The sequence below is a fragment of the Quercus robur genome, chromosome 3 (genome assembly GCF_932294415.1).
Source record: "Quercus robur chromosome 3, dhQueRobu3.1, whole genome shotgun sequence".
NCBI lineage: Eukaryota > Viridiplantae > Streptophyta > Magnoliopsida > Fagales > Fagaceae > Quercus > Quercus robur.
Window position 1 is genome coordinate 65296535 of NC_065536.1, and position 144179 is coordinate 65440713.

Here is a 144179-nt window from a genome sequence, read left to right on the forward strand (position 1 = left end):
ACTACTTAAAAACTAAGTTTTGGACAGAACAAATGTATTGCATGGTCCTCGGACTCAAACCTATGGGGAAACCAACTACTTAATGAAAATATCTAAGTTTTGGACAGAACCAAGGTATTGTATAGTCCTCGGACTTAAACCTATGGGGAAACCAACTACTTAAAAACTAAGTTTTGGACAGAACCAAGGTATTGCATGGTCCTTGGACTCAAGCTTTTGGGGAAACCAACTACTTAATGAAAATATCTAAGTTTTGGACAGAACCAAGGTATTGCATGGTCCTCGGACTCAAACCTATGGGGAAACCAACTACTTAATGAAAATATCTAAGTTTTGGACAGAACCAAGGTATTGCATGGTCCTTGGACTCAAACCTATGGGGAAACCAACTACTTAAAAACTAAGTTTTGGACAGAACCAAGGTATTGCATGGTCCTCGGACTCAAACCTATGGGGAACCAACTACTTAAAAACTAAGTTTTGGACAGAATCAAGGTATTGCATGGTCCTCGGACTCAAACCTATGGGGAACCAACTACTTAAAAACTAAGTTTTGGATAGAACCAAGGTATTGCATGGTCCTTGGACTCAAACCTATGGGGAAACCAATTACTTAAAAACTAAGTTTTGGACAGAACCAATGTATTGCATGGTCCTCGGACTCAAACCTATGAGGAAACCAACTGCTTAAAAACTAAGTTTTGGATAGAACCAAGGTATTGCATGGTCCTCAGACTCAAGCCTACGAAGAAATCAACCACTTAATGAGGATTCTAGATTGCTCAGACCAATGGGATGATTATATACTAAAAGTCGGATTAAGTCCTAGACGGAATGAAGATCCCGACCTGTCCTCGGATCCTCAGTTTTAAGGGAACTGATGCAAATGAGTGTTTAAGTTCAATACGATCGTACTTCAATCCTCGGACCGGATGCCAAAAATGGCTAAAGCTAGGAAGGATATTAAGAAGGTGGCCAAGCACCCTAGTACTTGGCGACCCGCGTGGGCAGCTCATTTTGGGTTACCTCTCCTCGGATGGTTACCTCCTACACAGTGCCGAGCATTCAGCTGTCATCTTGGTTAATCTTGGGTATGTAACCTTTTTTCAGGTTGGCATTGTTATGCCTGATAATTTCAATAAGCTCGGAATAATATCTTTTTTTTAGCAAGGGCCTCGGCCCTAAGTATTGTCTTTTTAGGTCAGCATTATTGTGCCGAATAGTTTCAATAAGCTTATAAAGATATCTTTTTCTTAACAGGGGTTTCGGTCCTAAGTATCATTCAGAATGATAAAAATAAATAAATCATATAGTAGCACATCCATTCATAGCATAACTATTGCAGAAAAGAAAGAATACATAGAATAAAATAATGCCAACTTTTATTAATATAAAGAAGTAGTACAGCGTACAATGAGGGGCTTAAACAAGCCTATACAGGAAGCTAATTAAAGAAGCAAAAAAAAAAAAAAATACAATGAAACGACAAATCTTTCTAAACTCTGCTCCAGTAGCGACCGTGTATGAGAGAGAGACCCCCTTTGATGGATGAGGAGAAGAAGAGGAAGAAGTAAAAGCACCAGGATGGATCTGGTGATGGGAAAGAAGAAGAAGGGGAGGCAAAAGGAGGCACCAGTGAAGGAAGAGAGAAAGAAGCAGGGATACTTAATCCTTGCGTCAGCCCTGACTCCTAACACGCTGGTGCCATATTAGCTATGCTCGAAGGAGAGCGGATGGTACTGATAATGAGCAACCCCAGCTCAGTTGCACCAAAAGCTTGATGCGATTAACACCTGCTTCGGATTTTGGCTGAAGGAAGATAAGAAATATCTTGAGTCTCTGCCTACCCTGCCCTGACCGAGCCATCTTAAGTTTCAGAGGGACACGGTGCTTCTGGAGAGGATGTGGTTTCTTCACCCCCACTTTTACCTCAACATATCACACTCTGAGGTTTGATTGTGCTGATAAGGAAAACTTTGAGCGTAACTTAAGGTTTAAGGCTTTACAAAGGTTAAAGGGTCACTATGCAAAGGAAGTACTCTCTTGTCTTGCTTCTTATATGGAAGGTAAGTTCAATGGCATTTAATCCGTACAGATTTCCAAGAAGAGCTGCAAACGAGATAATGTCCATTCAACTCCCCAACGTCATCTATAACTGTCAGATTTGATTGGCCTCGTAAAGGAAAGTTATTAAAGACGCGCCTCGTACACGGGAACGGTAGGAGCGCATCATGAGTAAATCTAAAAGAATGTCTCGTAACCTGGCGCATTTTCTAGGCAGATGAAGAGACATCGACATTAATGAGGGACAAAGCTGGGTAATCTATGATATAGGCCCGACATCAGCAAAATCCTCCTCCCCGACCAAGAGGTGGGGCAGCAGGATTTTGAGAGGCTATTGTGGGGTCCAATAATTTGTGACCCTGACCCATTTTTACATTGGGGCCCAAGGCCCGAGCCGAGGAGGGATATAGCTGAGGACGTACAATAAAAGTCCAAGTAATCTTGAGACATAGCCGAGGATGATTCTGTCCTCGGCATCCCCAAGGCCTTCCTGAAAGAAAGGGCAAGAATGGTATAGGAACAGTTTTGGGAAAAACCTAAAATATCTATGTTGATAGAGAAAGGACCGATGGACAGTATGGCGACCAAGGACAAAGGGAAAGCTGCCATTACTGCTATTGAATACTTTGCACCTGACAGAACCATGCTCTTCAGCTTTTACAACCACCCCCAACCACTTTGGGTATGGGCCGATGGGACAAGTATCAGTCCTGGAAAGTTGAACCTACACGTGGACGTTGGATAAGGGATACAAGCTAATATAAAAGGGGAAGCAAGCAATCCGGGCAAAGGGCTGGGAAAAAAGGCCAAGAACCAGAGCCTCCCAGACCGCATCGAGGAGAAAGACTCCTCGAGTGAACACTGTTTAAATCTGTATGAATACTATGACTAACCACCGTTCGGTGACCAAGGCCTAGTCTTTCAAACCCACGCTCTACAAATTATATTGTTTGGGCCGTTTTACGTGCGAACCCAACACTATTTTGGGGTCGTTACAAATTGAGTCCTTACAGCTTAATTGGTAAATTCTTTGATAGTTGAATAAAAGATTTGAGATATAGCCGAGGACGTATAATAAAAGTCCAAGTAATCTTGAGACATAGCCGAGGATGATTCTGTCCTCGGCATCCCCAAGGCCTTCCTGAAAGAAAGGGCAAGAATGGTATAGGAACAGTTTTGGGAAAAACCTAAAATATCTATGTTGATAGAGAAAGGACCGATGGACAGTATGGCGACCAAGGACAAAGGGAAAGCTGCCATTACTGCTATTGAATACTTTGCACCTGACAGAACCATGCTCTTCAGCTTTTACAACCACCCCCAACCACTTTGGGTATGGGCCGATGGGACAAGTATCAGTCCTGAAAAGTTAAACCTACACGTGGACGTTGGATAAGGGATACAAGCTAATATAAAAGGGGAAGCAAGCAATCCGGGCAAAGGGCTGGGAAAAAAGGCCAAGAACCAGAGCCTCCCAGACCGCATCGAGGAGAAAGACTCCTCGAGTGAACACTGTTTAAATCTGTATGAATACTATGACTAACCACCGTTCGGTGACCAAGGCCTAGCCTTTCAAACCCACGCTCTACAAATTATATTGTTTGGGCCGTTTTACGTGCGAACCCAATACTATTTTGGGGTCGTTACAAATTGAGTCCTTACAGCTTAATTGGTAAATTCTTTGATAGTTGAATAAAAGATTTGAGATCCTACACAAAAAACTGATTGGTGTTTTGGTTTGATGATAAAGAACTATGATCAGGAGTAGACGTCATAAGTTAAAATATATTTCAAAAAAAAAAAATTATAGGTAACACATTAAACCAAAATATATTAATGACATACTTTCCTAAGAATAGATAAGTATGTCTCATTAAAAAATATATTTTTTGGTATTTGGAGAATTATACACATGTACACTATATTTTTATTCTCTTATTTTTAGAAGCAAAATCAATTTCAAATTTTGTGGTTAGGAGTTAGAAATCATTATTGCTTTTTTCATCCATAAAAAAAATAAGGTTTTCTGTTAGTTTCTATTATTATTTATATATTTTTCTTATATTTTTGTTTGAAGGGATATTTTTCTTACGGTAAATTGTAAATTATACCCCTAAAGTTTGAGGTTGATTGGATTTTACATCCTAAAATTTCAGAATTTGGATTTTATCCCCTGGAGTTTGATGATGTTTGGATTTTACACCTTAATGTTTCAGAATTTGGATTTTAACCCCCTATATTTTAGGAGTGTTTGGATTTTACTCCCTAAAGGTTTGGGTTGTTTGGATCTTACACCCTAAAGTTTCATAATTTGGGGGTGTAAAATCCAAACAACTCTAAATTTTAAGGGGTAATATCCAAGTTTTGAAACGTCATGGTGTAAAATCCAAACACTCCAAACTTCAGGGGGTAAAATCCAAATTCTGTAACTTTAGGTTGTAAAATCCAATCATCCCCAAACTTTAGGGGTGTGATTTGCAATTTACCATTTTCTTATATTGACTTGTATAGAATTAGGCATGCAAATTTTAAAGTGACGTTTTTGACTTTTTTTCTTTAAATTATGTAAAATTGAGTAAAATTTTATATGTTTTGTAAATTTTAAAACTATTAGTTTTATCTATTTCTGCAACTCTAATTTATTTAACAAAAGATACTAATTTAGAATGTTTAAAGAATATTCACTTTGTGGGTTTCAGTTAGCTCAACTGGTAAAGTCTTTTATGGTTGAATAAGAGATTTGAGGTTCAATCCTCGCCTACACCAAAAACTGATTAGTGTCTTGATTTGATGATAAAGAGCTATCATCAGGAGCGAGTGCCATAAGTTAAGAAGAAAAAAAAATTCACTTTGATCAACATTATTTAGAAAGTAGTTCATAATTTACAAACTTGCTATATAAAAAACAATTAACCAACGTAAAGACTGAACATTAGAGTGATTAGGAACCAAAAAGAGAAATGAGTTTGTTGGTTTATGCAATTAATTATACTATCTTAACCAAAGGTTGCCAATAACATGACTGAAATATAACTCATGACCGGAGATGAATTTAATGCATGAATTGGCAAGTGGAGTTTAGTAAATTGTGATGTGTAAACAAAATGATAGGTCAACAATAGAGTGGATGATAATTGGCCACAATATCTCTCACTTTAAATGATTGTTCAATTAAACCGATGTTGACTATTAATTTAAAAAAAAAAAAAAAAAAAAACCGATGTTTGAAGCCTTGATATTATTGAAGTCTGTCAGTCATTAGGGTAAGCCATTGAAAGAAAAGGTTAATAATGGGGCTAAATGAGTAAAATGGAAATCTAAGAAACTACTTCCTAGATTTATTTTCCATTAAAAAATAAATAATTTCCATATGGACATTTTTTTAGATTGATTGTAATCAGGTGTGTGCGTGGATCGAATTGGATTATGAATTTCTTAACATGACAATGCCTTAATATTAGTGAAGCTTGTTAGTCATTAGGGTGAGCCCTTGAAAAAAAAAAGAATAAATTAAAAGAAGGTTACTAAGAGCATCCACAGCAATGGAGCTAAAAATTTAGCTTTTTAGCTCCACCAAAAGTTACTTTATCTATTATACCTATACATATGCTACAGCAGTGGATCTATTTTAGCTTTCAACATAATAAAATAATATAAATATCACAATAAAATAATATATCCTCTACAATAAAATAACATATCCTCTACAATAAAATAATATATTACACTACCCAAAAAACACCCACAACCATCAGCCACAGCCACCACCACCGCCACCGGCCACAACCACCACTCTATTTTGGCAACCACAACACAACATAGAAAAAAAAACCAAAAACAAAAACAAAAACAAAAACAAAACCACAACCACAATCACAACCCCATTACCACCGGTCACCACAAACCACCAGCCATGACAACCACAACCCACTGCCACTGCCACAACCACCACCACCACTACCATAGCCAAAATCAACCACCACCACCACAGCTACCAAACCCATATGAAAATACATAAAAAAAAAAAAAAGCCTCAATCACAGCAAAGAGAATAGAGAGATGGGCGGCAGCGGTGGATCGAAGGCTTGGGAGGCGTGGGCCGGTGGATCGGAGACGTGGATCGTGGTGACCTTGAGGTCGGCAGAGGCGTGGGTTGGAGGCAAGGGGCTTGGGTCGGCTTGGGCCGGTGACGGGGTGACTGAGGCCGGTGACGTTGGGCCTGTGACGGAGTGACTGAGGCCGTTGACGGAATGATTGAGGCCGGTGACGTTGGGCCGTTGACGGAGTGACAGAGAGAGAGAGAGAGAGAGAGGCGAGAGTTGCTGAGAAAAAAGAGAGAGCTTTTTATTATTTTAAGTCCAGCCGAATAAAATAATAGTTTTTTTTTAGCTCTCATGAACAGTACACATCTATTTATAGATGTGTACTGTAGCAGTGGAGCTAAAAAAAATAGATTTAGCTCCACTGCTGGAGCATCATTTTAAAGTTTGTGGAGCTAAAATTTAGCATTATAGCTTTATACCACCTCTGCTGCAAATGCTCTAATGGGTTAAGATAGCTCAAAATGGAAATCCAGGAAATTACTTCCTAGATTTATCGTCCTTAAAAAAAAAAAAAAAAAAAAATTCCATGCTGACATCTTTCCTAGTTTGATTGTAGACTGCAATTTTTTCTTTCAATTTTTTTTTTCTTTCTTCATTGGATAATTTGATAATTATAATGGGAGATGAGGGCTTTGAACTGTGAATATATTGAAAATATTAAGAAGTGTTAACTAATTGAGATACAAGACTCTTGACTTTTTTAAGAGAATTTGTTTTAAATGCACGACAAATTCTCAATGATTTTCTCCATAAGATAACAAATTGGATCCATGCATTGTTGATTATCGTTGCAACTAATACATGTAAAAAAATGTTAATAAAGTGTACGAAATGCGAGTAGGCTACTATATTTGAAAGATTTGTACTCCTTTTTCACAGTTTGACGTTCACTTTCACCTGTTATTTAATTTTATTTTTCCTCTAGACAATGATTATAAGAAAAAAGTTAATTATTGGATATTCAATAATTAATTAAAAAAATTCAATAATTAAGCATATGCTTCAATCTAAACGCATTGAACATGTGATTTCCTAGATCATATATCATAAATAATGAATTGTACATAGCCTAGGGTAGAACGGAAAATATAGTTAAGACATAATTTTCCCATTTCCTTGGTGGCTCAACTATATATATTTGGGGAGAACTTATTTGACAAAAATATAGTTATAGTACCATCAAAGAAAGTTTTTTTTTGGGGTAAAGTTGAACATGAATGAAATTAGCTGAATAAGCTATAACAAAGCTGAATTCTGTCTTGGTCCCCCAAATAAAAATGATAGCTAATTTTCCATGTCCATGAATTTCTTAGCCTCCTTGTATACCTTCACCAAGTATCTCTTAAACCTCACAATATCAAGCTTCAAATTTTGGGTCCTCATGTATACCCTCATATTACTATAATTCCCATTAACATAAGCATCTGGATTCTCTAGCACCAAGTCATTAGTCCCATATATTTCAGCTAAGCTACTTTCTTTTGTTTTTACCTTGTAGTCCATGTACTCCAATCCCAAATTCTTTGCTGGCCCTTTAAAACTAATATTTGAAGGCAAATCTAACCCAATTGGCACCACTTGCACCAACACTGCCCTTGGCCTTAGGAACAACATATGTGTTAGTCCTGCACCATGAACCCCCAACATTGCATGGCTAGAGTGAACTAGCTTAAATGCCTTAGCCATAGATGTGTGTGTTGTTGTTGGGTCAAGAACATTTACATCAAACCCCACTTCCTCAATTGCCTTTATAACTTCTTTTTTGTTTAAAATTGCTCTACCCACATCAAGTTTTCGAATTACAAACACAAGTTGTGGCCTATTATAAGATATAATTAGCACATCATCACCACCTTTTTTCTTGTATGAATTTTCTAGGAAAATTCGAAAATCAGTGAGGGATTTTGGGTGGTGAGGTAGTAATGTGGGATCCACAGTCATGGGCCCATGTTTTATTAGCCCTATGATTGCCGATGGGAAGCAATGTGTGACTCTCTCTTTCTTGACATCAATGATTGGATAGTGACTGAATTGAGCAAGAATTTCAGCATACTTTTGGGGCCACCATAAATCATTGCAATCAGAGATCACAAGTATGACATCTTGATTGTAGAAGAGAGAATTGATGGTGATGAAGAGGGGAACAAACCCATCACTGAAATCATGGAAGAAGTTTCCAGTGTACCCTCCTGCACTGAATACTAAGGCTGGACTATTGTGTGTGACTTTACATTGAGTGCTGTGTGGAGCTGAGGTGAGAGTCAACTCTTTGACTGTGCACATTGCTCCTTTGTCCCATTTTCTAGGGTATGGTCTAGTTTTCAACCATACGGGTTGTTGAGTAGAGTTGATGGGGTCCAATGCATAGAGAGTTGAGGTGATTAATTGGTTCTAGCAGTGTGGGACCATCGACTGAACACAGATCATAGTAAGCATGAGAACGGTTGCAGGTGATTTTTCCAGCTTGTTCTAATTGGCTCTGTGAAAATACGACTCTAAAGCGATTTAATTCTGTCAAAAAAAGAAAAAAGAAAAAAGAAAAAGGAGAAGAAGTAATGAATATCACTATCAATTCAACGTACTATGGTTGATTCTCAAAAAAAAAAAAAAAAAAAAAAAATTCAACATACTATGCTCAAAATGTGACTAAAAGTGTTGGGAACATAATTTGACTTCCTATAAACCATTCTAAAAATTGGTTCATGGGGTGTGATGTTGAATCCCATGCCATTAAAAAATTTGAGTGTGTTTTCTACATTACCAATTGATTTTGAGGTGGAGTGCTACAACTCACAATTTGACAAATGGTATCAGAGCCAGAGTCATGGGTTTGAGTCGCAGTAGTGTCATTGTGAGGGAGGGATTGTTGGTAGGCCACAAGTCATCTGTTTACAACCACTCTAAAAATAGATCCATGGGGTGTGATATTGAATACCATAAAAGATTTGAGAGTATCTTTCTTATTACCAATTAGTTTTGAGATGAAGTGTCACAACTTACAGTCCAAAAAATACACTCATAATCAATCGTATCAAAATTAGAGTACAAAAGTTGTATTTATAGATTTTTTCATGTATTTATTATAACAGATGACTTTAGTATGGATAAATTGACTTGATTAGATGAGAAAAATGATTTTTTTATTTTTTATTTTTTTTATTGTTATACACCAAAATTAGAAACACAAATAAATAAAAGCATTTGGTGTCATGCATTTTGGTAGTTTTGACAGAGAATAAGAGCATTTGTGTTATGCAAGCTTATGTGAAGCAAGACTTCAGAAGAATTTTGAGGTTTAATTCATCCAAAAAGAAAAACCAAAAAGAAAGAAAGAAATAGAAAGTTTAAGAGGGCATATGTGATATATCGAAGGGAGTCAATTCCGTACCGGAGGCTGTACCGGTTTAGCCAGTGGTACGATATATTTCGGATACCAATGTACCATTTCGGGTTTACCGCTATTTTTTATATTTATAAAAATATATATATATATATATATATGTATGTGTGTGTATATATTATAATAAATATAAAAGTTTACCATAAAATATTTCCTTAATTCAAAACTAATTATTCATGGTTTTAGACTTTAGTATCAATTAAAAGAAAAAAAATATAAAAAATAGAAAGCTTAAAAGTTACCATTGCATACTAAGAAAACAAATAATACTAATAAGTTAATGCAAATAAGTTACCATTCTGCCCTAACAAAAATTCAAATATTACAAAACTTAAAAAAATAAAAATAAAAAGATAAATTCCACAAACCACCCTTGAGGTTTGTGATAATATCCAACTAAGTCCAAAACATTTTAAAACCTACCAATTTCATCCAAAAAGACAATTTTGTCCCTGAACCTTAAAAAAAAAAAAAAATGCCATTACTTTTTTTATTTCCTCTCCCCCTCTCTTCTCTGAGTTCTCCATCTCAGAACTCTATCTGTAATGGAACCTTAGCCATGGTGAAGCCCATGACTTGGTCACCGACATCAACAACACCACCAATAAAAATCTTTTTCAAAACCAATAGAAACCCAAAAAAAAAAAAAAAAAAAAACAGCAAAAATCCAAGCCAAACAACACACATAAATCCCTTTGAAAATTCCCAATGAAATCTCCTAAAAATCCCAACAAAAACCCTTGAAAAACAAGCAAAAATCCAAGCCAAACAACACATAAATCCCTTTGAAAATTCCCAAAATCTCCTAAAAATCTTAACAAAAAATTCAAAAAGTGTCTGAAACAAAAGGTGACCTGTGGAAATAAGAAGGTCAACGGTTTTGTCGTCGGGATTTTTGCCGGTGACGGTGAAGTACTGGCGTTGTACGATCTCTCGATACTCGGACGAGATCTGTTGCCGGAGATTATTGAAACTCTCAATCGAATCCTTTAGCTTCTTCCTCAGCTCGTTCACCATAGAGGTCCTGGTCCGATCCACAGCGCCTCGAGCTTGACTTTGATCAACTTGTCTTCTTGAGAGCGAGGGACACGGCGTCCATGCAGGATTGGAGGTCCTTCACGACCTTGGTGTTGTAGAGAGAGAGGGTTCTGAGATAGAGAAGAGAGGGGGAGAGGAAATAAAAAAAAGTAATGGCGTTTAGGTTTTTTTTAAGTTCAGGGACAAAATTGTCTTTTTAGGATGAAATTGGTAGGTTTTAAAATGTTATGGACTTAGTTGGTATTATCATAAACCTCAAGGGTGGTTTGTGGAATTTATCCAAAATAAAAAAAAAAAACTTTTTTCTGTACTAGCCGGTACACTCGGTATTGGCCGGTATTGTATGAAATTGGCTGGTATGGCTGGTATATGGTTGGTACGGCCAGTATTTAAACCAGTACGAAATGTTGATGTTTCGATACCAGTATACATACCGGTACGTTACATACCGGCTGGTACGGTATTGACTACCTTGAATATACCTTAAAAGATTGCCAAATTTGTTATAGCTATGAGACTGAGATGGACATAGATAAACACCAAAAACGACAAACATGTTGTAGTTGCTAAACTTAATCTCTTCATTACTTGCATATAGGAAGCTTTAGATATATCTTTAATTAATATGTTGATGAAAAAAATGTCTGGACTCTAGCAATTTTGAATGTTCATTTGAGAAAAAAAGGTGAAAAATAAGTCCAGAAAAAAACTAACTCACCTTAGTAAAATAATAAATTAATATATATATAATAGGGGAACTCTTTAGCTTCTACATTTTTTATACTTCAAAAAATAATCATATTGAAAAAAAAAAAAAAAAAAAGACAAATTGAAAATTTTAAAACTGCCCCATTGAGGGGAAGTGGACCTAAAAGTCTTCTCCGAGGATCTTGACTCGAAGAGAGAGTCCCAAGAAACCCCATCCGTGAAATGGGCTCTGCCTAGGGTTGAGAAAGGATGAACAAGCCTTCCATTGAGAGAAGATCAATTGGGCCGATTATCGAGATAATCCGTGAAACCTATCTTCCCAAGGAGCACATGGCTTAACCGAGAAGCAACCATTTGCTTAGTCGATGATCCCCCTTTTTCACCTACTTTCTTGAGGAATATATAGAGGAAAATACCGAACCCAATGTAACAGTTGCCTCTGCATTTAAGGCTCTCCTCACCTAATGTAGCCACATTGAATGCTGAATAACTAGTTTGAGCAGTGAAAACATCCCCAAAAGTCCATTTTCATGATCAAAGAATGGTAGGGGAAGGTGTTGATGAGATAAGTATCCCCCTAAATCTAGCTAATAATTGGACAACTGGAAGAAGAGAAGAATGACTATAAAAGGAAGAGGAGGGCAGCATGAGAAGGGTCCAGGAAAAAAAAAAAAAAAAACCTAAGGGAAGAGAAAAAAATGAAGAGTCTTCACTTGTATTCATCCTTTGGAACCCCTCTTTGTACCTTGGGAGTACGATTCTTATATATAAAAAGTCTTGATTTTCTTGTCTTTACCTTCAACCATCTTATTAATCTTCCCATTGTGAATTTCTATCTCCCATACATTATAAATTAGTTGTGTTGATCTTGAACTCAAGGCTAATTCTATAGCTTTGTGTTTTTGACCCCACACCCATCAAATTCTACTCTCACAAAATACTATACCCCACAGATACACCCACATAAAAGGGCCAAATTCTCAAAAGAAAATATTAAATAAAAAATTAAGTAAAAAAAGATGTTTTAAAAATCAAATTCTATATGTAAAATCAGGACATGTGCTATACACTCAAAATATAACTACTTCTTGTTACTATAATTTCAAAATATTAATTTTTAATTAAAAATAATAGAGCCTTTGAACATGCACGTAATACAAGTGAAAGAACTAGTTATTAATAGTTATAATTAATAGTTGATAAAATTAGTAATATTACTATCAAGATAAATAAGGGTCCTCCAAAAGAAAGAAGTGGAAAAAAATGAAATCTATTCATGCTTCAAAATGTCTAATTATTTTCAGTTTTTATTTAAACATATATATAATTGGGCTCAGAACGAAGAAGCAGAAGAAGAATTCAGGCACTAAAAATCTAATTTGGAGAATTAACGTATGTATGTAATGTAAGAATTGTGCTCTTGGGACTATAATAAAATTAAAACTAAAACCTCAGATTAATTAGTACACGAAAATGACCAGGCTTTCAATTAACAACTATGGTCACTGTTTAATTAAGGTCAATTCACAAAAAACAACTTTGATTACAAATTCAAAGAAAACACCAATGGAAAAGAATGAGAACTAGAATGAACAAGAAAAATATTGATTAGGAGATTAGAGAAGAAAAGAATCAAAAGATAGAACTAAAGTGGGATGTAGGAAAGGGGTTGATCAAGCTTACTTGAATGTGGGTGCCCTCCAAACAACACAATTGAGCTCATAAAAGTAGGCACTACAAAATGTATTTTACATATCTATTTCTACACAAAGAAGCCTATTGTTTTAAAAGAGGGTAAAATTTATGTACAGCTCATTAATTAGGTGCATTATGTTAGGTTTTTCAATTAAATTTAAAGGCATAGCTGCATTGAATCCAATTATTCTTGGGAATAACAACATTGTTTTTACTTTATTGGTCAATGCAACCATGTGTTTCGATTTAATTGAGAATCTATGGTACGTTTGGTATACTGAATGTAGATTATATTTGGAATAGTAATATTTATTAATGGAAATAGAAAACATTGTAATTGAATAACTATTACTATTAATAAATTTGGTTGTTACATATGGAAAGTTTGTAAATGATAATGTATAAGGAAACTTTATATTTTTGGAAATATATTAATTTTAAAACCTATTATATGCACTAAAAAATAGCTATTTCATCCATTTAATGTTGATGGGGTTGTTTTTTCAGCACAGAAGACAGTGGGAGTTGGGGTGGTTATTAGGGATGATAATGGGAGGCTTGTGGCAGCTTTATGCAGAAAAATCATAGCACCAATGGGTGCAGTTGAGGCAGAGGCAAAAGTATTCGAAACTGGTCTTCTGTTTGCAAAAGACGTTGGGGTTTGGGAGGTAATTCTGGAAGGTGACTCCTTGGTAGTTTATAATGCACTATGTAATATTTCCCCACCCCCTTCCTCAATAGCTTCAGTTGTCCAAGGTATGTTAGATATGAGTGGGGATTTTAGGAGTGTGAGATACTCTCATATTAGAAGACAAGGCAACGTACCAGCCCACATCTTAGCTAAGCATGCATCTGGCATTGCTGATTATATTGCTTGGATTGAAGAGGACCCGTGCTGTATCGCGCAAGCTCTTATCCATGATGTAACATCTATTTCTATTGACCAATAAGACTTTCAGATTTCCCATCAAAAAAAAAGAAAAAGGAATAGCTATTCTTTAATTTAAAGAATAGTTATTCCAATGTAATAACTAATCCATATAATAAAGATGCAACCAAATGATTGAATTGCTATTACACATGAATAACTATTCCATTACAGGAGCTATTACAGCATACCAAACGTACCCCTAATGTATTACATTTAAGTTTTTTATTTTTATTTTTATGTTTCTAAAAAAAAGTTATGTTTTGATCTAATTGAGAACCTAATGTATTACATTTAAGTTATTTATTTATTTATTTATTTTTTAAGTTTCTAAAAAAAAAGTTATGTCCTTTATAAAAATAGTGAGGATATGAAATTTAAAGAATTTCTATATATAAAGGCTAGTTACATTTTAGAGAGTTTGGTTTAAAATTATTTAAAAATACATTTACATGGCCACTTATAGGATTTGAAACTTATTACATTCTTTTTATATGAAAATTGTTTTTTAACTATTAAGTTAAGTCATCAATGAATTTTTTTCTCAAAAAAAAAAAAAAAAGTCATCAATGAATTTTGGCTTCTTTCTTGGTATATGTAAGATTTGAATTTAGATTGGTTAATGTTGTGCTTGGATCTTCATAGTTGATAGGGGCCTCAATTAGAGGTGGCAAAATCTGTTACATTCCACAAACCTGACACGACATGAAGTTAATAAGTTATGGTTTGAGACTTAACAGATTTTAATAAAAAGGTTTCTATCATAGTTTACCCCTCTAAATAAATACAAACATGACATTATTTCATTACATCAATTATGTTGGGGGACCACAATTTAACTTCCTACAACCACTCTAAAAACAGGCATGTGTGGTGTGATGTCGAAGGCCATAAAAGACTTGTGTGTATCTTCCTCATCACCAATTGGTTTTGAGGTAGAATGACATAGCTCATGATCTGACATATAGTATCAGAGCCAAGGTCATGGGTACGAGTCATGGGAGTGTCATTGTGAGGGAGGGATTGTTGGGGGAATTACAATTTGACTCCCTACAATCACTTTAAAAATGGGCCCGCGTAGTGTGATGTCAAAGACCATAAAAGAACTAAGTGTGTCTTCCTCGTCATCAATTAGTTTTGAGGTAGAATGACATAGCTCACAATCCGAAAAATTATATATTCATACTTTTTTTTCTTATTCTTTCTCTTTCTCTGTCGATTCAAGTTTAAAAATGTAGTTTTTCTAGACAATTAAATTAAAAGGCTTTGATTTTTTTTTTCCCCTAATTGTTGTGAAACTCTAAAAATCAAGGTTAGAACGGACCAATTTCATTAAGTTGATACTTAAATTTTCTTTGTAATTTCTCAAATTTGAATTCTCTCTCTTTCTACACATATACACTTAGATTAGGCTAGAGTAGAAATTCTATCTTGTATAAAAAAAAACTCTACACTTAGATTAGGCTAGAGTAGAAATTCTATCTTGTATAAAAAAAAACTCTCTCTCTCTCTCTCTCTCTCTCTCTCTCTCTCTCTCTCTCTCTCTCTCTCTCTCTCTCTCTCTCTCTCTCTCTCTCTCTCACATAATTTACTAGTACAAAACTAACCAAGAATTAGAATGGAGTAAAAGATTTTAGTACAAAACTAACCGAGAATTAGAATGGAGTAAAAGATTTTAATCTTTGCTTAACTCGCAAGTTTTTGATATACTAGTATGGTTATTCATTTATTCTTTAAATTTTATTTTGGGAACCTTTTTTATGTCCACCTATATGAAATGTATTTAAAACTAAGTTGTTCTTGTGCTTTAAACAACTTAAACTACCCAATCAAACGAGAGAGAGATATGTTGGGTGTAGTAGGCAATGGTGATATCGTATTGTGTATTCATTCTCATGTTAGATGAGGAACCTGAGTGTGTGATCTTCATTTGATGTAAAACTTTTGTTTTCATATAATATAGAACTGATAATTTCTTATAAAATTTAGAAGCAGTAGCTCCATTTCATTATTAGTTTTGTGTCAGCAATTTTTTCCTTCAAATTTTACCACCATGCACTCTTAGCACTGTTTGTTTCAATAATGACGTTTTCTAGAAAACGAGTCATTTTCCAAGAAGTATTTTCTATAAAACTATCTCATTTTCCAATGTTTGATAGCAACTGTAAATGAGTTGAAAAATAACCTCCTAACTTTCCTTATTTAGCTTGCTATGAGATATAGTTGTTTTTCAAAAAAATTTAATGGAAAACAATCTTTAAAAATAAGCCTTACGTTTTGATGTTGACCAAAGATAGTTTTCCTTTGACTCATATCTTTTTATACTACTAAACACTGGAAAACATGGAAAACTATCTTTACGCAAGGTTTTCCATTAAAACAAACGGAGCGAATGGTCACTCCATAAGAAATTCATTTAATAAACATATTTAACAAACTTCTTATGCTTATCTCAAAGCTTCCGTTTTTGTTTTATCTCAAACTCTGAATTATAAACAAAAAGAATTAAAAATAAATACAAATACAAAATACACTTATTAAATCATCTAGTGTCCTTTCAATATGCAGGACCATTATCACTATCCCTCTTTCTCCATGAATTTCTTGGCCGTCTTGTACATTTCCTTCAAGTACTCCCTAAATCTAACCAAATCCAACTTAACATTTTGTTCCTTCAAATATATGCTCATAATCTCAGCGGACCAATTCTTTCCTCTATAAGCAACTGGGTCTTTTATCATCGTGTCATCCTTGTCATATTTCTCTATCAAACTGCTCTCCTCTGCTTTTATCCTATACTCCATGTACACTAACCCCATATCCTTAGCTGATTTTTCAAAGCAAACCTGTGACACCCATTCAGCCCCAAGTGGGACCACTTGCAAAAACACAGAGCCAGGTCGAAGAAACAATGAATGTGTAAGTGCTGCACCATGTATTCCAATCATTGCATGACTCGAATTTATTAATGCATAAGATTCCTTCAAAGGGGTTGTAGTTCTTGGCTCAAAAACAATCACATTAAAACCAATTTTTTCAACTTCAAGTTTTACTTCATTTTGGTTCAAGAGTACACGACCAACACCACCACTTCGACTAGCCAACACTATAATTGGCCTAGACTTTGAATGTTTAAATTTAGAGGGATGATTTTGGTTTTGGTTTTGGCCATATGCCTTGTCTAGGAAGGCACGAAAATGAGTGAAGGTTATTGAGTTTGGTGTTAATTTAGGGTCTATAGTCATAAAGCCATGTGTTATCATGCCCACATTGGCAGAAGGAAAACAATGAGTGATATTATCATTATCCAAGTTTATGATAGAGTACTTACTGAAAGTATGTATTATTTCTATATACTTACTAATCCACCAATCACGAGCCTTCGATATCACGAGAACAACATCTTGATCAGTATAGACTGAATTGACAGTGATGAAGAGAGGAATGAAGACATCATTGAAGTCATGGAAGAAGTTCCCAGTGTACCCGTCCGCACTGAATACTAGGGCAGGGGCCTTGTGTTGGATTTTACATTTTGGGCTTGATGGGCCTGAGATGAGGGCGACCTCCTTGATTCTAGGCATTGTGAAACTCTCCCATTTGCGTGGATAGGGCCTCAATTTTTCCACCATGGGCTTTTGTGGGGTAGAGATGATAGGGTCCATTAGAAAGAATGTTGAAGTAGTGGGGTCCAGAACTGTTGGGCCATTGATTGAACAAATGTCGTAGAAATTGTGAGTGCGGTCACAGTTGATTTCTTTTGCTTGAGTGGATTGTGGAAACGGTGGAGTGAGTGTTTCCCTCGTGTTGATTGATTTGGGTAACCTGTGTTTTTTACCTGCAATTATAAGAAAGTCCCAAAAAGAAGTTTAGAGATAGGAGGCTATTTCAATTTTGTCAACCAAATTTATATTATCAATTGAAAAATGATATATTAAGAGAATCTAAAAAAAAAAAAAAAAAAAAAAAAAAAAAAAAACCAAAACCGAAAACAAAAACTTAATTGGTAATTTTAAATCTTGAGAAGCGATAAATATTTAAATACTATGTGACACGTGAGTTTCAGTTAGTTTAACTAGTAAAGTCTCTGATGATTGAATAAGAGATGTGGAGTTTAATCCTCGTCTATATCAAAAACTTATTGGTGTTTTTGTTTGATAATAAAGAGCTATTATCAAGAGTGAACGTCATAGGTTGAAACTATCTTAAAAAAAAAAAATACTATGTGACACATATTGACCTATAATTGATCATTTTATATCGCACTTTATGCCACTTGACTCCATTTAAATGGTAGGATAATAAATGCCATATTTATACTTAAATTTTAAAGGGAAATAGGAAATCTTAAGGTTGATCAATTTGACAAATGTCACAAGATCCAAATGAAAATAAATCATTTGGTAAAATATTACCAAGCATCTTCGGATGGTGATTAAGTTGTGATCAAGCGGTTGGTCTATTAATACTGAATAGATGCCTTCACAATGTAACTTTTGTCTCAATCCCTCCAATCCAAAATCCCCATATTATTTTAAATTTTTTATACGATGAGAACTAGATACCTAGGATGAAGTATCTTCTAATATACATATCAAGAAAGTCAGAAAATAAAAGTTTTATTTATTTATTTATTATTTTATAATTCAATAGTTATAACAATGAATGAAATATTTGAATTTTGGATATCATAAACATACTAAGAGGCATTAACCAGTTCAGCTATATGACTCTTGTCAACTAGAAAACAGGTTAATGAGTGATAAAGGATAGCGCACGAGGGAGTTTAGTAGAACTAATTCTTACAAAGGCTTGGTATGTTGTAATAAGAGATATTCATCACTTAACCACAAGACTCTTCACCTTATTGTGACTGATTTTGATCACAGAGAGTCTATGTGACACGTAGATTATTGAGACAACAAATGTAAGTGCCTTCACACAACAAACGATGAGAATGTAAAAGGGTTTTGCAACACATACCTTGAATGGTCTTGGTTGAACGCGACACATTCATTCTCGATACTGGTGATAAATATAAGTAAAGCTGAAATACTAAAAAAATGACTACTATTGCAAGGCATGTTGAATCTCTCATCTTCATATCGCTATACGATCCAAGCTTTTCTGTAGATTATTTCGATTTTGATACCAAGATTGAAGCTTTCCTATCTATTCATCCTTTTCTGGGCATAAAATATAAACAATCAACAGATATCCCACCTTGCAGGCTCTAAAGCTCCTCTAATTGAAGATCTTCAATCTAAAACTTCAAGCAAAATAGAAATTGTTAAACAATGGTATTATTGAAGAACAAAGAAGTCTAAGAATTTTGTAAATCTTTTGCTCAATCTGATGTCTGATTTTCTTGACTTAAAACTTTCTATGGAAGCTTTTGGAGAGAGAGAGAGAGAGAGAGAGTGCAACCTCATGGAAGAGACATGGGAAGCATTAGGAGGGTGCAAGCTCACAAGTTAGGCTGTGATTTAAAAGAGACAGCTAAATTACACTATGCAAGTATTTGAGTAGAGAAAGACATCCTAACTTAGCTCCCCCTAAAAAAATAAGGAAAAAAGGAGAATCCAAAATACCCAATCAAAGCTCAATGATGATTGTTTCTCAAAAAGAAAAAGAAAAAAGCTCAATGATGATTAATCATTTTTGCTAAGTCGAAAATGATTAATGTCATGTAACGTCGATCGTGAGTTAGAGTGCATTTTTCTTCACATAATTGAACAACACTTCTTTTTTTATTTATTTATTTTTGGTAGTAGAAGAAATTGAACAACACCTGGTTGAAGCAAAGTGTTATTGACATTATTTTGAAAGTTTACCTTTGTGCATAATTGGAGAATGATTTGTAGTATTATTTAAAACTTGTCAAAGATATGAACCAAATACCCACGCTAAGATCACATTCTTTTTTGGGTTAATTAATAGGTTTGTGTTTAGGTGCAATAATTTTTTCCCCTAAGTCAACCAACATAACATCCAATTCCAATGCATCCTGTAATCTGACACGTAGTGAGGCAATATTATTAGTATGAAAAATATTTATTTGTACACTTTTTGTGTACATAACTACACATTTTATGCACCCCCAAAAAAAAAAAAAAAACCTACAGATTTTATGCACATCCCATGAAAGACAGGGTTCTCTAGGTTGAGTTAAACGAAACGTATCCTAGAGGTTGCAGCTGATGGATGTTTCTGTGCAATAGGGGAGGAACATTTTTGAACCTTGTAGAAACTATAATCTATCCTCTCGTTGGATAAAAGATCCGTGGTTGAGGGGAAAAAAATATTAATCTCCCCCTTACTTTGATTATATTAATTGAGTTACATCTCAAGCAATGTTCTCTATTAGAATGAGTGGGCCTTTATCCATCTCTGCCATTCAAAAGTGAACCGAAACCTAGGCATGGAAATAGCCAAATAGGTCCAACCCTATTACATTCAAAAGCCTATTGGGCCAAGTTGTAAGCAGAACTAGTTGTTGTTGTTGTTGTTTTTTTTTTTTTTTTTTTTTTTTTTTTTTTTTTTTTTTTTTTTTTTTAAGAATAATTGGATTGCTTCTTACAATGAAAAAACCCCAACAACATCAACAAATCTAAAGTCCCAAATTTTTTGATATCAGCAATAGATTCTCAACAAGATTAGTTTGGATCAATCACATTAACATATCATCAATTGTTTAAATAGTAGTCCAATGAGACGACAATTCAAAAGACTTCAAAATTCAAAAGATTTAAGACTTTCCTAGCACCACCGAAAATATTGGCAAATGTATTTTTTCTAAAAAATATTATGCATTACAACTATTTAATGAATATTTAATATTTTTGGACAAACAACTTTAGGTACTCATTTAAATTTTAAAGACCCCCTTTTAAGATGAAAATGGGATCAAATTGTTGGTGGCTATCGATCTTCAACTAACTAGAAGGGTCACTACAAACCGTTTTATATCTAGAAAACTAAAATATTGCTTACACATTGTGAATATAGTGCAGATTTGCAACTACCTCAAACTTAATTTTGTTATTAATACAAGTCAAGAGTGTTCTAACTCTATTGACATTTTTTAGCGTTTCTAATTAAAATTTCCAAAATTCAATTCTCCACTACTTGAATGGTTACTACTACACAGGTCCTACTAAGTCTAAGCAGAGTAATATGCTGGCAACATTTATTTTAGTGAACCCTGAGTATTCAAACAAATGTGTTCCTTCAATTATACACTCATATGTCATAAGAGTATTAGCATTGAAGAATGCTATTGCTATATTTAAGGCCTTTTTGACATTTCATAGCTCAAAAACCTTTGCATCAAAAAATGGTATACCTCACTATTGCAAATTTTTATGCAATAGTGCTACAGTACTATTCTAAGTTTAGAATAGTACTGTAGCACTATGGTAAAAAAAAAAAAAATATATATATATATATATATATATATTTTATTCACCCATTTTTTGTTGGAATCAAATCCTTGGTTGAAAAAAAGTGATGATGTGAAAGAAATAATAAAGAAATATTAAAAAATAATATTTTAATGAAAAAGTAAAATAATAGAGTTTTTGGATGTAGGGTGTATTGTAAAATGATATGGTATAATTGATAAAGTAATTTTTTGGGCTGGTAAAATAAGATAGAGTAGCATTCTTCAATGCTGATGCTCTAAGGGATCAATCTTTTCCTTTTAAAGCACCTGGGTCTCTTATTACCATGTCATCCTTGCTACAATTCTCTATCAAGCTACTCAGCTCAGCTTGTATCCTATACTCCATTCAGTCCCAAGCGACACCACTTGCATGAACACCGAGCCAGGCCAGAGAAAAATTGAATGTGTAAGGGCTGCACTACGTACGTATACCAATCATTGCATTGCTTGAATGTATCAATTCATAAACTTTGTAGATAGTGTTCATAGGTGTTGGCTCAAAAATAATCACATTAAAACTAATCTTTTTAGCTTCAAATTTTACGTCATTTTGGTTCAAAAGTACATGATCTGCACCACCATTACAACGAATCAACACAAGAATTAACCTAGATTTTGAAGGGTTAAATTTAGAGAGATAGTTTTGATTTGGAATTTGGGCCATAGGCTTTATCAACCAAGGCATGGAAATGTGTGAACGTTTTTTAGTTTGGTATTAATTTAGGGTCTATACTCTAAGTGACCAAACCATGCGATATAATACTCTCAGAGTTTGGCTTCGCTTCAGTACTTTTTAAAAAGGAATTTCATTTTATTTTAATGAGAGACTATCACATCACCTACTAACTAAATAAAAGATGTGATTTAAAACTTGCTATCACTTGCCATTGTATATTTAGAACAAAAAGACACGTCTAGTTAAAAAAGTACTGGAGGTAAGCCAAACCCAATACTCTCATTGGCAAGAGGGAAACAGTCAGAGATAGTATAATTATTAGGGTTTATGATAAAGTATTTTGTGACAGCATGTAATATTTCTGTGTACTTATTGATGCACCAATTAAGAGCCTTTGATATCATAAGTACAACATCTTGATCAGGGAAAGATTGAATTGATAGTGATGAAGATGGGATGAAGCCACCACTGAATTCATGGAAGATGTTTCCAGTGAATCCGCCAGCATTGAATACTATTGTTGGGGCCTTGTGTTAGATATCACATTTTGGGCCTGAGATGAGGGTTACCCATTTAATTCTGGACATTGTGTGAGTCTCCAATTTGCGTGGATATTTAATGGTTTACTTCCTAATGATTTAAAGTATATTTTGTTGGTGTTTTTGCAAAGTGAATAGTCAGATCTAGGAAGTATCGAATGGCAATATTCTTTGTATGAGAATAGAATTTAGCAATGGCATTGGCAAAATATAAAGTGAATGGAATATATAGAAAATAACATCCAATTGACATAAAATTTGATATGTGTATTAAGAGTATAAAGAACACGTAATTCAAAGATTAGATTTTCAAATTACATAGTTATGTTAGTTTTTTTAATGTAAGTTGTAGCCTTAGTTTAAAACCAAGTTTGTAGTCAAACTTTGTCCTATATATAACAGTAATCCTGAAACAATATACCAATACCTACTAGTACCAAAATATTCTATTCTAATAGTCAATTCCGAAATAGTCTTTGAAATGAAATTCAAAACTTTGTTTTAACCACAAATCACGACTCTAGATTGTCCCCTAAGCCATTTTTTTTTCAAGAAGTGATGTAGTGATTTGTATTAAGCTATAGTGAGATGGTGACATACTTATATGATATTGGTGCGCATGCTTCTTCTTCTTCTTTTTTTTTTTTTTTTTTTTTTTTTTTTTGTATAATAAAATATAATTCTAAGAGTCTTATAATTATTTCGTGACACTCAACAAGACTTAACTTATTACACACTTAAATACAATCATTACAATCACTGTAAATCTATAGCAAGTGCCTCTACTAGTCTTAATCTTCACGTATGTAAGTTCACTCCAAAATTTCTCATAAGCCAATGTGTCCTTTTTGTGGTGACAACATGTCCAATAACCAATCCAATTACCAATCCACAAGCATATCCTATCACTACCACTTTCCAACCAAATCCTTGTCCCAATGATGATTCATTTCTCATTTCAGAAGTTGGTATCTCATTATTTCCACATTTCTTTGACAGCTGAAAGCCACACAATCCAAAGTTTCCCTCAAAAGAGGAACTTTGAAACGTCGAAAACTGCCCACCTTGTGGAATTGGACCAAAAAGTTGATTTTGAGAGAGGTTTAAATACTCAAGAAACGTGAGACTTGTTAGCTGTTGAGGGATTTCACCAAAGATGCTATTTCGAGAAAGATCCAAAGATTCAAGCTCAACTAAGTTTCCCAAAGATGATGGAATTTGGCTCGTAAAGTCATTGCTTGATAAATTGAGTACAATTAGTGCCTTGAGGTTCCCCACGCTATCTGGAATTTCTCCAAAAAACCTATTGTCAGAGAGATCAATAGCTGTGAAGATGGTCAAGATTTTTACCAATTCCACTTCTACTCCTTTATTCACTATAGTCATTGAGTCTTTGTAATAACTGGAGCCATCTCCCATGTACCCTGGTTGTGATTTGTCTTTGTCAGAGACCCTTGAGATTGCACTCCAATTTTGAAAGAACTTTGATGGTAACTTGCCAGAGAAATTATTGTGAGAGAGGTCAATGACATGTAGCTTGGATAAGCCAAAATTTACATGTGGATCCCATATAGGACCATGGAATCTATTTGCTTGCAAGACAAGAATCCGTAACTCTGGTAAAGACTCCAACCAGAAAGGGAATGTATCATTCAATTTGTTATTTCCAAGATTCAAAACTTCTAGCATTTTACATTTGACAAGTGATCGTGGAATCTTCCCATGTATTTGGTTGTGATTCAAGTCTAGTGTCACCAAACTACATCCATTTTTGAATGTTTCAGGCATGTTTCCTTGAAAGTGGTTATTTTTCATAGCCAATACTACAAGAGAATTGCTTGAGTTCAGCAAACATTGTGGAATCTGACTAGTCAATTGGTTATTAGACACATCAAGGACTTCTAGAGCATGCACCTTACATATCATTGGGGGAATACTTCCGGTCAATTTATTTTTTGAGGCAAAAAAATATTGTGTAGACAATGGGGGAATAGGAAATGACCCTTGCAACATGTTGGAACTCAAGTCTAAAAGGTACATTATTTTCCATGGAAGAACTACTGGAGGTTGCTCAAATTTGCGTAAAAGGTTATAGGAAAGATTTAGGTATCCCAATGTCTCTTTTCCAACATTCCAAAACCATTTAGGTATGTTACCTTCAATGTTGTTGTTGGAAAGGTCTAAATATTCCAATTCATTTTGGGCTTCTAGAAAAGTTGGAAATTTAGACAAATTGCATGAAGACAACCACAAATATGAAAATTTGGGGAGGGTTGAACTGATGTTTACTTTTGAAACAAATACTTTGTTACCTGAAAGATCGAGATACCGAAGCTCTTTAAGCTTGAAGAAATTGTTCAACTCCACCATGCCCTTTAGGTTGATCGAAGAAAGTCGTAGCTCTTGTAGCTTAGTGAGATTGACAATTGACCTTAGCATCCATTCATTCATTTTGTTTTCACTCAACCCCAGGTAATATAGTGGTGATAAAGAGATATTTTGGAATTTGAGAGGGACAATCAGCTGATTTTGTTCTAGAGATAGTAGAGACAATGAAGGGGTTGTAAACAAAACCGAGGGAATGGCATCCGTGAGTGAGTTTTGAGACAAGTCAAGGTATGACAAATTAGGAAGTCTACTTATTTCAGATGGAATTTTCCCTTTCAACTGATTTCCCCGGAAGTCTATCGAGCGGAGTTTAGTAATATTTGTTAGCCAAATTGGGAAGCCACAGTCAAAATCGTTATTCGAAAGGCTTAAGTCTTCTAGTTGTGTAAGATTTCCCAAGAAAGATGGTACTTCCCGATGGTAAAGGATATTGTCAAGGCTTAGAGAAGTGAGTTTTGCAAGTTTTCCCACCGTAGATGGAAGCTGACCATGGAAATTGTTATATGAGAGGGAAAGATAAGTAAGCTGTGATAGGTTTCCAATAAAGGGGGGAATTGCCCCTGAAAAATTACTTGAATCAAGATCCAAATAATTCAAGGACTTGAGGTTTCCTAATGTAGATGGAAGCTGACCATGGAAATTGTTATATGAGAGGGAAAGATGAGTAAGCCTGGATAGGTTTCCAATAAAAGGGGGAATTGCCCCTGAAAAATTACTTGAATAAACATCCAAATAATTCAAGGACTTGAGGTTGCTGATTGAACTGGGCAATTCACCAGAAATCATTGTATAAGAAAGATCCAAATAATTCAAGGACTTGAGGTTGCTGATTGAACTGGGCAAATCCCCTGAAAAATTTGTTTCAGGAAGACGCAATTCCTTTAGGGAACTACGAGATTGAAATTTGGGAAGAAAACCAACGAGTTTTGGGTTATATGACAGATCAATGGCTTGTATCTTGGGCAATAGGAAAATATCTAAGGGAAATTTGCCCTGCAAATAGCACGAAGACAGAGAAAGAGAAGTCAAAGAAGACAAGTTTGCTAGGGATTGAGGTAGTGACGACGAAATGTTCACATCATCTAGGTGAAGTTCTCTCAAATATGTCACGTTCTGGACAAGTGCTTCGAGATCAATTCTTCTGAGATCCAACAATTTCTCATAATAATCACCACCAACAGAGTAACCAAAATAATTGGAAGATAGATCAAGTGAAACCAAATTGGATAGCCCTGAAATTTCCGACGGGATTCGGCCATGTAAGAAGGAACGAGAGAGGTTGAGATGGGTCAACCTTACAAGCTGGCCGAATTCAGATGGGATGGTGGAGAAAGTGAAGTTGTTGAGGGCAAGGTTGAGTTTCCGAAGGTGACGAAAACTGAAGAGGGTGCTGTTAGAGTTGAGAGGCCCATAAAGCCAACTATTGCTCAGGTCTAAGCCAATCACCTCACCATTCTGTGTATCACATTTGACCCCATCCCAGGAACAACAATCACTATCTGCCTTCCAAGACTTCATCTTTGGATAAGAACCATGATAGTAATAATCATAGTAATCAGAATAATTCCTTTCAACAAATTCTTGTCTTAGTTGCAGCAAATGAGCACTTTGGTCAGGGAGGCAATGATGATGAGAGGAAGTATTAGAGGAAGTTTGAGAAAGAGAAATGAAGAAGAAACAAGAGGCAAGGAATAAAGGCAGGTATTGCTGATTCATTTTCCCCGTACTGAACATCTTTACAGCAGAGGAAGTAAATGGAGAATTGGGTGGCAAGTGTGTTATAAGCGATAAAGAAGCGATGATATGAGTGGATATTTATACACACACAATAATGCAGATAAAAGGAATGGTAGCCAAGTTGAAAGGACAAGTAACTGGATATTTATCTTTATTTTTATTTATTATTTTTTGTGGTCTAAATCGAATTGGATTTCACCATATTGATTTGTGTTAAATATTAGCAACGCAATGTGTTATATCATGTTGTGTATGCTAGAGTGGATGCGGAAGAGGAAGCATAGAAGAGGAACACTGAGAACACGAGGATTACGTGGTTCAGCCTTGACGGCCTACATCCACGGAGGAATCCCTTAAGGGTTACATCTTTATTGTATGAGAGTGTAGTACAATAACTTCCTGTGTTACAATGAACCCTAACATGAGTATATATAGGCGACTAAACCCTAGACTACTAGTACAAGTAGGAATGGGCTTGGGCCTATTACATTGGGCTAATATATGTTTAATATATATCTCTAACACCCTCCCTCAAACTCAAGGCGGAAGCTCGATGAAGGCTTGAGGTTGGATAAGCATGAGAAGATCACTTGGAGATGCCATAAATAATACCTTTGAAGAAACCACAATGAAGAATGTGCCAATTGACCAATTTTGGAGCTTCAAATGAAGAAACGGAGGCCAAAATCGGAATCTACGCGAAAAACTGAGCAAGATAGGCCCTTTTGGAAATTTTGACTTTTGGTCAAAGGTCAACGCAAAAAGTCAAAGTCAACTGGTCCAGGTCAAAGTCAACAGTCAAAGTGCTCATGGGTCAGATCCGGGTGGTCCGGGTCGGGTCGGTCCGGGTCAACGGTCAGCTAGGTGACGTGGTGCTGACGGGACGACACTGCTGACGTGGCTGATGACGTGTCGCTGACGTGGACTAGGGCTGACGTGGACTTGCTTGAGTGGCTGCTGACGTGGATTAGGGCTGACGTGTCTAATGACGTCATCAGGTGACAGCAGCTTCTGTTTCGGCGCGTGGCTGTTTACGGCGCGTGTTCTATTCCACCGGCGCGTGTCTGGAACTTCCGACGGCGCGTGGAGGCGCGTGCAAGGTAGATTGATGCTCGGACTTCGGTGGTTTGGCAGATCGGCGAGCTACGAGGCCGTCATGGCGGCGCGTGTAACCATCGGAGAATCTGACCCTGTGAAATCGACGGCGGCGCGTGGAGAAGTCGCTAGAAACTGCGTTAGCGCGTGGTGGCGCGTGCAGCATCGTATGACCACTAAATTCTCAGGCCAAGTAGATCGGTGGACGAGAATGCCGTCTTGGCGGCGCGTGTGACTCAGATCTAGCCTGGGAGTCGAGAATCTGCGGCGGCGCGTGGGAATTTTCCGGAGGCTTCTGCGGCGCGTGGAGGAGAAGCCAGAAATCCTGGAAGCGCGTGAGAGCGCGTGTTATCTCAGATGAAGGCCGGAATCGCAGGTTTCGTAGATCTGCAGACGAGGAGGCCGACAGGGCGGCGCGTGCGCCCAGAAGATGATCTAGAAGTAAGGATTCTATGGCGGCGCGTGGGAGATTTTCTAGAGGCTAGGGAGGCGCGTGACAAGGCTTCGGGTGACCGGATTTCTGGGTTTTGGTCGCAGGAGATCTTGGAGCACGTCTGTGGTGTTGGTTTCATCAGGCGAAGCTTGAAGTTGCATAGATCTGAGATTGATGTCACGGGTTTGCTTGAATTTGTGGATCTTGGACACAGCACTGCGCCACGGTGGCTGCGAGATGCCGTGGAGTCTAGATCCAGCAGAGAAGCATGCGTGACTTCTGATGGTGGTGTGCATGTGATATTCTTCTTTGTTGTGTAGAGATATTTGTTTGATGCCAAGAATGAAGTTTGGCTCTGATACCATGTTGAATATTAGCAACGCAATGTGTTATATCATGTTGTGTATGCTAGAGTGGATGCGGAAGAGGAAGCATAGAAGAGGAACACTGAGAACACGAGGATTACGTGGTTCAGCCTTGACGGCCTACATCCACGGAGGAATCCCTTAAGGGTTACATCTTTATTGTATGAGAGTGTAGTACAATAACTTCCTGTGTTACAATGAACCCTAACATGAGTATATATAGGCGACTAAACCCTAGACTACTAGTACAAGTAGGAATGGGCTTGGGCCTATTACATTGGGCTAATATATGTTTAATATATATCTCTAACAAAAGGACCGTCTGATATAATTAAATCCATTAAAAGCTGCTCATCGATCATTCCATACACCGTTGTGTTACTGTTTTATTTGTTATGGGTTTGGGCCTCTTTTACTAATTCCATATTTACAAACAGTGATTCTGTTACGAATTTTTGGGTGATAAATATTAATAAAATGAATGTTACTAATATTAGCACATATTCCAGATGTAACAGCCAATCACTTGATAAATCGAAGTACTTTAATTTGGTCACCATTTCAATATCCTTAGGTAATCTTGTAGTAGCTTTTTTTTTCTTTTTTTCTTTTTTTTGGATAGGTTGTGGCCTGGGCTACTGGGGTATTCAATGAATTGTGCTCCACAAATTCACATCTCATCCAACATCGAACTATGCAAGCACATATATGCACAAGTCTAACGAAGTAGCTGTTGTTGTTATTCTACATTTTCACTTTCACATCTCAATCTGGAAAAATAATAATAATTTATCAACGATTTTTTTTTTTTTTTTTTTTTGGGGTAAGGAGCTGGAATTCTATAGAGTCACACCTAAAATTTTTATTCCCAAGGGTGAAGGGTCTCATCCATAATAGTAGTTTGTCGCCAATTTTGGAGTTGCTTATTGATCTTCAATAGACCAGTCGAGGTCGGTCACATGTATTCTTTTGCTCCATTCCATTCTAATTGAAGTTGTACTTTCTGTTAAATTAATTGATAAGTTATTTTTATTACTTTTATTGATGTTTATATATTTTTAATTATTTTTTTTATAAAAGCGAAGTTGGAAAGACAACAACTTGAATTCATGTTCTTTTGGCATGTCATGTGCTAAGTTTTCTAAGAATTGTTTGTAGGAGACAAGCTTTTGTTCATGTTGTTCATGGCCTGGTGATTTATGAATTTTGGTTTTAATAACCAAAATTCATAAATCACATTCTACCAACACCTATTCAAGCTGGGCTTGCCTACCAAAAAAGAGAAGTTTGAGGAACATCATATATAAGAACAATTTACGAAAACCTCACTTCAGCAATGACAGACAACGAATAAATAAATAAAATGGCTAAAATATTGTTTTTGAACCTAAGGTTCATATAAATAAAGAATTTTTTTAATAGTTTAGAGATGAAAAAAAAATTACAATAGTTTGGGAATTATAATTGAACTTTTAAAACTGAAAATTGACAAGTATAATATTTTTAATAGTTTAGGAGTGAGAAATTAAAATTTTAAAGTTTAGAGAAGAAAAACAAAATCCATGTAACATTTAGGGATAAAAATAATATTTTAGCCGAAAAAAATTTAATAGAATAGGAAGTTCTCTTCTTATTAATCTTTTCATAATCCCATCATTAATTTCATTTTAAAAGAATAAATAATGACTATAAGAAGATAATATTAGATGTAACATGAGGATTAATGTCCTCTTCCCCTCTCCCTTGGACCAAAACTTGCTTACAAGAAAATAAAGTAAAGTGGAAGACACTACACAAAAATAATACAATTTTTAGTCATCAATCATAGACAAAATGAGTCAAATGCTATATTTCTATCTACAATTTTCAGTGCCTTAATAATCTTGGCAAACAATATATTGACTAGGTTTAAGTAAAGACAAAAATTTTGAGGATGTTGTAATCTTGCTTAATTTCTTGGTAAGTTCCTCCCTTGTCAATTTTCTTCCTCTCTCTTTGTCCTTATCCATAGATCATACTTTGCATTTGGAGGGACCAATGGATGGGCTGGAATATGTCATCTTGAAGTGTAGAAGACGGAAGTTTGAGTCCTAAGGCCTTTAATTTGATATAAACTCCCGCACCAATTTTCCAAGTTCTTGTTAGGAAATAGTTACATCAGAATTAGTGGACCTTTCTGAATTCTTGTTAGCAAATAATTAAAAGAGAAGACTAGTCAAACGGAAGATGGTTCCTCATATTCTATGAGAGGACCTAGTCGTGAATCAATGAATGTTATTGTATTTGCAATTAGACATTTGAGACAATGCAAAATTTGATACCACGTTAAAGGTCATTCTCATTTGGTAATCAAAGTAACGAATGTTGACTCTCTTCTTTTTTTCTTTTCAATGAATGCAGACTCTAATTCTTGTTAGCAAATAATCACACGAGAAGAATATTCAAACGAAGATGGTTCCTCATATTCTATGAGAGGACCTAGTCATGAATCAATGAATATTGTATTTGTAATTAGACATTTGAGACAATGCAAAATTTGATACTACGTTGAAGGCCATTATCATTTGGTAAATCAAAGTAACGAATGCAACTCTTTTTTTTTTTTTTTTTTTTTTTTTCCCTTTTTTCTTTTTAATAATTCAACAGTTACAATAATTGGGGAAGAGAGATTTGAACTCTAGTTCTCCTAATAAAGAAGAAAAAATTATGCCACAGAGTTACAATACCTTTGACAACGAAGGTGAGTATTAGAAATGCCAAATAAAATGTTTTTACAAAAGACTTAAACAATCTTGTTTTTATTCGAAGTGATATTAGTGGTGACTTTTTCTTTTTTCCAGGTGACAAACACCATATCAACAAACCCTTTTAGTAATGAATTTGCATATTTAGTAATTAAAGGGGTTTTCTGTAGTTAAGAGTCGAGATTTTTAGCACTAATGAAGCCTAAAATTTTTTAAGCCATAATCTTACAGTCAATTATCATTTCACGTAAGTTCTACTTTTGCAATTTGCTCACTTTGTCAAGATCATATTAGAGGGCAGCTAAATTTTCCTCCCATTTTGTTTGACTAGATTGAATGTCATTGATTAAGAAAAGTATTTAAAATTTGAAATCCACAAATTTCCACCAAGCTAAAGACCGTATTAACTAGCTTTTCTACAAGTCCTCTAGAAATCCTCATTTCTATTGGTAAGTTTCCCTACTAATTTCCATACCTCCAATGACAACCTCCTTGCACTTTAGGAGATTCTTCCGTTGTCGTAATCGGTTTGGAGGGACTATGAATGGACAGAGATTTGTCAGGTGTAGGAGATGGAAAATTGAGTCATGGGTAGTTAAAATTGGTAACCAATTTCCAAATTGTTGATAGCAGATAATCCACATTGATATATTTAATGAGAGGACCTAATCAAAAGATTTAAAACAATGTTGTATTAATATGCAGAATAGTTTTGGTTCCTATGGTACAAAATCATAGAAATTCGGACAAATGTGGAACTTGCTAGGAGGTAAGGCGCTTCAATGTTTGTGAGAGATAGAATGCCCTTTTTTATTACCACTATTTTATGACTGAATTGTAGTACAAAGTTGCAGGGCCTATATCAATGTCTGTCATAAAATAACTTATTCAGTTATTATTCATTTCTTTTTAGCTACTAGGTTCTAGTTAGCTCAAACTATGGGTTCCAGTTAACTTAATTAATAATGTCTATTGTAATTGAATAAGAGATCTGAAGTTTGAATCCTGCCTACACCAAAAATCAATTGGTATGTCTTAGTTGGACATCATAGATTGGAACTCAAAAAAAAAAAATCTTTATCCAAATCAAGTTTTTAAACGCAACCATTATGAAATAATTACATGAGAATTAGAACATTAAAATGGAGATGGTCCCTCGTATTCTATTAGAGGACCTTTCCGAATTCTTGTTAGCAAATAATTACACGAGAAGAATATTCAAACGAAGATAGTTCCTCATATTTTATAAGAGGGCCAAGTCGTGAATCAATGAATGTAGTTGCATTTGCAATTTGAAATTTGAGACAATGCTAAAAAATTGGTGAAAATTTGGTAAAATTACCACATTAAAGGACATTACATTTGGTAAATCGAAGTAATGAATGTAGACTCTTTTTTTTTTTTCTTTTTCTTTTTTTTTATAAATAATTTCAAAGTTACAACAATCAAAAGTGAGAGATTTGAACTGTAGTTCTCCTAGTAAAGAAGATAAAGTTATACTATCAAGTTACAAAACTCTTGACAATGACAACAGGCATTAGGAATATCAAATAAAATGTTTTCTCAAATAAAATGATAGTAGTTCTCCTAGTAATGATTTTTTGAAAATTTAGTAATTAAAGGAGCTTACTACAATTAGAGTCGAGATTTTTTGCACTAGTGAAACCCAAATAGATTAAAAGCCATACTTTTACACACAATTATCATTTCACATAGGTTCCACTTTTGCAATTTGCTCACTTTATCAAGATCATATGATAGAATACAGAACACCTAAATTTGTTTGACTAGGTTGAATGTAATCGCTCTTCATCAACCAAAAAAAAAGGTTGAATGTAATCGCATAATTAATAAAAGTTTTTAAAATTTTAAAACATAGCTAGCTAATGGAAAATACTTTTGCTACATGTGATAAATATATAATTATTCTAAAAATTTTTGTTTTAGACTTTATGATAATTTTAGGGTATTAACTTATATATTATACATTGATCATATATGAAGATGCATTACAAAATCTTATAATACAACCATCTTTATGATTTTTTTTCCTGATAATTTGATAGTTACAACGGGGCAGAGGTAGGAGGGATTAGAACCATGAATGTTATGGACATACCATTAGATACATGCCAACCTATTAACCTACAAGCCTGCAACCATCTTTAAGAATTTTTATTTTAAAAAATTTTGCTGCTGATGGTTTGCCAAGACAACATGTTGATTAAAGAATTGGTATGTTTTATATCCCAGTAAACTACCCCATGCACCATAATTATTACTTAAATCACCTTATCTACTAAATTCCCATCTAAGGCAGGTTAGAAATGTTTGAGGAACATCATATGTAAGCTATTATTTATGAAAATCTCAATCCAGCAAAAACAAACAACATATTAAAAAAGAAGATCAACTTAGAAAATTTCATCATACTAATCTTTCAATATTCTTATCATTTCATCAAAAAAAATAAAAGTTAAACTGTAAGAATATGATATTGGAGGAACTTGAACAACACTACAAAAAAAGAAAAAAAAAGAAAGAAAAACAAATTTGAGTCAACAAACAATAATAGAAAGAATGATTCAAATTCTATCTCTATCTACAAATATCAGTGTCTTAATATTGACAGATAATGTATAGACTTTAAAAGCAGTATTACCTAGCTTTTCTAAAAGTCCTCTTGACAAAAGTTTTTGTGAATGTAATGAAACCCCTACCCAATTTTCTTGGTAAGTTTCCAGGTCAGTGTTAAGTCCTTCCAAACCAACTGCAACAACTCCATTAACCAATTACAATCAATGGGAAAATCCTTTTTTTTTTTTTCTTTTTTCCGTTAGCCAATCCACTTTCACCATTGTACTGAAAATTCCAAGGGGGCTAGGACCCACCACTTTGGACAATAAATCAATCATGTAAAATACGATGGATTAATTGACCCGTAAGACCATCTGTTAGGGCAACATAATTTGTAGGAGAACAAAACTTTATCAATACATTTTATGAATTCTTCTATTAAAAAAAAAAAAAGAAAACCATTTTATGAATAATAAGTTGGTACCATCATATCTCCAGTATTAATGAGTTGGCAAGCATATTTCAACTGATCTACATATAAATTAATATATTTTCATAAATAAATAAATTGGAGATTATATTGCAATATTTGAATGGTTAATGTGGAGTAATTTTGATTTTATTTTTACCCCATAATATTTGGATTTAAGTCATTTTGTTATTATGTTGTGATGAGGTATCTTTTAAGTGTTAGCCAAGTGACACTTGTTCATTCAAAATTACATCGTTTTGAACCTTATTAAATCTATGTAAGATATTATTTTGACTACATTGCAGTTTGCGGTGATGAAGAGGGGATGGAGCCATCATTGAAGTTATGAAAGATATTTCCAGTGAACCCGCCCGTACTGAATACAATTGCTAGGGCCTATGTGTTGGATTTCACATTTTGGGCCTGATGCGCATGAGATGAGGGTTATCTCTTTGATTCGGGGCATGAGATGACCATTAAAAAAAGTGGTTCACCAGCTATATTCAATAGAGAATAAAAAATGCTTCTTTTTTTCTTTTTTTTTTTGGGTGTTTTCGCAAAGTGATTCTAGCATGTTCTAGGAATTACTTAATAAAAATATTCTTTATATGAGAACAGAATGTAGCAATTGCTGCATGATTTCCAGTCTTCTGTTAAATTGCTCTGCTACCTCATTGAGATTGCTTTGGCTAGAGAATTTATTTGTAAATCAATTTTATTTGTTTGATTTCCAAATTTGAAAATTTGTTGTAACATATTCTACGTGATACGTAAAGATGCATTACAAAAGCTTATAATAAAGAAATATTTTAGATTTTTAGTTTTAGAAAATTCCGCCTAAATAAGACTTAATTATTTTAGATTGTTTTCGAATGTGACAGGAAAGGAATGCACCAAAATTCATAAATCACAATCTACCAAAGACCTATTCAAGCTGGCTTGTCTACGATTTGATTTGATTTTTTTTTTTTTTTTTTTTTTTTTTTGAGGAACATCATATATAAGAACAATTTACTAAAACCTCACTTCAGCAATGACAGGCAACGAATTTTTTTTTAAAAAAAGTGGCTAAAATAATGTTTTCGAATGTAAAGATTGTATAATTTTTTTTTCTTTCATTCCTAATTTAAAGTTCATTTTTTTATCCTTAAATTTTTTAAAGAAAATCTTCAATAGTTTAGGGATTGAAAAAAAAAAAAAAACTTTTTACAATAGTTTGGGAATTAAAAAATGAACTTCTAAAACTGAAAATCGACAAGTATAATATTTTTAATAGTTCATTAGGAGTGATAAATGAACTTTTTAAAGTTTAGAGACCCAAAACAAATTTCATACAAAATTTAGGGGCAAATAATATTATACCCAAAAAAAATTTAATAGAATAGGAAGTTTTCTTCTTATTAATCTTTGGCTAATCCCATCATTAGTTTCATTTTAAAAGAATAAATAGTGAATGAAAGAAGATAATATTAGAAGTAACATGAGGATTAATCTCATTTTCCCTCTCCCTTGGACCAAAACTTACTAATGAGATAATAGAGTAAAGTGAAAACACTACACAAAAATAATACAATTTTTAGTCATCAATCATAGACAAAATGAGCCAAATGCTATATCTCTATTTACAATTTTCAGTGCCTTAGTAATCTTGGCAGACAATATGACTAGGTTTAAGTAGAGACAAGTTTTGAGGATGTTGTAACCTTGCTTAATGTCCGTGTTCATAGATCATACTTCGCATTTGGAGGGACCAATGGATGGGCTGGAATTTGTCATCTTGAAATGTAGGAGACAGAAATTTGAGTCCTGAGGCCTTTGACACCACATTAAAACTTATTATCATTATTGAAGTAATGAATGTAGACTCTTTTTCTTTTTTTTTTAATAATTCCATAATTACATCAATCTGAAAATCAAGATTTGAACTCCAATTCTCTTAACAAAGAAGAAAAAGTTATGCCATTGTGTTACAAGACCTTTGAAAACAAAAGCAAGAATGTCAAATAAAATGTTTTTACAAAAGACTTAAACAATCTCATTTTCATTCGAACTGATATTAGTAGCGGATTTTTATTTTTTTTATTTTTTGTTTTTGTTGTTGTTGTTGTTGTAGTAGGTGACAAACACCATATCAACAAACCCTTTTAGTAATGAATTAGCATATTTAGTAATTAAAGGGTTTTGCTGTAGTTAGAGTCGAGATGTTTTTCACTAATGAAGCCTAAAATTTTCTAAGCCATACTTTCACTCTCAATTTTCCACCCAGCTAAAGATTGTATTAACTAGCTTTTCTACATGTCCTCTTGACAAAAGTTGGTGAATGTACTGTAATCCCTGCTCAATTTTCTTGGTAAGTTTCCCTGTCAATTCTCATCCTCTCGGCCTTATGTCAATTTGCACTTCAGGAGATTCTTCCGTTGTCGTAGTTGGTGGGGTTTGGCCTTGGAGGATCAATGAAAGGACTGAAATTTGTTTTTAAGCCATAATTTCACACTCAATTATCATTTCATGTAAGTTCCACTTTGGAAATTTGCTCACTTTGTCAAGATCATAATAGAAAGCAGTTAAATTTTCCACCCATTTTGTTTGATCAGGTTGAATGTAATCGATTAATAAAAGTATTTAAAATTTGAAATCCTCAATTTTCCACCCAACTAAAGACCATATTAACTAGCTTTTCTTGGTAAGTTTCATTTTCCCTCTCGGCCTTATATCCATACCATACATGAAAAGCTCCTTTGCCTAATTAGTGACCGTGAATGAGCAGAAATTTGTTGAGTATTAGAGATGGAAAATTGAGTCATGGGTACTTAAATTGGTAACCAATTTCCAAATTACTGATAGCAGATAATTACATGAGAAACAAAGCTTTTAAGGAAAATAGGCCTCCATATTTAATGAGAGGACCTAATCAAAACAATGTTGTACTAATTTGCGAATAATTTTTGTTCCAATGGTACAAAATCACAGAAACAAGGAGAATTTAGAACAGTTATCAACTATCAACACATTCTACCATCAATCCTAAGTGTTTAAACCAAATACCGACTAGTCCAATGTGCGACGCTTAGACTTTAGAGTGAGTAGCAATTCCGAGAAAGCATAGACTATGCATGTCTATCAACACATTCTACCATAAATTCCAAGTGTTTAAATTAAATCATAAACATTCTTACCCCATTAAAGAAGCAAAAGAGAATATGACATATCAAAAGCAAAATTGCAACGTGAATAACACTTAACAACTGTAACACGCCTTGGTAGTTAGATTAAGACTCTAAGAGTCAATACATTCTACTATCAATTATAAGTGTTTAAACTAAATCATAAAAATTCTTGCCCCACCTCTAGCGTAAGAGAATAAATATATCAAAAGAAAAATTGTACGTGAATAACACTTATCAAATTTAACACGCTTTGGTAGTTGAATTAAGATTCTTCAAAGTTTGAAAAGTGATTCCCAAATGTAATTTCTAAAATTTTCTTTACCCACAATAAAATAAGTAGGGGTGTCCATGAGTCAGTTGGAGTCAAGTTTACGGTCAAACCACCACTTAACGTGATCAACTCGGGTTTAGGATTGTGCCACGACTACACTATTTTGGCAATCAAATTAGTTTGAACTTGAAACCATTGGATCTAGTTGAGATATCATTGATCATGGCAAATCTATTACTTCCTATGGAGATTTGATTAATCTTGCTAGATTTTATGAATTCTTCTATTTCTTTAAAAAAAATTATGAATAATTAAAAAAAAAAAAACAAAACAAAATTGGTGCCACCAAAATTGTCAAAATTGGGATTCTATGTAGAATTGTAGAGTGGGATCGTGAATCGTAAGATCGAATCGTAAATCTTAAGATCCTATATATTTTCAGATTTAAAGCAAAAAACATATTGATAATAACTTTGTATGTTGAATAATCAAGTAAATTTTGAATTTATCCATTAAAAAAAAAAAAAAAAAAGCAACAACAACAACAAAGATTTGCATCATATTATGCAATTTGCATGTCATACATCGCTATGTCTATACTAATGGAACAAATATATTTAAGTTTTGACCCAATGTACCTAAAAAGTTCAACAAATGTTTAATTAGCAACCAAATACCAAAATATTTATCAACACATATGGAAATATTTTCCAAGTTCCAAGTTTAAAATCCAAAATAAGTTATCAAATGGTAACTAGCTAACTAAAATATGAAATCCAAAAGCAAGATGAATATTAAAGGTGGAGTGAACATTTAATTATTCTCAATCTAGGATTCTTATAACCACCATCCTAATCACCATAATCTAGTTCATCATCTATGCAGATATTGCATATTTTTATACTAGAGCTGCAAAAAAGATCGAGATACAACTTCCCACTCAACTATTTAAGTTGTACCACTCAACAATAATTATAGATCATGTTCAAAAAAATCAATCAATCAGTATGCAAATACAAGCATACTAATAAAATTATATATAAGAAAAACATTTTTGTAATATTAGAACAAAAATTAGTATATTAATCAAACAAATTTAATAACAATATAGCTTAAAAGGTAGCAAAGCCAATATAAAATTTTCATTTAGAAATGATGAAGCATTCTTTCATTTTGATTACAAGTGAACTAGAAAGTAGATAACATTTGCTTAGGTTAACATAATTATGTAAAATAAATAAATAAAAAGTCATACCATCACAACATAGAAAAATAAAAACTCTTAAAGCTTCATCAAAACCAAAAATTTATCCCTTAAAAAAAATAAAAATAAAAATAAAAAACTGATGTTTTGATAGGATCAGTAGAATCGATAGGATCCCATACAATCCTATATGATCCTATAAATGATCCTACCATTTTTACAATCCTAGTGCGATTCTAAATATTTTGGTGAGGTGGAATCATAAAATCATGCGATCTTGCAATTCACATTGCGATTTTGACAACCATGGATACCATTATCTCTTTAATATTGATAAGTTGGCAAGCATATTTCTACTGATCTATGTATAAATTAATATATTTTCATAAATAATAAATTGGAGATTATATTGCAAAATTTGCATAGTTCATGTTTGGGATAATTTTGATTTTCTACCTTAATTTTTGGATTATAGTAATATAGTTATGTCATTATTATGTTGTGATGAGGTATTTGTTGTAGTTATTATTTTCCAAAGTAATGGGTCCTAGCCCGCTTGGAATTTTCAGTGCGATGGTGAAAGTGGATAGGCCAACGAGGAAAAGGCCTTTTCCTATTGATTGTAATTGGTTAATGGAGCTGTTGGGAGTTGATTTGGAATGACTTAACACTAAAATGTCCACCGTATTCATTGGTTTTGATCTAAGACTTATTTCCAAAAAGTTGAAGTAGACTATTTTAATTCAGGAAGAAAAAACACATCGAAAGATAGATGAAGTCAAATATCCTTATAACTTTTGTTTACTAGACCTCCTAGAAAAGCAAGTCAAGGGGTCATATATATAAAAGTTGTGTTTACTAGACTTTCTAAAACAGCAAGTCAATGGAGGGCATATTAGTCATTTACAGTTCTCCAAGAAGAGTTTTATTTATCAACTTTATAATGAATATATTAAGGGAATAAATAAATGTTTTACAATTACTATTTTGAATGTTTGGCTCGATGTTTGTTCATCTAAAATTACTTTGTTTTAAATTCTATTAAACCCATGTAAGATATTATTTTAACTACATTGCAATGTACGGTGATGTAGAGGGGGATGAAGCCAACATTGAAGTCATGGAAGATGTTTCCAGTGAGCTCGCCCGCACTGAATACTATTGGTAAATCTTTTGCTCAATCTGATGTCTGATTTCTTGACTTAAAACTTTCTATGGAAGAAGTGTTTGGTGAGAGAGGTTGCAACCTTATGGAAGAGACATGGGAAGCATTAGTTTAGGAGGGTGCAAGCTCACACGCTAGGCTGTGATTTAAAAGACACAGCTGCTAAATTACATTATAAAATCATTTTTTGTAACATATTGTACGTGGTACATAAAGATGCATTACAAAAGCTTATAATAAAGCAATATTTTAGATTTTTAGTCTTAAAAAAATTCCGCCTAAATAAGACTTAATTATTTTAGATTGCTTTCGAGTGTGACAGTAATGCACCAAAATTCGTAAATCACATTCTACCAAGACCTATTCAAGCTAGCTTGTCTACGAATTATTTATTTATTTTTTCTTTTGGAGGAACATCATATATAAGAACAATTTACGAAAACCTCACTTCAGCAATAACAGGCAAAGAATTAAACAAAAAAAAAGGCAAAAATAATATTTTCAAATGTAAAGATTGTATAATTTTTTTTTTCATTCCTAAACTTTAAAAAGTTCACTTTTCATCCTTAAATTTTTTTTTTAAAAAAGAATTAATAGTTTAGGGATGAAAAAAAAAAAAAACACTTTTTACAATAGTTTGGGAATTAAAAAATGTACTTCTAAAACTCAAAATTCAGAAGTATAATATTTTTAATAATTTATTAGGAGCGACAAATGAAATTTTTAAAGTTTTGGGACCAAAAACAAAATTCATACAAAATTTAGGGACAAAAATGATATTTGAGCCAAAAAAAATTTAATAGAATAGGAAGTTTTCTTCTTATTAATCTTTGGCTAATCCCATCATTAGTTTCATTTTAAAAGAATAAATAGTGAGTGAAAAAAGATAATATTAGAAGTAACATGAGGATTAATCTCATTTTCCCTCTCCCTTGGACCAAAACTTACTTGTGAGACAATGAAGTAAAGTGAAAACACTACACAAAAATAATACAATTTTTAGTCATCAACCATAGACAAAATGAGTCAAATGCTATATCTCTACTTACAACCATGGTAATTTGACCCTTCCAACGATTTTTCAATGCCTAGCACCTACCAAACGCCTGCTCTTTTCAATGCCTTGATAATCTTGGCAGACAATATATTGACTTAGTCTAAGTAAAAACAAATGTTTTGAGGATGTTGTAACCTTGCTTTATTTTCTTGGTAAGTTCCTCCTTTGTTAATCTTCTTGCTCTCTCTTTGTCCTTGTTCATAGATCATACTTCTTCTTTGGAGGGACCAATGGATGGGCTAGAATTTGTCATCTTGAAGTGTAGGAGATAGAAATTTGAGTCTTGACGCCTTTGACACCACGTTAATACTTATTATCATTTGGTAAATCGAAGTAATGAATATAAACTCTATTTTCTTATCTTTTTTTTCTTTTTTCCTTTTTTTTTTTTCTTTTCAATAAATCTGTTTGTTTTTAGACCCTTTAAAACACAATTGGATTAACCTAGTTAATTAGCCAAGTGATTACTTAGTCCAAATTTCAGATCTAGGTTAACACAATCATATAGTCATATCAATGTAAAATGCGGAAAATAAAGAACACAAAGATATGATGACCCAAGAAAACCAAACCGATAAAAAACCTGGGGAGGATTTAACCTAGCTATCCTCAAGGTAAACCAACAAAACCACTATGAAAGAATTGAAGTTTATACAATAGCGACTTTGACCACTAACATCCTATTGCTACCTCGAGTAGGAAACTTACTACCACGACCTCATGATAGCTCTAAGTCCACGGACTACTTCTTTCTTTGATTCCCAGCAAGTACAAGCACTCTCGCTTGTATATTTTTAAGATCTTTAGTGCAGCAACTGAATGATCATCAAGCTCTCAATGAAATCTCCTTCTTGATAATCCTAAGCATGTGTGAAGGTAACCACCTCTCAGATCTCACAAGAGATTCACACACACAGCAAATAGAGCAACAACAAAAACGTGGCTAGGGTTTCCATTTTATACCTAGGGAAAAACAGAAAACCCTACACGTCATATGGGCTTAGGGTTGAGTTAGAAATTCTGTAGAAAAAACATTCTGCCTGACTTTCGATCGGTTGAATCTAATTCTCGATCGATCGAGCGAGACCGAATTGCACAATGAATTTTGCAGCAGCTTGATTCCAACTTTACATAAAACACATACTTTGAGCAAGTCTAAAACAAGACTAAAAACCTGTTTTGATCATGGTTTACCAACAATACAAATTAGAGTTCTAATAAATTAGTTCCTAAGTACTTAGAACCTAACAAACTCCCCCTTTGGCAATCCGTGACAAAGCACAAACACAATGCTCAAAGTTACAAGTAAAAGTCCTTTACAAAAATAATGCCCATTACAAAATAATACAACCTAACTACTATCCATCAGTTGCAAGTGTAGATAGCAACCAACTAAATCAACCTGTATATTTCCTAAAATACTCAACAAACGCATAAAACGCATGTGTGGAAAATACAAGTAAACAAAAATAAATTCTTGATTTCACATAGCACACAATAAAGACATATATCATGAATAACTCATAAATATAAATCAATAAGCAATGTGAAACAAGAAACATAGTATCTCCCCCTACCAAAAACAAACATAGTATCTCCCCCTAAGTTAGATACATCAAAAAGTTTTTATATTCTCCCCCTTTCAAAAACAATTACAACTCCTTCTAAACAAAGCAAACAGGATTCCCACATTTCAACTATTTATCCCCCTTTTTGTCATGTATTGACAAAGACAACTCATACAAAGAGTAAATAGACAACATACGCAACAAAAGTCAAGAGAAAATAGAGAATTAAGGGAATACAAAACAATTTAACTCTATAGAAAATAGAGACAACTCCCCCTATGAAGAGCAAAGGTTAAAAACAAACTTCTCCCCTAATAAAAATAGGAAAAACACAAGTTTTGGGAAAAACAGTTTTGGGGAAAATTTAGGAGGTAGGGAAAATAAAAAGACACAAACCAAACTTAAAAACTAAATTGAGGATACACATGAAGAAAAATATTCTCTCTTTCAATCAAACATAACACTATGTGACCCATAAACAGTTGCATGAGTAGAGAAAATATTTGCACATTGATTATCTATCATATCTCTTAAGAAAAATATTTTATGCAGTTCACACATAAAAATAGCATATACTAAAAAGTGCACAACTCAAAAATTAATCAATCAATTTTTAAATCAAGTTGAATACCCAATTTAGCAAAGTGTATGCATGGTATGTGTGAAAACAATGAGAGATATGACTGCAAAACTACAAGATAGATATAGAAAACAATGCAATGCATGTGAATCCTAAACATAAATGATGCATGAAAAAAATTTGGTCAAATATTTAAAAACTGAAAATTTTCAATTTCGATCGATCGAGCATCGATCAAATGCCAATCGAGTCAGGTAGATTCAAATCAAAAAATTTTATCACAATTTCGATCGGTCGAGAAACAACTTTAATCGATCGAAAATCTGGAAAAGTGAAATTTTGAAAAACAGAGCAAGTTAATGCAGAAACTCCTTAAAGCACATTATTTTATGAATAAAATGCATGAGTATGAGATGAAATGTTTTTCAAAAATACTTGTATTCAACCCAGATCTTCCAAAAACATATTTTTAAATCAATTTGTCCTCAACAACTGAAACATTAAACATATTTTGCATTAAAATCAAGGAACATATAATCTTGTGTTAAGTTCTAAGTACTTAGGAACTAATGTATTAGAACTCTAATGTGTATTATTAGCAAACCATGATCAAAACAGGTTGTTTAGTTTTGTTTAGACTTGCTCAAAGTTGTGTCTTTTATGTAAAGTTGGAATCGAGCTGTTGCAGAATTAAGTGTGCATTTCGGCCTGGCTCGATTGATCGAAGCTTAGACTCGATCGATCGAATCTCGGGCAGAATGTTTTTTCTGCAGAATTTTTCCAACTCAGCCCTAGCCTATTAAAACGTGTAAGGTTTTATGTTTTGCCTTAAGTATAAAAGGCAAATGTGTGTGAATCTCTTGTGAGATCTAGAAGTGGTTGCCTTCATACATGCTTAGGATTGTCAAGAAGGAAATTTGATTGAGAGCTTGATGATCATTCAGTTGCTGCACTAAGGAGCTTAAAGAAACACAAGTGGGTGTGCTTGTACTTGCTAGAGAATCCAAGAAAGAAGGAGTCCGTGGTCTCAGAGCTTGCACGTGGTCGTATCAATAAATTTCTACTGGTGAATAATAATAGGATGTTAGTGGTCTAAGTCCTATTGTAAAACTTTGATTCTTTCATAGTGGATTCAGGTTTACCTTGAAGATAGCTAGGTTAAATCCTCCCCAGGTTTTTACCGGTGTGGTTTCCTGGGTCATCATATCATTGTGTTATTTATATTTCTGTTGCTATGCATGATATGATTGTTTGATTGTGATAACTTAGATTGGACTAAGTAATAACTTGGCTAATTAACTAGATTAATCCAATTGTGTTTCAAAGGGTCTAAAAACATATATCTTGGATGGCTACAACAAGATCACACACATTAACATGTACAAAGTTTAGCAAAGAGTAACTTACGTAGTGTGTGCAACTAGCAAAAACTTGAGATACATGTGAGGTGATATGTGAATAGCAATTGATCACAATTTCTACAAAATTCATCACATAAAATTTGAAAGAGACTATCACCTAAAGAGTTACATCATATAACTCCCACATCTCCTAGAAAATAAGCTTGCAATCATGTAAGTTTCTTGATTTGCCTCATATTGTACACACCAATTTTTATTTGATCAGAAACTTATTAAAATAGCCGGGATAATGTATACACCAATTTTATTTGTTTGATTTAACATTAAGTCCAATAATGTACACACCAATTTTAACACTTAAACCGAGGCTACACCTTATGTTCTTTTTGTGCATGTGTTATACTTTCTTGAGTACAAAATCTTACGATATGCGCTAAGGTGTTCATGATTGGCTAGTAAACAGTGGTGAGATGATTATTTATGTTTTTCTCAAAAAGTTCAAGTCCGACAATCAAAAGCATGTGACTTCAAGATCAAGATTATGTGATCAAAAATTATAAACATTGTCCCACACAACATGCACTACAAGGCTTCAACTAGTAAAGTGCAATAAAAGAAGTTCCTCCAAGCTAAACAAGGTACATAAACATGTTATGTAAAGATAATATAGTGAATCCTTGATTATAAATCCAAGATGTGAAATACAAAACACAAAAATCTTTTTGGTAAAAAAAATTATGACCAAAAACAAAAAGCACACTTTATGCTAAATGAACAATACAAATGCAATACATGACAGTGCTTAACTAAACTATAGAGGGTACACAAATAAGAAATATCAATTTCTTAATTAATCCTTGAGTACATGTACAAATTAGTACATATTCACACAAAATCAGAAATAGCTTAGCACTTATATAACACATACTATTCAAGTTTCTCCACAATGTCAAGCATGTTCAAAATCAAGAGAGAGATATTATAACTCACGTAATCCTCAAGAAAAATAAAACAAGACACAAAATAAAATATTTTTGTCTTTTTGAAAATTTTCAATGTTTTTGGATTTTTTGAATAATCAAAACAACCTAAGAAAAAATAAAAGAACCAAAAACTAAAAGAAAACTTGTCCACAATTAATTGAAAGAATTAAATTAGGGACAAGTCTGCAACACTTACCTTAAAGAATCTTTTCTCACCCATGTAGCACGAGTCTTCGGCTTTGTAGGTGAAAATCCATGTGAAGCAGAATGTATTTGAGGGATTACACCAATCTTCTGAGAATGACTCAAATATTTCAAATTCCTTTCACAAGCCAACAAGCTTAAACTTTTCAGAAGAATATAAAACAATTTATATGAACTTATGGCAGGAGAAATATCATCACAAATCCTAAACTATAACACAAAATGCTTAAATTTCAATTTATGACAATTAGGACGAATGTAGGGATGGCAATTTTCCCTGTCCCGCTTGACCCGCCCCTCCTCGCTTTGCCCTGTGCAGATTTTCCCCGCCCCGCAAAGGTGGTGGGGCGGAGATGGGGCAAGATTTTAGACCCACACCATGGGGCGGGGCACTTTTTAGACCCACACCGTCCCGCCCCACCCCACCCCGCATTAATAAGGATTAAAAAATAATTTTTTCATACCCTAAAACTCTACTATTTAAACAAAAATATCATTAGTTTATTTTATTCTACCTAAGGTGACTCTACCTCTTTTTTCTCTTTAGCAAAGTTGGAAATAAGGTACCAATTTTAACTTTTTTTTTTTTTGTCTTTATTATAAACAAATTTATATACTATTGAATCACTAGTTTCATTCATGATTCATACATCTTTCTCAACTTACTTTTCATCATGAACATAATATAATTTTTTTTTAATGAGGTACGGGTCTGAGGCTCTAAATATTTGTGTCTGTATCATTGTTTTTGTAATTTTGTGTGGGCATTTGGTTGCTTAACAACACTGCTTCTTTATGCCTGTCAAAATCCATATCTATTTTACAAGCTGTGTTTTTGTTTTTTAATTTTTGGAGAACGAGATGATGAGGAATATGTTTCCCTATTTGTTTGATTGCAGATATGAAGGCATCAATCATGTACTGGCTCTAGCTGATCTTTCTCGTTCTCCACACAAAAATTATATACAATTTAATTTAGTTTTTTGTATTTTTATTAAAAAAACATAAGGCGCAGGTTTGAGATTTTGTCCCATTCTCTATGAAATAGTCACAAAATGGGAGGAATTAAATAATGCACACTATTTAGTATAAAGGAGATTTGTTTTAGTGTTTTTTAGGCCAATGAAATATAAACATTTAGATAACATTATTTAATTTTTGCAGAAAATTAGTTTGAATTTGATAGGATAAATTTATTTATAATTTCAAGTAGATTTTTATTATTGAAACATGTCATTTTATTTGAAAAAATAGTAATAGTTGTTGGGAAAATTAACAAGAAATAAAGTTTAATGGTGTAGGGCGGGGCTTCGCGGGTCTTCACGGGGCCTTAAAGGGCGGAGATGGGGCAAGAAATTTTCCCCGTCATGTGGGGCGGGGCGGGGATGGGGCAAGAAAAATCCATGCGGGGCGGGGGTGAAGATCTCATCCTTCGGCCCCGCCCCACCCCATTGCCATCCCTAGACGAATGTGACCGGAAACACCACAAAAGTGACAAACAGGAACAAATTTAGAAACATCAGTATTCCTAACAACAAATCTAGTCTCAAATTTTGGTTTTTACCTCAACAAAGAACAATTTGGTCTAATATGACCAACAACACCATAAAGGTGACAGGTAGGCACAAAAATAGATTTATTATGGTATCTAACAGTAGGTTTAGACTTAGGTTTAAAAACTTCAGCATCTACATTAGAACTTTTACTTTTGTCTAACCTAGCAAAATAAGCTTTTTCTTTATTATTCCTCTTAAAAGGAGGAATATAAATTTTTTCAGTTTTAGGCTTAAGAGAAATAGAAACACTTCTGTATCAACAGTAGGCTTGGTACTAGTCAAATTTTCAATTTTTGCTTTAGATTCAACTAACTCTTGTTCCAAGCTTTTCATCTTTTCATCTTGAGAGGAAATTTGATTTCTCAAAAATTCATTCTTTTTATTAGATTCATCTAATCTAACAACCAATTCCTCTTTTTCAAGATTAGCCAATTTTAACTCTTCCTTGAATTTCTTAGTAATTTTCATAGATTTCAATAATTCCTTACGAAAAGTTTCACAGACATCAATAAAATCAATAGAAGCATAAGCAAAAACATGATCAGAAAGACACTTCAAATTATCCATGACTACAAGGGTCAAGGATTAGCTCTTAGATCAAAAGATCTAAAACAAAAGAGCTACCCGCTCTAATACCACTTGTTTGTTTTTAGACCCCTTAAAACACAATTGGATTAACCTAGTTAATTAGCCAAGTGATTACTTAGTCCAAATTTCAGATCTAGGTTAATACAATCATATAATCATATCAATGTAAAGTGTGGAAAATAAAGAACACGAAGATATGATGACCCAGGAAAACCAAACCGATAAAAAATTTGGGGAGAATTTAACCTAGCTATCCTCAAGGTAAACCAGCAAAACCACTATGAAAGAATTGAAGTTTATATAATAGCGACTTAGACCACTAACATCCTATTGCTACCTCGAGTAGGAAACTTACTACCACGACCCCATGATAGCTCCAAGTCCACGGACTATTTCTTTATTTGATTCTTAGCAAGTACGAGCACTTCCGCTTGTGTATCTTTAAGCTCTTTAGTGTAGCAACTGAATGATCATAAAGCTCTCAATGAAATCTCCTTCTTGATAATCCTAAGCATGTGTGAAGGCAACCACCACTCAGATCTTACAAGAGATTCACACACAGCAAATAGAGCAACCACAAAAACGTGGCTAGGGTTTCCCTTTTATACCTAGGGCAATACATAAAACCCTACACGTCATATGAGCTTAGGGCTGAGTTGGAAATTCTACAAAAAAAATATTCTGCTCGACTTTCAATCGGTCGAGTCTAATTCTCATCGATCGAGCCAGACCGAATTGCACAATGAATTCTGCAGCAGCTTGATTCCAACTTTACATAAAACACATACTTTGAACAAGTCTAAAATAAGACTAAAAACCTGTTTTGATCATGGTTTACCAACAATACAAATTAGAATTCTAATACATTAGTTCCTAAGTACTTCGAACCTAACAAAATCAATAGTTACAATAATTGGAGAATTTGAACTCTGGTTCTCCTAATAAAGAAGAAAAAGTTATGCCACCGTGTTATAGGACCTTTGACAACAAAAGCAGGAATGTCAAATAAAATGTTTTTACAAAAGACTTAAAAATATCTTCTTTTGTTTTTTTTTTTTTTTTTTGAGAAGAATATCGTTTTCATTTGAAGTGATATTAGTAGTGGATTTTTTTTTTGGAAGGCGACAAACGCCATATCAACAAACCCTTTTAGTAATGAATTTGCATATTTAGTAATTAAAGGGATTTGCTGCAGTTAGAGTCGAGATTTTTGTAATGAAGCCTAAAATTTTTAAGCCATACTTTCACACTCAATTTTCCACCAAGCTAAAGACTGTATTAACTAGCTTTTCTACATGTCAGCTTGACAAAAGTTGGTGAATTTACTGTAACCCCTGCTCAATTTTCTTGGTAAGTTTCTCTGTCAATTTTCACCCTCTCGGCACTTTAGGAGATTCTTCCGTTGTAGTAGTTGGTGGGGTTTGGACTTTGGAGCATCTATATGAAAGGACTGAAATTTGTTTTTAAGCCATAATTTCACACTCAATTATCATTTCACGTAAGTTCCACTTCGGAATTTTGCTCACTTTGTCAAGATCATAATAGAGAGCAGTTCAATTTTCCACCCATTTTGTTTGACCAGGTTGAATGTAATTGATTAATGAAAGTATTTAAAATTTGAAATCCTCAATTTTCCACCCATTTTGTTTCCTTCTCTCTCGGCCTTATATCCGTACCATACATGACAAGCTACTTTCCCTAATCAGTGACCATGAATGAGCTGAAATTTGATGAGTATGGAGATGGAAAATTGAGCCATGGGTACTTAAATTGGTAACCAATTTCCAAATTACTGATAGCAGATAATTACATGAGAAACAGAGCTTTTAAAGGAAAATGGGCCTCCATATTTAATGAGAGGACCTAATCTTTTTTTTTTTTTTTTTTGAGAAAGGAGAGGACCTAATCAAAACAATGTTGTACTTATTTGCGAATAATTTTTATTCCAATGGTACAAAATCACAGAAACAAAGAGAATTTACAACACTTATCAACTATCAACACATTCTACCATCAATTCTAAGTGTTTAAACTAAATACCGAATAGTCCAATCTGCGACGTTTAGGCTTTAGAGTGAGTAGCAATTCCGAGAAAGCATAGACTATGCATGTCTATCAACACATTCCACCATAAATTCCATGTGTTTAAACTAAATACCGAATAGTCCAATTAATCTGCGACGCTTAGACTTTAGAGTGAGTAGCAATTCCAAGAAAGAATAGACTATGCATGTCTATCAACACATTCTACCATAAACATTCTTACCCCATTAAAGAAGCAAAAGAGAATATGACATATCAAAAGCAAAATTGCAACGTGAATAACACTTATCAACTGTAACACGCTTTGGTAGTTAGATTCAGACTCTAGAGTCAACACATTCTACTATCAATTATAAGTGTTTAAACTAAATCATAAAAATTCTTTGCCCCACCTCAAGCAAAAGAGAATAAATATATGAAAAGTAAAATTGCACGTGAATAACACTTATCAAATTTAACATGCTTTGGTAGTTGAATTAAGATTCTTCAGAGTTTTAAAAAGTGATTCCCAAATGTAATTTCAAAAAAAAAAATTTATCCACAATAAAATAAATAGGGGTGTCCATGGGTCAGTTGGGGTCAAGTTTAGGGTCAAACTGCCACTTAACATGATCAACTCAGGTTTAGGATTGTGCCATGACTACACTATTTTGGCAATCAAATTAGTCTGTACTCGAAACCATTGGATCTAGTTGAGATATCGTTGATCATGGCAAAGCTATTACTTCCGGTGGAGATTTGATTAATCTTGTTAGATTTAGCTAAGATCTTGTTGGATCTAGTTGAGATCTCATAAAATGTGGTCAAGATCTCATCGGATCTAGCTGTATTCTCGCCACATCTGGCAAAGATCCAACATATCGAAAGGTCAAGATGACAAATGGTAGAAAATGGTGAAGTCTAACAATGGTAATCGATCAAATCAGTTGGAGTCTGAATTTATTACAATGACCCGCCACTCGACTTGTGGTTGTTGGATTTTCTTGGCAAAGACACTCCATTAACCGCTACCTTGGTTGAATCGATCAAACTTTGGTTCAGACCCCTTTAGATCATATGATTTTGTCAAGTTTGAGTCATGATTGGACACAACTAGAAATAAGTGAAATAAAATTTTCCAAATCATCATTATAAATAAAATAAAATGGAGAAAATGAATACATATGATGAATTCTAACAAATCTATTAAGGAATTATAGCCGACTCTGAAATTTTGGGATTAAGACTTTTTTATTATTTCTGTTGTATCATAGAACTCAAAATGATACTAGCCAAACATTTATTTATATCTGTAATGTATTCATTTTGTAGTTGATAAATAAAAATCTTCTTTGAAAATATTAAATGACTAAATTGTTTTTTCTAGAAGGGTCCAGTTAATGGGTACCCTTAAGGCATTTGATAATAAATTATTTTAGGAAAGTTTTGATGCTAATTTTATGAGAAATACAAAAAAAAAAACTGTCTTTTTTGTTCTTCATAAAAAGTTTTTAAAAATATTTCCTAAACTAATGCCCTTAAAACATTCGTTAACTTTTCTATTTCTAAAAATTCTAGTAAGCAAAAGTCTTAAGGATATATTTAACCCCTTGACTTGCTTTTCTAGAAAGTCTGGTCTACAAAAGTTTTAAGGATATATATAGTCTAGCCCTATTTTCTCTGAATTAAAATAGTCTAATTAAATCAAAACTAATGAATATGGTGAGAAACTTATTATGATAATAATAATAATAATAATAATAATAATTATTATTATTATTATAGTATTCCAAATCCGTCCAAATCAATATAGAATGGAGGAAACAAATATATGCGGCCGATACTAACAAAACTATTAAGGAGTCATAGCAAATTCTAAAATTTTGGTACTATTACTTTATTATTGTCATTGTTGTTTCATAGAACTTAAAATGATAGTAATTGTCAAACATTTATTTATACCCGTAATATATTCATTATAAAGTTGATAAATAAAACTCTTCTTGGAGAATTTTAAATGACTACTATGCCCCCTATTGACTTGCATTTTTGGAAAGTCTAGTAAACACAACCTTTACAAATATGACCCCTTCCCCTTGACTTGCTTTTTTCTAGGAAGTCAAGTAAACAAAAGTTACGAGGATATATGACCCCATCTGTCTTTCGATGTGTTTTTTTTCCTGAATTAAAATAGTCTACTTCAACTTTTTGGTAAAAGCCTTAGATCAAAACCAATGAATACGGTGGACATTTTAGTGTTAAGTCATTTCAAATCAATTCCCAACAGCTCCATTAACCAATTACAATCAGTGGGAAAAGGCCGTTTTCTCGTTGGCCTATCCACTTTCACCATCACACTGAAAATTCCAAGCAGGCTAGGACCCATTACTTTGGAAAATAAATCAATCGTGTAACATGTCATGGATTAATTGACCCGCAACATTTTATGAATTCTTCTATAAAAAAAATAATAAAAAAACATTTTATGAAAAATAAAAAATAAAAACAAAATTGGTACCACCAAGGTTGTCAAAATTGAGATTCTACGTAGGATCATGGAAGGTAGGTGGGATCGTGGATCGTAGGATCAAATCGTAGATCGCAAGATCCTACATATTTTCAAATTAAAGAAAAAAAACACATTGATAATAACTTTGTACGTTGAATAATCAAGTAAATTTTGAATTTATCCATTAAAAAAAAAAAAAAGATTTGCATCATATGATGCAATTTGCATACATCGCTACGTCTATACTTTTTTTTTTTTTTGTTGAGAAAGATCACTACGTCTATACTAATGGAACAAATATATTTAAGTTTTGACCCAATGTACCTAAAAAGTTCAATAAATGTTTAATTAGCAACCAAATACCAAAATATTTATCATCACATATGGAAATATTTTCCAAGTTCCAAATTTAAAATCCAAAATAAGTTATCAAATGGAAACTAGCTAACTAAAATATGCCAAAAGCAAGATGAATATTAAGGTGGAATGAACATTTAATTAATCTAGGGTTCTTATAACTACTGTCCTAATCACCATCATCGAGTTCATCATCTATGCAAATATTGCATATTTGTATAATAGAGCTGCAAAAGAGATTAAAATATAACTTCACACTCAACTATTCAAGTTGTACCACTCAACAACAATTATAGAGCATGTTCAAAAAAATCAATCAATCAATATGCAAATACAAGCATACTAATAAAATTATATATAAGAAAAACATTTTTGTAATATTAGAACGAAAATTAGTATATTAATCAATCAAATTTAACAACATTATAGCTTAAAAGGTAGCAAAGCCAATATATAATTTTCGTTTAGAAATGATGAAGCATTCTTTCATTTTGATTACAAGCTGATAGGCCAAGAATGTATTGACCCCTTGTGATGAATTAACCAATTAATTAGTCAAGTTAATTAATTAATTCAATTAGCATGCAATAAGCGTGGTAGCACAAACAAATCACTAAATAAGTTAAAGTGCAGCGGAAAATAAATTGACACGGTGATTTGTTTACAAATGGCAAAAACCTATATGGCAAAAACCTCACCAGGTGATTTTAAGGTTACTACTCCCGAGAATCCACTATTATCACAATAAACGGTTACAAGTAAATGGATCCCAGTACCTTATACCAACCTATAGTTGAACCCTTACCACAATACCTAATTGGACTTATTGTAATGACAATCTCTCATTTCAATGCATGGCTCCCAATACATGACTAACCAATTCGATGCGCGGATCCCAGTACACGACTTACTCACCAACTTGAGAAAGATGTTGGCTGCAAAGTTTTTTAGTTCATCACACAATGAAGATCACGAAACTCCTTGGTTACAAAACCCTACGGTGTACAAACACAGCAGCTTCTTCAAGAAAAAGATGAACTAGGGCAAATTATGTCTCCGATCACAATTTGCATGAACACAACTTTGCTTCACACTTGCACAACCTTTGACGGCCCTTAAAACAATCCCTACATATGTTTAGGGTTGTGAGAAAAGAAAGCTCAAACATCTATTCACAGATTGGATTGAAATCAACTCTGAAAAACTGAATTTCATAAACCTTGATAGATAGCTTATCTGTGGAGAAGCTGTCGAGCATCGGGTTTCAGCAGCCTTTTAAATCTCGATAGATACTAGCTGTCGAGCTAGCCATTAAGATTTAAAATCCAACACTTCTTCACTTATTTCTTGGACAAATTTGCATGGCTTTAACATTTGAATTTGAAACCTTGTTCCTTGAAGCATTAAACACATCGTAGATCTACCCAATTACAAATAAAGTGCGTTTTGTCAAAAGATTAGTCAATTCTAATTTGACATATGTTCCTAACATTAAATCACATATGTCCTAACACAAGCAAACTAGAAAGTAGATAATATTTGCTTAGGTTAACATAATTATATAAAAAATAAATAAATAAAAAGTCATACCATCACAACATAGAAAAATAAAAACTCTTAAAACTTCATCAAAACCAAAAATTTATCCCATTAAAAAAAATCCAAAATTGATGTTTTGGTAGGATCGGTAGAATCAGTAAGATCCCATTCAATCCTATACGATCCTACCATTTTTACAATCCTAGTGCAATCCTAAATGTTTTGGTAAGGTGGAATCGTAAAATTGTGCGATCCTACGATCCAGATCGTGATTTTAACAACCATGGGTACCACCATCTCTTTAATATTAATAAGTTGGCAAGTATATTTCTACTGATCTATGTATAAATTAATATATTTTCATAAATAATAAATTGGAGATTATATTTCAAAATTTGCATAGTTCATGTTTGGGGTAATTTTGATTTTATACCTTAATGTTTGGATTATAGTAATATAGTTATGTCGTTATTATGTTGTGATGAGGTATTTGTTGTTGTTATTGTTTTCAAAGTAATGGGTCCTGGCCCGCTTGGAATTTTCAGTGCGATGGTGAAAGTGGATAGGCCAACGAGAAAAAGGCCTTTTCCCACTTATAGTAATTGGTTAATGGAGTTGTTGGGAGTTGATTTGGAATGACTTAACACTAAAATGTCCACCGTATTCATTGGTTTTGATCTAAGGCTTATTTCCAAAAAGTTGAAGTAGACTATTTTAATTCAAGAAATAAAACACATCGAATGACAGATGGGGTCATATATCCTTATAACTTTTGTTTACTTGACTTCCTAGAAAAAAAAAAAAAAAAGCAAGTCAAGGGTTCATATATATAAAAGTTGTGTTTACTAGACTTTCTAAAACGGCAAGTCAATGGAGGGCATATTAGTCATTTAAAATTCTCCAAGAAGAGTTTTATTTATTTTGTTTACTTGACTTCCTAGAAAAAAAAAAAAAAAAAAAAAAAAAAAAAAAAAAAAGAAGCAAGTCAAGGGGTCGTATATATAAAAGTTGTGTTTACTAGACTTTCTAAAACAGCAAGTCAATGGAGGGCATATTAGTCATTTAAAATTCTCCAAGAGGAGTTTTATTTATTAACTTTATAATGAATATATTACGGGTATAAATAAATGTTTGACAATTAATATTAAACCCATGTAAAATTACTTTGAATGTTTGGCTCGATGTTTGTTCATCTAAAATTACTTTGTTTTAAATTCTATTAAACCCATGTAAGATATTATTTTGACTACATTGCAATTTACGGTGATGTAGAGGGGGATGAAGCCAACATTGAAGTCATGGAAGATGTTTCCAGTTAGCTCGCCCGCACTGAATACTATTGGTAATTTGGTAGGGCCTTGTGTTGGATTTCACATTTTGGACCTGATGGGCATGAGCTGAGGGTTATTAACTCTTTGATTCGGGACATTGTCTGTGTCTCCTATTTTTATGGACATGGCCGAACTTTTTCCACCATGGGCTTTTGTTGGGTCAAGGTTGTGGGGTCCACTAGAAAGAATGTTGAGCTAGTAGGGTCCAGTACCCATTGGGCTATTGATGGTACAAATGTCTTAGTATTTTTGGGAACGGTCACAACTATTAATGAATAAAAATAATATTTGATAGGCCACAAACTGAATGATCCATTGTGATAGAAATTAATTAATTAATTAACCAAGTTATTAATTAATCAATTTATCATGCAAATGCGTGGTGGCACAAACAAATCACCAATAAAATAATTATGTAGTGGAAAATAAATAACACAATGATTTGTTTACTAATGGGGAAAACCTAACGGCAAAAACCCCACCAGGTGATTTTCAAGTCACCACTCCCGAAACTCCACAATTATCACAACAAGCAGTTACAAGTAAATGAATCACAAGTACCTTACCAACTTATAGTTGAACCCTTACCCCAATACCCAATTGGACTTGTTTTGTAGAGACAGTTCCTTTTTCTGATGCACGACTTCCAAGTACGTGACTAACCAATTACGCGGATCCCAATACACAACTTCAATCACCAACTAAGAAGGTTGTTGGCTACAAAGTTCTTCAGTTCATTCACACGATGAAGATCAAAAAGATGCTTGATCACAAAACCCTACGGTGCACATATACAACAACTTCTTTAAGAGAATAGATGAACTAGGGCAAGAACTTCGTCTCCGGTCACAATTTGCTTGAACAGAGTTTGCTTAAAACTTGTGCAACTTGTGAACTGTTTGACGGCCCTTAAAACAATCCTTTTATATGTCTAAGGTTAGGAGAAAAGAAAGCCCAAAGACATATTCACGGATCCCAAGAAAATCATATCAAAATTCTGAAATTTTTAAACTCGACAGATAGGAGGTATCGAGCAGCTGTCAAGCACACGGGGCTTGAACAGCTTTCTTAAGCTTGATAAATGCATCTGTCGAGTTTTAATGAATTTGCACTATCAGCTTGTTTTCTTGGACAGACTTGAAGGCTTCAACACTTGATCTTGAAACATAGTTTCTTGAAGTATTTAAACACATCCTAAATCTACCCAAATACAAGTAAAATACATTTTGTCAAAGGATAAGCCAATTACATAAAATAGTGACATATGTTTCTAAAAAGTGAAACACATATATCCTAACAATCTCCTCCTTTGGCAATCCGTGACAAAACCACAACAAACAAATGAACATATAAGAGAACTCATAAATCACTTAACTTATATTCACTTGTTGAATACAATAAAATCTATCTTAACACAAACTCTTGAAAAACTTTGAAAGAAGAGAGTTTATGGCAAGTAGACTTTGACAACATGTATTTCTAAAACACCTTAAAAAAAAACTCATCAAGACATCTTTATGTGAAACAAAAATAATAGATTGCATATAAGTAATAAGAAGTATATGTATAAAGGGAGAAAAGAAACAACACATGAAGGGGTAGGTGAAAGAAAAACATACATCAACATAAATAAGGAGATAAGTACAATGTATGTCTATAAATGGTCACAAGATCTCATGTACAAGAATAATGTATCTAAAAAGAAAGAAAAGAAAAGATACATAATATCCTCACTACATCCCTCAAAATATATCAACACTCCTCCTAACAAAATAGTCCTATACTAACTATCTCCCTAAGAATGACTACTCTTATATCCGAAGCATCATCGTCATCACCATCATCATCATCCTCATCCTCAGGATCAGAAGCCACGGGAGGAGGTGGTGGAGGAGAAGCCTCAGAAGCAAAACCACCCATGGACGCCTGTCGCCGTGTAATACGACCGACACGAACGTTCACCTGATACAATTCCGTAGAGAATGTATCTAGGTGAGCATCCATGTGTTGCAGCTGCGTCATGATGTCTCCTAAAGTCACATCGCCCGAAGAAGAGGAAGGAGCGGATGAGGATGGAGCAGAACAGGATGGATCTGAAAGGGAGGGAGGAGCTAATGAATCCGACTGCCTCGACCGAAACTGGGCCTCGCTACGTTTAACAGTAGCGTAATCTATGGCACACATGAAGGTGAAATGGTCTGAAGAGGGAAAAGGAAAGATGAGTTTATCACGGGACGCTGAATCTAGATGAACATCTATAATAGAAAAAATGAAATAAGAAGGGAAGTCTATAGTAAGATGCTCAAGAAGAGATAACAAAAATTGAGCATGAGGCTCTGTGATGGAATTGTAGTGAGAGAGTGGAGGCAAAACAAAGGTCATCACCATGTTTATGAATCTAGGACCTTTTGCAAAAGGTCTACATGGTGTAAACTGATGCTCACCCCAAACAGATTGGCACTCACAGAAAGCAGACATGAGCTCATCCTTGGACACAGTTCTCAGACGCTCACAACTATGATAGCCAGGAAACTCTATCCTAGGGACCTGAAGCACATCCGCAACAAGTTACAGTGTGATAGGAATGCGCGTACCTTGAACGCGAGTGAAGAAAAGAGGTATTGAACGATCAATCCCGTGCATGTTGGAGTAAAACTCCTGGATAAGCACAAGAGGACAGGTGACCGGGACGTCACACAGTGACTTCCATCCCTGACTGTGAATGACAGTAGGAAGGTCAGTGTCGGCAAAGTCCGATAGAATGATTTGGCGTTCCAAATGAATGCCTCATCTAGAAAAGTTCTCCGAGAATGCCTTGTGGGCATCATCATCACGGAACCGAATATGAGACAAAGTAGGATCAGAGGAAGACGATGTCCTGAAACGAAAAGGGTTCCAAGACGGAGTAGATTTACGCTTAGGTGCCATAGACACGACTAACGTAAACAGAAAGAGAGGGAGAGAAAGAAAGACAATCAGAAAAGTCCCAAGCAATTCAATTATAACAAGTATATTGAAAAGAGAATACGTATGCATAGGAAATGCATGAACATGTGACATGCAAAAGAAATTTCATCATGGGCTCAGCCCAATCCAAACCTATCAGCACACAAATAGCACACATCTAAATGCATGACAATACTATTATAATGCTAATGTGATGCAATGTATGAGGTTTTAAACTCATTTAAGTGAAAACCCATTCCAAAATTTCATTAATAATTCATCAATTTTGAAAATCCCCAAAATTTTTCAAAAACCCCAAAACCTAGGTTTCAAAAACATGAAATGCATGAATATGAAAGGATTAGAAGCTTACCAAGAGAAGAAAAACTTGAAAAATCTTGAAGAAACCTTGAGGAATAAAGATTGGAGTGAGATGAGATAGTTTGGGAGAGAGAACAGAGATGTATCGAGAGAGAGATCGAACGAAATGAGGTTTGGATCGCACAGAGAGATTAAATAGAGCCTCAGTAAATCTCGACAGATGAAGGTGTCGAGACATCTGCTGAGGAAGGTATCGAGGAAATGGTCTTCGACAGATACAAGTATCGAGGAGGTGTCGTGGAACAAATCATCAGATACAATAACAGAAACTCGATCAATCCACCAGGTGTTGAGCAGCTATTGGGATTGCGATAAGAAAAAGCTGAAGAAGCTCGACAGACAGCAAGGTATCAAGGAGGTATCGAGGAGGTGTCGAGCTAGCTTTTAAAAGCAGTTTTTCGAGATGTGAAAAACACATACATGAATGCAATCCAACATGCAACTCAACCAATGATCCAATCAACATATTAAGCTCTCAAAATCATCTCTCAATAAAAATTTTAAGCACATGGATCTTTAAAAACTCACACACACACTAAACAAGTCTAACCAATTTTATATTTCAAAAACAAGTCAAGACAGTTTAATAAACATACATTAACACATGTAAAACCTTGTGATGACCAAATCACATTGTACCTGCACATGTATCAAGAGTAGCAAAGAATATTGCGTGTTGTGTGTGAAAAATATCGCAAGATTGCATAAGTGTATATATGTTACGACGATTTGAGATATGAGAAAATCATTTTAACTCACACACAATCATAACTGCTTGATAGGGACTATCACCTTCGAGGTATATCCTATAACTCCCACATCTCCTAGAATATACGCTTGCAATCATTTTTAAAACATTTTTGATCTTTTTGCTTTTAATTTTTCTTTGCATATTTTTTTTTTCTTTTAAGCATATCATGCATGGGCATATTAGAGAGAGAAAAGAAATACCTAATGATATTTGACATTCCAATTTTGATATGCCTAAGCACATAAATGTCATTGACACTGCACTTTTGCTATGTCGAAGCATACAGGTGTCATATTATGATTGGCGGGCAACAGTGATGAGATGGTTATTAATGCCTTTCTCTTAGAATTTTTTAGTCCTTCCTGTTAAAAAGAGTGATACGAGTGTTAAGTACAAGATATAACTTAATCTTACTCATCACTAACAAGAGCCACAAAGCTCACTTGCTTAGTTGTGCATAGAGATGCTCATCTAAGCTACAAAAAATACAAAGTATAGAAAACTTTGTTTCAATGGCCATCCAAGGTACACAAATACCAATGTACACAAAACACACACTGTTTTTATATTTTTCTGATTTTTCAATTTTTTTTAATTTTTATATCAAAAACAAAATAAACAAAACTGAAAACAAACAAAAACATGTTAAACAAACCAAAGCATAAAAATAAGATGCATATGCATGAAAGCATGATAGAAAAATGCAAATAAGAAAACAAGCAAGAGAGTCCTACTTTAGATAGAAAGAATTAAAGTAGAGGACAAAAAAAAAGACAATTAAGTCTTAGGATCCTTTATCACTCACATAGCACGAGTCTTTTTGCTTTTAATTTTTCTTTGCATATTTTTTTTTTCTTTTAAGCATATCATGCATGGGCATATTAGAGAGAGAAAAGAAATACCTAATGATATTTGACATTCCAATTTTGATATGCCTAAGCACATAAATGTCATTGACACTGCACTTTTGCTATGTCGAAGCATACAGGTGTCATATTATGATTGGCGGGCAACAGTGATGAGATGGTTATTAATGCCTTTCTCTTAGAATTTTTTAGTCCTTCCTGTCAAAAAGAGTGATACGAGTGTTAAGTACAAGATATAACTTAATCTTACTCATCACTAACAAGAGCCACAAAGCTCACTTGCTTAGTTGTGCATAGAGATGCTCATCTAAGCTACAAAAAATACAAAGTATAGAAAACTTTGTTTCAATGGCCATCCAAGGTACACAAATACCAATGTACACAAAACACACACTGTTTTTGTATTTTTCTGATTTTTCAATTTTTTTTAATTTTTATATCAAAAACAAAATAAACAAAACTGAAAACAAACAAAAAACATGTTAAACAAACCAAAGCATAAAAATAAGATGCATATGCATGAAAGCATGATAGAAAAATGCAAATAAGAAAACAAGCAAGAGAGTCCTACTTTAGATAGAAAGAATTAAAGTAGAGGACAAAAAAAAAGACAATTAAGTCTTAGGATCCTTTATCACTCACATAGCACGAGTCTTTGGCCGTGAAGATGAAAAGGCACATGTCCTAGTATGACTACTAAAGGACATAGAGGAATTAGAATTCCCCTGAAATTGAGTTAAAAAACTCAAAGCTTTTAATAACTCACCAAGAATAGGTGCAGAGCCTTTAGACAAAGGATGACACCTATTGGACACTCGCTTATGAGGAAACAATTTGAAACAATTTGGACGAGTGTGACTTGAAGCACCACAATGGTGACAAACATGAGTAGTTTTAGAGCTACTCGGATTCCTAGAAGGAAGTCTAACCTTGGAGGTTGACAGAGACCTTAACTTAGGACAATTTGGCCTAATATGATCAACAATATGACAATGATGACAAGTGGGGACAAATTTAGAATTTCTATTCAACCTAGGAGGAGTTTTAGACATAGGTTTAGAAATTTCAACATTAACATCAGAATTTTTACCTTTGTTTATCCTAGCAATATTAGCCTTCAACTCTTCATTAATCCTTTTAAATGGGGGAATATAAAAATCTTTTTATTTTGAGTTAGGCTCAACAACAAGTTTGGCACTAGTTAAATTTTCAACTTCAGTTTTAAATTCAACTAGTTGCTTTTCGAAACTCTTAATTTTGTCCAGCTGAGATGAAATTTGATTTTTAAAATTATCATTCAAATTATTGGCTTCATCCAATTTTGCAATCAAATCATTTTTTTCAAGCTTGACCTTTGATAGGCCACAAACTGAATGACCCCTTGGGATAGAAATTAATTAATTAATTAGCCAAGTTATTAATTAATCAATTTAACATACAAACGCGTGGTAGCACAAAAAAATCACCAATAAACTAAATATGCAGCGGAAAATAAAAGACACGGTGATTTGTTTACGAATGGGGAAAACCTAACGGCAAAAACCCCATCGGGTGATTTTTAGGTCACCACTCCCAAAACTCCACTATTATCACAACAAGCGATTACAAGTAAAGGAATCCAAGTACCTTACCAACCTACAGTTGAACCCTTACCCCAATATCCAATTGGACTTGTTGTGTAGTGACAGTTCCCCTTTCAAATGTACAACTCCCAATACGTGACTAACCAATTGCACGAATCCCAGTACGTGACTTCAATCACCAACTAAGAAGGTTGTTGGTTGCAAGGTTCTTCAGTTCATCCACACGATGAAGATCAAGAAGATGCTTGGTCACAAAACCCTACGGTGCACATACACAGCAACTTCTTCAAGAGAAAGAGATGAACTAGGGCAAGAATTTCGTCTCCGGTCACAATTTGTTTGAACAGAGTTTGCTCAAAGCTTGTGCAACTTTTGAACTGTTTGACGGCCCTTAAACTAATCCTTTTATATGTTTAGGTTTAGGAGAAAAGAAGGCCCAAAGACATATTCACGGATCCCAAGAACGTCATATTGAAATTCTGAAATCTTAAACCTTGATAGATAGCAAGTGTCGAGCAGCTATCGAGCAGCTGTCGAGCACACCGATTGAAGAATAGCTTCCTTAAGCTCAATAAATGCAACTGTCGACCAGTTGTCAAGCTTTAATGATTTTGTACTCTAAACTTGTTTTCTTGAACAGACTTGAAAGCTTCAATACTAGATCTTGAAACAAGGTTTCTTGAAGTATTTAAAACATCCTAAATCTACCCAAATACAAGTAAAGTGCATTTTGTCAAAGGATTAGTCAATTACAAAAAATAATGACATGTTTTCCTAATAAGTGAAACACATATGTCCTAACAATCTCCCCCTTGGGCAATCCGTGACAAAACCACAACAAACAAATGAAAATATGAGAGAAGTCATAAATCACTCAACTTATATTCATTTGTTGAATACAATAAAATCTATCCTAACACAAACTCTTGAAAAACATTGCAAGAAGAGAGTTTATGACAAGTAGACTTTGACAACTTGTATTTCTGAAACACTTTAAACAAAACTCATCAAGGCATCTTAGTGTGAAACAGAAATAATAGATTGCATACAAGTAGAAACATGTGTATAAAGATAGAAAAGAAACAACACATGTAAAGATAGGTGAAGAAAACATACATCATCATATATATATCAAAGATATGCACAAAGTATGTAAACATGGTCACAAGACCGGTGTACAAGAACAAGGAAGTAAGCACTCCCCTAACAAGATGAAACACATCTCCCCCTTACAAAGACATGTATTTCTCCCCCTAACAAGTAGAATCTGAAAAAGAAACCATATATTCTCCACAAATTCTCCCCCTTTTTGTCATGATTGACAAATGGTACAAAAAGCTAGAAAGCTTCACCCGAGAAACATAAAGATGATCACGGATGATCACGGGGCCAAAAGAAATTCATATAAATGCATGAATGTAATGAAACAAGATGCTATGGATGACAAGATAATAGAAAGATGCAAAACGCACACACACACTAAACAAGTCTCACCAATTTTATATTTCAAAAACAAGTCAAGATAGTTTAGTGAGCATACATTAACACATGTAAAACCTTGTGATGGCCAAATCACATTGTACTTGTACATGTATCAAGAATAGCAAAGAATATTGTGTGTTGTGTGTGAAAAACATCGCAAGATTGCATAAGTGTATACATGTTATGACGATTTGAGATATAAGAAAATCGCTTTAACTCACACACAATCATAACTACTTGATGGAGACTATCACGTTCAAGGTACATTCTATAACTCCCACATCTCCTAGAATACACGCTTGCAATCATTTTTAAAGCACTTTTGATCTTTTTGCTTTTGATTTTTTTTTGCATATTTTTCTTTTAAGCATATCATGCATGGGCATATTAGATAGAGAAAAGAAATACCCAATGATATTTGACATTTCAGTTTTGCTATGCCTAAGCACACAAATGTCATTGACACTGCACTTTTGCTATGTCGAAGCATACAGGTGTCATTTTATGATTGGCAGGCAACAGTGGTGAGATGGTTATTAATGCCTTTCTCTCATGATTTTTTAGTCCTTCCCGTCAAAAAGAGTGATATGCGTGTTAAGTATAAGAGACAACTTAATCGTACTCATCACAAACACGAGCCACAAAGCTCACTTACTTAGTTGTGCATAAAGATGCTCATCTAAGCTACAAATGATACAAAATTTAGAAGACTTTGTTTCAATGGCCATCCAAGGTACACAAGTACCAATGTACAAAACACACACTGTTTTTGTATTTTTTCTGATTTTTCAAAAAAAAATTTTAATTTTTATAAAGAAAAACAAAATCAAAGCAAAAATTGAAAAATAACCAAACAAAAACATGATAAACAAACAAAGCATAAAACTAGACCGACTCAAAACATGGAAGCAAAACACATAAGTAATGCACACACAAAAACAAGAAGAGAGAGAGAAAAGTGATAGAATCATTTGGAGCCCTTTTCCTTCCACACCTTGGAAGAACCTTTTCGTCTAGCAAACCCTTGAACCGGCGGTGAAGGGGAAGAATTAAAACCATTTAAGTTCAAAAGGAACATGAGGGCTTTAAGAAGATCACCAAGGGGAGCGAGAGAGGATTGAAGCTGATTCTAGTTCCCAGATGCCATCAAGCTGTTGATCTGTTGAGTGGCAAGCCACTTGTAGCAATTTAGTTAAGTATGACCGGCAACTCCACAATGATGATAGAGATGCTGCTTCTTTCGTTTAGGCTTTTGAGAGTTAGCCTTCTTAGCCCTAGGGTTTTTAACATCTTTCTTCTCAAGCTTAGGGGGTGCTCCTAAGATAGATTTACCCTTGTCTAAATTCTCACTAGATAATTTAGTTTTAATCTCATTGTTCTCAGTTTTAACATTATTAACAGGAGGAACAAAAACAGTAGTACTAGAAGAAGTAGTATTAGAGGAAGAAAGACCATACCCTAAACCTGTTCGATTTGAAGAAGATTTATAAATGCTCAGCATCTCATCCAGCTTTGCGCTTGAAGTCCTCTCCAATTGAGCTCTGACTTGAAACAGCTCCGCTTCAAGCTTCTTGGTCTTCTCAGCCAAGAAATTGTTCTCGAATCTCAATGCTCCAATAGTCTGATTGGCTTTATCAAACTTTGTGGAAAGCTCCTCACGATCAAGTTCCACATCACTGAGCTTCTTGGTGGTTAGCCTATATAATTTCACATGCTTCTCGGAAAGCTTGTACAGCTTCTCATAGGCTGTATGGATGTCATCTTGGTCATCCATCTTCTCAAACTTAAATTCCACCAGTTCCTCTTCTTCAACCACATCTTCAACAATCCCATCAGTAGGATTGAGTGTGGCTATAAAGACATTTAAGATTCTGTCATCCTCATTGTCGGAATCATCCTCAGGCTTAGTGTCGCTCAAGGTAATACCAAGTGCCTTGCTCTTCCCAATGCTCTTGAGGTATGTAGGGCACTCATGCTTCATGTGACCGAAGCCTTGACACCCAAAGCACTTAGGTCCTGAGGGAACAGTATACTGACCGCTTTCCTTAGCATCCTTCTTCCCTTTGCCTTGGCCTTTAAATTGAGAAGAATTAGATTGCCTGTGGTCCTTGTCGAAACCCTTTCCATTGGCGTTCTTCATAAACTTCTTGAACTACCTAGTGATGTAGGACTTCATCTTGGAATCTTCATCATCAGAAGATTCATCTGTTTCACTGCTCTTGGCCTTTAGTGCCATACTCTTGCTTTTACCTGACTTGCCTATTCTTGTCAACCCTAGCTAGTAGGTTTGCAAGTTTCCAACCAGCTCAGTCAGAGGAATTTTGTCAATATCCTTTGATTCCTCTATTGCTGTAATCTTGGTGTGAAATCTCTCGAGCAGAGATCTGAGCACTTTCCTCACAATCTTGGGTTCAGGAATGGTTTCTCCAAGATTGAAGGCTAAGTTCACTATGTCCTTTAGCTTGGCATAGAACTCATCGAAAGACTCATCCTCCTCCATCTTTATCTCTTCAAAGCTTGTAGTGAGCCTCTGAGACTTTGAATCTTTGACAACCTTAGTACCCTCATAGGTTGTCTGGAGAATGGTCCAAGCCTCCTCGGCAGTTTCAATGGAGGATATCTTCTTGAACTCCTCATTGGTGACGGCACTGAACAATGCATTCAAAGCTCTCTTGTTGAAGTTTGCCGCCTTAATCTTGGCATCATCCCAGTCAACTGGCGCTTCTGTAGGCTTAGTCCAGCCTAACTCCACAACTTGCCACACTTTCTCATCTAAAGACTGCAAGAAAGCTCTCATACATACTTTCTAGTATGCATAGTTAGTGCCATCAAATAAAGGAGGTATGATTAATGACTGTCCTCTATCCATGACAAACAGGGGTCAATGGATCAACACAGCAAAGATTAAACCCTAATCAGAGTGTGCCCGCTCTGATACCACTTGATAGGCCACAAACTCAATGACCCCTTGTGATAGAAATTAATTAATTAATTAGCCAAGTTATTAATTAATCAATTTAACATGCAAATGCGTGGTAGCACAAACAAATCACCAATAAAATAAATATTCAGCAGAAAATAAAAGACATGGTGATTTGTTTATGAATGGGGAAAACCTAACGGCAAAAACCCCACCGGGTGATTTTCAGGTCACCACTCCCGAAACTCCACTATTATCACAACAAGCGGTTACAAGTAAAAGAATCCAAGTATCTTACCAACCTACAGTTAAACCCTTACCCCAATACGCAATTGGACTTGCTCTATAGTGACAGTTCCCCTTTCAGATGCACGACTCCCAGTACGTGACTAACCAATTGCGCAGATCTCAGTATGCGACTTCAATCACCAACTAAGAAGGTTGTTTGTTGCAAAGTTCTTCAGTTCATCCACACGATAAAGATCAAGAAGATGTTTGGTCACAAAACCTTATGGTGCACATACACAGCAACCTCTTCAAGAGAAAGAGATGAACTAGGACAAGAACTTCGTCTCCGGTCACAATTTGCTTGAACAGAGTTTGCTTAAAGCTTGTGCAACTTGTGAACTATTTGATGGCCCTTAAACTGATCCTTTTATATGTCTAGGTTTAGGAGAAAAGAAGGCCCAAATACATATTCACAGATCCCAAGAAAATTAGATTGAAATTCTGAAAATCTTAAACCTTGATAGATAGCAAGTGTCAAGCAGCTGTCGAGCAGGTGTTGAGCACACCGATTGAAGAACAGCTTCCTTAAGCTCGATAGATGCAGCTGTCGACCAGCTGTTGAGCTTTAATGATTTTGCACTCTGAACTTATTTTCTTGAACAGACTTGAAAGCTTCAATACTAGATCTTGAAACAAGGTTTCTTGAAATATTTAAAACATTCTAAATCTACCCAAATACAAGTAAAGTGCGTTTTGTCAAATGATTAGTCAATTACATAAAATAATGACATATGTTCCTAATAAGTGAAACACATATGTCCTAACAACCTTTTTAAATTTAGCTTTTAATTTTGTAGAACTTTTAAGAGATTTCATACAAATATTATAAAGCTTGCAATAGGCATCTTAAATATCATCATCATCATTCAACATAAGATCATGCAAATCAAAACAATCAAGAGTTTCCATGACAACAGGGGTCAATGGATCACATAGCAAAGATTAAAACCTAATCAGAGTGTGCCTGCTCTGATACCACTTGATAGGCCACAAAATGAATGACCCCTTGTGATAGAAATTAATTAATTAATTAATTATGTAATGTAAGAATTGTGCACTTGGGACTATAATAAAAACTAAAACTAAAACCTCAGATTAATTACTACATGAAAATGACCAGACTTTCAATTAACAACTATGGTCACTGTTTGATTAAGGTAAATTCACAGAAAACAACTTTGATTACAAATTCAAAGAAAACACCAATGGAAAAGAATGAGAACTAGAATGAAAAAGAAAAATATTGATTAGGAGTTTAGAGAAGAAAAGAATAAAAAGATAGAACTAAAGTGGGATGTAGGAAAGGGATTGATCAACTTACTTGAATGTGGGTGCCCTCCAAACAACACAATTGAGCTCATAAAAGTAGGCACTACAAAATGTATTCTACATATCTATTTCTACACAAAGAAGCCTATTGTCTGGTTTTAAAAGAGGGTAAAATTTATGTACAGCTCATTCATTAGGAGCATTATGTTAGGTTTTTCAATTTAATTTAAAGGCATAGCTGCATTGAATCCAATTATTCTTGGGAATAACAACATTGTTTTTACTTTATTGGTTAATGCAATCATGTCTTTCAATTTAATTGGGAACCTAATGTATTACATTTAAGTTTTTTTTTTTTTTTTTAATTTAAATTTTTTATGTTTTTAAAAAAACTTATGTCCTTTATAAAAATAGTGGGGATATGAAATTTAAAATTTTCTGTATATAAAGGCCAGTTACATTTTAGAGAGTTTGGTTTAAAATTATTTAAAAATACATTTACATTGCCACCATTTTGTCTTTTTTATTATTATTATTATTATTATAGGATTTGAAACTTATTACATTCTTTTTATATGAAAATTGTTTTTTAACTGCTAAGCTAAGTCATCAATGAATTTTAGCTTCTTTCTTGGTATATGTAAGATTTGAATTTAGATTGGTTAATGTTATGCTTAGATCTTCATAGTCAATAGGGGCATTAATTAGAGGTGGCGAAATCTGTTACAACCTGTGAACCCAATACGACATGAAGTTAACAAGTTATGAGTTGAGGTTTAACAGATTTTAATAAAAAGATTTCTATCATAGTTTACCCCTCTAAATAAATGCAAATATGACATTATTTCATTACATCAATTATGTTGGGAGCAAAATTTAACGCCCTACAACCACTCTAAAAGCAGGCTCGTGTGGTGTGATGTCGAAGGCCATAAAATACGTGTGTGTTCCTCATTCCCAATTGGTTTTGAGGTGGAATGGCATAGCTCATGATCTGACAAATAGTATCAGAGCCAAAGTCATGGTTTTGAGTCACAGGAGTGTTATTGTGAATGAGAGATTGTTGGGGGGACCACAATTTGACTACCTATAATCACTTTAAAAACAGGTCCACGTAGTGTGATCTCGAAGGCCATAAAAGATTTGAGTGTGTCTTCCTCATCACCAATTGGTTTTGAGGTTGAATGGCATAACTCACAGTCCGAAAAATTATATATTCATACTTTTTTTCTTTTTCTTTCTCTTTCTCTGTCGATTCAAGTTTAAAAATGTAGTTTTTCTAGAAAAATAAATTAAAAGGCTTTGATTTTTTTCCCCTAATTGTTGTGAAACTCTAAAAATCAAGAATAGAACGGACCAATTTCATTAAGTTGATACTTAAATTTTCTCTGTAATTTCTCAAATTTGAACTCTCTCTCTCTCTCTCATTATTAATTTACAAGTACAAAATTAACCGAGAATTAGAATGGAGTAAAAGATTTTAGTCTTTACTTAACTCTCAAGTTTTTGATATACTAATTACTAGTATGGTTATTCATTTATTCTTTTAAATTTTTTTTTGGGGGAATCTTTTTTATGTCCACCTATATAAAAAGTATTTAAAACTAAGTTGTTCTTGTGCTTTAAACAACTTAAACTATCCAATCAAACGAGAGAGAGAGATATGTTGGGTGTAGTAGGCAATGGTGATATCGTATTGTGTATTCATTTTCATGTTAGATGAGGAACCTGAGTGTGTGATCTTCATCCAATGTAAAACATTTGTTTTCATATAATATAGAAATGACAGTTTCTTATAAAATTTTGGAGCACCGGCTCTATTTCATTATTAGTTTCGTGTTAGTGATTTTTTTTTCCTTTAAATCCTATCATTGTGCACTCTTAACATAATAGTAACTCTACAAGAAATTCATTTAATAAACATATTTAACAAACTTCTTAATTCTTTTGCTAATCTCAAAGCTTCCATTTTTGTTTATCTCAAACTCTGAATTATAAACAAAAGGAATTAAAAAATAAATACAAATACAAAATATACTCTTTTTTTTTTAGAAACAAACCCCACACACAAGAGAGAGAGAAAGAGGTTCTAACACAAAGGCACACCAGTAGTGTCCTTTCAATATGCAGGACCATTATCACTATCCATCTTTCTCCATGAATTTCTTGGCCGTTTTGTACATTTCCTTCAAGTACTCCCTAAACCTAACCAAATCCAACTTAACATTTTGTTCCTTCAAATATATGCTCATAACCTCAAGGGACCAATTCTTTCTTTTATAAGCAACTGGGTCTTTTATCATCATGTCATCCTTGTCATATTTCTCTATCAAACTGCTCTCCTCTGCTTTTATCCTATACTCCACGTACACTAACCCCATATCCTTAGCTGATTTTTCAAAGCAAACCTGTGACACCCATTCAGCCCCAAGTGGCACCACTTGGACAAACACTGAGCCAGGTCGAAGAAACAATGAATGTGTAAGTGCTGCACCATGTATCCCAAGCATTGCATGGCTCGAATTTATTAATGCATAAGATTCCTTCAAAGGGGTTGTAACTCTTGGCTCAAAAACTATCACATTAAAACCAATGTTTTCAGCTTCAAGTGTTACTTCATTTTGGTTCAAGAGTACACGACCAACACCACCACTTCGACTAGCCAATACTAGAATTGGCCTAGACTTTGAATGTTTAAATTTAGAGGGATGATTTTGGTTTTGGTTTTGGTTTTGGCCATATGCCTTGTTTAGGAAGGCACGAAAATGAGTGAAGGTTATTGATTTTGGTGTTAATTTAGGGTCTATAGTCATAAAGCCATGTGTTATCATGCCCACACTAACAGAAGGAAAACAATGAGTGATATTATCATTATCCAAGTCTATGATAGGGTACTTACTGAAAGTGTGTATTATTTCTATATACTTACTAACCCACCAATCACGAGCTTTCGATATTACGAGAACAACATCTTGATCAGGATAGACCGAATTGATGGTGATGAAGAGGGGGATGAAGCCATCATTGAAGTCATGGAAGAAGTTCCCGGTGTACCCGCCCGCATTGAATGCTAGGGCTGGGGCCTTGTGTTGGATTTTACATTTTGGGCTTGATAGGCCTGAGATAAGGACGACCTCCTTGATTCTAGGCATTATGAAACTCTCCCATTTGCGTGGATAGGGCCTCAATTTTTCCACCATGGGCTTTTGTGGGGTAGAGATGATAGGGTCCATTAGAAAGAATGTTGAAGTAGTGGGGTCTAGGACTGTTGGGCCATTGATTGAACAAATGTCATAGAAATAGTGAGTACGGTCACAGTTGATTTCTTTTGCTTGAGTGGATTGTGGAAATGGTGGAGTGAGTGTCTCCCTCTTGTTGATTGATTTGGGTAACTTGTGTTTTCTACCTACAATCATAAGAAAGTCCCAAAAATAAATTTAGAGATAGGAGGCTATTTCAATTTTGTCAACCAAATTTATATCATCAATTGAAAAATGATATATTAAGAGAATCTCAAAAAAAAAAAAAAAAAAAAAAACTTAATTAATAATTTTAAATCTCGAGAAGCGATAAATATTTAAATACCATGTGACATGTGGGTTCCAATTAGTTTAATTGGTAAAGTCTTTGATGGTTGAATAAGAGATCTAGGGTTCAATCTCTGCCTATACCAAAGATTGATTAATGTCTTGGTTTGATGACAAAGAGCTATCATCAGGAGTAGACGCTATATGTTGAAACTATCTCAAATTTTTTTTTAAAAAAAACTATGTGACAAATATTAACCTATAATTGATCATTTTATATCGCACTTTATGCCACTTGACCCCATTTAATTGCTAGGACAATAAATGCCATATTTATACTTAAATTTTAAAGGGAAATAGGAAATCTTAAGGTTGATCAATTTGACAAATGTCACAAGATCCAAAGAGGAATGAGGTTTGGCAACAATTAAAAACTCTAAAAGATATAGCTCAACCTAGTTGGCTTTGTATTGGAGACTTCAACCAAGTGCTCTCAAGAGAGGAAAAGTTCTATTTTAACCAAAACCTCATTGCTAGTGCTGAGTTATTTCAGCAAGTGTTGAGTGATCTTCAGCTTTGTGACTTGATGGCCTCTGGGCAACAATTCACCTGGATGAATAAAAGGGAGGAGGACTCTTTTGTTATGGAGAGATTAGATAGAGCCTTTGCCAGTACTGAGTGGATTAACCACTATCATTTATATTATCTAAGGAATCTCCCCATTAATAGGTCTGATCATGGACCTATAATCCTGGATTTTGAACATCAAACACCCTTTAGAAATCGACCTTTTAGATTTGAGCAAATGTGGATCACCCACCCCAGTTGTAGAGATATGATCAGAAAGGCCTGGGAATGGCAGTCTAGTGGGTCTAGAGCTTCAAAATTGAGGAATAAACTTAACAACATCAAAACTATAGCCAAAAAATGGAATAGAGAAGTGTTTGGTAGAGTGGAGATTGATATTAAATCAAAAATGGATCAACTTCAGCAATTGCAAAACTCCATTAATTCTCTTGAGGACATTAGAAAGGAGAGGCAGCTGAGGGAAGAGATAAAGGACTTACTTGATAAGGAGGAACTTAAGTGGGCTCAAAAAGCTAGGACTAATTGGATCCTCTATGGTGATAGAAACACAAAGTATTTTCAAACTATAGTAAAACAAAGAAGAGCAAAAAATAGAATTCTTCAATTAAAAGATGGGGATGGAAATTTTATTGACAATCTTAATGAGATTGAAAACATTCTTCTCTCTCTCTTTAAGACAAATTATGAAGATTGTAGTTCTAGAAGTGTGGATAACATTCTAGAAGAGCTCCAACCTCTCAACATCCCTACTTTAATAGATGAGCAACACTTTTCAATCAACAAACCAATTTCAGACTTTGAAATTAAGTGTGCTGTGTTTCAATTAGGAGCCCATAAAGCACCAGGTCCTGATGGCATCCTGCTTTCTTTTTCCATGGTTTTTGGGACATTGTGGAAGAGGATGTTACAAGAGTTGTCCAAGCTTTCTTCCACTCAGGTTCCCTATTTAAACCTCTAAACCACTCTTACATTGTTCTTATCCCTAAAAAGCCTTCCTTGATGAAGTTTCTCACTTCAAACCTATTAGCCTATGTAATGTGATCTATAAGGTGATATCCAAAGTGATGGTTAATAGGTTGAAACCTGTAATGGATAGTTTGATAACTCCATACCAGAATGCTTTTATACAGGGGAGAAACATTTCGGATAATATTCTTTTGGCTCATGAGATCATGGACACCCTAAAGAAAAAGAAAGGAAAGAAATTCTCTTTTGGAGCTCTAAAAATAGACATGTCCAAAGCTTATGACAGGGTCAACTGGAATTTCTTGAAAGCTGTTCTAACAGCCATGAAGTTTGATCCCAAATGCATTAGATGGATTATGGAATGTGTGTCTTCTGTGTCATACACTCTTCTATTCAATGGGAGTTTAACTTCAACCTTTCATCCAACACAGGGCCTAAGGTAAGGAGTTCTTTTATCTCCTTATCTCTTTCTTTTGTGTGCTAACATTCTCTCTATTTCTTTGCTACAGGCTGAATACTTTAATAAGATCAAAGGAGTGAAAGTAGGCAAAAGTGGTATTTCTTTCACTCATCTCTTTTTTTTAGATGACACTCTTCTTTTCTTCAAGAATGACAAGAACTCTCTAGGTAATATCCAATCCATCCTAAACTAGTACTGCTCTATCTCGGGCCAAAAAATAAATTTAGCCAAATCTGACCTTTTCTACTCCCTAAGCATGGACAAGGAATGTCAAGTATCCATAGCTAGAACTTTGAATGTGAACCTTGTCCAACACCCCAAAAAATACATTGGTATCAATTTTAAGTTGAAAGGAAATCGTATTGCTGGTTTTCATTTTCTGATTGATAAGTTTCATTCCAAGTTGCAGGGTTGGAAATCTAGGCTTCTTTCACAGGCTAGCAGAACTACCCTCATCTCTTCTATACTCCAATCTCTTCCTTTATACACCTTCTCTTGTTTTAAGGTTCCTGAATCTATTTGCAACAAGGTGGATGCTATTGTGAGGTCTTTTTGGTGGGGTCATGAAACTGGAGAGAAAAAACTCCATCTGATCAATTGGAATAAAATATGCAAGCCTAAAAGATGGGGGGGGGGGGGTCTTGGCATTAATAAGTTTAGCCCTATGAATCAAGCTTTGTTGGCAAAATAGTATTAGAGGCTGATTAACAGCCCCTAATCCCTCTTAGCTAGAACTTTTAAGGCTAAGTACCATCCTGATGAATCCTTGCAAGGCCACACACCTAAAGCACACCATTCCTGGGTTTGGAAAAATATTGTTCAGCAAGGTGATTCTCTTCTTCGGGAAGGCAGATGGTTGGTTGGAGATGATTTTTGAAAGTTCAAATACGTGTATAAACACCCTTGAACGTTTAGACCCCCAAATTACAACTTAACCAATTCAAGCATTATGTCAAACAACTAGTGTGCGGAAACTTAACATAAGCTATAATATGGAATTGGTAAAACTATCCAAGCCCAATTAAAATCACATCCACAGCAGATAATAAAAGGCAAAGATAAAGAGGAAGGAAGATGCAAACATAAAGACAACACGCGATGTGTTATCGAAGAGGAAACCGAAGCCTTCAGCGTAAAACCTCTCCGCCGCCCTCCAAGCGGTAAACAATCCACTAGAAAATATAGTTGGGATACATGGACAGCAATAGACCCTCCAAGCCTAATCTACCCAGTGCACCAAAGCCCTCCAAGCTTCTTACTCCAACGAGGTTGCGCCGAACCTTTTTCTTTTCTAGCTTCCCGGATTCCGCTACTAGACCGTAGCATCAACCAATGAAGATTGGTTCCTTCCTAACTGCTTCCCAGAAATCCAAACAGCTCTCTCACAGTAATGAAAATTGTGAGAACAAGGTTTGGTAAGATGCCTCTCAAGGATTTGACAATGGAGAGGAAGAGAGTTGAGGAATTTGAAGAGACTCTAATGTATAGATTGTGGGTGAATCAATCTTATTTTTCTTTAGGGTTTCTCTCTCAAAATTCTCTCTGGAAGCTCTCTTACAATCGTGGGTAAAAGGGGTATTTATACTGGAGTGGGAGAGGAATGTGAAATGTCAGGTTTAACAAAACAGGGGTGGCTCGCGGCTTGACCTCGCGGCTTGACTAAGTCGCGAGATCCAGTCGCGAGATAACCGTATGGCCAGTTGTCCTATTTTGTCCTGTAGTGCTCCAGCTAGCATGACTGTTCACCTTTTGGCATGCTTGGCACGTGTGCTGCGTTTGGCGGCTTGCAGCCGTGAGTCACTCGCGAGGCCAAGCCGCGAGTCTCTGTTTTCTTGCACACTCTTAAGCAAACTTCATTCTATCTCACTCACTACCCTTACATCAAACCCACCTAAATACAGGGTTACTAAATGCTGAATTACAAGCAAATTTGGCACGGAATAAAGCCAATTAGATGGTTGAATAAATTCAACCTTACAGTTTTGATATACCCCTTACACATCCTAATTGGTCGCCAAACTTAAGAGATAGTTCTTTGCTTCCTTTTTTGCAAACTAGCACAGTGGGAGATCTTATTGATCATAATTCTAGAAGTTGGAAAGTGGATTTAATTAGGAGATTATACCATCATCCTAAAGCGGTCAACATTTTGCAAATGCACATTTCCAAAATCAATGATTCGAAGGATAGGCTTATGTGGAAATACACAAGGGATGGGAATTATAGTACCAAGAGAGCTTATGAGTTGTTAATTGAAGACTCTTTAGGGTCACAACAATTCCAGTAGGAAAGAAAGATATGGACTGCAATTTGGAAAGCCCATGTACCCTTAAGAATTACCAATTTTGTGTGGAAACTTCTCCATGACAGATTACCTACCATGACCACTTTACATAGCAGAGGCATCAGTAATGATGACATTTGCCCCTTATGTAATGCTAAAGAAGAGACTCCGACACATCTATTTCTCTTTTGTAGCTTTTCTAGAGCTTGTTGGTTTGGTTCAGATCTTGGTCTGCATACTTCTGATATCACTAATGTGTCTGTTCAGTCTTGGTCAAAAGACTATAGCAGCTCTTGCTTAAATATTGAAGATCAAAGCTTGGTCATCCTTTAATCAATGTTTACTGTTTTGTGGTTAATTTGGAATCACAGAAACAAAGTGCTTCACCAAGGCTTGAACCCGAATCCCCTAAAGGTTATTCTAACAGCCAAAACTTTATCTTGCAGGTACAGGAAGGCTTATGCAGGTCCATACCATCCTACCAGAAAGCTTAGAGCAGTCAAGTCAAGCCATCTCATAGATGCAGGGCAATATTAGCTCATCATCAAATTAGCTAAAGCAAGAAGAACAAAGCCACAAAGGAGAGCATATGCTTTTGTAGCTGTAAATATGCAGGGAGTGGAAGTGTTTTCAGGGGTTAATTGCAGTCTCGCCAACACAGCAATAGGAGCTCTACTTGAAGCAATGGTAGAAGCTGGTATCATAGCTAAAAACTATGGCTTTCAACATGTTTTGTTCTTAACTGACAGGATCAATCTCCATCAAGTTTTCAAATTAAGGAAAAGCACAGATTGGCTGGATAGTAGTAGGATAGCTGATCTGAATTTTCTTTCTCAAAATGGTTTATTTTGTAATACTCTGTTTATCCCTCATGTAGTAGTTAAGGCTATGTGGTCTTTTGCTAAACAGGCTATGAACACACCCTTGTATTACAGGTGGTACAATCCTGCTCTATGTAACATTGTATGAACTTTGTTTGGTTTAAAAAAAAAAAAAAAAAAAAAAGAAAAAAAGAAAAGAAAAGAGATATAATTCATTTGATAAAATATTACTAAGCATCTTCACATAGTGATTAAGTTGTGATCAAGCAGTTGGTCTATTAATAGATGCCTTCACAATATAACTTTTGTCTCAATCCCTCCAAACCAAAATCCCCATAATATTTTAAATTTTTTATACGATGAGAACTAGATACCTAGGAGGAAGTATCTTCTAATATACATATCAAGTCAGTCAGAAAATAAAAGTTTTATTTATTTATTATTTTATAATTCAATAGTTACAACAATGAATGAAATATTTGAATTTTGAATTTGCTAGGACATATGTAATTCACTTGTTAGGAACATATGTCACTATTTTATGTAATTGGCTAATCCTTTGACAAAACGCACTTTACTTGTAATTGGGTAGATCTAGGATGTGTTTAATACTTCAAGAAACCTTGTTTCAAGTTAAAGTGTTAAAGCCATGCAAGTCTATCCAAGATTCAAGTGTAGAAAGTGCTGTTCATTAAAACTTGACAACTAGCCATCTGTCGAGCCTTGAAGAGCTGTTCTAGCCCGTGGCTCAACAGCAGCTCGACAGATAGGCATCTGTCGAGGTTTATGAAAAACAGAGTTTTAGTTTTGTTTTCACTCCAATCCATGATTGTATGTTTGGACTTTCTTTTCTCACAACCCTAGACATATAAAATGATTATTTTAAGGGCCGTCAAAGGTGGAGCAAGTTGCACAAGTGTTGAGCAAAGTTTGTTCAAGCAAATTGTGATTGGAGATAGAATTTGCCCTAGTTCATTTTTCTTGTGAAGAAGCTGCTGTATTTGTGTACCGTTGGGTTTTGTAACCAAGGAGCTTCTTGATCTTCATCGTGTGATGAACTGAAGAATTTCACAGCCAACAACTTTCTCTAGTTGGTGATTGAAGTCGAATACTGGGATTCACGCAATTGGTTAGTCACGTACTGGGAGCTGTGCATTACAAGGAGAGATTGTCACTACAGAACAAATCTTGTTGGGTATTAAGGTAAGTGTTCAACTGTAGGTTGGTATAAGGTATTGGGATTCATTTACTTGTAATTGCTTGTTTTGATAATAGTGGATTCTCGGGAGTAGTGACTTTAAAATCACCCGGTGGGGTTTTTGCCGTGTTGGTTTTCCCCATTCATAAACAAATCATCGTGTCAATTTATTTTCCGCTGCATATTTAGTTTTTTGGTGATTTGTTTGTGCTACCACGCATTTGCACGTTAATTTGATTAATTAATTAACTTGACTAATTAATCAATTAATTTATCACAAGGGATCAATTCGTTTCTGGCCTATCAAAATTTCATAAACATACTAAAAGGTGTTAACCAGTTTAGCTACATAACTCTTGTCAACTAGAAAACAAGTTTTTATTTTTTATTTTTTAATACAAACTAGAAAACAAGTTAATGAGTGATAAAGGATAACACGAGGGAGTTTAGTGGAACCAATTCTTACAAAGGCTTGGTATGTTGTAATAAGAGATACTCATCACTTAATACAAGACTCTTCACCTTATTGTGACTGATTTTGATCACACTATCACAGAGAGTCTATGTGACACGCAGATTATTGAGACAGCAAATGGAAGTGCCTTCACACAACAAATGAAGAGAATGTTGAAAGGGTTTTGCAACACATACCTTGAATGGTCTTGGTTGAACGTGACACATTCCTTCTCGATACTGGTGATAAATATAAGTAAAGCTGAAATACCAACAAAATGACTATTATTGCAAGGCATATTGAATCTCTCTTCTTCATATCGCTATACGATCCAAGCTTTTCTGTAGATTATTTCGATTTTGATACTAAGATTGAAGCTTTCCTATCTACTCATCCTTTTCTGGGCATAAACTATAAACAATCAACAATACCCCACCTTGCTAGCTCAAAAGTTCCTCTAATTGAAGCTTATCAATCTAAAACTTCAAGCAAAATAAAAAGTGTTAAACAGAGGTATTATTGAAGAGCAAAGAAGTCTTAAGAATTTTGTAAATCTTTTGCTCAATCTGATGTCTGATTTTCTTGACTTAAAACTTTCCATGGAAGAAGTTTTTGGAGAGAGAGAGACTGCGACCTCATGGAAGACACGTGGGAAGCATTAGGAGGGTGCAAGCTCACACGTTAGGCTGTGATTTAAAAGAGACCGCTAAATTACATTATAAAAGTATTTGAGTAGAAAAAGACATCCTAACTTAGCTCCCCCTAAAAATATAAGGAAAAAATGTCTAAATTGATAACCAATTTCCAAATTATTGATAGTAGATAATTACATAAGATGCAGAGCTTTCAAAGGATTAGGTCCCCTTTTCCACTGAAAGCTCTGCTTCTCATGTAATTATTTTGCAATCAAGAATTTGAAAATTGGCTACCAATTTTAATTACCCATGACTCAATATTCCGTCTCCTACACTTCACAAATTTCTGTCCATTCATAGTAAACATGACTCAATTACGGCAACGAAAGAATCTCCTAAAATGAAAGGAGCATGTCATTGACTCAATTATATTGATTGGGAAACTTAACCAAGAAAATTGAGCAGGGGTTTCGTTACATTCACAAAATATTTTGTCAAGAGGACTAGTACAAAAGCTAGTTAATATATATGGCCTTTAAAGTCAATATATTATCTTTCAAGATTAAGGCTCTGAAAATTGTAGATAGAGATAGGATTTGACTCATTCTTTCTATTATTGTTGGATTGAAATTTTCGTAAATAATAGCTATATATGATGTTCCTCAACATTTTGTGTGCATGTAGAGAAACCTACCCTAGATGGGATTTTGGTAGTAATTATGGTGTAAGGAGTAGTTTACTAGGATATAGTTAAACATAACATTTCCTAAATCATAAAGATGGTTGTATTATAAGATTTTGTAATGCAAATTAGTAACAAGTTCTACATTCTCTTTGTTTCTATGATTTTGTACCATTGGAACTAAAACTATTCTGCAAATTAGTACAACATTTTTTATTAGGTCCTCTCATTAAATATGAGGACCCATTGTCCCTTGAAATCTCTACTCCTCATGTAATTATCTGCTATCAATAATTTGGAAAATTGGCTACCAATTTAACTTTTTTGCCTGGCCTTTCCTTGTTAAACCATATACTCCAAGCAATTGTGACCACTAACCCTATCAACTATTGGATAAACTTGACAAGCCATTATAGGTCTTTAGGCACCCGTTAAAATTTAAAAGATCCCCCTTTTAAGATGAAAATGGGATCGAACTGTTGGTGGCTACCGATCTTCAACTAACTAAAAGGGTCACTACAGACCGTATGATATATAGTAAATTAAATTATTGCGTATACATTGTGAATATAGCAAAGATTTGCAGCTTTCTAAAACTTAATTTTATTACTAATACAAGCCAAGAGCCTTCAAATCTCCTCTTCTGACTTGCTAGTACTACACAACCCAGAGTGTTCAAACAAATGCCTTTCTTCGAATATACATTCATAAGAGCATCTCCAATGGTGTAGCTAATGCATAAAAATCTCTATAATAGAGAATGACACCATAAAAATAGTCTCCAATGGACTCTTTATACCCGGAATTTTGTTTGGCTCATGAACAATAGCTCATCAAGTCTGATGGGCTACTATTCATTCTTCAAATGTTTTTTTTTTTTTTCTATAATAATAATCAAGTATTGAATTAAAAAATGTTAGAAGATGTGTAGTTGTTAAAAAAAAATAAATAATGAATAAAGAAATAATATTTAAATGAGATAAAGAATCTATTGGAAAGTGTATTTGAAAAAGTGGATAGTTAAAAAGTAAAAGTCATTATTCATTCTCCAAACAGTACAAAAATTTGCCTACTCTGCTGGAGATGCTCTAAAGGACCAATCTTTTCCTTTTAAAGCAACTGGGTCTCTAATTATTACCATGTCATCCTTGTTATAATTCTCTATCAAGCTACTCTCCTTAGCTTTTATCCTATACTTTGACCCCACATTCCTAGCCAATCTTGCATAGCAAATCTCCACCGCTTAAGCAGTCCCAAGCGGCACCACTTGCATAAACACCGAGCCAGGCTTATACCAATCATTGCATGGCTTGAATGTATCAATTCATAAACTTAGTGCCTGGTAGTCATAGGCGTTGGCTCAAAAATAATAATCACATTAAAACCAACCTTTTCATATTCAAATTTTACTTTATTTTGTTTGAAATTACAAGTACACGACCTGTACCACCATTACAATGAATCAACACAAGAATTGGCCTAGATTTTGAAGAGTTAAATTTAGAGAGATGGTTTTGGTTTGGAATTTGGCTCATATGCTTTGTCAATTAAGGCATGAAAATGTGTGAACCTTTATAGTTTGGTATTAATTTAGGGTCCGTAATGATCAAACCATCTGATATAATACTCACACTGGCAAAAAGGAAACAACGAGTCAGGAAGGAGTCAAAACTTTGAATTAAGGGGAGTAGCTTTACTGTTGACTGTGTGTAGTAATTTTAACCTCTGACTTTGCTACTACTTAGCTGCTAAGATTTTTTTATTTTTTATTTTATTTTTGTGTGTGGGTAAGAACAAATTTATTTTTGTTTAGAATTTTTTAAAGGGCATGATTGTTTATTTTGGATAAAATTGGTTAACTGAGCTTAATTTTTTTAGTTTTACTATTACTAATTTTTGTTGTTGAGCTATTTTTTTGAGCTTGTATATTTTGTTTTAGATTTTAGATCTATAATTTTTTTTTTTTATGGTCACTAAAATGAGGAAAATGTTAAAACTATAAACTTTTTTATAAATTACTGATATGATAAGTGGTTACTGGTAAGTAAAAAAATGATGTGAGTAATTGGCCCATTATGCAAACTAATAAGAATTTGCTACTAAAAGAGTTTGTAAAAATGTTGTAAAAAAGTTTGTGAGTATAGTATTACACTTAAAAGAATCAATGATACTGTCTAAGAGAAACAAAATGTAATTTTATATAATAAAATTGCTAAAGTTAATACACATATATATAATAATATTTTTAAAAAAAATATTAGGGGAGGCCATCGCCCTCGTCCAATGATAATTCCGTCCATGCAACGAGTAATAGTATTATTATCAAGATGTATGATAGGTGTTTCTGAAAAAATATATATATATATATATATATATATATTTATAATAGGATATTTAGTGAAAGTACGTAATATTTTTGTGTACTTATTAAACCACCAATCATGAATCTCTGATATTACAAGTACAACATCTTGATCAGGGAGGATTGAATTGATGGTGATTATAAAGCCGTCTTTGAGGTCATGGAAGATGTTTCCAGTAAATCCGCTAGTAAATCCGTCATTCTCAAAAAAATTAAAAAAAATTCTATTCCCCACTAATTAATTACCTTTCACTTTTTCCTTTCAGCTCACCAGGTAGCTACTTTGCTCCCTTTCTCTGTTTTTTATTCCAATCAGGAATACACAATTCATTCAATAACTATTTTTCTTGGCAAAATTTTACCCTTTATTTTATATTATTTAGAGTAAAATACTATTTTAGTCTCTAAACTTTATCAAAAGTTTGTTTTTGTTTTTCTTTTTTTCTTTCTTAAACTTTGAAAAGTTCTTTTTCTATCCTCTAACTTTGTAAATAGTTTTTTTTTTTTTTTTTAATTATTTTAAAGAAAAAAATTGGGATTAAAAAAAAAAAAAACCTTTAGGACTGAATTATATAATAGTTTTGTATTAATTTGCCGAATAGTTTTGGTTCCAATGGTACAAAATCATAGAAACTCGGACACAATGTGGAACTTGCTAGGAGGTAAGGTGTTTCAATGTTTGTGAGAAATAGAATGCCCTTTTTTATTAACACTATTTAAGACTGAATTATACTAAAAAGTTGCAGGACCTATATCAATGTCTGTCATAAAATAACTTATTCGGTTATTATTCATTTATTTTTAGCTATTGGGTTCTAGTTAGCTCAAACTGTGGGTTCCGATTAGCTTAATTAGTAAAGTCTATTGTAGTGAAATAAGAGATTTGAAATTTGATTCCTGCCTACATCAAAAATCAATCGGTGTGTCTTAGTCGGACACCATTTGTTGGAAGTCAAAAAAAAAAAACCTTCTCCAAATTCAAGTTTTTAAACGCAGCCATTATGAAATAATTACATGAGAATCAAAACATTAAAATGGAGATGGTCCCTCGTATTATTTTAGAGGACCTTTCCGAATTCTTGTTAGCAAATAATTACATGAGAAGAATATTCAAACGAAGATAGTTCCTCATATTTTATAAGAGGACCAAGTCGTGAATCAATGAATGTAGTTGCATTTGCAATTTGAAATTCGAGACAATGCCAAAAAAAAAAAAATGGTGAAAATTTGGCAAAATTACCACATTAAAGGTCATTACATTTGGTAAATTGAAGTAATGAATGTAGACTCTTTTTTCTTTCCTTTTTTTTTTTTTTTTGGTTATAAATAATTTGAACAACAATTAGAGATAAGAGATTTGGACTGTAGTTCTCCTAGTAAAGAAGAAAAAGTTATACTATCAAGTTACAAAACTCTTGACAATGACAATAGGCATTAGGAATATCAAATAAAATGATGGTAGTTCTCCTAGTAATGATATTTTGAAAATTTCTACTAACTATATAAAAAGCGCGCGAATGCCATCTATAGTGATTTCTACAGTGATTTTGGTTTCGTGAGTCCTCCTTTTTTGTCCGTTTGTGGAGTGCTAAACGGTGCGTTTTCTCACTGGAACTCTCCAGATATTTTCTCTCTCTCTCTTTTCTCTCTGGAAGAACTCTCTGTATCTCTTCTCTCTCTCTTTTCTCTCTGGAAGAACTCTCTGTATCTCTTCTCTAATCATTTCAGGACGGCAGGACCAGATCGGCTCAGGAAGAAAGAAAGGAAAAAAAAACATGGGAAGAACTCTCTGTATCTCTTCTCTATCTTTTCTCTCTATCATTTCAGGATGAGAGGACTAGATCGACTCAGGAAATTCTGGTTTCGTCAATCACTGCCCAAAATCAAACACAATGTAGTTAACAACACAAACCCCATCATAATCATTCAAAAAGCCAAATATACCATAAAAAGAAAAAAGAAACAAAAGAAAACACACAAACACAAACAAATTCACAATCTCTCTCTCAAAAATATTTTATTCAAATCACAAAAAACCCCTTAAAAAAAAAAAAACTAAACTGAATCCATATTGATTAACTATATAAAAATCTGGTTTCGTCAATCACTGCCCAAAATCAAACACAATGTAGTTAACAACTCAAACCCCATCATAATAATTCAAAAAACTAAACTGAATCCACAAAAAACCCATTAAAAAAAAAAAAAAAAAAAAAAAAAAAAAAAAAAAAAAAAACCTAAACTGAATCCATATCTATTAACTATATAAAAATCTGGTTTCGTCAATCAGTGCCCAAAATCAAACACAATATCTTATTTCAAATCACAAAAAACCCATTTTAAAAAAATAAAAATAAAATAAAAAACTAAACTGAATCCATAAAAGATCATTCAAAACCATTGAAAATAAAATACATAAACACACCTCAAAGAAAGCATTGTAAGGAGTAGCATCAAAATTCGAAATCTTCTATAAAACTTCTTGAGAATAGCGAAAACGACAGAGGAAAGAGTGACACTCCAAGATTTGTGATATTAAGGGGCAGAATACGGTGGTAGCAAGTAGCAAGCAGTGGAGGTGAACGCAGAGAAGTGAGGAGAGAGAAAGAGAGAGGAGGCAAACGTTTATGGGAGAGGGAGAGTTTGGGGCTTGGACAGCTGATGAAAGAATAAGGAGGTGGGTATAAATATTTCTAGGGTTTAAAATTGTGATGCTGTCGTTTTTTTTTTTTTTTTTTTTTTTTTTTTTTTTTAAGCTAAATACCAAAACGACGTAGTTTTGGAACTAACATTAAACTTAATGTCAGATCCAAAACACGTCGTTTTGGTATCAGAGTATATATATAATATTTTTATATTATAAGTAGTTGCGTTTTTTAGTCTTCAGTTTATTTTTTTATATATATATTATTATACTGACACAACAAATTTCACAATATTTTCACAATTATTGAAGTGTCAATTTCTTATAAGTCAAAATAAAATAATAAAATATGAAACTGTGACCAACCACAACTGAAAATAAATGTTTTGTGAAAATGTTATGACACTTGTTAGTACAATATTTTTTCATTGTAGCTACAATGCCTAATTTTTTTTTAAGTAATCTGTTTGTGTTTTTTTTTTCTTTTAAATATTTATGTAAGTTGGTATATATATTGTTATACTGACAAAAAAAATTTTACAATATTTTCACAATTATTGACGTGTCAATTTCTTACAAATCGAAATAAAATAATAAAATATGAGATTGTGACCAACCACAACTAAAAATAAATGTTTATAATAAAAGTGCAAATGCGTGCATAGTGTCTTTGCACTGTACATCCAGTGTTTTTGCACTGTGCAGCACTGTAGCTACAACAATGCTTTGGTTTAGTTAGTCATTTTTTTTTTCAATAATCGGTTTGTGTTTTTTTTTTCTTTTCTTTTAAATATTGATGTAAGTTGATATTGTTATATTGACATAACAAATTTCACTATATTTTCACAATTATTGACGTGTCAATTTCTTACAAGTCGAAATAAAATAATAAAATATGAGGCTATAGCTAACCACAACTGAAAATAAATATTTAAAAAAAATGTTACAACACTTATTGTTATCACAATATTTTCATAATTGTTGAAATCTCACTTTCTTTTATATCAAATAAAAAAAATGCTAAATCCACAACAAATCATAGGTAAGTTATTAGTGATGGATAGCATTGGAGCTACAGTGCTTTTGATTTATTCAACTGGCACTATAGCTACAATGCCTAAAGTTTTTAGTGACCAATCACAACTGAAAATAAATGTTTTGAGAATAATAATAACAATGTTATCAGTTTAAAACCAATAATAACTTATCATTTAAAATTTGTTCTAAAAATGTTATGAATATAGCATTTCTCTCAAATAAAAAAAAAAAAAAATCTATTCAGATCCTAAAAATGAAGATATTGTGAAAATATTGTGATATTTTGTTGTATTCTTAAATTTCTTTTTTAATATAATCAAATTAGGTGAGCCAAAATTCACGATTTCATACACAAAATTTATATTAATTTTCTCACTACTGGGGGCAGCACGTGCCTTGCACGTGCAGCCAACGCTAGTAGTAATTAAAGGGGCTTGCTGCAGTTAGAGTTGAGATTTTTTGCACTAATGAAACCTAAATAGATTAAAAGCCATACTTTACACACAATTATCATTTCACATAGGTTCTATTGTTGCAATTTGCTCACTTTGTCAAGATCATATGATAGAATACAGAACACCTAAATTTGTTTGACTAGGTTGAATGTAATCACTTAATTAATAAAAGTTTTTAAAATTTTAAAACATGGCTAGCTAATGAAAATACTTTTGCTACATGTGATAAATATATAGTTATTCTAGAATTTTTTGTTTTAGATTTTATGATATTTTTTGGGTTTTAACTTACATACTATACATGATATATGAAGATGCATTACAAAATCTTATAATACAACCATCTTTATGATTTTTTTTTTCCTAGTAATTTAATAGTTATAGCGAGGGAGCAGAAGGAGGGATTAGAACCATGAATATTATGGACATACCAGTAAATACATGCCAACCTATTAAGCTATAAGCTTGTAACCATCTTTAAGATTTTTTTATTTTAAAAAATTCAGCTGCTAATGGTTTGCCAAGACAACATGTTGATTAAGGAATTGGTATGTTTTATATCCTAGTAAACTACTCCATTCACCATAATTTTTACTTAAATCACCTTATCTACCAAATTCCCATCTAAGGTAGGTTAAAAATGTTGAGGAACATCATATGTACGCTATTATTTATGAAAATCTCAATCTAGCAAAAGCAAACAGCCTATTATAAAAGAAGATTAGCTTAGAAAATTTCGTCATACTAATTTTTCAACAGTCTTATCATTTCATCTAAAAATAATAAATGGTGAATTGTAAGAAGATAATATTGGAGGAACGTGAACAACACTACCAAAAAAAAAAAAAAAAAAAAAAAAAAAAAAAAAAACAAAACAAAACAAAAAACAAAAAAAATTTGAGCCAACAAACAATAATAGAAAGAATGATTCAAATTCTATCTCTATGTACAAATTTCAGTGCCTTAATCTTGATAGATAATGTATGTCTTTAAAGACAGTACTACCTAGCTTTTCTGCAAGTCCTCTTGACAAAATTTTTTGTGAATGGAATGAAATCCTTGTGATAAGAGTTGTACTGACTTGATTGACTTGATAGAAGTATGTAGTGGGTGTGTGTGTGTTGTACTTCTATGTGTCGGTATGTTAGTACGGAGCTAGTAGTTGGTTACTATGCCAGCTAATGCCAGCTAAGGGTAATTGGTGCTGTAACTAATTGTAACTACCGGGTTGAGTGGACTAAACTGTATATAAGGTAGAGAGGGATGTATGAGAGGGGTAAGCAGAAACTATACCAACTTTACTAAATTCATGTTTAGCAAAAAAACCTTTACTAAATTCATTCTTTCCTAAACTCCCAATTTTCCTTTGTTCTTCCTATTCTTCATTGTTTCTTCCTTTCCTTGGAGGTTGGTTGCCTCGAAACAACCCTTGAACACAATTACCTTTTAATTGATTCTATCACCTTGCTCAATTTTCTTGGTAAGTTTCCATGTCAGTGTTAAGTCCTTCCAAATCAACTCCTAACAACTCCATTAACCATTTACAATCAATGGGAAAAAAACCTTTTTTTCATTGGCCAATCCACTTTCACCATTGTACTGAAAATTCCAAGGGGGCTAGGACCCACCACTTTGGACAATAAATCAATCATGTAACATACTATGGATTAATTGACCCGCAAGACCATCTGTTAGGGCAACACAATTCGTGGGAGAACAAAACTACATCAATACATTTTATGAATGATAAGTTGGTACCACCATATCTCCAATATTAATGAGTTGGCAAGCATATTTCTACTGATCTACATATAAATTAATATATTTTCATAAATAAATAAATTGGATATTATATTGCAATATTTAAATGGTTAATGTTTGGGGTAATTTTGATTTTACCCCCATAATGTTTGGATTTAAGTCCTTTTGTTATTATGTTGTGATGAGGTAAGTGACATTTGCTCATTCATAATTAGGTTGTTTTGAACCTTATTAAATCCATGTAACTGTAAGATATTATTTTGACTACATTGCAATTTACGGTGATGAAGCCATCATTAAAGTTATGGAAGATATTTCTAGTGAGCCCGCCCGCACTGAATACTATTGCTAGGGCGTATGTGTTGGATTTCACATTTTGGGCCTAATGGACATGAGAAGAGGGTTATTTCTTTGATTCGAGTCATTGTGTGTGTCTCCTGTTTTCACGGATCGGGCCGAACTTTTTCCACCATGGGCTTTTGTGGGGGTCGAGGTTATGGGGTCCACTAGAACAGTACAAATGTTAGGTCCAGTACTGTTCGGCTATTGATGGTCAAAATGTCAGCGTTTGTGAGAACTGTCACAGCTGATTTCTTTTGATTTTGGCTTGCTACTCGATTTGGCTACCAAGTGTTTCCTATTTGCAACCATGAAGAATTTGACAACAAAACCAAAAATATAAGCTTCGAACTACAACATTATTTCAACTTGTCAACCAAATTTATTACATAAGACTATAAATATATATATATATATATATATATATATATATATATATATATATATTTTAGAGAAATGCTATGTCTAGAACATTTTTACAACACTTTCATAATAAATTATAAGTAGCAAGTTATTATTAGTTCTAATTTGAATTTACAACTTAAATTACTTGTTTGCCATCTATATCAACCAATAACAATCTACTATTTAAAATTTTTTGTAAAAGTGTTATGAAAAAGTTGTAAACATTACATTTTTTTTTTTTAATGAATTAAAAAAGAGTAGAATGCAATGATTGGAGTGTCTTCTCTACCTAGGCGTTACTAAAGTAAATACCTAGTCCAAGCCTGCAAGTAGGGGAATCGATAAGCTATAACTGTTATCTTAGTCCCATAAGGATACTAGTGAGCATTGAGCCAAAAGTATGAGGTTTTCTCTAAGCGCTTCCCATTATGGTAAAATTAATTATATTTATATAGATTTTGGCCCAAGTGAAAAAAAAGTAATATTGATGATTGTTTGCTTTATATAAACTAACTTATAACTCCATGCATATGCATGGATTCACTTAAATATATTTAAATATATATATATATATATACACACACACAATAAGATGTGTAGGTATCAAGAATTTTTGCCTTTGGCTTTGGCTTTGGCTTTTTTGACTTGATTGCCTTGCCTTGCCTTGGCTTGAATTCTTAATCCACATTGGAAAGATAACTTCACTCCTTCTACTTTATAAGGCATGAACTAATGAGAAAGAGTACCACTAGTTTGGTTAACCAAACTAGTGGTCATCTTTACAATGTAGGATTAAGAATTCAAGCTAAGACAAGGCAAGGCAATCAAGCCAAAAAAGCCAAAGCCAAAGCCAAAACCAAAGGCAAAAATTCTTGGTACCTACAAGATGCATAATATAATTCCTATATATATAATTTAAATACTATTGATAGTCATTTTTATATTTTGTTAACTCTTTAAAAAAATTTGTAAGGATATTATTAGGTTTAAAATGCAAATTGTTCATTTTTAAAAAAAATTATTATGAAGAACTTTTTTTTTTTAAAACTCTTTGGTTTTTGTACTTAATAACTCACTTGGATAAATATTTATGATGTGGTGCCTCATTTGATTCTAAAATTAAGAAATAAAACTCTTTAAGAATAAATAATTTAGGACACATGGTGCAAAATTGAAACTCTAATTTGGAATTCTAATTTGAATTTCTCTCAGTTTTACCTATTATTATTATATATAGATTATTAGGACATAAAAACCAGTCCGTTAGATTTTTTGCTTGAAAGAAGAACAAAAGTATAAATTGTTATTTAGTATAAGGCAGCTATGGCTTCATAAATAATTTGTTCCTAGTGATTTAAAAGAAACAGCTAAATTACATTAGAAAAGCATGAAGTAGAGAAAGACATCATAGCTTAACCCTCCTAAAAAGAAGAAAAATGGAGAATCCAAAGTACCCAATCAAAGCTCAATCATGATTAATCATTTTTTGCTTAGTCTAAAATGATTAGTGTGATGTAATGTCGATCTTGGGTTAGAGTGCATTTTTCTTCACATAATTGAACAACACTTTTTTTAGAGAAGAAATTGAACAACACTTGGTTGAAGCAAAATGTTATTGAAATAATTTAAAGTTTATATAGAATGATTGTATTATTTAAAACTTGTCAAAGATATGAACCAAAGACCCACGCTAAGATCACATTTTGTTTTTGGTTAATAAATAGGTCCCCTAAGTCAACCAACATAACATCCAAATTTAATGTATCCTGTTATGACAAATATTTTATTTGTACACTTTTTGTGCACACAACCACATATTTTATGCACCAAAAAAAAAAAAAAAAGTTATGCACATCCCATGAAAGACAGGATTATCTAGGTTTGAGTTAAAAGAAAAAAACCAACATATCTTATGCTGTCTATTAGAATGAGTGGACATTTATCTCTCTTTGCCATCCAAAAGTGAACCGAAACCTAGGTCAGAGATGGAAATAGACAAACAGGTCCAAACCTATTACATTCAAAAGCTTATTGGGCCAAGTTGTATTTTTTTTTTTTTTTTAATTGGTAAGAATAATTAGATCTCTTCTTACAATGGAAATATCCCAACAACATCAATAAATCTTAGGTCCCAAATTTTTTGATGACAGCAATAGATCCTCAAGAAAATTAGTTTGGGTCAATCACATTAATATATCATCAATTGTTGAAACAGTAGTCAATTGAGACGACAATTCAAAACATGCACGTAGGTTTGGCATTCGGTTTGTTTAATTATGTACGATATTTTATGATCCATTGTATCCTGTTTAATGTTATATCTTTTATGAATTTATGTTACGGTTAATACTGATTCTTTGAATAGTCTAATATTCGAGTGAGTAGTAATTCAGAGAATGCATAGACTACGCATGTCTATCAACACATTCTACTGCCAACTCTAAGTGTTTAAACTAAATCATAAAAATTCTTAACCCACCAAAGAAGCAAAAAAGAATAGGTGATTCGGTGAGCAATATCGAAAGCAAAATTGCGAAGTGAATAACACTTATGACATGCTAAGGGGGTCAATCTCGTATCAGAGGCTGTATCGGTTTGACCAGTAGAACGATATATTTCGGTATCGGTCAATACCGGTGTACCATTTCTTCAGGTTTACCGTTAATTTTTATATTTATAAATAAATATATATATATATATATATATATATATATATATATGTATGTGTGTGTATTATAATAAATATAAAAGTTTACTATAAAACATTACCTCAATTCTAAACAAATTATTCATGATTTTAGACTTTAGCATCAATTAAAAGAAGAAAAAACACAATATAAAAAATAGAAAGCTTAATTGTTCATTGCATACTAAGAAAGCAAATAATACTAATAAGTTAATACAAATAAGTTACTATTCTGCCCTTACAAAAATTCAAAAATTATAAAACTAAAAAAAAAAAAATAAAAGAAGTTTTTTTTTTTTTTTTTTTGGTACCGACCGGTATTACCCGAAATTGGCCGGTATGGCCGATACATGACCATTACGGCCCATATTTAAATCGGTACGAAACGTTGACATTTCGATATCGATATACATACCGGCCAGTACAGTTGATACCGGTACAGTATGGTATTGACTACTATGCATGTAACACACTTTGGTATTTGGATTAAGATTTGTTTAGAGTTTTTAAAAGTGGTTCCAAAATATAATTTTTAAAATTGTATTTATTCACTATGAAATAAGTATAGGGTGTACACGGGTCAGTTGGGATCTAGTTTAGGGTCAAATTGCTACTTAATTCTATCAACTTTGGTTTGAAATTGCGCCACCTGTCACTGACTATGGGTACATGGGTCTTTGAACGCCACAACTTTACTATTCCAATGGTTGGATTGGTCGAAACCACAAGATCTGGTTGAGATATCATCAATCATGGCAGAGCTATTACTTCTAATGGGGATCTCATTAGATCTGGCCAAGATCTAGCCACATCTAAGGGAGAAACCAACATGTTAGTGGGGCATTATGACTTATTGTGGAAAACGGCAAAATATAATGGTGGTAATTGGTCAAATTTTCTTACAAAGACCCACCATTTGACTCGTGGTTGTTGGATTTTCTTGGCAAAAAAACCCACCACTGATAGGTTCCTTCGTTGGATCAGTCAAACTCTAGTTCGGATTCCTTCGAATTTGACAATTTTGTTGGGTTAGGTCAAAATTGGACACCCTTAGTTCAAGTAAGTGAATTTTTGAATATTAGAAGTAAGTGAATTAAATTTTTTTAAATCATTATAATTTAAATATAATAGAGAAAAATAATACATATGACTGATCTTAACAAATATTTTGAGGATTCATGACCAACTCTAAAATTTTGGGAATAAATCTTTGTTGTTTTTGTTGTTGTATCATAATTTAAATAGATATCAAAATGATAATAGTCAAATAATTATTTATACCTATAATATAGTTATTTTAAAATTGATAAATAAAGCTCTTCTTTGAGATTTTTTTTTTTTTTTTTTTTGGTATAATATATGAAATCTAAGATATCTGCTCTATAATAATTTTTTTTTTATCAAATTAAGATATTAATTAATTAGTTTTTGGTATAAGTGAGAATTGAATTCTAGATATTTTATTCAACAACAATTACAAGAGGCTCTATAGTATAGCCCCTTTTTGCTATGAATTAAGATAATCTACTTCTTTTTTTCTTTTTTCTTTTTTGAGAATATAGTGATCATAGTGACATTTTAGTGTTAAGTCGGTCTAAATCAAATGATTAAGTTTACTAACACTCCGTTATTGACTTGCTTTTCTAGAAAATTTCGTAAACAAAAGTTCCAAGGATATAATATATATAGTATAGTCCCTTATTGCTCTGAATTAAAGTACTCTACTTAAATAAAAACCATTGGATACGGTGATAAATAATACATTTTAGTATTAAGTCAGTCCAAATTACAATCAACTCCCATTAACCTGATTATTAAAAAAATCAAGTCCCAATAACAAATTATAATCAATGGCTAAAAAGGCCTTTTCCTCGTTGGCCTATCCACTTTCAACTTCGTACTGAAATTTCCAAGAGGGGTAGGAATAACCACATAGGACGATATATGTATATATAAATCAATCGTGTAGATTTATCAGTGGGAGAACAAGACAATAATTGTTTGTAATTTAATATTTTATAGGGAAATAATTGTCCCACGAGACCATATCTAAGGGCAACACAATTGTTATTAGGGGGAGAACAAGACTATATCAATACATTTTATGAATATTGAGTTAGTACCACCATATTTCCACTAGTAATAAGTTGGTACAATTCAATATAGTCTGATATTTTATCTAGTATATTTTAGAGGAGTATTAGAATGTTCTGTATGGTATACTCCACTAATGTGACTGAACAGCTAAAATAATTACTTCCTTGGGTTAACACTATCCCATCATCCATCATATAGATAGTAGGGTCGAAGTTTAATTTTCATTTTTTACTTTTTAATAAGCCATTCCTTGCAACATATTCAAGAGCTTCTCTCATTTTAAATTAGCAAATCACACTTGTTCTGTGCGTTTAGATGAGCATTTTTTTTTTCTGTATTTTATTCAATTTATGGTTTTCCCTAATAATTATTAGATAATATTTTTATTCTCTTTTCAAATAAAGTCAAATCGTGTACAAATTATCACACAACCACACTAAATTGGTACGTATATAGCAATAAACTATTGGCAAATTTTTCTTTTTTCCAAAAATGTGCATTTTAGCTTTTAATTGAATATTTAATAATATTTTTGACAAATAACTTTCAGTTACTGTAAAACTCAGAACTCTCTCTCTAAATACAAAAATGACTTTATTGATTAGAGAAAAGAATACAATCTCATACGTATAATCACTACCTCTACTCCTATATATACACAATCTAAAATACAAGCTAGAACTGAAAAATAACTATATCCCTAAATGGAGGGAAAATCTGTTACAACAGAATCAAAACTGATTTGTACACGTGTTTAACTCCTAATTAGCTCTCTAACCTCCTAATCTACGTGGCATCATCTCTTGGACTGAATGAATAACTTGATCATAGTAAGGCATTGATTCAATCAGAACCATTAGATCTTCCTTTACCAGTTCTGATTCTGCTGCAACAGCTGTTTGATCAATGCCTCTTGTCACAATTTCATCTTGAGCTTTTCCCTGATGCTGAGAGCTATTTTGATTGACAGAATGCAACTTAGCTTGATGCAAAGAATCACTCTGCCTTGTAGTTTCAACAGTTACTCGTTAAAAATACCCCTCTCTTAAGATAAAATGGGATCAAACTGAAATTTTCAGTTTGATCTTCATGAAGGCATCCATTTGGGGGCTGTTGATCAACTAATTAAATGGTCAGTAGAGCAATAGAGCTAACACCATCTGAATATCTAGCACATTCAAGAATTGCTCACTCTTTTTTCTTGTTGTTGTTGTATTATAATTTGAATAGATATCAAAATGATAATAGTCAAATCACTTATTTATAACTGTAATATATTTATTTTAAAATCAATAAATAAAAACTCTTCTTTGAAAATTATATTTTATTTTATTTTATTTTATTGATAAATAGTATATGAAATCTATGGTTTTCACTTTATGATGATTTTTAATTATTTTTAAGCCAACAATTGGTTTTTGTTGTAAGCGAGGATTGAACTTCGGAATATAAATGTCTTATTCAATGACAACTATGAGAGATTGTATTAGTTGAACTAACTAAAATCCAACTCTTCTTTAAGAAGAATTTTAAGTGATTGAGGATGCTAACACTGCCATTGACTTGCTTTTCTAGAAAGTCTGTTGAACAATAGTTTTCAATATATATATATATATATATATATAAATCCCCTTTTTGCTCTGAAATAAAAGTCTACATAAATAAAAACCAATGAATACGGAGATCATAGTGAGGTTTTAGTGTTAACTCGGTCTAGATCAAATGATTAAGGATACTAATACTCTGTCATTGACTTGCTTTTCTAGAAAGACTGGTAAAAAAAAAAGTCTAAAGGATATATAATATATATAGTATAGACTAGCCCCTTAGTGCTCTGAATTAAAATAGCCTACTTAAATAAAAACCAATGAATACGGTGATAATGAATTAATGATGACATTTTAGTGTTAAGTCAGTCCAATTCAACTACCAACAACTCTCATTAACTTGGTTATCTAAAAAACAAGTCCCATTAACAAATTACAATCAATGGTTTTCTCGTTGGCCTACCCACTTTCAACTTCGTATTGAAATTTGCAAGAGGGGTAGGACTCACCACATAGGACAATACGAATAAATATATCAATCGTGTAGTGTCTGCTAAGGCAATTGCTTGAAATTTAATATTTTATAGGGAAATAATTCTTCCGCAAGACCATATCTCATGGCAACACAATTGTTATTAGTGGGACTGTGGGAGAACAAGACCATTTCAATACATTTTACAAATAATGAGTTGGTTCCACCATATTCTCCACTATTAATAAGTTCGCACAACCACATTTTCACTAATTTACATTTAAATTAATATATTTTCATAAATAGTAAGTTGAAAACTAAATTGAAATTTACACATTAATTTTTCGGGTGATTTTGATTTTACCCCTTAAGTAAAATTTGGATACGTATTTATCGCTTGGATTTAAGTCATTTCGTCAATACGAACCAAATACCTATGCCAAGATCACATAATTTGTATGATTGACATAATTTAGAGTTCAATTTTGTGTAAAGTTGAAGAATAATTGTATTATTTAAAACTCGTCAAAGGGATGGAGCCAAGATTGCTAGTTGTGTGTGGCAGCTTTGCTGCTGCTTAGTCGTCGACGTTTTGTTTTTTTGTTTTTTTGTTTTTTTTTTGTTTTGTTTTGTTTTTTTTTTTTTTTTTTTCGTGCGTCCTCTACTGGATAATGAAAAAATTATTTTGTTTAAACATTTTTAAAGACTTGGGTTGTTTAATTTGAGTGAAATTGATTTATTGGGCTAAATTTTTTTTAGTTTTGCTATTGGTAATTTTTGTTGTTGGGTTAATTTTTTGGGGCTTGTATATTTTTCTTTCAGATTTTAGATCTATAATTTTTTTTATAGCCTTTAAAATGAGGAAAATGCTAGAGTTACAAACTTTTTACAAATAGTTGATGTAGTGAGTGATTATTGATAAGTAAAAAAATGATGTAAATGGTGGACCCAAATATGAACTAATAAGAATTTATTACATCAATAGTTTAAAAAGTTTGTAGAAAAGTGTGTGGCTATAGCATTACTCTTAAAAAAATTAATGACATTGTTAAATGTAATTAAAAAAAAAAAAAAGCTAAAATTAGTACTACATATATACTAATATTTAAAAAAAAAAAAAATGGAGGGGGCATTGCCCCCGTCAATGATATGAACCAAATACCTAAGATCACTTTTTTTTTTTTTTTGGGGGTGGGTGGGGTGGGGGGCGCTGATTTATAGATTTCTGTTTTGGCGCAATGATTTTTAGTATGTCAAATATATTTTTTTCACACCTTTTGTGTACCCATTTTATGTACGTCCCATGAAAGACAGGATTATCTAGGTTGATTTAAAAGAAACGTATCCTAGAGCTTGTAGTTAATGGATGTCTCTATGGTATGTGCTGCATAGAGGAGGAACATGATCGAACCTTGTAGAATCTCGCCCATGCATGTATACGAATCACTGCATGGCTTGAATGTATCAATTCAAAAACCTTATGCATAGGGGTCGTAGGTGATAGGTGTTGGCTCAAAATAATCACATTAAAACCAATCTTTTTAGCTTCAAATTTTACTTCATTTTGGTTCAAAAGTACAAAACCTGCACCACCATTACCACGAATCAACACAAGAATTGCCCTAGATTTTGAAGGGTTAAATTTAGAGAGATGGTTTTGACTTGGAATTTGGGCCATAGGCTTTGTCAACTAAGGCATGGAAATGTGAGAACGTTTTTTAGTTTGGCATTAATTTAGGGTCTATAGTGACCAAACCATGCGATATAAATCATATAATACTCACATTGGCAGGAGCGAAACAATTGGGTGATATCATTATCAGGGTTTATCATTAGATATCTAGCGAAAACTAGCAACGACAATACATAATATTTTTGTGTACTTACTGATCCACCAATCACAAGCCTTTGATATCGTAAGTACAACATCTTGATAAGGGAAGCTTGAATTGATGGTGATGAAGGACGGGATGAAGCCATTATTGTGTTCATGGAAGATGCCTGCATTGAGTACCATGGTTGGGGCCTTGCGTTAGATATCACATTTTTTGCCAGGGATGAGGGTTATCCCTTTGATTCTGGACATTGCGTGAGTCTCCAATTTGCGTGGATATTTAATGGTTACTTCCTAATGATTTAAAGTATATTTTGTTGGTGCTTTTACAAAGTGAATAGTCTTTTTTTTTTTTTTTTAGAATACTCTTTTAATGGTTACTTCCTAATTAATAGTATTTTTTTTGGTGTTTTCACCAATGCCATTGCTGAATTCTGTTTTCATATAATGAATATTGTCTTTCGATACTTCTTATAACAGACTATTCACTTTTAAAAAGTTAATAAAACATATAGTAAATAATATTTGATTGATACAAAATTTGGCATGTGTTTTAAGATCATAAAGAACATGCAATTCAATGATTAGATTTTCAAATTATGTAATCATGTTAATATTTTAAACGGAAGTTGTAGCATTAAGTAACAGCCAATTTTGTAGACAAACTTTTTCCTATATATAAATGTAAGCCTGAAACGGTACACTGGTATATACTGATACCAAAATATTTTGTTCTAATAGTCAAGTTAATGGTCTTCGAAACAAAATTCAAAACTTTTTCTTAACCACAAATCGCAAATCTAGATTGTCCCTTGTGCCATTTTTTTTTTTTTTTTTTTTAATTTCAAAAAATGATTTAGAGATTTGTATTAAGCTATGGTGAGTTGTTGACATACTTATATGATAGTAGTGTGCATGTTTAATTTTTGGTACACTTAAATATAATTGTAAGAGTCACTATAATTATTTCATTACACTCAACTAGGCTTATCATATTACACACTCAAATACAATCATTACAACCATTGTAAATCTATAGCAAGTGCCTCTAATAGTTGTAACCTTCACCTATGTAAGTTCACTCCAAAATTTCTCACAAGCCAATGTGTCTTTCTTGAGATGACGATATGTTCAGTAACCAATCCAATTACCAATCCACAAGCATATCCTATCACTACCACTTTCCAACAAAATCCTTCTCCCAATGACAATTCATGTCTCATTTCAGAAGTTGGTATCTCATTATTTTCACATTTTTTTGACAATTGAAAGCCACACAATCCAAAGTTTCCCTCAAAAGAGGAACTTTGAAATGTCAAAAACTGCCAACCTTGTGGAATTGGACCACTAAGTTGATTTTGAGAGAGGTTTAAATACTCCAAAAATGTAAGACTTGTTAGCTCCTGAGGGATTTCACCAGAGAGGTTATTTCGAGAAAGATCCAAAGATTCAAGCGCAACTAGGTTTCCCAACAATGATGGGATATGACCCATAAAGTTATTGCTTGATAAATTGAGTACAATTAGTGCCTTGAGGTTCCCCACACTATCTGGAATTTCTCCACAAAACCTATTGTTAGAGAGATCAATAGCTGTGAAGACGGTCAAGATTTTTTCAAATTTCAATTCAACTCCCTTATTCACAAAAGTCATTGAATCTTTGTAATAATTGGAGTCATCTCCCATGTACCCTGACTGTGATGAGTTTTTTTGTACAATTGCACTCCAGTTTTGAAAGAACACAGATGGTAACTTGCCAAAGAAATTATTGTGAGAGAGGTCAATGACATGCAACTTGGATAAGCCAAACAGTATATTAGGCTCCCATATAGGACCATGGAATGCATTTGCTCTCAAGACAAGAATCTTTAACTCTGATAAAGACTCTAACCAAAAAGGGAATGTAGCATTCAATTTATTATTTCCAAGATTCAAAACTTCTAGCATTCGACAATTAACTAGTGATCGTGGAATCTTCCCATGTATTTGGTTGTTATTCAAGTCTAGTGTCACCAAGCTACATCCATTTTTGAATGTTTTAGGCAAGTTTCCTTGAAAGTGGTTATTTTTCATAGCCAATACTACAAGAGAATTGCTTAAGTTCAGCAAACATTGTGGAATCTGACCAGTCAATTGGTTATTAGACACATCAAGGACTTCTAGGGCATGCACCTTACATATCATTGGGGGGATACTTCCTGTCAATTTATTTTTTGAGGCCAAAAAATATTGTGTAGACAATGGGGGAATAGGAAATGACCCTTGCAACATGTTGGAACTCAAGTCTAAAAGGTACATATTTTTCCATGGAAGAACTACTGGAGGTTGCTCAAATTTGCGTAAAAGGTTATAGGAAAGATTTAGGTATCCCAATGTCTCTTTTCCAACATTCCAAAACCATTTAGGTATGTTACCTTCAATGTTGTTGTTGGAAAGATCTAAATATTCCAATTCATTTTGGGCTTCTAGAAAAGTTGGAAATTTAGACAAATTGCATGAAGACAACCACAAATATGAAAATTTGGGGAGGGTTGAACTGATGTTTACTTTTGAAACAAATACTTTGTTACCTGAAAGATCGAGATACTGAAGCTCTTTAAGCTGGAAGAAATTGTTCAATTCCACCATGCCCTTTAGGTTGATTGAAGAAAGTGACAGCCTTTGTAGCTTAGTGAAATTGACAATTGACCTTAGAAACGATTCACTCATTTTGTTTCCACTCAATTCAAGGGAATGTAATGGTGATAAAGAGTTATTTTGGAATTTGAGAGGGACAATGAGCTGATTTTGATCTAGATATAGTGAAGACAATGAAGGGATTGTAAACAAAACCGAGGGAATGGCCTCTGTGAGAGAGTTATGAGACAAGTCAAGCATAGACAAATTAGAAAGTCTACCTATTTCAGATGGGATTGGGCCTTTCAAATGATTTCTGTAGAAATTTATGGAACGGAGGGTAGTAATATTTGTTAGCCAAATTGGGAAGCCACAGTCAAAATTGTTATTCGAAAGGCTTAAGTCTTCTAATTGTGTAAGATTTCCCAAGAAAGATGGTACTTCCCAATAGTAAAGGACATTGTCAAGTCTCAGAGAAGTGAGTTTTGCAAGGTTTCCCACTGTAGATGGAAGCTGACCATGAAAATTGTTATATGAGAGGGAAAGATAAGTAAGCTGTGATAGGTTTCCAATAAAAGGGGGAATTGCCCCTGAAAAATTACTTGAAGAAACATCCAAATAATTCAAGGACTTGAGGTTTCCTAATGTAGATGGAAGCTGACCATGGAAATTGTTATATGAGAGGAAAAGATGAGTAAGCTGTGATAGGTTTCCAATAGATGGGGGAATTGCCCCTGAAAAATTACTTGAATGAAGATCCAAATAATTCAAGGACTTGAGGTTTCCTAATATAGATGGAAGCTGACCTTGGAAATTGTTATCTGAGAGGGAAAGATGAGTAAGCTGTGATAGGTTTCCAATAGACGGGGGAATTGTCCCTAAAAAATTACATGAACCAAGATCCAAATAATTCAAGGACTTGAGGTTGCTGATTGAACTGGGCAATTCACCAGAAATCTTTGTATAAGAAAGATCCAAATAATTCAAGGACTTGAGGTTGCTGATCGAACTAGGCAATTCCCCAGAAAATTTTGTAAAAGAGAGATGCAATTCCTTTAAGGAACTACGGGATCGGAATTTGGGAAGAAAACCAACAAGATCTTGGTTAAATGACATATCAATGGCTTGTATCTTGGGCAACAGGAAAATATCTGAGGGAAATTTGCCCTGCAAATAGCACGAAGACAGAGAAAGAGAAGTCAAAGAAGACAAGTTTGCTAGGGATTGAGGTAGTGACGACGAAATGTTCACATCATCTAGATGAAGTTCTCTCAAATATGTCACGTTCTGGACAAGTGCTTCGAGATCAATTCTTCTGAGATCCAACAATTTCTCATAATAATCACCACCAACAGAGTAAACAAAATAATTGACAGAGAGATCAAGTGAAACCAAATTGGATAGCCCTGAAATTTCCGACGGGATTCGGCCATGTAAGAAGGAACGAGAGAGGTTGAGATGGGTCAACCTTACAAACTGGCCAAATTCAGATGGGATTGGGGACGAAGAGAAGTTGTTGAGGGCAAGGTTGAGTTTCCGAAGGTGACGAAAACTGAAGAGGGTGCTGTTAGAGTTGAGAGGCCCATAAAGCCAACTATTGCTCAGGTCTAAGCCAATCACCTCACCATTCTGTGTATCACATTTGACCCCATCCCAGGAACAACAATCACTATCTGCCTTCCAAGACTTCATCTTTGGATAAGAACCATGATAGTAATAATCATAGTAATCAGAATAATTCCTTTCAACAAATTCTTGTCTTAGTTGCAGCAAATGAGCACTTTGGTCAGGGAGGCAATGATGATGAGAGGAAGTATTAGAGGAAGTTTGAGAAAGAGAAATGAAGAAGAAACAAGAGGCAAGGAATAAAGGCAGGTATTGCTGATTCATTTTCCCCGTACTGAACATCTTTACAGCAGAGGAAGTAAATGGAGAATTGGGTGGCAAGTGTGTTTTAAGCGATAAAGAAGCGATGATATGAGTGGATATTTATACACACAATAATGCAGATAAAAGGAATGGTAGCCAAGTTGAAAGGACTAAAGTAACTGGATATTTATCTTTATTTTTATTTATTATTTTTTGTGGTCTAAATCGAATTGGATTTCACCATATTGATTTGAAAGGACCGTCTGATATAATTAAATCCATTAAAAGGTGCTCATTGATCTTACCATACACCGTTGTGTTAACTGTTTTATTTGTTATGGGTTTAGGCCTCTTTTGCTAATTCCATATTTACAAACAATGATTCTGTTACGAATTTTTGGGTGATAAATATTAATAAAATGTTACTAATATTAGCACATATTCCAGATGTAATGGCCAATCACTTGATAAATCGAAGTACTTTAATTTGGTCACCATTTCAATATCTTTAGGTAATCTTGTAGTAGCTTTTTTTTTTCTTTTCTTTTTTTTGGGACGGGTTGTGGCCTGCGCCATGGGGGTATTCAATGAATTGTGCTCCACAAATTCACATCTCATCCAACATCGTACTATGCAAGCACATATATGCACAAGTCTAACGGAGTAGCTGTTGTTGTTATTCTACATTTTCACTTTCACATCTCAATCTGGAAAAATAATAATAATTTATCAACGATTTTTTTATTTTTTGGTTAGGAGTTGGAATTCTATAGAGTCACACCTAAAATTTTTATTCCCAAGGGTGAAGAGTCTCATCCATGATAGTAGTTTGTCGACAATTTTGGAGTTGCTTATTGATCTTCAATAGACCAGTCGAGGTCGGTCACATGTATTCTTTTGCTCCATTCCATTCGAATTGAAGTTGTACTTTTTGTTAATTTAATTGATAAGTCATTTTTATTACTTTTATTAATGTTTATATATTTTTAATTATTTTTTATAAAAGCGAAGTTGGAAAGACAACAACTTGAATTCATGTTCTTTTGGCATGTCATGTGCTAAGTTTTCTGAGAATTGTTTGTAGGAGACAAGCTTTTGTTAATGTTGTTCATGGCCTGGTGATTTATGAATTTTGGTTTTAATAACTAAAATTCATAAATCACATTCTACCAACACCTATTCAAGCTGGGCTTGTCTACCAAAAAAGAGAAGTTTGAGGAACATCATATATAAGAACAATTTACGAAAACCTCACTTCAGCAATGACAGACAACGAATAAATAAATAAAATGGCTAAAATATTGTTTTTGAACCTAAGGTTCGTATAAATAAAGAATTTTTTTAATAGTTTAGAGATGAAAAAAAAAATTACAATAGTTTGGGAATTATAATTGAACTTTTAAAACTGAAAATTGACAAGTATAATATTTTTAATAGTTTAGGAGTGAGAAATGAAATTTTTAAAGTTTAGAGAAGAAAAACAAAATCCATGTAAAATTTAAGGATAAAAATAATATTTTAGCCAAAAAAATTTTAATAGAATAGGAAGTTTTCTTCTTATTAATCTTTTCATAATCCCATCATTAATTTCATTTTAAAAGAATAAATAATGACTGTAAGAAGATAATATTAGATGTAACATGAGGATTAATCTCCTCTTCCCCTCTCCCTTGTACCAAAACTTGCTTACGAGACAATAAAGTAAAGTGGAAGACACTACACAAATATAATACAATTTTTAGTCATCAATCATAGACAAAATGAGTCAAATGCTATATTTCTATCTTCAATTTTCAGTGCCTTAATAATCTTGGCAAACAATATATTGACTAGGTTTAAGTAAAGACAAAAATTTTGAGGATGTTGTAATCTTGCTTAATTTCTTGGTAAGTTCCTCCCTTGTCAATTTCTTCCTCTCTCTTTGTCCTTATCCATAGATCATACTTTGCATTTGGATGGACCAATGGATGGGCTGGAATATGTCATCTTGAAGTGTAGAAGACGGAAGTTTGAGTCCTAAGGCCTTTAATTTGATATAAACTCCCGCACCAATTTTCCAAGTTCTTGTTAGGAAATAGTTACATCAGAATTAGTGGACCTTTCTGAATTCTTGTTAGCAAATAATTAAAAGAGAAGACTATTCAAACGGAAGACGGTTCCTCATATTCTTTGAGAGGACCTAGTCATGAATCAATGAATGTTATTGTATTTGCAATTAGACATTTGAGACAATGCAAAATTTGATACCACGTTAAAGGTCATTATCATTTGGTAATCAAAGTAACGAATGTTGACTCTCTTCTTTTTTTCTTTTCAATGAATGTAGACTCTAATTCTTGTTAGCAAATAATCACACGAGAAGAATATTCAAATGAAGATGGTTCCTCATATTCTATGAGAGGACCTAGCCGTGAATCAATGAATGTTGTATTCGCAATTAGACATTCGAGACAATGCAAAATTTGATACCATGTTGAAGGTCATTATCATTTGGTAAATCAAAGTAACGAATGCAACTCTTTTTTTTTTTTTTTATTTTTTTTTTATCCTTTTTTCTTTTTAATAATTCAACGGTTACAATAATTGGGGAAGAGAGATTTGAACTCTAGTTCTCCTAATAAAGAAGAAAAAAATTATGCCACAGAGTTACAATACCTTTGACAACGAAGGTGAGTATTAGAAATGCCAAATAAAATGTTTTTACAAAAGACTTAAACAATCTCGTTTTTATTCGAAGTGATATTAGTGGTGACTTTTTTTTCTTTCCAGGTGACAAACACCATATCAACAAACCCTTTTAGTAATGAATTTGCATATTTAGTAATTAAAGGGGTTTGCTGTAGTAAGAGTCGAGATTTTTAGCACTAATGAAGCCTAAAAGTTTTTAAGCCATAATCTTACAGTCAATTATCATTTCACGTAAGTTCTACTTTTGCAATTTGCTCACTTTGTCAAGATCATATTAGAGGGCAGCTAAATTTTCCTCCCATTTTGTTTGACCAGATTGAATGTCATTGATTAAGAAAAGTATTTAAAATTTGAAATCCACAAATTTCCACCAAGCTAAAGACCGTATTAACTAGCTTTTCTACAAGTCCTCTAGAAATCCTCATTTCTATTGGTAAGTTTCCCTACTAATTTCCATACCTCCAATGACAACCTCCTTGCACTTTAGGAGATTCTTCCGTTGTCGTAATCGGTTTGGAGGGACTATGAATGGACTGAGATTTGTCAGGTGTAGGAGATGGAAAATTGAGTCATGGGTAGTTAAAATTGGTAACCAATTTCCAAATTGTTGATAGCAGATAATCCACATTGATATATTTAATGAGAGGACCTAACCAAAAGATTTAAAACAATGTTGTATTAATTTGCAGAATAGTTTTGGTTCCAATGGTACAAAATCATAAAAATTCGGACACAATGTGGAACTTGCTAGGAGGTAAGGCGCTTCAATGTTTGCGAGAGATAGAATGCCCTTTTTTATTACCACTATTTTATGACTGAATTGTAGTACAAAGTTGCAGGACCTATATCAATGTCTGTCATAAAATAACTTATTCAGTTATTATTCATTTCTTTTTAGCTACTAGGTTCTAGTTAGCTCAAACTATGGGTTCTAGTTAACTTAATTAGTAAAGTCTATTGTAATTGAATAAGAGATCTGAAGTTTGAATCTTGCCTACACCAAAAATCAATTGGTATGTCTTAGTTGGACATCATAGGTTGGAACTCAAAAAAAAAAAAAAAAAAATCTTTATCCAAATCAAGTTTTTAAACGCAACCATTACGAAATAATTACATGAGAATTAGAACATTAAAATGGAGATGGTCCCTCAAATTCTATTAGAGGACCTTTCCGGATTCTTGTTAGCAAATAATTACATGAGAAGAATATTCAAACAAAGATAGTTCCTCATATTTTATAAGAGGGCCAAGTCGTGAATCAATGAATGTAGTTGCATTTGCAATTTGAAATTTGAGACAATGCTAAAAAATTGGTGAAAATGTGGTAAAATTACCACATTAAAGGACATTACATTTGGTAAATCGAAGTAATGAATGTAGACTTTTTTTTTTTTTTTAATAAATAATTTCAAAGTTACAACAATTAAAGTGAGAGATTTGAACTGTAGTTCTCCTAGTAAAGAAGATAAAGTTATACTATCAAGTTACAAAACTCTTGACAATGACAACAGGCATTAGGAATATCAAATAAAATGTTTTCTCAAATAAAATGATAGTAGTTCTCCTAGTAATGATTTTTTGAAAATTTAGTAATTAAAGGGGCTTACTACAGTTAGAGTCGAGATTTTTTGCACTAGTGAAACCCAAATAGATTAAAAGCCATACTTTTACACACAATTATCATTTCACATAGGTTCCACTTTTGCAATTTGCTCACTTTGTCAAGATCATATGATAGAATACAGAACGCCTAAATTTGTTTGACTAGGTTGAATGTAATCGCTCTTCATCAACCAAAAAAATAAGGTTGAATGTAATCGCTTAATTAATAAAAGTTTTTAAAATTTTAAAACACAGCTAGCTAATGGAAAATACTTTTGCTACATGTGATAAATATATAATTATTCTAAAATTTTTTGTTTTAGATTTTATGATAATTTTAGGGTATTAACTTATATATTATACATCGATCATATATAAAGATGCATTACAAAATCTTATAATACAACCATCTTTATGATTTTTTTTTCCTGATAATTTGATAGTTACAGCGGGGGAGAGGTAGGAGGGATTAGAACCATGAATGTTATGGACATACCATTAGATACATGCCAACCTATTAACCTACAAGCCTGCAACCATCTTTAAGAATTTTTATTTTAAAAAATTCTGCTACTGATGGTTTGCCAAGACAACATGTTGATTAAGGAATTGGTATGTTTTATATCCCAGTAAACTACCCCATGCACCATAATTATTACTGAAATCACCTTATCTACTAAATTCCCATCTAAGGCAGGTTTAAAACGTTTGAGGAACATCATATGTAAGCTATTATTTATGAAAATCTCAATCCAGCAAAAACAAACAGCGTATTAAAAAAGAAGATCAACTTAGAAAATTTCGTCGTACTAATCTTTCAACATTCTTATCATTTCATCTAAAAACAATAAAAGTTAAACTGTAAGAATATGATATTGGAGGAACTTGAACAACACTATAAAAAAAAAAAAAAAAAAAAAAAAAAAAAAAAAAAAAAAGAAAAAAAAGAAAAAGAAAAAGAAAAACAAATTTGAGTCAACAAACAATAATAGAAAGAATGATTCAAATTCTATCTCTATCTACAAATGTCAGTGTCTTAATCTTGACAGATAATGTATAGACTTTAAAAGCAGTATTACCTAGCTTTTCTAAAAGTCCTCTTCACAAAAGTTTTTGTGAATGTAATGAAACCCCTACCCAATTTTCTTGGTAAGTTTCCAGGTCTGTGTTAAGTCCTTCCAAACCAACTGCAACAACTCCATTAACCAATTACAATCAATGGGAAAATCCTTTTTTTTTTCTTTTTTCCGTTAGCCAATCCACTTTCACCATTGTACTGAAAATTCCAAGGGGGCTAGGACCCACCACTTTGGACAATAAATCAATCATGTAAAATACCATGGATTAATTGACTCGTAAGACCATCTGTTAGGGCAACACAATTTGTAGGAGAACAAAACTTTATCAATATATTTTATGAATTCTTCTATTAAAAGAAAAAACCATTTTATGAATAATAAGTTGGTACCATCATATCTCCAGTATTAATGAGTTGGCAAGCATATTTCAACTGATCTACATATAAATTAATATATTTTCATAAATAAATAAATTGGAGATTATATTGCAATATTTGAATGGTTAATGTTTGGAGTAATTTTGATTTTATTTTTACCCCATAATATTTGGATTTAAGTCATTTTGTTATTATGTTGTGATGAGGTATCTTTTAAGTGTTAGCCAAGTGACATTTGTTCATTCAAAATTACATCGTTTTAAACCTTATTAAATCTATGTAAGATATTATTTTGACTACATTAATTGCAATTTGCGGTGATGAAGAGGGGATGGAGCCATCATTGAAGTTATGGAAGATATTTCCAGTGAACCCGCCCGTACTGAATACAATTGGTAGGGCCTATGTGTTGGATTCACATTTTGGGCCTGATGCGCATGAGATGAGGGTTATCTCTTTGATTCGGGGCATGAGATGACCATTAAAAGAAGTGGTTCACCAGCTATATTCAATAGAGAATAAAAAATGCTTCTTCTTTTTTTTTTTTTGGGTGTTTTCGCAAAGTGATTCTAGCATGTTCTAGGAATTACTTAATAAAAATATTCTTTATATAAGAACAGAATGTAGCAATTGCTGCATGATTTCCAGTCTTATGTTAAATTGCTCCGCTATCTCATTGAGATTGCTTTGGCTAGAGAATTTATTTGTAAATCAATTTTATTTGTTTGATTTCCAAATTTGAAAATTTGTTGTAACATATTCTACGTGATACGTAAAGATGCATTACAAAAGCTTATGATAAAGAAATATTTTAGATTTTTAGTTTTAGAAAATTCCACCTAAATAAGACTTAATTATTTTAGATTGTTTTCGAATGTGACAGGAAAGGAATGCACCAAAATTCATGAATCACAATCTACCAAAAACCTATTCAAGCTGGCTTGTCTACGATTTGATTTGATTTGATTTTTTTTATTTTTTTGAGGAACATCATATATAAGAACAATTTACTAAAACCTCACTTCAGCAATGACAGGCAACGAATTAAAAAAAAAATGGCTAAAATAATGTTTTCGAATGTAAAGATTGTATAATTCTTTTTTTTTTTTTTTTTTCCATTCCTAATTTAAAGTTCATTTTTTTATCCTTAAATTTTTTAAAGAAAATCTTCAATAGTTTAGGGATTGAAAAAAAAAAAAAAATTTACAATAGTTTGGGAATTAAAAAATGAACTTCTAAAACTGAAAATCGACAAGTATAATATTTTTAATAGTTCATTAGGAGTGATGAATGAACTTTTTAAAGTTTAGAGACCAAAAACAAATTTCATACAAAATTTAGGGACAAAAATAATATTATACCCAAAAAAAATTTAATAGAATAGGAAGTTTTCTTCTTATTAATCTTGGCTAATTAATCCCATCATTAGTTTCTTAAAAGAATAAATAGTGAATGAAAGAAGATAATATTAGAAGTAACATGAGGATTAATCTCATTTTCCCTCTCCCTTGGACCAAAACTTACTTATGAGATAATAGAGTAAAGTGAAAACACTACACAAAAATAATACAATTGTTAGTCATCAATCATAGACAAAATGAGCCAAATGCTATATCTCTATTTACAATTTTCAGTGCCTTAGTTGGCAGACAATATGACTAGGTTTAAGTAGAGACAAGTTTTGAGGATGATGTAACCTTGCTTAATGTCCGTGTTCATAGATCATACTTCGCATTTGGAGGGACTAATTAATGGATGGGCTGGAATTTGTCATCTTGAAGTGTAGGAGACAGAAATTTGAGTCCTGAGGCCTTTGACACCACATTAAAACTTATTATCATTATTGAAGTAATGAATGTAGACTTTTTTTTTTTTTTTAATAATTCAATAATTACAACAATCGGAAAATCAAGATTTGAACTCCAATTCTCTTAACAAAGAAGAAAAAGTTATGCCATTGTGTTACAAGACCTTTGAAAACAAAAGCAAGAATGTCAAATAAAATGTTTTTACAAAAGACTTAAACAATCTCATTTCCATTCGAAGTGATAATAGTAGCAGATTTTTTTTTTTTGTTTTTGTTTTTTTTTTTTTGTTGTTGTTGTTGTTGTTGTAGTAGGTGACAAACACCATATCAACAAACCCTTTTAGTAATGAATTTGCATATTTAGTAATTAAAGGGTTTTGCTGCAGTGAGAGTCGAGATGTTTTGCACTAATGAAGCCTAAAATTTTCTAAGCCATACTTTCACACTCAATTTTCCACCCAGCTAAAGATTGTATTAACTAGCTTTTCTACATGTCCTCTTGACAAAAGTTGGTGAATGTACTGTAACCCCTGCTCAATTTTCTTGGTAAGTTTCCCTGTCAATTTTCATCCTCTCGGCCTTATGTCAATTTGCACTTTAGGAGATTCTTCCGTTGTCGTAGTTGATGGGGTTTGGCCTCGGAGGATCAATGAAAGGACTGAAATTTGTTTTTAAGCCATAATTTCACACTCAATTATCATTTCATGTAAGTTCCACTTTGGAAATTTGCTCACTTTGTCAAGATCATAATAGAAAGCAGTTAAATTTTCCACCCATTTTGTTTGACCAGGTTGAATGTAATCGATTAATAAAAGTATTTAAAATTTGAAATCCTCAATTTTCCACCCAGCTAAAGACCATATTAACTAGCTTTTCTTGGTAAGTTTCATTTTCCCTCTCGGCCTTATATCCATACCATACATGAAAAGCTCCTTTGCCTAATTAGTGACCGTGAATGAGCAGAAATTTATTGTGTATTAGAGATGGAAAATTGAGTCATGGGTACTTAAATTGGTAACCAATTTCCAAATTACTGATAGCAGATAATTACATGAGAAACAAAGCTTTTAAAGGAAAATAGGCGTCCATATTTAATGAGAGGACCTAATCAAAACAATGTTGTACTAATTTGCGAATAATTTTTGTTCCAATGGTACAAAATCACAGAAACAAGGAGAATTTAGAACAGTTATCAACTATCAACACATTCTACCATCAATCCTAAGTGTTTAAACTAAATACCGAGTAGTCCAATCTGCGACGTTTAGACTTTAGAGTGAGTAGCAATTCCGAGAAAGCATAGACTATGCATGTCTATCAACACATTCTACCATAAATTCCAAGTGTTTAAATTAAATCATAAACATTTTTACCCCATTAAAGAAGCAAAAGAGAATATGACATATCAAAAGCAAAATTGCAACGTGAATAACACTAAACAACTGTAACACGCTTTGGTAGTTAGATTAAGACTCTAGGAGTCAATACATTCTACTATCAATTATAAGTGTTTAAACTAAAACATAAAAATTCTTGCCCCACCTTTAGTGAAAGAGAATAAATATATCAAAAGAAAAATTGTACGTGAATAACACTTATCAAATTTAACACGCTTTGGTAGTTGAATTAAAATTCTTCAAAGTTTGAAAAAGTGATTCCCAAATGCAATTTCTAAAATTTTCTTTACCCACAATAAAATAAGTAGGGGTGTCCATGGGTCAGTTGGAGTCAAGTTTAGGGTCAAACCACCATTTAACGTGATCAACTTGGGTTTAGGATTGTGCCACAACTACACTATTTTGGCAATCAAATTAGTCTGAACTTGAAACCATTGGATCTAGTTGAGATATCATTGATCATGGAAAATCTATTACTTCCTATGGAGATTTGATTAATCTTGCTAGATTTTATGAATTCTTCTATTTTTTTAAAAAAAATTTATGAATAATTAAAAAAAAAACAAAAAAAAAACAAAATTGGTGCCACCAAGATTGTCAAAATTGGGATTCTATGTAGAATTGTGGAAGGTAGGTGGTATCGTGGATTGTAGGATCGAATCATAAATCGTAAGATCCTACATATTTTCAGATTTAAAGCAAAAAACATATTGATAATAACTTTGTATGTTGAATAATCAAGTAAATTTTGAATTGTCAAAATTGGGATTCTATGTAGAATTGTGGAAGGTAGGTGGTATCGTGGATTGTAGGATCGAATCATAAATCGTAAGATCCTACATATTTTCAGATTTAAAGCAAAAAACATATTGATAATAACTTTGTATGTTGAATAATCAAGTAAATTTTGAATTTATACATAAAAAAAAAAAAAAAAAAAAAAAAAAAAAAAAAAAAACAACAACAACAACAACAACAACAAAGATTTGCATCATATTATGCAATTTGCATGTCATACATCGCTATGTCTATACTAATAGAACAAATATATTTAAGTTTTGACCCAATGTACCAAAAAAGTTCAACAAATGTTCAATTAGCAACCAAATACCAGAATATTTATCAACACATATGGAAATATTTTCCAAGTTCCAAGTTTAAAATCCAAAATAAGTTATCAAATGGAAACTAGCTAACTAAAATATAAAATCCAAAAGCAAGATGAATATTAAGGTGGAGTGAACATTTAATTATTCCCAATCTAGGATTCTTATAACCACCATCCTAATCACCATCATCTAGTTCATCATCTATGCAGATATTGCATATTTTTATACTAGAGCTGCAAAAAAGATCAAGATACAACTTCCCACTCAACTATTCAAGTTGCACCACTCAACAATAATTATAGAGCATGTTCAAAAAAATCAATCAATTAGTAAGCAAATACAAGCATACTAATAAAATTATATATAAGAAAAACATTTTTGTAATATTAGAACAAAAATTAGTATATTAATCAAACAAATTTAATAACAATATAGCTTAAAAGGTAGCAAAGCCAATATATAATTTTCATTTAGAAATGATGAAGTATTCCTTCATTTTGATTACAAATGAACTAGAAAGTAGATAACATTTGCTTAGGTTAACATGATTATATAAAATAAATAAATAAAAAGTCATACCATCACAACATAGGAAAATAAAAACTCTTAAAGTTTCATCAAAACCAAAAATTTATCCCACAAAAAAAAAAAAAAAAAAAAAAAAAAAAAAAAAATCAAAAACTGAAGTTTTGATAGGATCAGTAGAATCAATAGGATCCCATACAATTCTATATGATCCTACATACGATCCTACCATTTTTACAATCCTAGTGCGATCCTAAATATTTTAGTGAGGTGGGATCGTAAAATCGTGCGATCCTATAATTCACATTGCGATTTTGACAACAATGGGTACCATTATCTTTTTAATATTGATATGTTGGCAAGCATATTTCTACTGATCTATGTATAAATTAATATATTTTTATAAATAATAAATTGGAGATTATATTGCAAAATTTGTCTAGTTAATGTTTGGGGTAATTTTGATTTTATACCTTAATATTTGGATTATAGTAATATAGTTATGTCGTTATTATGTTGTGATGAGGTATTTGTTGTCGTTATTATTTTCCAAAGTAATGGGTCCTAGCCCGCTTGAAATTTTCAGTGGGATGGTGAAAGTGGATAGGCCAATGAGAAAAGGCCTTTTTTTCTCGCTGATTGTAATTGGTTAATGGAGTTGTTGGGAGTTGATTTGGAATGACTTAACACTAAAATGTCCACCGTATTCGTTGGTTTTGATCTAAGGCTTATTTCCAAAAAGTTGAAGTAGACTATTTTAATTCAGGAAAAAAAAAACACATCGAAAGATAGATGGAGTCAATATATCCTTATAACTTTTGTTTACTAGACTGCCTAGAAAAGCAAGTCAAGGGGTCATATATATAAAAGTTGTGTTTACTAGACTTTCTAAAACAGCAAGTCAATGGAGGGCATATTAGTCATTTATAGTTCTCCAAGAAGAGTTTTATTTATCAACTTTATAATGAATATATTAAGGGTATAAATAAATGTTTTACAATTACTATTTTGAATGTTTGGCTCGATGTTTGTTCATCTAAAATTACTTTGTTTTAAATTCTATTAAACCCATGTAAGATATTATTTTGACTACATTGCAATGTACGGTGATGTAGAGGGGGATGAAGCCAACATTGAAGTCATGGAAGATGTTTCCAGTGAGCTCACCCGCACTGAATACTATTGGTAAATCTTTTGCTCAATCTGATGTCTGATTTCTTGACTTAAAACTTTCTATGGAAGAAGTGTTTGGTGAGAGAGGTTGCAACCTTATGGAAGAGACATGGGAAGCATTAGTTTAGGAGGGTGCAAGCTCACACGCTAGGCTGTGATTTAAAAGAGACAGCTGCTAAATTACATTATAAAATCATTTTTTGTAACATATTGTACGTGGTACATAAAGATGCATTACAAAAGCTTATAATAAAGCAATATTTTAGATTTTTAGTCTTAAAAAACTTCCGCCTAAATGAGACTTAATTATTTTAGATTGCTTTCGAGTGTGACAGTAATGCACCAAAATTCGTAAATCACATTCTACCAAGACCTATTCAAGCTAGCTTGCCTATGTTTTTTTTTTTTTTTTTTTTTTTTTTTGGAGGAACATCATATATAAGAACAATTTACGAAAACCTCACTTCAGCAATAATAGGGAAAGAATTAAACAAAAAAAAGGCAAAAATAATATTTTCAAATGTAAAGATTGTATAATTTTTTTTTTCATTCCTAAACTTTAAAAAGTTCACTTTTCATCCTTTAATTTTTTTTTTTAAAAAAATTAATAGTTTAGGGATGAAAAAAAAAAAAAAAAAACACTTTTTACAATAGTTTGGGAATTAAAAAATGTACTTCTAAAACTCAAAATTCAGAAGTATAATATTTTTAATAATTTATTTGGAGCAACAAATGAAATTTTTAAAGTTTTGGGACCAAAAACAAAATTCATACAAAATTTAGGGACAAAAATAATATTTGAGCCAAAAAAAATTTAATAGAATAGGAAGTTTTCTTCTTATTAATCTTTGGCTAATCCCATCATTAGTTTCATTTTAAAAGAATAAATAGTGAGTGGAAAAAGATAATATTAGAAGTAACATGAGGATTAATCTCATTTTCCCTCTCCCTTGGACCAAAACTTACTTATGAGACAATGAAGTAAAGTGAAAACACTACACAAAAACAATACAATTTTTAGTCATCAACCATAAACAAAATGAGTCAAATGCTATATCTCTACTCACAACCATGGTAATTTGACCCTTCCAACGATTTTTCAATGCCTAGCACCTACCAAACGCCTGCTCTTTTCAGTGCCTTAATAATCTTGGCAGACAATATATTGACTTAGTCCAAGTAAAAACAAAAGTTTTGAGGATGTTGTAACCTTGCTTAATTTTCTTGGTAAGTTCCTCCTTTGTTAATCTTCTTGCTCTCTCTTTGTCCTTGTTCATAGATCATACTTCTTCTTTGGAGGGACCAATGGATGGGCTGGAATTTGTCATCCTGAAGTGTAGGAGACAAAAATTTGAGTCCTGACGCCTTTGACACCACGTTAAAACTTATTATCATTTGGTAAATCGAAGTAATGAATATAAATTCTTTTTTCTTATCTTTTTTTTTTCCTTTTTTTTTTTTTTTTTCTTTTCAATAAATCTGTTTGTTTTTAGACCCTTTAAAACACAATTGGATTAACCTAGTTAATTAGTCAAGTGATTACTTAGTCCAAATTTCAGATCTAGGTTAACACAATCATATAATCATATCAATGTAAAGTACGGAAAATAAAGAACACAAAGATATGATGACTCAAGAAAACTAAACCGATAAAAAACCTGGGGAGGATTTAACCTAGCTATCCTGAAGGTAAACCAGCAAAACCGCTATGAAAGAATTGAAGTTTATACAATAGCGACTTAGACCACTAACATCCTATTACTACCTCGAGTAAGAAACTTACTACCACGACCTCATGATAGCTCTAAGTCCATGGACTATTTCTTTCTTTGATTCCCAGCAAGTACAAGCACTCTCGCTTGTATATCTTTAAGATCTTTAGTGCAGCAACTGAATGATCATCAAGCTCTCAATGAAATCTCTTTCTTGATAATCCTAAGCATGTGTGAAGGTAACCACCTCTCAGATCTCACAAGAGATTCACACACACAGCAAATAGAGCAACAACAAAAACGTGGCTAGGGTTTCCCTTTTATACCTAAGGAAAAACAAAAAACCCTACACATCATACGTGGCTAGGGTTTCCCTTTTATACCTAAGGAAAAACAAAAAACCCTACACATCATATGGGCTTAGGGCTGAGTTAGAAATTCTGTAGAAAAAACATTCTGCCTGACTTTCGATCGGTTGAGTCTAATTCTCGATCGATCGAGCGAGACCAAATTGCACAATGAATTTTACAGCAGCTTGATTCCAACTTTACATAAAACACATAATTTGAGTAAGTCTAAAACAAGACTAAAAACCTGTTTTGATCATGGTTTACCAACAATACAAATTAGAGTTCTAATAAATTAGTTCCTAAGTACTTAGAACCTAACAAACTCCCCCTTTGGCAATCCGTGACAAAGCACAAACACAATGCTCAAAGTTACAAGTAAAAGCCCTTTACAAAAATAATGCCCATTACAAAATAATACAACCTAACTACTATCCATCAGTTGCAAGTGTAAATAACAACACGACTGAATCAACCTGTATATTTCTTGAAATACTCAACAAACGTATAAAACGCATGTGTGGAAAATACAAGTAAACAAAAATAAATTCTTGATTTCACATAACACACAATAAAGACATATATTATGAATAACTCATAAATATAAATCAAAAAGCAATGTGAAACAAGAAACATAGAATCTCCCCCTACCAAAAACAAACATAGTATCTCCCCCTAAGTTAGATACATCAAAAAGTTTTTATATTCTTCCCCTCTCAAAAACAATTACAACTCCTTCTAAACAAAGCAAACAGGATTCCCACATTTCAACTATTTATCCCCCTTTTTGTCATGTATTGACAAAGACAACTCATACAAAGAGTAAATAGACAACATATATACAAAAGTCAAGAGAAAATAGAGAATTAAGGGAATACAAAACAATTTAACTCTATAGAAAATAGAGACAACTCCCCCTATGAAGAGCAAAGGTTAAAAACAAACTTCTCCCCTAATAAAAATAGGAAAAACACAAGTTTTGGGGAAAATTTAGGAGGTAGGGAAAATAAAAAGACACAAACCAAACTTAAGAACTAAATTGAGGATACACATGAAGAAAAATATTCTCTCTTTCAATAAATGCAAACATGACACTATGTGACCCATAAATAGTTGCATGAGTAGAGAAAATATTTGCACATTGATTATCTATCATATCTCTTAAGAAAAATATTTTCTGCAGTTCACACATAAAAATAGCATATACTAAAAAGTGCACAACTCAAAAATTAATCAATCAATTTTTAAATCAAGTTGAGTACCCAATTTAGCAAAGTGTATGCATGGTATGTGTGAAAATAATGAGAGATATGACTGCCAAACTGCAAGATAGATACAGAAAACAATGCAATGCATGTGAATCCTAAACATAAATGATGCATGAAAAAAATTTGGTCAAATACTTAAAAACTGAAATTTTTCAGTTTCGAGTCAGGTAGATTCAAACCAAAAAATTTTATCGCAATTTTGATCGGTCGAGAAACAACTTTGATCAATCGAAAATCTGGAAAAGTGAAATTTTGAAAAACAGAGCAAGTTAATGCAGAAACTCCTTAAAGCACATTGTTTTATGAATAAAATGCATGAATATGAGATGAAATATTTTTCAAAAATACTTGTATTCAACCCAGATCTTCCAAAAACATATTTTTGAATCAATTTGTCCTCAACAACTCAATCGTTAAACATATTTTGCATTAAATCAAGGAACATATAATCTTGTGTTAAGTTCTAAGTACTTAGAACTAATGTATTAGAACTCTAATGTGTATTATTAGCAAACCATAATCAAAATAGGTTGTTTAGTTTTGTTTAAACTTGCTTAAAGTTGTGTCTTTTATGTAAAGTTAGAATCGAGCTGTTGCAGAATTAAGTGTGCATTTCGGCTTGGCTCGATCGATCGAAGCTTAGACTCGATCGATCGAATCTTGGGCAAAATGTTTTTTCTGCAGAATTTTTCCAACTCAGCCCTAGCCTATTAAAACGTGTAAGGTTTTATATTTTGCCCTAAGTATAAAAGGCAAATGTGTGTGAATCTCTTGTGAGATCTAGAAGTGGTTGCCTTCATACATGCTTAGGATTATCAAGAAGGAAATTTGATTGAGAGCTTGATGATCATTCAGTTGCTGCACTAAGGAGCTTAAAGAAACACAAGCGGGTGTGCTTGTACTTGCTGGAGAATCCAAGAAAGAAGGAGCCCGTGGTCTCGGAGCTTGCACGTGGTCGTATCAGTAAGTTTCTACTAGTGAATAGTAATAGGATGTTAGTGGTCTAAGTCCTATTGTAAAACTTTGATTCTTTTATAGTGGATTCAGGTTTACCTAGAAGATAGCTAGGTTAAATCCTCCCCAGGTTTTTACTGGTGTGGTTTCCTGGGTCATCATATCATTGTGCTATTTATATTTCTGTTGCTATGCATGATATAATTGTTTGATTGTGATAACTTAGATTGGACTAAGTAATAACTTGGCTAATTAACTAGGTTAATCCAATTGTGTTTCAAGGGGTCTAAAAACATACATCTTGGATGGCCACAACAAGATCACACACATTAACATGTACAAAGTTTAGCAAAGAGTAACTTGCATAGTGTGTGCAACTTGCAAAAACTTGAGATACATGTGAGGTGATATGTGAATAGCAATTAATCACAAATTTCTACAAAATTCATTACATAGAATTTGAAAGAGACTATCACCTAAAAAGTTACATCATATAACTCCCACATCTCCTAGAAAACAAGCTTGCAATCATGTAAGTTTCTTGATTTGCCTCATATTGTACACACTAATTTTTATTTGATCAGAAACTTATTAAAATAGCCGGGATAATGTACACACCAATTTTATTTGTTTGATTTAACATTAAGTCCAATAATGTACACACCAATTTTAACACTTAAACCGAGGCTACACTTTATGTTCTTTTTGTGCGTGTGTTATACTTTCTCGAGCACAAAATCTTACGATATGCGCTAAGGTGTTCATGATTGGCTAGTAAACAGTGGTGAGATGATTATTTATGCTTTTCTCAAAAAGTTCAAGTCCGACAATCAAAAGCATGTGACTTCAAGATCAAGATCATGTGATCAAAAATTATAAACATCGTCCCACACAACATGCACTACAAGGCTTCAACTAGTAAAGTGCAATAAAAGAAGCTCATCCAAGCTAAACAAGGTACATAAACATGTTATGTGAAGATAATATAGTGAATCCTTGATTATAAATCCAAGATGTGAAATACAAAATACAAAAATCTTTTTGGTAAAAAAAATTATGACCAAAAACGAAAAACACACTTTATGCTAAATGAACGATGCAAATGCAATGCATGACAATGCTTAACTAAACTATAGAGGGTACACAAATAAGAAATATCAATTTCTTAATTAACCCTTGAGTACATGTACAAATTAGTACATACTCACACAAAATCATAAATAGCTTAGCACTTATATAACACATACTATTCAAGTTTCTCCACAATGTCAAGCATGTTCAAAATCAAGAGAGAGATATTATAACTCATGTAATCCTCAAGAAAAATAAAACAAGACACAAAATAAAATATTTTTGTCTTTTTGAAAATTTTCAATGTTTTTGGATTTTTTGAATAATCAAAACAACCTAAGAAAAAATAAAAGAACCAAAAACTAAAAGAAAACTTGCCCACAATTAATTGAAAGAATTAAATTAGGGACAAGTCAGCAACACTTACCTTAAAGAATCTTTTCTCACCCATGTAGCACGAGTCTTCGGCTTTGTAGGTGAAAATCCATGTGAAGCAGAGTGTATTTGAGGGATTACACCAATCTTTTGAGAAAGATTCAAATCTTGTAAATTCCTTTCACAAGCCAACAAGCTTAAACTTTTCAAAAGAATATAAAAAAATTTATATGGACTTATGGCAGGAGAAATATCATCACAAATCCTAGACTAAAACACAGAATGCTTAAATTTCAATTTATGACAATTAGGACGAATGTGACCGGAGACACCACAAAAGTGACAAACAGGAACAAATTTAGAAACATTAGTATTCCTAACAATAAATCTAGTCTCAATTTTGGTTTTTGCCTCAACAAAGAACAATTTGGTCTAATATGACCAACAACACCGTAAAGGTGATAGGTAGGCACAAAAATAGATTTATTATGCTATCTAACAGTAGATTTAGACTTAGGTTTAGAAACTTCAGCGTCTACATTAGAACTTTTACCTTTGTCTAACCTAGCAAAATAAGTTTTTTCTTTATTATTCCTCTTAAAAGGAGGGATACAAACTTTTTCAGTTTTAGGCTAAAGAGAAATAGAAACACTTCTGTATCAACAGTAGGCTTGGTACTAGTCAAATTTTCAATTTTAGCTTTAGATTCAACTAACTCTTGTTCCAAGCTTTTCATCTTTTCATCGTGAGAGGAAATTTGATTTCTCAAAAATTCATTCTTTTTATTAGATTCATCTAATCTAACAACCAATTCCTCTTTTTCAAGATTAGACAATTTTAACTCTTCCTTGAATTTTTTAGCAATTTTCATAGATTTCAATAATTCCTTACGAAGAGTTTCATAGGCATCAATAAAATCAACAGAAGCATGAGCAAAAACATGATCAGAAAGACACTTCAAATTATCCATGACAACAAGGGTCAAGGATTAGCTCTTAGATCAAAAGATCTAAAACAAAAGAGCTACCCACTCTAATACCACTTGTTTGTTTTTAGACCCCTTAAAACATAATTGGATTAACCTAATTAATTAGCCAAGTAATTACTTAGTCCAAATTTCATATCTAGGTTAACACAATCATATAATCATATCAATGTAAAGTGTGGAAAATAAAGAACACAAAGATATGATGACCCAAGAAAACCAAACCGATAAAAAATCTGGGGAGAATTTAATCTAGTTATCCTCAAGGTAAACAAGCAAAACCACTATAAAAGAATTGAAGTTTATATAATAGCGACTTAGACCACTAACATCCTTTTGCTACCTCGAGTAGGAAACTTACTACCACGACCCCATGATAGCTCCAAGACCACGAACTATTTCTTTATTTGATTCTTAGCAAGTACGAGCACTCCCGCTTGTGTATCTTTAAGCTCTTTAGTGCAGCAACTGAATGATCATAAAACTCTCAATGAAATCTCCTTCTTGATAATCCTAAGCATGTGTGAAGGCAACCACCTCTCAGATCTTATAAGAGATTCGCACACACAGCAAATAAAGCAACCACAAAAACGTGACTAGGGTTTCTCTTTTATACTTAGGGCAAAATATAAAACCCTACACGTCATATGGGCTTAGGGCTGAGTTGGAAATTCTACAAAAAAAATATTCTGCTCGACTTTCAATCGATCGAGTCTAATTCTCATCGATCGAGCCAGACCAAATTGCACAATGAATTCTGCAGCAGCTTGATTCCAACTTTACATAAAACACATACTTTGAACAAGTCTAAAACAAGACTAAAAACCTGTTTTGATCATGGTTTGCCAACAATACAAATTAGAATTCTAATACATTAGTTCCTAAGTACTTCAAACCTAACAAAATCAATAGTTACAATAATTGGAGAATTTGAACTCTAGTTCTCCTAATGAAGAAGAAAAAGTTATACCACCATGTTACAGGACCTTTGACAACAAAAGCAGGAATGTCAAATAAAATGTTTTTACAAATGACTTAAAAATATCTTCTTTGTTTTTTGTTTTTTTTTTTTTTTTTTTTTTGAGAAGAATATCGTTTTCATTTGAAGTGATATTAGTAGCGGATTTTTTTTTTTTTTTTTGGTAGGTGACAAACACCATATCAACAAACCCTTTTAGTAATGAATTTGCATATTTAGTAATTAAAGGGATTTGCTGCAGTTAGAGTCGAGATTTTTGTAATGAAGCCTAAAATTTTTAAGCCATACTTTCACACTCAATTTTCCACCAAGCTAAAGACTGTATTAACTAGCTTTTCTACATGTCAGCTTGACAAAAGTTGGTGAATTTACTGTAACCCCTGCTCAATTTTCTTGGTAAGTTTCTCTGTCAATTTTCACCCTCTCGGCACTTTAGGAGATTCTTCCGTTGTAGTAGTTGGTGGGGTTTGGACTTTGGAGCATCTATATGAAAGGACTGAAATTTGTTTTTAAGCCATAATTTCACACTCAATTATCATTTCACGTAAGTTCCACTTCGGAATTTTGCTCACTTTGTCAAGATGATAATAGAGAGCAGTTCAATTTTCCACCCATTTTGTTTGATCAGGTTGAATGTAATTGATTAATGAAAGTATTTAAAATTTGAAATCCTCAATTTTCCACCCATTTTGTTTCATTCTCTCTCGGCCTTATATCCATACCATACATGACAAGCTCCTTTCCCTAATCAGTGACCATGAATGAGCTGAAATTTGATGAGTATAGGAGATGGAAAATTGAGCCATGGGTACTTAAATGGGTAACCAATTTCCAAATTACTGATAGCAGATAATTACATGAGAAACAGAGCTTTTAAAGGAAAATAGGCCTCCATATTTAATGAGGACCTAATCAAAACAATGTTGTACTCATTTGCGAATAATTTTTATTCCAATGGTAAAAAATCACAGAAACAAAGAGAATTTACAACACTTATCAACTATCAACACATTCTACCATCAATTCTAAGTGTTTAAACTAAATACGGAATAGTCCAATCCGCGACGTTTAGACTTTAGAGTGAGTAGTAATTCCGAGAAAGCATAGACTATGCATGTCTATCAACACATTCCACCATAAATTCCATGTGTTTAAACTAAATACCGAATAGTCCAATTAATCTGCGACGCTTAGACTTTAGAGTGAGTAGCAATTCCGAGAAAGAATAGACTATGCATGTCTATCAACACATTCTACCATTAACATTCTTACCCCATTAAAGAAGCAAAAGAGAATATGACATATCAAAAGCAAAATTGCAACGTGAATAACACTTATCAACTGTAACACGCTTTGGTAGTTAGATTCAGACTCTAGAGTCAACACATTCTACTATCAATTATAAGTGTTTAAACTAAATCATAAAAATTCTTTGCCCCACCTCAAGCAAAAGAGAATAAATATATGAAAAGCAAAATTGCACGTGAATAACACTTATCAAATTTAACATGCTTTGGTAGTTGAATTAAGATTCTTCAGAGTTTTAAAAAGTGATTCCCAAATGTAATTTCAAAAAAAAAATTTATCCACAATAAAATAAATAGGGGTGTCCATGGGTCAGTTGGGGTCAAGTTTAGGGTCAAACTGCCACTTAACATGATCAACTCAGGTTTAGGATTGTGCCACGACTACACTATTTTGGCAATCAAATTAGTCTGTACTCGAAACCATTGGATCTAGTTGAGATATCGTTGATCATGGCAAAGCTATTACTTCCGGTGGAGATTTGATTAATCTTGTTAGATTTAGCTAAGATCTTGTTGGATCTAGTTGAGATCTCATAAAATGTGGTCAAGATCTCATCGGATCTAGCTGTATTCTCGCCACATCTGGCAAAGATCCAACGTATCAAAAGGTCAAGATGACAAATGGTAGAAAATGGTGAAGTCTAACAATGGTAATCGATCAAATCAGTTGGAGTCTGAATTTATTACAATGACCCGCCACTCGGCTTGTGGTTGTTGGATTTTCTTGGCAAAGACACTCCATTAACCGCTACCTTGGTTGAATCGATCAAACTTTGGTTCAGACCCCTTTAGATCATATGATTTTGTCAAGTTTGAGTCATGATTGGACACAACTAGAAATAAGTGAATTAAAATTGTCCAAATCATCATTATAAATAAAATAAAATGGAGAAAATGAATACATATGATGAATTCTAACAAATCTATTAAGGAATTATAGCCGACTCTGAAATTTTGGGATTAAGACTTTTTTATTATTTCTGTTGTATCATAGAACTCAAAATGATACTAGCCAAACATTTATTTATATATGTAATGTATTCATTTTGTAGTTGATAAATAAAAATCTTCTTTGAAAATATTAAATGACTAAATTGTTTTTTCTAGAAGGGTCCAGTTAATGGGTACCCTTAAGGCATTTGATAATAAACTATTTTAGGAAAGTTTTGATGCTAATTTTATGAGAAATACAAAAAAACTGTCTTTTTTTTTTTCTTCATAAAAAGTTTTTAAAAATATTTCCTAAACTAATGCCCTTAAAACATTCGTTAACTTTTCTATTTCTAAAAATTCTAGTAAGCAAAAGTCTTAAGGATATATTTAACCCCTTGACTTGCTTTTCTAGAAAGTCTGGTCTACAAAAGTTTTAAGGATATATATAGTCTAGCCCTATTTTCTCTGAATTAAAATAGTCTAATTAAAATTGAAACTAATGAATATGGTGAGAAACTTATTATGATAATAATAATAATAATTATTATTATTATTATTATTATAGTATTCCAAATCCGTCCAAATCAATATAGAATGGAGGAAACAAATATATGCGGCCGATACTAACAAAACTATTAAGGAGTCATAGCAAATTCTAAAATTTTGGTACTATTACTTTATTATTGTCATTGTTGTTTCATAGAACTTAAAATGATAGTAATTGTCAAACATTTATTTATACCCGTAATATATTCATTATAAAGTTGATAAATAAAACTCTTCTTGGAGAATTTTAAATGACTACTATGCCCCCTATTGACTTGCATTTTTGGAAAGTCTAGTAAACACAACCTTTATAAATATGACCCCTTCCCCTTGACTTGCATTTTTCTAGGAAGTCAAGTAAACAAAAGTTACGAGGATATATGACCCCATCTGTCTTTCGATGTGTTTTTTTTCCTGAATTAAAATAGTCTACTTCAACTTTTTGGTAAAAGCCTTAGATCAAAACCAATGAATACGGTGGACATTTTAGTGTTAAGTCATTTCAAATCAATTCCCAACAGCTCCATTAACCAATTACAATCAGTGGGAAAAGGCCATTTTCTCGTTGGCCTATCCACTTTCACCATCACACTGAAAATTCCAAGCAGGCTAGGACCCATTACTTTGGAAAATAAATCAATCGTGTAACATGCCATGGATTAATTGACCCGCAACATTTTATGAATTCTTCTATAAAAAAAAATAATAAAAAATAAACATTTTATGAAAAATAAAAAATAAAAACAAAATTGGTACCACCAAGGTTGTCAAAATTGAGATTCTACATAGGATCATGGAAGGTAGGTGGGATCGTGGATCGTAGGATCGAATCGTGGATCGCAAGATCCTACATATTTTCAAATTAAAGAAAAAAAACACATTGATAATAACTTTGTATGTTGAATAATCAAGTAAATTTTGAATTTATCCATTAAAAAAAAAAAAAGATTTGCATCATATGATGCAATTTGCATCATATGATGCAATTTGCATACATCGCTACGTCTATACTTTTTTTTTTTTTGTTGAGAAAGATCACTACGTCTATACTAATGGAACAAATATATTTAAGTTTTGACCCAATGTACCTAAAAAGTTCAATAAATGTTTAATTAGCAACCAAATACCAAAATATTTATCATCACATATGGAAATATTTTCCAAGTTCCAAATTTAAAATCCAAAATAAGTTATCAAATGGAAACTAGCTAACTAAAATATGAAATCCAAAAGCAAGATGAATATTAAGGTGGAATGAACATTTAATTAATCTAGGGTTCTTATAACTACTGTCCTAATCACCATCATCAAGTTCATCATCTATGCAAATATTGCATATTTGTATAATAGAGCTGCAAAAGAGATTAAAATATAACTTCACACTCAACTATTCAAGTTGTACCACTCAACAACAATTATAGAGCATGTTCAAAAAAATCAATCAATCAATATGCAAATACAAGCATACTAATAAAATTATATATAAGAAAAACATTTTTGTAATATTAGAACGAAAATTAGTATATTAATCAATCAAATTTAACAACATTATAGCTTAAAAGGTAGCAAAGCCAATATATAATTTTCGTTTAGAAATGATGAAGCATTCTTTCATTTTGATTACAAGCTGATAGGCCAAGAATGTATTGACCCCTTGTGATGAATTAACCAATTAATTAGTCAAGTTAATTAATTAATTCAATTAGCATGCAATAAGCGTGGTAGCACAAACAAATCACTAAATAAGTTAAAGTGCAGCGGAAAATAAATTGACACGGTGATTTGTTTACAAATGGCAAAAACCTATATGGCAAAAACCTCACCAGGTGATTTTAAGGTCACTACTCCCGAGAATCCACTATTATCACAACAAACGGTTACAAGTAAATGGATCCCAGTACCTTATACCAACCTATAGTTGAACCCTTACCACAATACCTAATTGGACTTATTGTAATGACAATCTCTCATTTCAATGCATGGCTCCCAATACATGACTAACCAATTCGATGCGCGGATCCCAGTACACGACTTACTCACCAACTTGAGAAAGATGTTGGCTGCAAAGTTTTTTAGTTCATCACACAATGAAGATCACGAAACTCCTTGGTTACAAAACCCTACGGTGTACAAACACAGCAGCTTCTTCAAGAAAAAGATGAACTAGGGCAAATTATGTCTCCGATCACAATTTGCATGAACACAACTTTGCTTCACACTTGCACAACCTTTGACGGCCCTTAAAACAATCCCTACATATATTTAGGGTTGTGAGAAAAGAAAGCCCAAACATCTATTCACGGATTGGATTGAAATCAACTCTGAAAAACTGAATTTCATAAACCTTGATAGATAGCTTATCTATGGAGAAGCTGTCGAGCATCGGGTTTCAGCAGCCTTTTAAATCTCGATAGATACTAACTGTCGAGCTAGCCATTAAGATTTAAAATCCAACACTTCTTCACTTATTTCTTAGACAAATTTGCATGGCTTTAACATTTGAATTTGAAACCTTGTTCCTTGAAGCATTAAACACATCGTAGATCTACCCAATTACAAATAAAGTGCGTTTTGTCAAAAGATTAGTCAATTCTAATTTGACATATGTTCCTAACATTAAATCACATATGTCCTAACACAAGCAAACTAGAAAGTAGATAATATTTGCTTAGGTTAACATAATTATATATAAAAAAAAAATAAATAAAAAGTCATACCATCACAACATAGAAAAATAAAAACTCTTAAAACTTCATCAAAACCAAAAATTTATCCCATTAAAAAAAATCCAAAATTGATGTTTTGGTAGGATCGGTAGAATTAGTAAGATCCCATTCAATCCTATACGATCCTACCATTTTTACAATCCTAGTGCAATCCTAAATGTTTTGGTAAGGTGGAATCGTAAAATTGTGCGATCCTACGATCCAGATCGTGATTTTAACAACCATGGGTACCACTATCTCTTTAATATTAATAAGTTGGCAAGCATATTTCTATTGATCTATGTATAAATTAATATATTTTCATAAATAATAAATTGGAGATTATATTTCAAAATTTGCATAGTTCATGTTTGGGGTAATTTTGATTTTATACCTTAATGTTTGGATTATAGTAATATAGTTATGTCGTTATTATGTTGTGATGAGGTATTTGTTGTTGTTATTGTTTTCAAAGTAATGGGTCCTAGCCCGCTTGGAATTTTCAGTGCGATGGTGAAAGTGGATAGGCCAACGAGAAAAAGGCCTTTTCCCACTGATTGTAATTGGTTAATGGAGTTGTTGGGAGTTGATTTGGAATGACTTAACACTAAAATGTCCACCGTATTCATTGGTTTTGATCTAAGGCTTATTTCCAAAAAGTTGAAGTAGACTATTTTAATTCAGGAAATAAAACACATCGAATGACAGATGGGGTCATATATCCTTATAACTTTTGTTTACTTGACTTCCTAGAAAAAAAAAAAAAAAAAAAAAAAAAAAAAAAAAAAAAAAAGCAAGTCAAGGGTTCATATATATAAAAGTTGTGTTTACTAGACTTTCTAAAACGGCAAGTCAATGGAGGGCATATTAGTCATTTAAAATTCTCCAAGGAGAGTTTTATTTATTTTGTTTACTTGACTTCCTAGAAAAAAAAAAAAAAAAAAAAAGCAAGTCAAGGGGTCGTATATATAAAAGTTGTGTTTACTAGACTTTCTAAAACAGCAAGTCAATGGAGGGCATATTAGTCATTTAAAATTCTCCAAGAGGAGTTTTATTTATTAACTTTATAAAGAATATATTACGGGTATAAATAAATGTTTGACAATTACTATTAAACCCATGTAAAATTACTTTGAATGTTTGGCTCGATGTTTGTTCATCTAAAATTACTTTGTTTTAAATTCTATTAAACCCATGTAAGATATTATTTTGACTACATTGCAATTTACGGTGATGTAGAGGGGGATGAAGCCAACATTGAAGTCATGGAAGATGTTTCCAGTTAGCTCGCCCGCACTGAATACTATTGGTAATTTGGTAGGGCCTTGTGTTGGATTTCACATTTTGGACCTGATGGGCATGAGATGAGGGTTATTAACTCTTTGATTCGGGACATTGTCTGTGTCTCCTATTTTTATGGACAGGGCCGAACTTTTTCCACCATGGGCTTTTGTTGGGTCAAGGTTGTGGGGTCCACTAGAAAGAATGTTGAGCTAGTAGGGTCCAGTACCCATTGGGCTATTGATGGTACAAATGTCTTAGTATTTTTGGGAACGGTCACAACTATTAATGAATAAAAATAATATTTGATAGGTCATAAAAATAATATTTGATAGGTCACAAACTGAATGATCCATTGTGATAGAAATTAATTAATTAATTAACCAAGTTATTAATTAATCAATTTATCATGCAAATGCGTGGTAGCACAAACAAATCACCAATAAACTAATTATGTAGTGGAAAATAAATAACACAATGATTTGTTTACTAATGGGGAAAACCTAACGGCAAAAACCCCACCGGGTGATTTTCAAGTCACCACTCCCGAAACTCCACAATTATCACAACAAGCAGTTACAAGTAAAGGAATCACAAGTATCTTACCAACTTACAGTTGAACCCTTACCCCAATACCCAATTGGACTTGTTTTGTAGAGACAGTTCCTTTTTCTGATGCACGACTCCCAAGTACGTGACTAACCAATTACGCGGATCTCAATACACAACTTCAATCACCAACTAAGAAGGTTGTTGGCTACAAAGTTCTTCAGTTCATTCACACGATGAAAATCAAGAAGATGCTTGGTCACAAAACCCTACGGTGCACATATACAACAACTTCTTTAAGAGAAATAGATGAACTAGGGCAAGAACTTCGTCTTCGGTCACAATTTGCTTGAACAGAGTTTGCTTAAAACTTGTGCAACTTGTGAACTGTTTGACGGCCCTTAAAACAATCATTTTATATGTCTAGGGTTAGGAGAAAAGAAAGCTCAAAGACATATTCACGGATCCCAAGAAAATCATATCAAAATTCTAAAATTTTTAAACTCGACAGATAGGAGGTATCGAGCAACTGTCAAGCACACGGGGCTTGAACAGCTTTCTTAAGCTTGATAAATGCATCTGTTGAGTTTTAATGAATTTGCACTATCAGCTTGTTTTCTTGGACAGACTTGAAGGCTTCAACACTTGATCTTGAAACATGGTTTCTTGAAGTATTTAAACACATCCTAAATCTACCCAAATACAAGTAAAGTACGTTTTGTCAAAGGATAAGCCAATTACATAAAATAGTGACATATGTTCCTAAAAAGTGAAACACATATATCCTAACAATCTCCCCCTTTGGCAATCCGTGACAAAACCACAACAAACAAATGAATATATAAGAGAACTCATAAATCACTCAACTTATATTCACTTGTTGAATACAATAAAATCTATCTTAATACAAACTCTTAAAAAACTTTGAAAGAAGAGAGTTTATGGCAAGTAGACTTTGACAACATGTATTTCTAAAACACCTTAAAAAAAAACTCATCAATGCATCTTTGTGTGAAACAGAATTAATAGATTGCATATAAGTAATAAGAAGTATATGTATAAAGGGAGAAAAGAAACAACACATGAAGGGGTAGGTGAAAGAAAAACATACATCAACATAAATAAGGAGATAAGTACAATGTATGTCTATAAATGGTCACAAGATCTCATGTACAAGAATAATGTATCTAAAAAGAAAGAAAAGAAAAGATACATAATATCCTCACTACATCCCTCAAAATATATCAACACTCCTCCTAACAAAATAGTCCTATACTAACTCTCCCCCTAAGAATGACTACTCTCATATCCGAAGCATCATCGTCATCACCATCATCATCATCCTCATCCTCAGGATCAGAAGCCACGGGAGGAGGTGGTGGAGGAGAAGCCTCAGAAGCAAAACCACCCATGGACGCCTGTCGCCGTGTAATACGACCGACATGAACGTTCACCTGATACAATTCCGTAGAGAATGTATCTAGTTGAGCATCCATGTGCTGCAGCTGCGTCATGATGTCTCCTAAAGTCACATCGCCCGAAGAAGAGGAAGGAGCGGATGAGGATGGAGCAGAACAGGATGGATCTGAAAGGGAGGGAGGAGCTAATGAATCCGACTGCCTCGACCAAAACTGGGCCTCGCTACGTTTAACAGTAGCGTAATCTATGGCACACATGAATGTGAAATGGTCTGAAGAGGGAAAAGGAAAGATGAGTTTATCACGGGACGCTGAATCTAGATGAACATCTATAATAGAAAGAATGAAATAAGAAGGGAAGTCTATAGTAAGATGCTCAAGAAGAGATAACAAAAATTGAGCATGAGGCTCTGTGATGGAATTGTAGTGAGAGAGTGGAGGCAAAACAAAGGTCATCACCATGTTTATGAATCTAGGACCTTTTGCAAAAGGTCTACATGGTGTAAACTGATGCTCACCCCAAACAGATTGGCACTCACAGAAAGCAGACATGAGCTCATCCTTGGACACAGTCCTCAGACGCTCACAACTAGGATAGCCAGGAAACTCTATCTTAGGGACCTGAAGCACATCCGCAACAAGTTACAGTGTGATAGGAATGCGCGTACCTTGAACGCGAGTGAAGAAAAGAGGTATTGAACGATCAATCCCGTGCATGTTGGAGTAAAACTCCTGGATAAGCACAAGAGGACAAGTGACCGGGACGTCACACAGTGACTTCCATCCCCGACTGTGAATGACAGTAGAAAGGTCAGTGTCGACAAAGTCCGATAGAATGACTTGGCGTTCCGAATGAATGCCTCATCTAGAAAAGTTCTCCGAGAATGCCTTGTGGGCATCATCATCATGGAACCGAATATGAGACAAAGTAGGATCAGAGGAAGACGATGTCCTGAAACGAAAAGGGTTCCAAGACGGAGTAGATTTACGCTTAGGTGCCATAGACACGACTAACGTAGACAGAAAGAGAGGAAGAGAAAGAAAGACAATCAGAAAAGTCCCAAGCAATTCAATTATAACAAGTATATTGAAAAGAGAGTACGTATGCATAGGAAATGCATGAACATGTGACATGCAAAAGAAATTTCATCATGGGCTCAGCCCAATCCAAACCTATCAGCACACAAACAGATAGCACACATCTAAATACATGACAATACTATTATAATGCTAATGTGATGCAATGTATGAGGTTTTAAACTCATTTAAGTGAAAACCCATTCCAAAATTTCATTAATAACTCATCAATTTTGAAAAACCCCAAAACCTAGGTTTCAAAAACATGAAATGCATGAATATGAAAGGATTAGAAGCTTACCAAGAGAAGAAAAACTTGAAAAAGCTTGAAGAAACCTTGAGGAATAAAGATTGGAGTGAGATGAGATAGTTTGGGAGAGAGAACAGAGATGTATCGAGAGAGAGAGATCGAACGAAATGAGGTTTGGATCGCACAGAGAGATTAAATAGAGCCTCAGTAAATCTCGACAGATGAAGGTGTCGAGACATCTGTTGAGGAAGGTATCGAGGAAATGGTCTTCGTCAGATACAAGTATCGAGGAGGTGTCGTGGAACAAATCATCAGATACAATAACAGAAGCTCGATCAATCCACCAGGTGTTGAGCAGCTATTGGGATTACGATAAGAAAAAGCTGAAGAAGCTCGACAGACAGCAAGGTATCAAGGAGGTATCGAGGAGGTGTCGAGCTAGCTTTTAAAAGCAGTTTTTCGAGATGTGAAAAACACAGACATGAATGCAATCCAACATGCAACTCAACCAATGATCCAATCAACATATTAAGCTCTCAAAATCATTTCTCAATAAAAATTTTAAGCACATGGATCTTCAAAAACTCACACACACACTAAACAAGTCTAACCAATTTTATATTTCAAAAACAAGTCAAGACAGTTTAATAAGCATACATTAACACATGTAAAACCTTGTGATGACCAAATCACATTGTACCTGCACATGTATCAAGAGTAGCAAAGAATATTGCGTGTTGTGTGTGAAAAATATCGCAAGATTGCATAAGTGTATATATGTTATGACGATTTGAGATATGAGAAAATCATTTTAACTCACACACAATCATAACTGCTTGATAGGGACTATCACCTTCGAGGTATATCCTATAACTCCCACATCTCCTAGAATATACGCTTGCAATCAATTTTAAAACATTTTTGATCTTTTTACTTTTAATTTTTCTTTGCATATTTTTTTTTTCTTTTAAGCATATCATGCATGGGCATATTAGAGAGAGAAAAGAAATACCTAATGATATTTGACATTCCAATTTTGATATGCCTAAGCACATAAATGTCACACTGCACTTTTGCTATGCCGAAGCATACAGGTGTCATATTATGATTGGCGGGCAACAGTGGTGAGATGGTTATTAATGCCTTTCTCTTAGAATTTTTTAGTCCTTCTTGTCAAAAAGAGTGATACGAGTGTTAAGTACAAGATATAACTTAATCTTACTCATCACTAACAAGAGCCACAAAGCTCACTTGCTTAGTTGTGCATAGAGATGCTCATCTAAGCTACAAAAAATACAAAGTATAGAAAACTTTGTTTCAATGGCCATCCAAGGTACACAAATACCAATGTACACAAAACACACACTGTTTTTGCATTTTTCTGATTTTTCAATTTTTTTTAAATTTTTATATCAAAAACAAAATAAACAAAACTGAAAACAAACAAAAACATGTTAAACAAAGCAAAGCATAAAAATAAGATGCATATGCATGAAAGCATGATAGAAAAATGCAAATAAGAAAACAAGCAAGAGAGTCCTACTTTAGATAGAAAGAATTAAAGTAGAGGACAAAAAAAAAGACAATTAAGTCTTAGGATCCTTTATCACTCACATAGCACGAGTCTTTGGCCGTGAAGATGAAAAGGCATATGTCCTAGTATGACTACTAAAGGACATAGAGGAATTAGAATTCCCCTGAAATTGAGTTAAAGAACTCAAAGCTTTTAATAACTCACCAAGAATAGGTGCAGAGCCTTTAGACAAAGGATGACACCTATTGGACACTCGCTTATGAGGAAACAATTTGAAACAATTTGGACGAGTGTGACTTGAAGCACCACAATGGTGACAAACATGAGTAGTTTTAGAGCTACTCGGATTCCTAGAAGGAAGTCTAACCTTGGAGGTTGACAGAGACCTTAACTTAGGACAATTTGGCCTAATATGATCAACAATATGACAATGATGACAAGTGGGGACAAATTTAGAATTTCTATTCAACCTAGGAGGAGTTTTAGACATAGGTTTAGAAACTTCAACATTAACATCAGAACTTTTACCTTTGTTTATCCTAGCAATATTAGCCTTCAACTCTTCATTAATCCTTTTAAATGGGGGAATATAAAAATCTTTTTATTTTGAGTTAGGCTCAACAACAAGTTTGGCACTAGTTAAATTTTCAACTTCAGTTTTAAATTCAACTAGTTGCTTTTCGAAACTCTTAATTTTTTCCAGCTGAGATGAAATTTAATTTTTAAAATTATCATTCAAATTATTGGCTTCATCCAATTTTGCAATCAAATCATTTTTTTCAAGCTTGACCTTTGATAGGCCACAAACTGAATGACCCCTTGGGATAGAAATTAATTAATTAATTAGCCAAGTTATTAATTAATCAATTTAACATACAAATGCGTGGTAGCACAAAAAAATCACCAATAAACTAAATATGCAGCGGAAAATAAAAGACACGGTGATTTGTTTACGAATGGGGAAAACCTAACGGCAAAAACCCCACCGGGTGATTTTTAGGTCACCACTCCCGAAACTCCACTATTATCACAACAAGCGATTACAAGTAAAGGAATCCAAGTACCTTACCAACCTACAGTTGAACCCTTACCCCAATATCCAATTGGACTTGTTGTGTAGTGACAGTTCCCCTTTCAAATGCACAACTCCCAATACGTGACTAACCAATTGCACGAATCCCAGTACGCGACTTCAATCACCAACTAAGAAGGTTGTTGGTTGCAAGGTTCTTCAGTTCATCCACACGATGAAGATCAAGAAGATGCTTGGTCACAAAACCCTACGGTGCACATACACAACAACTTCTTCAAGAGAAAGAGATGAACTAGGGTAAGAATTTCGTCTCCGGTCACAATTTGTTTGAACAGAGTTTGCTCAAAACTTATGCAACTTTTGAACTGTTTGCCGGCCCTTAAACTAATCCTTTTATATGTCTAGGTTTAGGAGAAAAGAAGGCCCAAAGACATATTCACGGATCCCAAGAAAGTCATATTGAAATTCTGAAATCTTAAACCTCGATAGATAGCAAGTGTCGAGCAGCTGTCGAGCAGCTGTCCAGCACACCGATTGAAGAATAGCTTCCTTAAGCTCAATAAATGCAACTGTCGACCAGCTGTCAAGCTTTAATGATTTTGTACTCTAAACTTGTTTTCTTGAACAGACTTGAAAGCTTCAATACTAGATCTTGAAACAAGTAAAGTTCGTTTTTTCAAAGGATTAGTCAATTACAAAAAATAATGACATATTTCCTAATAAGTGAAACACATATGTCCTAACAATCTCCCCCTTGGGCAATCCGTGACAAAACCACAACAAACAAATGAAAATATGAGAGAAGTCATAAATCACTCAACTTATATTCATTTGTTGAATACAATAAAATCTATCCTAACACAAACTCTTGAAAAACTTTGCAAGAAGAGAGTTTATGACAAGTAGACTTTGACAACTTGTATTTCTGAAACACTTTAAACAAAACTCATCAAGGCATCTTAGTGTGAAACAGAAATAATAGATTGCATACAAGTAGAAACATGTGTATAAAGATAGAAAAGAAACAACACATGTAAAGATAGGTGAAGAAAACATACATCATCATATATATATCAAAGATATGCACAAAGTATGTAAACATGGTCACAAGACCGGTGTACAAGAACAAGGAGGTAAGCACTCCCCCAAACAAGATGAAACACATCTCCCCCTTACAAAGACATGTATTTCTCCCCCTAACAAGTAGAATCTGAAAAAGAAACCACATATTCTCCACAAATTCTCCCCCTTTTTGTCATGATTGACAAAGGGTACAAAAAGCTAGAAAGTTTCACCCGAGAAACATAAAGATGATCACGGATGATCACGGGGCCAAAAGAAATTCATATAAATGCATGAATGTAATGAAACAAGATGCTATGGATGACAAGATAATAGAAAGATGCAAAACGCACACACACACTAAACAAGTCTCACCAATTTTATATTTCAAAAGCAAGTCAAGACAGTTTAGTGAGCATACATTAACACATGTAAAACCTTGTGATGGCCAAATCACATTGTACTTGTACATGTATCAAGAATAGCAAAGAATATTGTGTGTTGTGTGTGAAAAACATCGCAAGATTGCATAAGTGTATACATGTAATGACGATTTGAGATATAAGAAAATCGCTTTAACTCACACACAATCATAACTACTTGATGGAGACTATCACGTTCAAGGTACATCCTATAACTCCCACATCTCCTAGAATACACGCTTGCAATCATTTTTAAAGCACTTTTGATCTTTTTGCTTTTGATTTTTTTTTTTTTTTTGCATATTTTTCTTTTAAGCATATCATGCATGGGCATATTAGAGAGAGAAAAGAAATACCCAATGATATTTGACATTTCAGTTTTGCTATGCCTAAGCACACAAATGTCATTGACACTGCACTTTCGCTATGTCGAAGCATACAGGTGTCATTTTATGATTGGCAGGCAACAGTGGTGAGATGGTTATTAATGCCTTTCTCTCATGATTTTTTTGTCCTTCCCGTCAAAAAGAGTGATATGCGTGTTAAGTATAAGAGACAACTTAATCATACTCATCACAAACACGAGCCACAAAGCTCACTTACTTAGTTGTGCATAAAGATGCTCATCTAAGCTACAAATGATACAAAATTTAGAAGACTTTGTTTCAATGGCCATCCAAGGTACACAAGTACCAATGTACAAAACACACACTGTTTTTGTATTTTTTCTGATTTTTCAAAAAAAAAATTTAATTTTTATAAAGAAAAACAAAATCAAAGCAAAAATTGAAAAATAACCAAACAAAAACATGATAAACAAACAAAGCATAAAACTAGACCGACTCAAAACATGGAAGCAAAACACATAAGTAATGCACACACAAAAACAAGAAGAGAGAGAGAAAAGTGATAGAATCATTTGGAGCCCTTTTCCTTCCACACCTTGGAAGAACCTTTTCGTCTAGCAAACCCTTGAACTGGCGGTGAAGGGGAAGAATTAAAACCATTCAAGTTCAAAAGGAACATGAGGGCTTTAAGAAGATCACCAAGGGGAGCGAGAGAGGATTGAAGCTGATTCTAGTTCCCAGATGCCATCAAGCTGTTGATCTGTTGAGTGGCAAGCCACTTGTAGCAATTTAGTCGAGTATGACCGGCAGCTCCACAATGATGATAGAGATGCTGCTTCTTTCGTTTAGGCTTTTGAGAGTTAGCCTTCTTAGCCCTAGGGTTTTTAACATCTTTCTTCTCAAGCTTAGGGGGTGCTCCTAAGATAGATTTACCCTTGTCTAAGTTCTCACTAGATAATTTAGTTTTAATCTCATTGTTCTCAGTTTTAACATTATTAGCAGGAGGAACAAAAACAGTAGTACTAGAAGAAGTAGTATTAAAGGAAGAAAGACCATACCATAAACCTGTTCGATTTGAAGAAGATTTTAAATGCTCAGCATCTCATCCAGCTTTGCGCTTGAAGTCCTCTCCAATTGAGCTCTGACTTGAAACAGCTCCGCTTCAAGCTTCTTGGTCTTCTCAGCCAAGAAATTGTTCTCGAATCTCAATGCTCCAATAGTCTGATTGGCTTTATCAAACTTTGTGGAAAGCTCCTCACAATCAAGTTCCACATCACTAAGCTTCTTGGTGGTTAGCCTATATAATTTCACATGCTTCTCGGAAAGCTTGTACAGCTTCTCATAGGCTGTATGGATGTCATCTTGGTCATCCATCTTCTCAAACTTAGATTCCACCAGTTCCTCTTCTTCAACCACATCTTCAACAATCCCATCAGTAGGATTGAGTGTGGCTATAAAGGCATTTAAGATTCCGTCATCCTCATTATCGGAATCATCCTCAGGCTTAGTGTCGCTCAAGGTAATAGCAAGTGCCTTGCTCTTCCCAATGCTCTTGAGGTATGTAGGGCACTCATGCTTCATGTGACCGAGGCCTTGACACCCAAAACACTTAGGTCCTGAGGGAACAGTGTACTGACCGCTTTCCTTAGCATCCTTCTTCCCTTTGCCTTGGCCTTTAAATTGAGAAGAACTAGATTGCCTGCGGTCCTTGTCGAAACCCTTTCCATTGGTGTTCTTCATAAACTTCTTAAACTGCCTAGTGATGTAGGACTTCATCTTGGAATCTTCATCATCAGAAGATTCATCTGTTTCACTGCTCTTGGCCTTTAGTGCCAGACTCTTGCTTTTACCTGACTTGCCTATTCTTGTCAACCCTAGCTAGTAGGTTTGCAAGTTTCCAACCAGCTCAGTCAGAGGAATCTTGTCAATATCCTTTGATTCCTCTATTGCTGTAATCTTGGTGTGAAATCTCTCGGGCAGAGATCTGAGAACTTTCCTCACAATCTTGGGTTCAGGAATGGTTTCTCCAAGATTGAAGGCTAAGTTCACTATGTCCTTTAGCTTGGCATAGAACTCATCGAAAGACTCATCCTCCTCCATCTTTATCTCTTCAAAGCTTGTAGTGAGCCTCTGAGACTTTGAGTCTTTGACAACCTTAGTACCCTCATAGGTTGTCTGGAGAATGGTCCAAGCCTCCTCGGCAGTTTCAATGGAGGATATCTTCTTGAACTCCTCATTGGTGACGGCACTGAACAATGCATTCAAAGCTCTCTTGTTGAAGTTTGCCGCCTTAATCTTGGCATCATCCCAGTCAACTGGCGCTTCTGTAGGCTTAGTCCAGCCTAACTCCACAGCTTGTCACACTTTCTCATCTAAAGACTGTAAGAAAGCTCTCATACATACTTTCTAATATGCATAGTTAGTGCCATCAAATAAAGGAGGTATGATTAATGACTGTCCTCTATCCATGACAAACAGGGGTCAATGGATTAACACAGCAAAGATTAAACCCTAATCAGAGTGTGCCCGCTCTGATACCACTTGATAGGCCACAAACTGAATAACCCCTTGTGATAGAAATTAATTAATTAATTAGCCAAGTTATTAATTAATCAATTTAACATGCAAACGCGTGGTAGCACAAACAAATCACCAATAAAATAAATATTCAGCAGAAAATAAAAGACATGGTGATTTGTTTATGAATGGGGAAAACCTAACGGCAAAAACCCCATCGGGTGATTTTCAGGTCACCACTCCCGAAACTCCACTATTATCACAGCAAGCGGTTACAAGTAAAAGAATCCAAGTACCTTACCAACCTACAGTTGAACTCTTACCTCAATACGCAATTGGACTTGCTCTGTAGTGACAGTTCCCCTTTCAGATGCACGACTCCCAGTACGTGACTAACCAATTGCGCAGATCTCAGTACGCGACTTCAATCACCAACTAAGAAGGTTGTTTGTTGCAAAGTTCTTCAGTTCATCCACACGATAAAGATCAAGAAGATGTTTGGTCACAAAACCTTACGGTGCACATACACAGCAACTTCTTCAAGAAAAAGAGATGAACTAGGGCAAGAACTTCGTCTCCGGTCACAATTTGCTTGAACAGAGTTTGCTTAAAGCTTGTGCAACTTGTGAACTATTTGATGGCCCTTAAACTGATCCTTTTATATGTCTAGGTTTAGGAGAAAAGAAGGCCCAAATACATATTCACAGATCCCAAGAAAATTAGATTGAAATTCTAAAAATCTTAAATCTTGATAGATAGCAAGTGTCAAGCAGCTGTCGAGCAGGTGTTGAGCACACCGATTGAAGAACAGCTTCCTTAAGCTCGATAGATGCAGCTGTCGACCAGCTGTCGAGCTTTAATGATTTTGCACTCTGAACTTATTTTCTTGAACAGACTTGAAAGCTTCAATACTAGATCTTGAAACAAGGTTTCTTGAAATATTTAAAACATTCTAAATCTACCCAAATACAAGTAAAGTGCGTTTTGTCAAATGATTAGTCAATTACATAAAATAATGACATATGTTCCTAATAAGTGAAACACATATGTCCTAACAACCTTTTTAAATTTAGCTTTTAATTTTGTAGAACTTTTAAGAGATTTCATACAAATATTATAAAGCTTGCAATAGGCATCTTAAATATCATCATCATCATTCAACATAAGATCATGCAAATCAAAACAATCAAGAGTTTCCATGACAACTGGGGTCAATGGATCACATAGCAAAGATTAAAACCTAATCAGAGTGTGCCTGCTCTGATACCACTTGATAGGCCACAAAATGAATGACCCATTGTGATAGAAATTAATTAATTAATTAATTATGTAATGTAAGAATTGTGCACTTGGGACTATAATAAAAACTAAAACAAAAACCTCAGATTAATTACTACATGAAAATGACCAAACTTTCAATTAACAACTATGGTCACTGTTTGATTAAGGTAAATTCACAGAAAACAACTTTGATTACAAATTCAAAGAAAACACCAATGGAAAAGAATGAGAACTAGAATGAAAAAGAAAAATATTGATTAGGAGTTTAGAGAAGAAAAGAATAAAAAGATAGAACTAAAGTGGGATGTAGGAAAGGGATTGATCAACTTACTTGAATGTGGGTGCCCTCCAAACAACACATTTGAGCTCATAAAAGTAGGCACTACAAAATGTATTCTACATATCTATTTCTACACAAAGAAGCCTATTGTCTGGTTTTAAAAGAGGGTAAAATTTATGTACAGCTCATTCATTAGGAGCATTATGTTAGGTTTTTCAATTTAATTTAAAGGCATAGCTGCATTGAATCCAATTATTCTTGGGAATAACAACATTGTTTTTACTTTATTGGTTAATGCAATCATGTCTTTCGATTTAATTGGGAACCTAATGTATTACATTTAAGTTTTTTTTTTTTTTTTTAATTTAAAATTTTTATGTTTTTAAAAAAAGTTATGTCCTTTATAAAAATAGTGGGGATATGAAATTTAAAATTTTCTGTATATAAAGGCCAGTTACATTTTAGAGAGTTTGGTTTAAAATTATTTAAAAATACATTTACATTGCCACCATTTTGTCTTTTTTATTATTATTATTATTATTATTATTATTATTATTATTATTATTATTATTATTATTATAGGATTTGAAACTTATTACATTCTTTTTATATGAAAATTGTTTTTTAACTGCTAAGCTAAGTCATCAATGAATTTTAGCTTCTTTCTTGGTATATGTAAGATTTGAATTTAGATTGGTTAATGTTATGCTTAGATCTTCATAGTCAATAGGGGCATTAATTAGAGGTGGCGAAATCTGTTACAACCCATGAACCCAATACGACATGAAGTTAACAAGTTATGAGTTGAGGTTTAACAGATTTTAATAAAAAGATTTCTATCATAGTTTACCCCTCTAAATAAATGCAAATATGACATTATTTCATTACATCAATTATGTTGGGAGCAAAATTTAACTCCCTACAACCACTCTAAAAGCAGGCTCGTGTGGTGTGATGTTGAAGGCCATAAAATACGTGTGTGTTCCTCATTCCCAATTGGTTTTGAGGTGGAATGGCATAGCTCATGATCTGACAAATAGTATCAGAGCCAAAGTCATGGTTTTGAGTCACAGGAGTGTTATTGTGAATGAGAGATTGTTGGGGGGACCACAATTTGACTACCTATAATCACTTTAAAAACAGGTCCACGTAGTGTGATCTCGAAGGCCATAAAAGATTTGAGTGTGTCTTCCTCATCACCAATTGGTTTTGAGGTTGAATGGCATAACTCACAGTCCGAAAAATTATATATTCATACTTTTTTTCTTTTTCTTTCTCTTTCTCTGTCGATTCAAGTTTAAAAATGTAGTTTTTCTAGAAAAATAAATTAAAAGGCTTTGATTTTTTTCCCCTAATTGTTGTGAAACTCTAAAAATCAAGAATAGAACGGACCAATTTCATTAAGTTGATACTTAAATTTTCTCTGTAATTTCTCAAATTTGAACTCTCTCTCTCTCTCTCTCTCTCATTATTAATTTACAAGTACAAAATTAACCGAGAATTAGAATGGAGTAAAAGATTTTAGTCTTTACTTAACTCTGAAGTTTTTGATATACTAATTACTAGTATGGTTATTCATTTATTCTTTTAAATTTTTTTTTGGGGGAATCTTTTTTATGTCCACTATATAAAATGTATTTAAAACTAAGTTGTTCTTGTGCTTTAAACAACTTAAACTATCCAATCAAACGAGAGAGAGAGATATGTTGGGTGTAGTAGGCAATGGTGATATCGTATTGTGTATTCATTTTCATGTTAGATGAGGAACCTGAGTGTGTGATCTTCATCCAATGTAAAACATTTGTTTTCATATAATATAGAAATGACAGTTTCTTATAAAATTTTGGAGCACCGGCTCTATTTCATTATTAGTTTCGTGTTAGTGATTTTTTTTTCCTTTAAATCCTATCATTGTGCACTCTTAACATAATAGTAACTCTACAAGAAATTCATTTAATAAACATATTTAACAAACTTCTTAATTCTTTTGCTAATCTCAAAGCTTCCGTTTTTGTTTATCTCAAACTCTGAATTATAAACAAAAGGAATTAAAAAATAAATACAAATACAAAATATACTCTTTTTTTTTTAGAAACAAACCCCACACACAAGAGAGAGAGAAAGAGGTTCTAACACAAAGGCACACCAGTAGTGTCCTTTCAATATGCAGGACCATTATCACTATCCATCTTTCTCCATGAATTTCTTGGCCGTTTTGTACATTTCCTTCAAGTACTCCCTAAACCTAACCAAATCCAACTTAACATTTTGTTCCTTCAAATATATGCTCATAACCTCAAGGGACCAATTCTTTCTTTTATAAGCAACTGGGTCTTTTATCATCATGTCATCCTTGTCATATTTCTCTATCAAACTGCTCTCCTCTGCTTTTATCCTATACTCCATGTACACTAACCCCATATCCTTAGCTGATTTTTCAAAGCAAACCTGTGACACCCATTCAGCCCCAAGTGGCACCACTTGGACAAACACTGAGCCAGGTCGAAGAAACAATGAATGTGTAAGTGCTGCACCATGTATCCCAAGCATTGCATGGCTCGAATTTATTAATGGATAAGATTCCTTCAAAGGGGTTGTAACTCTTGGCTCAAAAACTATCACATTAAAACCAATGTTTTCAGCTTCAAGTGTTACTTCATTTTGGTTCAAGAGTACACGACCAACACCACCACTTCGACTAGCCAATACTAGAATTGGCCTAGACTTTGAATGTTTAAATTTAGAGGGATGATTTTGGTTTTGGTTTTGGTTTTGGCCATATGCCTTGTTTAGGAAGGCACGAAAATGAGTGAAGGTTATTGATTTTGGTGTTAATTTAGGGTCTATAGTCATAAAGCCATGTGTTATCATGCCCACACTAACAGAAGGAAAACAATGAGTGATATTATCATTATCCAAGTCTATGATAGGGTACTTACTGAAAGTGTGTATTATTTCTATATACTTACTAACCCACCAATCACGAGCTTTCGATATTACGAGAACAACATCTTGATCAGGATAGACCGAATTGATGGTGATGAAGAGGGGGATGAAGCCATCATTGAAGTCATGGAAGAAGTTCCCGGTGTACCCGCCCGCATTGAATGCTAGGGCTGGGGCCTTGTGTTGGATTTTACATTTTGGGCTTGATAGGCCTGAGATAAGGGCGACCTCCTTGATTCTAGGCATTATGAAACTCTCCCATTTGCGTGGATAGGGCCTCAATTTTTCCACCATGGGCTTTTGTGGGGTAGAGATGATAGGGTCCATTAGAAAGAATGTTGAAGTAGTGGGGTCTAGGACTGTTGGGCCATTGATTGAACAAATGTCATAGAAATAGTGAGTACGGTCACAGTTGATTTCTTTTGCTTGAGTGGATTGTGGAAATGGTGGAGTGAGTGTCTCCCTCTTGTTGATTGATTTGGGTAACTTGTGTTTTCTACCTACAATCATAAGAAAGTCCCAAAAATAAATTTAGAGATAGGAGGCTATTTCAATTTTGTCAACCAAATTTATATCATCAATTGAAAAATGATATATTAAGAGAATCTCAAAAAAAAAAAAAAAAAAAAAAAAAACTTAATTAATAATTTTAAATCTCGAGACGCGATAAATATTTAAATACCATGTGACATGTGGGTTCCAATTAGTTTAATTGGTAAAGTCTTTGATGGTTGAATAAGAGATCTAGGGTTCAATCTCTGCCTATACCAAAGATTGATTAATGTCTTGGTTTGATGACAAAGAGCTATCATCAGGAGTAGACGCTATATGTTGAAACTATCTCAAATTTTTTTAAAAAAAAACTATGTGACAAATATTAACCTATAATTGATCATTTTATATCGCACTTTATGCCACTTGACCCCATTTAATTGCTAGGACAATAAATGCCATATTTATACTTAAATTTTAAAGGGAAATAGGAAATCTTAAGGTTGATCAATTTGACAAATGTCACAAGATCCAAAGAGGAATGAGGTTTGGCAACAATTAAAAACTCTAAAAGATATAGCTTAACCTAGTTGGCTTTGTATTGGAGACTTCAACCAAGTGCTCTCAAGAGAGGAAAAGTTCTATTTTAACCAAAACC

At 33.4% G+C, this 144179-nt stretch overlaps 4 protein-coding genes and 1 pseudogene across 6 annotated transcripts in view; 1 reads left to right on the top strand and 4 right to left on the bottom strand.

The window, feature by feature from the left end:
• Nucleotides 1-7451: 7451 nt before the first annotated feature.
• On the bottom strand, nt 7452-8450 carry LOC126719949 (xylan glycosyltransferase MUCI21-like). The gene has a single exon (XM_050422445.1). The coding sequence runs from the start codon at nt 8448-8450 to the stop codon at nt 7452-7454; it is 999 nt and encodes a 332-aa protein (XP_050278402.1).
• A 7853-nt stretch (nt 8451-16303) lies between these two features.
• Nucleotides 16304-79407, bottom strand: LOC126718937 (xylan glycosyltransferase MUCI21-like). 3 transcript variants are annotated; one of them, XM_050421355.1, is made up of 2 exons: nt 78850-79398; nt 16304-17774 (listed from the first exon to the last, which is right to left on the bottom strand). In XM_050421355.1, exons 1-2 carry the CDS (start codon nt 78968-78970, stop codon nt 16516-16518), a joined length of 1380 nt encoding a protein of 459 aa, XP_050277312.1. In that variant the 5' UTR covers nt 78971-79398; the 3' UTR covers nt 16304-16515. The 3 variants fall into 3 exon arrangements, with proteins under 3 accessions (XP_050277312.1, XP_050277311.1, XP_050277310.1); XM_050421354.1 differs by lacking the exon at nt 78850-79398 and adding an exon at nt 18920-19414; XM_050421353.1 differs by lacking the exon at nt 16304-17774 and adding an exon at nt 70420-71760 and having other exon boundaries at nt 78850-79407.
• LOC126718936 (receptor-like protein 53) lies at nt 23303-102173 on the bottom strand. Its single transcript, XM_050421352.1, has 2 exons — nt 99781-102173; nt 23303-24509 (listed from the first exon to the last, which is right to left on the bottom strand). Exons 1-2 carry the CDS (start codon nt 102130-102132, stop codon nt 23394-23396), a joined length of 3468 nt encoding a protein of 1155 aa, XP_050277309.1. The 5' UTR covers nt 102133-102173; the 3' UTR covers nt 23303-23393.
• Nucleotides 46821-46907, top strand: LOC126720102 (small nucleolar RNA Z102/R77; annotated as a pseudogene).
• A 39998-nt stretch (nt 102174-142171) lies between the features above and the next one.
• The window catches only part of LOC126718938 (xylan glycosyltransferase MUCI21-like), a 9030-nt gene continuing 7022 nt past the window's right edge, over nt 142172-144179 (bottom strand). Inside the window, exon 2 of the mRNA XM_050421356.1 lies at nt 142172-143529. Coding sequence (XP_050277313.1) covers nt 142265-143529 — 1265 coding nt within the window. The 3' untranslated portion in view covers nt 142172-142264. The remainder of the gene's footprint in view (nt 143530-144179) is intronic.

Excerpts from the sequence above, each read along its gene's own strand:
- LOC126719949 (XM_050422445.1), bottom strand. The coding sequence starts at position 8,450 with ATGTGCACAGTCAAAGAGTTGACTCTCACCTCAGCTCCACACAGCACT.
- LOC126718936 (XM_050421352.1), bottom strand. The coding sequence starts at position 102,132 with ATGTTCAGTACGGGGAAAATGAATCAGCAATACCTGCCTTTATTCCTT. Across the intron at positions 24,510-99,780 it reads TCCCCCCAATGATATGTAAG|GTGCATGCTCTAGAAGTCCT; the intron begins GTGCATGCCCTA and ends ATGATATGTAAG.
- LOC126718937 (XM_050421353.1), bottom strand. The coding sequence starts at position 78,970 with ATGAAGAAGAGAGATTCAATATGCCTTGCAATAATAGTCATTTTGTTG. Across the intron at positions 71,761-78,849 it reads TTCAACCAAGACCATTCAAG|GTAGAAAACACAAGTTACCC; the intron begins GTATGTGTTGCA and ends TTATGATTGTAG.